Below are 143,152 nucleotides of genomic sequence, written 5' to 3' on the forward strand. Positions count from 1 at the left end.
GTTAGATTCCATTTCTTATGCCTTTGAGCCAAACCCTTGGAAGAAGCATCTTCCTCTGATTCCCAAACCCATCTCACGTGTTTCTATTCCAAGTCTGAGCAAGCCCATGAACATTTCGGTTACCTCAATTAGAATGGTTTGAAAAATAATTTATTCTGAAGGGATTTTCCAACTTCCTAAGGTGACCCACAGCTCTGTAGTTTTCTGGCAGACTCCCATCCAAGTAGTAATCATGTCTGATCCTGTTTAGCTTGCTGAGATTGATCAAAATCACCAAGGTACTACCACTTTAAAAAAAATCACAATTATGACAAATCACGGCTTGAACTATCTTGCTTTGCATGTAATGAGTCTATCTCATATATTAGTTTCCCCTTTTAAGTTGCATTACTGAAATAAATGAAGTTTTGCACGATATTCTAATTTTTTGAGTTTCACCTGTAGATACTTCCTTTGATATTAAATAGATCCCATACTTTATTTCTTTACAGTATAATTTCATTTTCAAGAATATAGATTCCAAGGGTGATGTTATTACACAGCCCTATATTTTTGTGTGAAGCATTCCCAGATAAAGAACCTAGAAAGAGTTAGTGATAAACAATGGGCTAACAATTAGGAAGACTAAGAAATGTATTTTGTCTTTCTAAGTGCTAAATAGTATTATTCAAGTATTTGGTTTGCATTTATATGCTGAGCATTGTTAGCCTGTCTTTATGGAGACTTGTGTTGTGCCTTAGTGAACTATCTCAATTTATTTCTTGGTCAAATTACTTTTTTTCTTAACACCTATTGCCTTCTTACTCTGTGGAGTAAGAAAATTGTGAATTCACGGTGGTACTTGCTACTTTTGAACTTGAACACCATCTCTGACTAATGCTTTTTGGGAACCTATTTTTCTTACCTATTTGCCACATGAAAAATTAATATGTTGAGCCTTGGTGCAACAGCCAGTTTGATCAATGGATAGGTTCTTTCACTGGCACGATAATTTGATGAATGTGCCCAATATATTTTAAAAAGAAAGAAAAATCTCCAAATGTGTCCATTAAGTGTCCAGAAAAGCTGTGAATTCTCTGAAAAACGGCACAAGTAAACCCAAGAATTTAGTAAAGTTGCATATATATAGATAGCCTGATAAGTTTTCCTACATGTGAATGGATCTGTTTCTATTAGCATTCCAGATATGTTTCCTAGCTGAGAATAAACATCTTCCTCACCATTAGTGATTCTGCCCCTTTAGAAAGCAAAGGTCTGCAGTGGAAACCCTTCTGCCAATGCAGGCTCCTCAACTTATTTCAATACATTGAATCAGCAATAAAACAATATTACATGCTATTCTGGTGCTATTTGTAAGGACAAGAGATTTTTATGTAGCAGTTGATTAACAACCATTAAGAGCTAATCTAATCTGGTGTAGTGGTTAAGGCACCAGACTAGAAAACAGGAGACCTTGGCTCTTTTGGTTGAAGGCTGAGTTCTAATCCTGTCTTCAACCAGGTGGGCTAGTCATTCTTTCTCAGCTCTAGGAAGAACAACAAAGAAAAACCACGTTTAAAACCTTGCCACGAAAATGGCAGAGATTTGTTCATGTAGTTGCCAGGAGTCAAGACTGACTCAAAAACAAAGACACAAGAAATCCCCCCACCTATGTTAAAAATTAACAGAGCAATCAGCTTCTTTTTAGAAAATGACTGCATTTTAAAAAGCCATGGCACTTTGTTGTTTTTTTTTAAAGTTCTGTATTATATGTCATGCATTTAGGTTCTGGGAGTTGAACTTAATTCTTACCGTAACTGTTTAATGTACAAAAGGCTTTTTTTTAATGGAACTTTGTGATATCAACAGCAGAATTTGTTATGCGCAAAAATGGTAAGCTATATTAATTCCCACAATGGAAGAATGGTTGGAGAAGCTGATGGAACTAATGGAGATGGCCAAATTAACTGCTTTAATCAAAGGGGAAAATACATCTAACTTTGATTCTGGAAGCTACTTCTGGATTTTGTGCTTGAGACAGAAAAAAAATGAAACTTTTAACTTTGGAATTTACTGATTGGACAAGGGTTTTTTTGTTTTGCTATAGAAATGTTAGTATAAACAGTATGCAAAATAAAAAGTTCAGACTAACATGTTCATTCTAAGGTGTTGGAAGAATTGTATTTATTTTCTTTTTTCTTTTATCATACACTTCTCTCCCTTTTCCCCCTTCCCCCAAAATTTTTATTTTCTTTGGTATTTTATAAAGTTTAATAAAATTATATTATTAAAAAAAAATCTTAACTGGGGATTAGGCTACATTATAAATGGCCAGGATCAGTAGACATTCACAAGACTCTGGAAAAGGGGAAAGTGATCTCAACCTTTCTGAAAGCTAAATGCTATACTTACCCCAAGTTACGTCTTCAGATACAACTGTTTCCATATTCCAGGTCTTCTACTTTGGGTAAAGGTAAAAATCATGTTGCACGCTAATGCAAATCTTATCAGTCTTTCTGGGTATCTGGTACAAGGTAGTGTCATGTTTGGCGATGTGGCCTGGTATTGCCAATTTTGCCAGGCAGCACTTATCTATAATCAGATGGGTCCATCATTAAAAGCTTAAAGAGCAATAAAGCCCCAGGCGAGGATTTTTTACCAGCAGAATTATTTAAGAAATTTCCCAACTGGTGGGGCCCTGTATTAGCAGGTCTTTTTACACACATAAATAACACCTGCCATATACCAGACGGGTGGAAGATGGCAATAGTTGTCCCCATATATAAAAAAGGGAATAAAAAGGATCCTAGTAATTATAGGCCCATCAGCCTGATTGACATTGTAGCAAAAATATATGCTAGGTACCTTTTGAACAGAACTGAAATCTGGGTAGAGGAAAACAACATCCTCACAGAAGAACAAGCAGGTTTTAGACAGAACAGATCTACTATTGATAACTGCTTTGTTTTGAACCATCTGATTGCCAAATATGCCTATAAGAGGAGACCCCTGTTTGCTGCTTTTATAGACCTTACAGCAGCATTTGATATGGTAAATAGAGACGTACTATGGAGTAAATTGACATCTCTTAAAATAGAACCCAGACTCCTGGCTTTGATTAAAGCCCTTTACACAAGTACCTGTTTGAGGGTGCGGTATGGGGTTAATGGGGCCCTGACTAACAGGATTCACACAAATAAAGGGATAAGGCAAGGGTGTATCCTGGCCCCATTATTATTTAATTTATACATCAATGACTTGCCAGGGTTAATGAAGGATACCATGGTACACATGCCGATGATCCTAAATACTTACTGTAACAGCTTGCTTTATGCTGATGATATGATTTTATTATCATACTCACAAGTAGGATTACGTAGGCTATTAAGAAGATTCAGCTCTTATTGCCAGGATAACTCCCTAATTATTAGCAAATCCAAATCGAAAATAATGGTGTTTGGAAGAAACCATCATAGACATAAGTGGCAATTAGATGGTGAACCAATTGAGCAGGTTAATACCTTTGTATATTTGGGAGTAACTTTTTCCAAGACTGGATCTTGGGCCTGCCATCATCAACGAAGTACATTTAGAGCAAAAGCCCATTTGAATTTATTGCTCAAACTAAAGAACCATAGTTACCCAGGGTCCCTAGCTTCACTACTCAAAGTTTATAAGGCTAAGGTTACGACAATGCTCTTGTATGGAGCAGAAATTTGGGGTCTTTATTCAACCACAGCTTTAGAACAAACACAGTCCCAGCATCTGAGATGTATTTTGGGTGTAGACCCAAGAACATCTGCTGCAGCAGTTAGAGCTGAATTGGGAATTCATACAATTCAGGCATTATCTAAAATTAGAGCTTATAACTACTGGTGCAAAGTTAATGAAATGGAGACTGATAGACTCCCCAAATTATGCCTACTAGAGCAAATAAAACTGCAATCACAAATCTCCTGGATCACCAAACTAACAAATTTTGTAAGAAGCTGTGGCCTTCCTGTTTCTTGCGTAACAGGAGAACAATCTAAAAAAAGAGTTGCCCAAAGAATTAAGGATATAGAAGCACAAACTGATATAGCTATCCTTAGTAAGGTGGGTAACTTGAAATGGCTGAGTAAATACAAATGTACTTTTCAAGTGGACAGTTATTTGAAGTTACAACTCCCAAAACATCTTAGGGAGATATTTACGAGAGCGAGATTCGAACAGCTTGATACAATGGTCAGATATGGCAGATTTCATGCTATACCGTACAATGAGCGTCTCTGCATTTGCGGAGCAGCAGAGGTAGAGGACCTGGCTCACATCCTATTTGACTGTTGTCTGTATAAGAGCGTGAGAGACAGGTATCTTGGTCTATATACCAAACAAATGACCCATTGGGATCCCCATATCAAAATAACTTACCTTATGTCCGGCCAGAACTTGAAAATAACATCCAACGTAGCACAGTATTTAAACAAAATGATCCAGTTAAGATCTGCATATGTGGGACTGATTGGGGTAGATTGTAAGGGCGACTCCGAAATATAATGTTACCATATTTTATCTATATCTTAAATTTGTATTTTATTACTATTTTAACTTAAATTGTATTTTAATTCCATTTTAAATTGTATTTTATCAAATTCCATTTCGGATTATTTTTATCTAGTTTCGGTGACGGTTTGTTGCTGGAACTTTGTACTTTGATATGGCCCAAGGGCTAATCAATAAAGTTGTTGTTGTTGTTATAATCAGATGGGAAACTTGCTGTCCTGGAAAAAAAATGCCAGACTGTAATTCCCAGTCACCCTGATCTCAATTCACCTACCTCTATTTTAGAGTCTTTTGTAGAGATTAATTTCACTACTAAATTTTTAACTAGGGATGGTTCCAGTGGAGAACATAATGCATGCTAAAATGGCTATTTTACTGGTGGACTCTGCTCCCTTGCTGACTTACCTGCCCGGCCTTTTTTTTTTCCTGTATCACAATTTCCCAGAAGGGAGCCAAGGTCTTTAGCATGCAGAATTAAGGCAATAAGAAAGGCTGACAAAGTGACAAACTACTTGTTAGATAGGGTTTACATTGTCGTCTTGATTCTATGCAAACAAGAGAAAATATACGACTAAGCCTCAAAGCTGTTTCACATGAAAATATCAAATAAAGATAACAAAGCTTTGTTTCTTAACAGCCGATATATCTGAAAGGACTTCCCGTATCTCTTTGCCTTGCTTTTTTTTTTAAAAAAAATTAATTTAATTTTTATGATTTTATGATTTTTTTAATATACGTATGCCCTACCTGTGGTTTATTTCATGAAAGAGAATACTTTGCCATGTTCCCCATATTTTTTGATCATCTGTAAAGTTTAAATTCTGTTAAATAAATAAATGATTTCACATTAGGGCTCTCTCTTACATTCAGTTCTTCAGCCAAACTACCTATAATTTGGATGTTGGATCAGAACAGTGAGCTGAAAAATGTTTTTGAACTTGGATCTAAGCTCTGCATTGAATTGCAATTGTTGGAAGTTCCTTCCTGGTGTTTTATTTTCTTAAAAATGAGTGTTTTGTGATAGACCATACTCCTTATGGCAGCCTTGTTGTGAGCTTGACTGTGACACCTTCTCAAAATTCAGGGTTTTTTATTGTACCAAAAAATTGTGTGATGTTTGGTTTATATCTACTTCCACCAGATATTTGGAATAATTACCGTAATTATTGTTTTCAAGCAGAAGAATTTTTCCTAACGTTGTATCTTCCAAACACGTTGAGCTCCAGGTCAAAGTACATAGAAAAATGTTCTTGTTTTCCTAATTAACTGTACTTTTTGTGACAAGAAAGTTGCATACACAATAGAATCTGGGCAGTATTTGTTAAATGTTTATTTTGGAGTCTTAGTACTGGCAGGAAAAGCATACATCCTACATTCTCCACACAGATTTTATTCTACTGTTCGTTTGTTCATTTGTTTTTGCATGATGCAATTATTTTTACCATTCAAACATCTAAATAAGTTACAGTAGCATTATGCCAAGACACCAATAGCACTCCTTTATCTCTGTATTATGTAGAAATTTGCCTTCTTCTGGGATTATGAATGACTTCCATCAAAAAGGAACCACTGCCATAGAAGCATTATCCATATGAAAATTATATTAGGAAACTGGATTTTAAAAAAAAAAAACAAAACAAAACCAACCCTATCAATTCTAGATACTAAAGGCTATTGTCCCATCAACATTGAGAGACCTACAGGAAGAAGACATTTAGCCACAAAACTTAAAATATTCTCTCTCTATCCTGTTTATTAAAGAATGGGTTGGATTCCAAAGGTGTACGGAAATATTTTCAGAAATGGAAGCTAACAGTCTGAAGGCAGCATCACTATACCGGTTCCAAAAAATTCATCTAACTTGATCCTGATATTTGCAGCAGTCAATCATTAAGGCCGTCGTGAATATTCCCTGTTCTGTATGGAATTTTTGCAGGGTTTTGAAGGGTTTCCTACAATAAAGGCTATTCCCACCAGCCAAAGGGGTTCTGTCTGCTATCACCGCAATAATGCAAAAGCAGCATCTCATTGTTGTTATTAATAAAATCTATTTCCAGAATGTTCAGTCTTAAACCCAGCAACCCCTAATTTACAGAAGGTAATCTCTTCGGTAGCTCAAATTCATTATTGCTTGCTGACCAGCTCAGCACTGGTGGGTTTTTTTTTTTTTTTTGGCAAGCAGTCAGTTCTCTTCCCTAAAAATGCTTTAATGGTTTTCTGAAAATAATTTGAATACTCCCTGAGATGTACTGCATTCAAAACATCAAAACAATATGCTAGCCACAGTAGTTTTGTTTTAGGCTACTGTTTTCATTTTATTTCATTCACCCAGATTAGAATGTGTTACTCTGAGAAACTCTAATGCTAGAGAGTGGAAGAAGTTTTACTGTTCCCATTTTAATCATTTAAATATACACCAGATTATAATGAGAATGTTCATTGTCCTACAAAGGGATGCAGCACTGCAACACCTTGAAGATTTTATAACTGGCGTCCTTGTGTTTATCACAAGACATTGCAGGAGTGAAGAAATAAGTGTCTGTCCCTAACACATAGAGTTCATCTCCCTGATCTGCAAGGCAAAATAAAACTGGCATTACAGTATTCACCCTCTGGATAAGACAAAAAGTGAATGCAACAGAGTACAAAAACCTGGCTGGAAAAACAAACTCTGAGAAACCATTGCTCTGAGACAACACTGGAAAGTTTCAGTTGAAACAACTTTGTACCTTTGTAGTCCACAGAAAGGACCCTCACAATATCAGAGCCCTAAGAACACAATAAGCTTCAAGATGTGCCCTGTAGATCTAGCTCTTGATCTAAGCAGCATGAAAAGTAACATCAGCTTGCTTTGCTGTGCAGGAGTGTTCCTTTCCTCTGTTTCAACAGACAGATGTGCAATTCAATTCTGCGGGTTCCTCCATGTCTGGGGTGGCCAGTCCTTCCGGTCCGTCTGCTATGCTGGGCTCACTGGAAAACTGTCTGTGATTCAAACTGGGCTGCAAAAGGAGACACTGGTCGCCATTGTCTGGTTCTTCTGCTAGCATGCCTGAGTGCATAATGGAAGCCATGGCCAACAGCTGGATATCAGAATGAGCATTGGCGACCGTATGCCGACGGATGCTCCCACACTTCTCCAGGTAAGCCTCACCTTCCTGTTCAGTCAGGGGTGTCAAGGCGGTCTCACTGACCTGCCGGGTTGCCACTGTGTGAGAAGAGATGCTTAGCCCGTTGGGTTTGTAGCGAGATCTGTAATACCGTCTCTCTGGAAAATAAGAGGAAAGAGACATTTTGTTAACTGTTTACCACTGCAAGAATTGGTTTCCCCAGATTTTGTATCTGTGAAAGGCACATTAAATGTTTCTTCATCTTCAGTTTTGCCAGTAAGTTCCACATGTGGATGATAAGGATATTTGGGAATAAATAAAAGTTATACAACTGATTATATTTAATCTGCACCAGTACGATCCTGTTAGAAGTCCATGTTATGACAGAGAGGAACTTATGATGTTGGAGAACTTTGACATTATTGTAATATAATCTCTCTTCTCAAGTTGCCTTACACTTAAAAGGGTAAATGTATAGTAGTAAACTAAATTTCCACCCCTAAGTCCACTGCATTTAGAGTAATAAATACTGATTGAGCTTATAACCTATGCTGTACATGCATTGTGTGTGACTAGTTATCCTTCTGGATATTGCCGAGAATCTGACATAGAAGTATCTTTTATTCTCTGATTTAACTTTTCACCAAATACAGTTAAGAATGATTATTTTAACGGCAAAGTTAATAGTGTTATCTGAACATAACCAACTGGTGACAAAGAAAAACAAAATTATCTGTGGGAAATTTAACTGCTTATTCCACATGCGTATTCCTAGCATCTAGAATGGATCGTTTTGAGACAAGAACAGTCTGTTTTAAGATTTTCTTCTATGACAGAACATTTGAAATTTTGATTCTCAAAATCCTGGGCACATACATTTTCTGCCTACCTCTACTATGAACCCCATTTTTTTTTCAAATTGGTATCCTACAGTGGCCATGGTGATTATGCTTTCTGAGGTCAGCAGTCCTGTGCTTCTGGTGGATACTACTTTAGAGAAAGCTTTTGTAATCATTGATCTAGTGAGCTGTCCAGTTTGAATTCATTGCCATTTCTAACAAAAGGGTTGTTATAAGGGTAGATGGAGAGAACCAGTAAGGTTTTAGATATTGCTGAATTCCAGTTCTCAGCATCTCCAGCTAGCATGGGCGGTGCTAAAAAATAGTGGTAACTTTAATTCAACTACAGCTAGACAGCCACGGGTTCTTTATTCCTGATCTATGTGATGGAGATCATGGATGAAAGTAGTAGATACTGCTTTCTTGCAGTTCCATTGGCCAACAGTATTCCCTATACGGGAGGGATTCATGTGGATCTAACTAGCAACTTTTAGTACATTCAGTTAGACCAATGATAGGGATGGAATTACAGATCACATATTTTAAACTTACAGTGCAAGCACAGGCAAACTCAGTTTTACTTAGGGGGAGGAGCTGTCAAAGGAGCTGTGCCCCAAAGAAAAACAGGCATGCTTAAAGAATTATGAACTCAGGAATTTGTTTTGAGTCCCTAAACATGCTTTTTTTTTCTATGTCTGCTCACCTCAAGCTTTTTGCATTTACAGTAGGTTATGCTTTTAAACAAGGAGTCATTTTATAGTTACTATTGTTACGTTGGGAACTGAAAATACTTGTGTATCATTCAGAAATCTGCTATAGTTTCTTCTCTAGTTTCTATCTACTCCTGTACTACAAAGCTGCACCACTTCCTTTTTCATCCACTTCCTTATAATAACAAACTGTTTACTGCATCAGAAACAGGAACCTTTCTGCTTCTGGGAAAGGTATGGCAAGCTGAAGACAGTTCTGCAAGGTGGAGCTGGTAATCTCAGCAAAAACCAGCAGTTTTCTGCAGGATTGAGTGCTGGAAGACAAAGAGAGTGAAGCCCTTTAAAGGACACTAAGTTTGCAAACCCCACTTTCTAATCATTTTTGGAAATTGCCAAACCATCGTAAAGCATTAGAGACTTTCAAAACAAGTTTTAAAAAATTTTGCCAGGTGAATTCAACTCGGAACAAAAGAAAAATTAATCATAAGTTTAAGAATTTAAAAGAACATGAAACCAATAGCAAAATGCTAAATATAATTTTGACCTAAGAAAGTTATCAATGGATCAAAAATCCAAGTGAATATTGATTTTCACTATAAGATTTTGATTTATTTTTTTTAAAGAAAGAGTTTCTTATTTTGGCTATTCTGGTTATTGCAAATCAGGATAAAGATAAGTGATGATTTTAAAAACTGGAGGGAACTAAATATTCTAAGCAGAAGAAAAAAAATACAAGTTTGTTTTTGATGTCGATAAATACTGGGATTTTCAAACCGATCAAATGTTATAACATTATAAATATTAAATGAGTTATTTTAAAAAGGAGCCAGAAATTAGTAATTACACTATCAATATTTGTTGGCAATGATGTCTTCTTCTATGGAGAGACTATGTCCAAAAGATAATTTTTATTTATTTATTTTTTATTTTAATTCCATTTATATCCCACCCTTCTCCGAAGACTCAGGGTGGCTTACAAACTTAGCAGTAGCCTTCATTCTATGTATATGCCTGCTTATTAGGGCTTTTCACACACACACAATGAAGCAATGACAGATATGGAACAAATTTTATCTGACAAGACAGAGAAGATACTGAAAATGGAACTACAAATAACAGTGTCAGAGCAAAAACATCAGAACCATGGCAAACAGATCAACAGAATGATTTTGAAAAGAACACTTTACTGATACTAAAAAAAATCCTTGATTGTTGGGTGCTGCCCAGAGTCGCTTTTGATGAGATTTGGTGAAATTTGATGAGACAGGAGAGGAGAGGAGATTTTGTAAATTTTAGCTTTGAATAAATTTGTAAAATAGGATAAAGAAGAATTGAAGAGAAATTAAATTCTAAAACAATATTTGATTGAATTAAAGGTTAAGACTGTTAGGAATAAAAGAAAGAAATATAAAGTGGGCTTATTTGATCAAAGTTAAAATAAGATTTTTTTCTGTTTGTTTGCAATGTTCTGGCAAGCCATTTATGGATTTTTTGCTGACATAGGACTGAAGGGTTGTTGTTTTATGGATTTATTTATAGATGAGGAATGAGATAAAGAATGAAGAGATTACAGGAGCTGAAGAGTTATTAAATTTGTTTATACTTGAAGTTTGGAAGTCATTTCCTTGCATTACTGCATGCTTTATTATTTTCATTTTATCTTTGTCTAAGTTTTATTTATTGCATTTAAAATTCTTAATAAAAGTTATATTAAAAAAGAAAAAGAAACAGGAATCTTCCTAAAATACAGCTGCTTTAATAAGTCATGGACAGGTACTACATTCATGGTCCCATAATGTACTAAAGCACCTCTTCTAAGATCATAGAGATAGTGTACAGGTAGTCCTCGACTTACAACCGTTTATTTAATGACTGTTGAAAGTTACAATGGCATGGGAAACAAGTGACTTATAACCATTTTTCACACTTATGCCCACTGCAACTGCCTCCTGTTCATGTGATCAAAATTCAGATGCATAGAAACTGATTCATGTTTATTATGATGGTCATGTCCCGGGATCATTTGATCACCTTTTGTGAACTTCTGATAAGCAAGGTCAATGGGGAAGCCAGATTCACTTTACAATCGTGCTACCAACTTTAACAACTGCAGTGATTCACTTAACAACTGTGGCAAGAAATATCATAATATGGGGCAAAAATCTCATAACAACCGTCTCAATTAACCTTATAAATTTTTGGCTCAATTGTGGTTGTAAGTCAAAGAGTAGCTGTAATATAATGGTAAAGATGCTGGACTGGCATTGGGGAAGATTCAGATTCTAGTATAGACTCAGCATTCGAATTTCACTTGATGAATTTGGATCAGTCACTCACTATCAACCAAACCTGCCTTACAGGGTTGTAGAGGAAAGGAAAATAGAGAAATGCTGTGTATGCTAGTATCCTCATACTACTACTTCATACTATTCTGATAACATTTCCAATGCCCCCATACAATTATTATTTTTTAGGAAGTTGAGACACCACAGAGAAAAGTATGGCATCAATAAAACTCGACTTGCTTTTTTTTCTCCAGCATACATCTCCACTGACAGTTCTGCTCACAGAAACACTGCATCCAAAAGAGACGCTGCAACATTTATTATTGCAGCATGGGAAGAGTTCAGAAATGGCTTGCCACATTTTACAGCACAGCAAATTTCACAAGACTATAAGCATTAAAAAATCATCTATGGGAGAGAGAAATCATAGATAGCTAGCCTGCTGCGCCACCGAGACAGAGGTACTAAATAATTATAACACTACAGATTTCAGAGATGGAGTGATATTTCACTTTAAAGCTTCTGTCTATTTAGCTAGCTGTGGGTTAAGGCACCAGGCTAACACCATGAATTCTAGTCCTTCCTTAGGCATGAAAGATAGCTGGATAACTTTGGGCCAGTCAGTCTCTCTTAGCCCAATTCACCTTACAGGATTATCGTTGTAAGAAAAATAGGAAGAGGAAAGAATATTAGGTATGTTTGCCACCTTGAGTTATTCATTATAATAATAATAAAGGTGGAATCTTAAAATAATCTAATCTAACGTATCTAAATAGATCTTCCTTAGTTTTCATATACCGTATGTAAGTTGTAATGGATTTGTTTCCAACCAATTCATATCTGAACTGAACTCAAGTTTATAGCTTAATTCTTCCATTGGTAATGGTTATTAAAAGTACATTGAATTAACCAATTTTGTCTCACTATTATCCAAACCTATAACTGAGAGCAAAGTTTCACGATTTAAAGTTCTCTTCTTTTTATTCCAACTCATAATACAAGTCCGTAGAAATTTTTGTACTACGTTTGCTATGAAACAGATATATAATGTCTATATACACAATTATGCTATTGTTACCACTTCATTTCAGAAGTCAGATAAGTAAATGCAGTATCAAACTAGAACAGCAAGAAGTTAAAAACACATCTGAAAAGCAGGAGTCACAAATAACTCCAAACTCAACTCAGAGCAGAGAAAATATCAAAGAAAAATTGCTGAGCCGCTAGAATGGAAATTAACGGAACCGGAAAAGTGGGAAGTCAATGAAACAGGAGATGCTACAAAAAAAGGGGAAAAAAGATTTTCTGCCAAAACTGTAGGAAATCTTGCCAAATTTCTCCTAAGATGCCCAAGAGAATGGGGTATGTTTTCCACAGTTCAGGTATTTACTGCATTATTTATTAAATTTATATGGCTGCCCATCTCAACTAAATAATCTCACAGCAGAGGTATAGAAGCCAAACTGAATGCTATGCCACAGATTCCTGCCATGTGGCTTTAGTGGTTGCTGTGTAATCATTCATTTGCTTCTGCTGTTTTGTGAGATGGTGAACATCCTTTCTTCAGAAGTGTTACCCAATAACTGAGTTCCTCTAAGCCAGGGCTTTTCAACCTTTTCACCCATTGTACCACTTTTAGGACAGGGCAACATCCGAGTACCACCAGTTGCCTAGCAAGGTGTCAAAAACTTGATGACCAAAAAAAAAAAAGGAAAAAAGTGATGAAGTACAGGTAGTCCTCGACTTACAACAGTTCGCTTAGTGACTGTTTGAAGTTACAAACAAAAAAGTGCCCCCCAAGCCAGAGCTGAGCAAGACACCTGCCTGCCCGCCCGGTAGCGCTCTTCTTCCTGTCCGAGGTTTTCATTGTTGTGAGCATTTCTGTTGAGACTTGGCAGCAGGGGTGGGGTGAGTGTTTGGTTTTTATTTCCCCCCCCCCCCCCGCTGGGTGGCTGCAGCAGGTTTTGGTCACTTCACATGACCCCGGGACACTGTGACTGTCATAAATATAAATCAGTTGCCAAGCATCTGAATGTAAATCACAAGATCCTGGAGATGCTGCAACATTCTTCTGGGCTCAGCAGAAGTGCAGGATCAGCGCCGAGCTCCAGCTGGAGCCTGGTGCTGATTCTGGCGCTTCCACTGAGCCCTGACAGCCCTGCAGCTCCAGCTATCTCTCGCTCAGGCTTGTGTGGTGCTACCACCAGTTCAGCTCATTCCCCTGCCCCGCTACCACTTCTAGGATGGTCGTGTACCACCTGCTAGGTGCCAATGTACCCGTACCACTGGTTGAAAAGCCCTGCTCTAAGCACATGCTTATGTTATCATATAGCCACCCTATCTTCTGTCAACTTCTTTCCAAGCTTAAGAGTCTTCTCCAGTGACTCTCACTTTTTCATTAGATAGTATTTCAGCTTTAGTTCCATTGTTAAGGTTTCCACTGAGCAGTCTGGTATCATCAGCATACCAAAATCTGTTACTGATTCTACTCCAGCATTTTTCATAACATGTTCTGCATATAAATTAGACTTTTGCTGTCATATTATTTATTTAATACAATGCACTCCTTTCCCTATTTTGAACCATTTAGTCACCCCTTTCCTATTTTAACTGTTGCTCCCTAGTCATCAATTTTTGGAAACAATGAACACACCTTGGCTGTCAGGCACATCTTTCCTCATGTTAAGACTCAAGTAAACATGACCCACAGAATGTTTATGTTCTGGCCTTGTGAGAAGAGTGTCTATGGCACCATCCATCATTATAAGCGTGTGACACTCTCATCCAAAATGCACTGAACTATTGAAATCTGAAAAGTGCTGGATATTTTCTTCAATATCCAATAGGTGGAGATATTGTTCAACTGTCAACAATTATGCTGAACAGAGACTGTTTACATTAACTTTAAGGGCCTAAAGATGTCTTAACCATTAATCTATTCCAATAGCATTTAGAATTAGAAAAACAAGTTTCTTGATATAATATTCAGCATTTTTGCCAACCCATTCTGGTTCAATGGTTAAAGTTTATATGGAGAGAAGATGATGAACTTCATGTAATATATTTCTGTCTGGAAGCCATGAAGCATAGTGTGCTCCATTTAAGTGTTTAATTAGGCCCTGAAATCCACTGAAATGATAGTTTTTAAGCTCCAATTTCACTTTTAACTCTAAAACAGTCTTAACATTTCACTGTTATTCCATACATCACAGCACTGTTCAAGGGACCAATCTTCACGTCTTCTGTTTCCTTTTCACATATTTAATTGCTAGTTAGAGAGTGAGAAAAATGCAAGAGATTCTGCTAAGCTAACCTTTGGCCACTTGCTAAAAACACATCCATCAAATAGTTGGATTTTTTTTAAAAAAAAACAACAACAACAACTAGTAACCATTTCCCTTCATGGATTACTGCCTTGTTGTGGCGAAAGGGCTTGTGTAATAAAATAAAGCTATGAGCTATGCCGTGCAGGGCCACCCAAGACGGACAGGTCATAGCAGAGAGTTCTGACAAAACGTGATCCACTGGAGAAGGAAATGGCAACCCACTCCAGTATCTTTGCCATGAAAACCCCATGGACAATATCAAAAGGCAAAAAGATATGATGCTGGAAGATGAGCCCCACAGGTTGGAAGGCGTCCAATATGCTACTGGGGAAGAGCAGAGGGCTAGTGCTAGTAGCACCAGAAAGAATAAAGCGACTGGGCAAAAGCCGAAAGGACGCTCAGCTGTGGATGTATCTGGTGGTGAAAGGAAAGTCCGATGCTGTAAAGATTCTTTCTCCATAGGAACCTGGAATGTAAGATCCATGAATCAAGGCAAGCTGGACGTGGTCAAACAAGAGATGACAAGACTAAAGATCGACAACTTAGGAATCAGCGAACTAAAATGGACAGGAATGGGTGAATTTAATTCAGATGACCATCAGGTATACTACTGCGGGCAAGAATCCCTCGGAAAAAATGGAGTAGCCTTCATAGTCAATAAAAGAGTAGGAAAAGCAATACTGGGATACAATCCCCAAAATTACAGAATGATCTCCGTTCGAATCCAAGGCAAACCATTCAATATCACAGTAGTCCAAGTCTATGCCCCAACCACCGGTGCTGAAGAGGATGAAATTGACCGGTTCTATGAAGCCCTACAGCACCTTATAGAACTAACACCAAAAAGTGATGTCCTTATAATCATGGGGGATTGGAATGCTAAAGTAGGAAGCCAAAAGATAACCAGAGTAACAGGCAAATTTGCCCTTGGAGTACAAAATGAAGCAGGGCACAGGATGATAGAATTTTGTCAAGAGAATACAATGATCATAGCAAACACTCTTTTCCAACAACCCAAGAGACGGCTCTACACATGGACATCACCAGACGGTCAACACAGAAATCAGATTGACTATGTGCTCTGCAACCAAAGATGGAGAAGCTCTATACAGTCAGTAAAAACAAGACCAGGAGCTGACTGTGGCTCAGACCATGAGCTTCTCGTTGCAAAATTTAGGCTTAAACTGAAGAAAGTAGGGGAAAGCACTAGGCCACTCAGATATGAGCTAAATCATATCCCTGACGAATATACAGTAGAGGTGACAAATAGATTTAAGGAATTAGATCTGATAGACAGAGTGCCTGAAGAACTATGGATGGAGGTTTGTAACGTACAAGAGGTAGCAACTAAAACCATCCCAAAGAAAAAGAAATGCAAGAAAGCAAAATGGCTGTCTGAGGAAGCTTTGCAAATAGCTGAGGAAAGGAGAGAAGCGAAAGGCAAGGGAGAAAAAGAAAAATACGTCCAACTGAATGCAGAATTCCAGAGAATAGCTAGAAGAGATAAGAATGTCTTCTTAAATGAACAGTGCAAAGAAATAGAAGAAAACAATAGAATAGGGAAGACCAGAGATCTCTTCAAGAAAATTGGAGAGATGAAGGGAACGTTTCATACAAAAATGGGCATGATAAAGGACCAAAATGGCAGGGACCTAACAGAGGCAGAAGAGATTAAGAAGAGGTGGAAAAATTACACAGAAGAACTGTACAAGAACGAGCTTAACGTCTCTGATAACCACGATGAGGTGGTTACTGACCTCAAGCCAGACATCCTAGAAAGTGAAGTGAAGTGAGCCTTAGGAAAGCTGAGCAACAACAAAGCTAGTGGAGGTGACAGTATTCCAGTTGAGCTATTCAAAATCTTAAAAGATGATGTAGTAAAAGTGCTACACTCAATTTGCCAGCAAATTTGGAAAACTCAACAGTGGCCACAGGATTGGAAAAGATCGGTTTACATTCCAATTCCAAACAAAGGCAGTGCCAATGAATGTTCAAACTATCGCACCATTGCACTCATTTCACATGCTAGTAAAGTTATGCTTAAAATCCTACAAGCTAGACTCCAGCAGTATGTCGATCGAAAACTACCAGAAGTACAGACAGGATTTCGAAGAGGCAGAGGAACTAGAGATCAAATTGCCAACATACGCTGGATCATGCAGAAACATCTACTTCTGCTTCATTGACTATGCTAAAGCATTTGATTGTGCGGATCACGCCAAACTGTGGCAAGTTCTTAAAGAGATGGGCATACCAGACCATCTTATTTTTCTCTTGAGAAACCTGTATGCGGGTCAAGAAGCAACAGTGAGAACGGGAAACGGAACCACTGATTGGTTCAAAATTGGGAAAGGATCCCGGCAAGGCTGTATACTGTCGCCCTGCCTATTCAACCTATATGCAGAGCACTTCATGAAAAAGGCAGGGCTAGATGAATCAAAAGTTGCAATTAAGATTGCCGGAAGAAATATCAACAACCTAAGATATGCAGATGATACCACTCTAATGGCAGAAAGTGAAGAAGAACTAAAGAGCCTCTTATTGCAGGTGAAGAAGGAGAGTGCAAAACGTGGGTTGAAACTTAACATTAAGAAAACCAAGATCATGGCATCAGGCCCTCTCACTTCCTGGCAAATAGATGGGGAAGAAATGGACCTAGTGACAAATTTTATTTTCCTGGGCTCCAAGATCACTGCAGATGGGGACTGCAGCCGAGAAATTAAAAGATGCTTGCTCCTGGGGAGGAAAGCCATGACAAATCTAGACAGCACACTAAAAAGCAGAGACATCACCCTGTCAACAAAAGTGCATATAGTCAAGGCTATGGTCTTCCCCGTTGCAATGTATGGCTGTGAAAGTTGGACCATAAGAAAGGCTGAGTGCCAAAGAATTGAAGCCATTGAACTATGGTGCTGGAGAAGACTCCTGCAAGTCCCTTGGACTGCAAGGCAATCAAACCGGTCAGTCCTAGAGGAGATCAACCCTGACTGCTCTTTAGAAGGCCAGATCCTGAAGCTAAAACTCAAATACTTTGGCCACCTAATGAGAAGGAAGAAGAGCCTAATGCTGGGAAAGATTGAGGGCAATAGAAGAAGGGGACGACAGAGAATGAGGTGGCTGGATGGAGTCACTGAAGCAGTAGGCATGAGTTTAAATGGACTCCAGAAGATGGTAGAGGACAGGAAGGCCTGGAGGAACATTGTCCATGGGGTCGCGATGGGTTGGACACGACTTCGCAACTAACAACAAAGTAACCATTGCTCACAAGATACTATAGGATGCTTTAATTTTTTCAAGGTCAATAAATGTTGATCCCGACATCCAAATCTTCAAAATCACATCTTTCCTTTAAAACACCAAAATCATTATAGTAGTTTTTCTCATCCTTTATTCATCCCAGTAAATGAAGGGAAACAGCTGAGTGCAGGGAAGCATTTTTAGTTGCTGCCAAATTCAGATCAATCCAAAAATAGGTATGTTCTGTTTTCCCTTTATCCTTCATCTTGAAACATAGCAAGATGGAAGACCTTACCGAAACTGCCTAAAATATCAGGTTAGACAGTGGATGTGAAGGTAATTATCAAAACAAGTCAGGAATGATGGTTTATGTAATTTTTATACTCGTCACTATCATTGGGAGTCAAGGAAAAATGGAGAGTTAGCAATAAAAAGGATCAATCTGTATTATCCTATTCATTTACAGGAATATCCTTGAGTTTCATGACGGTTGTATACTGGGATGAGAGTGTGCTTGGGCACTGACTAGTTCATCTTATGATAAAGAGGTGATTTGTGACTTGCCATTTTCATCACATCAGCTGTTTTCAGAACAAGCAGTCTTCCATATCAGCCACTGTGTAAATTTTGCCTGCTTCTGCTCCATCCCTAAAGGCGTAATTTCAGTATTTCTATACAACTGTCAACTTCAAATGCAGGACCACAGCTGGCAAAGCACCAAGGATGTTCTGCACATACAAAGCATGATAATGGAACCCACATGTTCTCTAAATGGAGGACCAAATGTAAGTATTCTGAATCTATAATTCTTCGAAGGTCATGGAGTATATAAAATGTGTTTTATGACAATAAACCCTGGTTTTATTGGTAGACAGAGTGCTTTCACAAGAGTCACACGGCCACCTCAAATAAACAATTTCACTATCATTCAAGTTCCTGTACACTTTGTATTATTTTTCTTCTGAAGGAGAAGGGTCACGATTTTATTAGATGTAAACAGCTAGCTGTACACTGATTATATTTGCACTGTGACAGGAACATCTCATTTATGGAAGTCATGAATTTACAACTGCTCAGTTTTACAAACTAATCTGGTGTGCTGTTAATGCCAAGACCTAGTAGGAAGCCTACAACTCTGCTTGGCTAAAAACACTCAAGATATATGCATGCAAGATCAACATCCCAACACTAGGAGCTAAGAACCCACAAGTAGAGGCCTATACTCCTGCATAATGTAGGGAACCTTGGCTTTAAGTCAAACTTTAGAAACAGACAAACAAACAGAATGAACAGGGAGAAACAGTTAACCTTGGATAGGTTGGAAGCAACTTAACGTTCTTTCCACTGAACAAACTACATATCAAATCATATTAAAATAAATCTGCAGACTATGCTCCCCTAATTGTGAAAATCCGTTGGAGAAAACCACGTTTTAGCTATTTCCACTGAAATGATCTAAGACAGCAAGATGGGAACAATCTGTGCCCAAAATTGTACTGAACCACTGCATTAATTTGACTTTATTGAATTTACAGTCATTTCCTTGCCCACAATGTAGCACTATGCACTGGGAGGAACAGCCCACAGCAATCATGATTTAATCTAACCACAAGAGATTTTTTTTCCCTAACAATCAGATTAGCTATTCTGGGGAGAAAAAAAGGCATCTGTGGGAACAAGGGGTAGGCATACAAAACAGGAAAGACACTTAATATATTAGGTAAGCTCTTTAAAAAGCCAAAGGAAAACAGCTAAAAATGATGTTTATTTTTGTAAATCAGATTTTAACTAGCTTTTAAACATTTGCAAATGACTGTCTTATTATCATTCAGTTAGATGAAAAAGAAAATGAGGTTGTTGTTGTTGTTGTTTGCATGTACACAAATTAAATGCAAGTTTGTATTGATCAGTATCCACACAGGGATAATTTAAGCTTTCACTCTCAGTTTCCGTGTCTCATCCAGCATTGAGTATTGATTACACATCCTTGACTATGGATGGTTTATAGTCAATTTGTAAATGGCAGGTATCTTGTACACACAGAAACACACACACCACACACACACATTTTCTTTGCCCTATGGTATTGCCTCTGGCCAAACATGTTTTGCAGGGTTTTTATAACATAATCAAATGAAGCAATACTCAAATGTGAGCAAAAATTTTGGATACTATGTTTGTGAACTCTTTTTGTGCATACAAAACAGATGCTCTACTGATTCCACTGACTCTCTAGTTACTTGGACCCAAATGTCAGGACTTGCAATACTTTACATCTTACCCAGGGCACAGGTACTGCCAGGGAAGCAATGTTCTTCACACAAACCAAGGTATGGGGTAACTACCAGTTTCACAAGTTCTTCTAGTTGCATAAAGGCCTTAGAGGGACCTGTAGGTTCATGGACTCCCTGAAACACAAAATATGCCTATTGTCAAATACCTGGGGTATGCAAATCAACATATTTCATTGGTCCATCTTTATTTTTCTAATTGCCCAAAGAAAAGAAACTTAATTATTTATTAAATTATGATGTAGGAGTTGTAAGTTATATCATCTTCTATAGCAGTGTTTCTCAATATCAATCTGTATGCTGGCTGGGGAATTCTGGGAGCTGAAATCTACATATCTTCAAGTGAGAACGTTGAAGATTGAGAAACGCTGTTCTACGGCACCCTACTGAATGCTCTTAGCAGATAGTCAAGCAGGCCATTCCAATAAGTCAAAGAATATAAGCAAATTAACCCTTTCCCCAGGACTTGGGACCCAATTGGGAAGTGATGGATATTTTAATTCTCTGGATCCAAACTACCCCAGCAACTCAGGGCAGCATTGCGGATGTTTCCCATTTCCCTTTCTTCAAATTTTTGCCTTCAGAGTTGTCACTGGGGGAAAATGAGCAGAAGACAAAAATTCATGGCCATAGCTCAGACAGGGTAATTTAAAACAAACAAAACTATTATCCTTGAAACAGTCATTGAAACCACTATATTGCAACATTAAACTTAATTTCATTATTCAAATTTCAGATAGCTCAAACTTTATCAATGAAAGACTGATATCAGAAATCCAGCCCTCTTAATTGAAAATACCTTGTCCAACACATAATTAAGGTTGCAGCGTGTTGACTTTCCCCGCCAGAGCCATGCTTACAGCATAATAGACATTTGTGCAGGCAGGCATATCATCAATGCAATGGTGGGATTCAAATATGTGAACAACCAGTTCTCTGTGTGGAGGCCACTTCTGGAAGTCCATTCTGGGCCTGGGCAACAAAATTAGCTACTGGTTCTGCCAAAGTGGTGCAAACTGGCTGAATCCCACCATTGCATCAATGCCTTCTTGTGAGACAGAACCCCAGTGATATAGAAAACCAATATTTGTGGGTCCAGGCCAAAGGCAATTCTCTGCTTCATAAACTGTTTGGAAAGCAGTAATTTCATCCTTACAGTATGTTTTCTCCACTAATTGTTTAATGTTCATTAACAGTGGCGTGCAATATATTTGTATGTCAGTGCAATACATTTCAAGGTTGCTAATGTTAATGAGGCTGTTCCAGCATCACTACTTATTTCAGGATATTTCAGCCTTGAAATGTTTGCCCAACTCCTTCAAACATCACAAATGAGAGGTGGAAATAGATCATTTCCCACCTGTAAAATCAGCAGCATCTGAATAATGGAGGGTGGAAGGTTACTTTGGACCAAAGGAAGAATCTCATCCAACTTTACTCTTAATAAGACGAAATCTCGGAAGCCAAGCAAGGAAATCTGACGAATGGTCAATTCTTGACCCTACACAGACACAGAAAAAAAATGGCAGCCATTTGCATTGGAATATGGTTCAACCCTATTTGTGGACTGAACCCTATGTTTTAGGACAGTAATGCCATACAATATCATAAAAGAATTGGAGAACAAGATGGAAACATGAACATAAACTGACAGAGAAATTATTGTAAATTAAAAGAAATATAATGATTATGACCCTTGATAATCAGTTTGTGGATAAAAAGACAGTTGTATAAACTGTTGTTAAGAATGGGGAAGTAGGAACACTTTGTAGTTAGACGGGAAAAGCATACTGTATTACAAGCAGCAGCCCTGACAAGGGGTTCCCCAAAAACTTCACAGTGCATCTTGGAGTTCTTAAAGCATGAGGCTTAATTTATTGTCTTTGCTGGTCCAATTTCAGATATTTAATAGCACTGGAAGAGATAAAATATATAGCATTTGAATAAAGATTTTTCTTTAAAAAAGATGAATTTTTGTTATCTGCTACCATCTTAAAAAAAAACTAATGCCAAGCCTATGAAGCTACCATATCCTTCAACCTTTGCTTCAGCAATGAGTTTACAATTTCTATGGTAATAGCTAAAAATCAACCCTGCTGTATATACTCCGTGGGAATTGTTTAGATATCCACAACTAATGAACCAGAACTCTAGCTGGAGGGAATAAATGTACGTTAATCATCAATTCATAATAGGGTTAATGATACAACTAACAAGTTCATCAAAATGCAAAGCAAGAACACAAGCCAAAGCCTCTGAAGTCAGAGCCTTCCTGTTTTTTAAAAAAAGGTCTGCTCTTCTTAAGATCCCAAGGGTGTGGTTCTGGGCAAATAAATAGAGGAGGACTTGCAAAAAGAAGGGAATGAAATTTCTACAGAAACAGATATGTGAGCTTCTCAGCCTGACCTAATCTTTGCTGTATTACAACCAACCTACTGTGCAATTTTTAAAAAATAACCAAGAAGGAACATCTCAGCAAATAAGTATCCACAATCCAGCAACATTAAGAATACAGATAGGTGTTCATCTGCAGGGGAACATTGGCAAGGTGGGAGGCTAGGGACATTTAGAACTATCCATACCTGTCAATTCATGGCAAAATGATAACAAATTTTGTTTGCCTGGCTCTTCACTTTTAATGATATTAAACCTTTACCGATAATATTTATTTTGGGGAAAAGGTTCTGTTACAATTAATTGGCTTTTCTTTTGCTTTTGGCCTAAGCAATTTATATATAGAATTGTTAATTTAACCTATGCAATTCTGGTTCATTTTTATAGTTCAGTAATTGAATTTTATATCATTGTAGCATTCGTTGCTATACCCAAGCTACAAGAGAATTTTAGAACAGCAAATTTCTTTTGTACTATTTATGCTATTGTTTGTTTATGAAGGAAAAGTGTGAAAGAGAGCACAGTGCATGAAAACATGTTTTACAATATGAAGCTTTCGTCCATTTATCTGTACTTGAAGAAACATCTTTCCATTTGTACATAATATTTTGGTTAGACAATCAGCAAAGCTACATCAAATGGAGTCACAGTTGGTTGCAAAGCCAGAAAGAACCTCAATTATTTCTCCGTCAAATTGGAGGAAGGTTTCAAGTGCGATGCTACTGAGCTCTGTCTTAGAAAGCGGTATGCTTCAATATGCTTGTTTTCATTTATTTAAAAGGGAAGGCACTTGTCTGAACAGTAGCGCAGATGAAAAAGAATCTAGGACAGCATTTCAATCAACAAAGCAACAACAATATTATGAGATGAAAAAAAAGAATGTGACTTCATATCACATCCATCAAGCTATAACAACTCTGAGTGAATCATTTCCTATAAACATAGTAAAATATAGTGTGTTAACAGATGGCAAAATTGAAGATAATTCAAAGAAAAACTGTGTTATAATCCATTTAGTATGTGGTAGAGCTGAGCAGCACTTCAAATCCAAAATCATAAAGATGCTTATGAGTGGACACGGTGACCCTCCTTAATTCAAACATCTTGCCCTGGGACAGATGCTAAAGAAGATGGAGCATTGGACTTTATGATTTAATCTGCCTACAAATGTGACAGACAGAAAAACTGATTTGATTTAAGGTCCCAATCTTCCTGGGCCTGTAGATATATTTGGAATGTTCAGACCATCCACCAGAAGCTAAATTGATTTTCATCTGATTTGTCCTAATAACCTCTTCTGATTTTCTAATATATTCTTTGCCACTTATATTTGGAGAGCATGCTTTTACATTGCAGCTTCCCATTTAAAAAAAATTAAAGCAAAAGGTAAAATCAGATGGGGCAGGGACCCTGGTAGGTCAAAAAGGAATTGCAATACACTCTGGCACCCATGTCCATGGTCATATTTTTGGGAGCCCAGGAGTTAAAGATTTTTCAAATGTGCACAGTTCACCTGCCCGTAAAGCCACACATACCTTTTATCATCTGCTGCAAGTATAAAAAGGAGGAATAGGGGAAGGGAATAACAGGAAAAAGAAAAAGAGAGAGAGAGTGTATGGGAAATCAAGATTCTTATAGCAAGGAGCAAATATTTACATTCTCTCTAAAAGTAAAGGTAAAGGTTCCCCCGCACATGCGTGCTAGTCGTTTCCGACTCTAGGGGCCGGTGCTCATCTCCATTTGAAAGCTGAAGAGCCAGCGCTTGTCCGAGGATATCTCCGTGGTCATGTGGCTGGCATGACTAGACGCCAAAGGCGCACGGAGCGCTGTTACCTTCCCACCGTAGTGGTCCCTATTTTTCTACTTGCATTTTTACGTGCTTTCAAACTGCTAGGTTGGCAGAAGCTGAGATGAGTAACAGGCGCTCACTCTGTTACGCGGCACTTGGGATTCGACCTGCCAAACTGCCGACCTTCTGATTGACAAGCTCAGTGTCCTAACCCACTGAGCCACCGCGTCCCTACATTCACTCTAGTAATGTGGAAAACACCACTTTGAAACAAGGCTTGCATAAGGTAGTGATGTTTACCTGTTGATATTTTTGGTCTAGAGGGGAAAAAATAGCACCAGTTAGTGTTGGATTGTTAAAGGGAACTCTGGAAAAGTACAGATAGATTTCATTCTGCAAGAAATCTGTTCCATCAGTAACATCTCTTGCCTACATAACATTATTTTCTTGGTCTTCTAATTAATCTGTTACTGAGCTTGTTCAACTCCTTGGGAAGAAAAATATTACCTTTTTTTTTCTCAGAGTGCCAATATAATTACTGGGATAAAGAACACAGAGAAGTTATTATTATTCCACTTGTTTCAAATGCAAAAGTGGTTTGTGTAAAAGGTGGTGCAACAGTGAGGATTGTTAACTATGGCACACAAATACTTGGGCTTATGGGATGGTGGGTTGAGCCAATTTAGTCAGAGGCCAATATAAACACATTTTATGATGTCTCTGCTTCTAGGGGAACAGACAGTTCTAGAATCAGAAAATGGGAGGGGGAAATTTTAGCTTGTAATATGCTGCATCTATATCTATCTCAAAGAACCTTATCAAAGTATCTGCCTGCCTCTTTACAAATCATCATTTGAAATTCAAGAGTCAACCACGGAAATTAGATTTCTTTCCTGTTCTTCTACTCAAGTACAATGGTAAGAAAAAAGGCTATAATGAAGATAATCAAAGAATTGAGAGAAAAGCTGGTGAAGAAATTACAAAATCTTGTCCTTGAGGAAGCCAGGCCAGCATGGCTGGGAATTTTGTTATTCTAATATACCTGGAAGGGGCCAGATTGAAGACATTTATCATTAGTGTATTGTCCAATTACAATGTCTTCTGGGTGGTTAAAAATAAAATGCATCATTAACAATAGACATTGAGCTGTAAATTAACAATTACAGAAGATATTGATCCAAAATAACTTATCTTTTAACATAGTGTAAATTTATAACTATTGGGTAACAGGGTTTGTGGTTTAAATTAGTCAAGGGTTTTATAACCATATCAACAGCAGGACAAACAAATTTAACAGCAGTTCTGGTGAAACATGTGATTCTTAAGGTTTAAAATTGTTTTCCTTTACTGATTACGTTTCATGTCTCTGCCCTGTTGAGCTTAAATTTGACTAAATTTACCTGAACAGGGTAAAATATAGCCTGTAGTGTGGGAAGAGTTTCTGTGAAGAAGTGGTCCCAAGTTTCAGATAATACGTAGATACGATCTTCTCCTAAAACAAATACAATGAACGTTAGGGAACTTTCAAGAAACATGTTGCTATTAGATACACAGCTCTCATTTCTAAGTACAACTTAAGTCCATACATTGCTTGACTTTGTGAGATTACTGGAGGTGGCTAGGTCTCTTCTAGCTAAGGAGCAGAGGCCCAGATAAGTGGAAGCACCTAACCATGCTTGGGTGATCTTGAAAAGCTAACTAGGATTGGACCTGGTTGATACCTGGTTGGGAGACCTCCAGGAATACTAGTTGTTATGTACTGGGCTCTTGAGGAATACCACGTGGGTTGCTAGAACATCTAACGGCTCTCCAGCAACCCAGACTACAAGTCTCCTGTGCTGCAATTGGCTATCTCCAGGCGGCAATGGTTGATTCAAACCTATTGGCTGCCGCCTAGGGGTTAGACTATATATTGCGGCTAGTTGCAGCCATTTCCCCAGTACAGTTTCTGCACGAAATAAACTGAGTTACCCTGTACTCAGTTACACGTCTTCATTCCTGCGTCAAAGAACCCGCTATTTAACACTAGTTTATGGATTAGACTGAGAAATAGGAAAAACAAAACCAGGAAGTAAGCAAGGACAAACCACTTCCATCTGGTGGCCAAGAAAACCACATGGATGTGCTCACAGAGTCACCAGAAGCTTACCTCAGGAAGTTTCCTCCTTTATCCAAATGCTGGCTAATTTTGCACAAAGGGAGACTCAGCTGCAATTGGAATGACGACTGCAATATGCTTTCTATGGAGCTGCCTTTAAGGACTTCCTGGATGCTGCAACTGGTGCAGAACTTAGCTGCCACATATGGTGAGTAAAAACCACCAGAGCCACCCAACACTTGTTTTGCAGGTCTTTCACTAGTTTCTGACAGATTTCTGAGTACAATTCAGAGTGCTGGTTTTAACCAATAAAGCCCTTTATGGCATAGAGTCTGGATGTCTGCAGAACTAGTTAAGGTAGAACTAACCCATCTTATCTGTTTGCTCCAAATGGGTAAAAGTACCTCTTCCCCAGGTAAGATCAGAAGAGCAAGAAGAAGGGCATTATAGTTTTGGGAACATGTCCTATATCATGGAAGAAGTGACCTGTGGAGAACTGAACGGGACCACCCCTGACAGTTTTCCAGAAGACTTTAATGGCTAAGCACTTCCACATAACATTTAATTATTTAGAAATGTTGCAAATTGTTTATTTCCAGGTATCTTTTGGGGTAGGGTAGGTTTTATGGTATTATCTTTCTAGGATTTTTATGCACTTTGTACCTTGACAAAAAATTGCGTGAAACACTGATAGTATAAAAATTCTGCACATGCATAAATTACAACACATGGCAGTTGTGCCAACTTTCTATTTGTCTTCCTTCCAAAATAAAATAATGTATTGACCTTTTATGAAAGATAATCAGTATTCCATATTGCCTCAGGCTAAGGTCATATGAAAGCTATAAAAATGATTTATTTAAAAAGAAAAAAAAATATGCTTAGCAAAAAGCCCCTGTTGTTTAGAGTCCATTAACCTTTAAATAAAAATGTGGGCATTCTCCCAGAGAGAGAGAGAGAGAGGCAAAAATAACAGTAATAATTTAGCAGGCTTCAACTTTCAGATCATTTTTTTAATTGTTCATTTCAAAGAAAGAGAATCTATAAAGTGTCCCCACTCCTCTCTATTTAAAGAATATTTCAGTATCCACAAAAGATTCAGTACTAGGAATTTTAATATTCTATCTCCAGTTGTACAAATATATCAATTAATGAGACACATACTTATATGAACGGTATAAAATCACTGGAAATCAGAAGTCCCATTTTATAAGAGGAGCTGTTAAGACTGGAAATACTTTGTACAATGAGCCTATATTTGATATAATCCTATCACAGTAAGGTCATCTGAAGGCTAAGCATGGAGGGGGGGTTATGAACACAAAACCTATTCCCACCTGCATCCTGAACTTGAGAGCAAGTTTTCAAGGGACATTCTACTTGCTGTTTCTTGAACACAACCATAAATCTCAAATTGGTTAGGAATCCTGTTATCATGGCTCTCCACAAACAGTGGCTTTTATTTAACTGTCTGAATATGAATAGAATCTTTATTCAATTTCCAATGCAGAAAGATCAAGGCTAGAGATGCTGGCTGTACAGTAATCCTAACATGAGCTGCTGAATATATGCTCAATTTCAACAAAGCAGTAGTTTAATACTACATTAAGAATGCAGATCGGAAAAATCAGTCAAATGCATCCCTTACATTTTTACTAATATAATTCTACATAACAGCATCAAAAAAACACTGTACTAGATCTATCCATAAGGCTGTTCTCTTTCTCAAAACTTTTTCTTGACCAGGTAAGAAAATACCTGCTAGTGAGTATGCATTAATATTTCAAAACCCATTAAACAGGATTTCTTCTAGCCTTTTTCAGCAACTCTTAAGTGAAGTGAGGAGAAAATTTGTGGTGAGCATTTGTGCATGCATATTATGGAACACTATAATTCCACCCAGATAAATGCAGTTAGTTTCTCTTTAAATCTTGTTACCATCTTATCCCCAAACATACTTCTCTGTCTGCTCACTTTACCTCTCAGAACTAGTTATAAAGTAAAACATCCATTCAAAATTCTTTGGAGACTGGTCAGATGCTCTTCCAATGAAGTCATATCCTAGCATGTTAATTGTGTCTTTATATTCATTTCTGAAATCATAATACAGTACTACTTGGGTCAAAACAATTCATTCAACTCTTTAAAGTTATAACCTGTGTTCAGAATTCTGGCTGTTGCAGTGAGCTGTGATAAAAGAACTGCAATTTCCAACATTCCCTGATAGCTTTCTACAAGCAAAGTCAGTGGGAAACCTGCAGGAAATCAGAAATAGCTCCTGCTGCTTTTTTGCTCACTCACACTCTACACCACCTCCTAACAGCACTTCCACCACAGCACACACCTGCAGTCCCACAGGGGCTGCCCACAGCACCCACCCACACTCCAGAGCACCTGTCTAAGGTATTCCCACCTCCCTACAGCATCTGCACACCTGCCTATGCTCCAGTGTGACTGCTCACAGCACCCCACCACCAACCTGCAGCTCTCACCTGCCAGCCTGGGACTCTTGAATCTTACCATTAAAGACCCATGTGGTCCCACAGTTACAATAGCAACTGGGACTAAAGAATTGCCATTGCTACATGACTCATTTGTGTGATATCATGCTTTACAACTGCATCACTTAAAATGGAAATTTCAGTCCCAATTGTCATTGTAACCCAAGGACTACCTGTAACATACATTGCAGGTGAAGTGGGTTTTAGTAGGATTTGCAGTTGAATTGTGGTAAAACAAGTCAAAACTATTTTTAAGCATGATGCACCATCATTACAGATATAACTCCTTTGGTCTAAATATCTTACAAGTATTTTTCAGGTCCCGTGCCAATGAAACCAACCATCACATTTTTTCAGTACTTATGGAACTGAAGAATCACTTGATTTTCTCCCAAATTAAATTTCAACAGCCACAAATGGCATCAACTGAATTTTCCATATAAAGCTGAGTGATTCAGAAATTTACCATTGAAGAATTGCCAAACTCAGCTTTTATTTCCAATTTAGAAGCACAAATTTCTGGCTGCTGTAGTGTCATGGCCTAAGACCCAGATGAGCACACATTCCAAATAACTGTGAGCTCACATTGCAACATTATAGGCAGATGTTATTCATTGCTATTAGATTTGTTTCCAAATAAGGACTCGTGGAATTGAAGTTTTAGGAGCCTATGTCCCACTGAATTGTAATAAAACTTTATTTTAAAAAAATAAACTAAGATTGTAAGTAAGTCTCTCTCAAAGGAGCCCTAATTTTCTGACTTTAATTAGAAATTATTTTGAGTTGTAATTTAACAATATCGTTGACAGGTTCTAGAGCTGTCACATCACATCTGCTTTTTAACGTCTAGCTAAGAGTGTCTCTGGTCTTTAAAAAAAGTTCTAAAAATATTACATGCAATTTTTACAACATCTGCAAAACTCTATTTTATTTTATTTTCTTTTGAATCCAGAAAAACAGTAAACCAGAAAGCTCATACTAGTGAAGAAACAGGTGCAACAATTGAAGTTTATCTGGTCAGAAGTCTGAATGGTTTTGTGGTTAAGAAACTAGGATAGATTTATTTCTCCATACGTTCCTGCTTCCTTTTGATCTATTAGAGACCAACATAACTTCTTGGCAGACTGGCAACTGAAAACTGTTATGGCCTAGGTCAGAGGTCTCCAATATTTTGAGCACCAGGGACCGGTTCCATGGAGAGAAGGTTTTTTGTGGACCAGAGGGGGTGTGGTTTCATGTACTGCCTGCATCCTGCAGATAGGGCTTTGCTTGTTTGTGCATTCTGGCATGCTGCAGCCGAGGGCCAGTCCACGGACCGGGGGTTGGGGACCCCTGGCCTAGGCAACATTCTCCCATGTACTGTATGTCAATCTAAGATAAGGCTACATTTCATGAAAACCATGGCCCTGCCCCAATCTTTTTGGAATTAACTTTCAAATGAATAACAGAGTTGGAAGGGACCTTGGAGGTCTTCTAGTCCAGGGGTCCCCAACCCACGGGCCACAGCCAACTACTAGGCAGTCACCTATTTGTAAGCGGGCATGTGAGTGGCAGGCCAGCTCGTCTTACACAAACATAGCTCAACTTGCGCAAGTCAAGCTGTGTGCACATGTGCGTGCGCGCCGGCCCATTGCTTATGCATGTTGAGCTGCACCTGCACCAGCCCACCATTCATGCAGCCTGCTCCCTTCTCTCCCCACCCACCTCCCCCAGGCTGCCAAGCCACTAAGGTTGGGGACCACTGTTCTAGTCCAACATGCTGCAATAGTTTCCAGACTTTTCACTATAATCAAAAAGTTGATAGTGACAGACCACCACAACATATCCACAATGTTTCAGTTGTACCCATCAGGACCAATTGGAAAAACCACATGGAACATAATAAAAGATTTCTGATGCAGATTGAGAATTATAGGCATAACATAACTGATCCCAGTCTATAATGTTCAAGCATAAGCCATGCTTTCCCTGCAGAAATATAAACAATGTTTAATAGTCTTTCATAACAATATTGATTTGATAGTGAAGTTAAGTACAGCCATTTGTTAGACATCTCTCACCACCAATTGGACATTGATGGTACATGTATACAGATAAATGCTGCCATATGAACATTTACATGATGCACATATAACATGGCAAGCTTTCTCTTCTTTTTTCACAAATGGTATTGATAAATAGGTGTTTAAAGCATGCTGTTCCAAATCACTTCTTTTCGATGCTATTGTTATGACTTCATTGTGGTGCTTATACACATTATGACTTGGGGATATTTAGACATGTGATTCTGATATGTTGGTTTTTTCCACAAATTCACCTTAGCAACTTCAGAAGATGATTCACAAAGCTTTCTGGGAATTCAGAGCCCTCCCCAAAGTTGTCAATTTCTATACTTGCCTTCACAAAACTTAACTTTTTCTTCTACGTATAGCAAACCTTTTGCAAGAAGCTGGTTCTGCCAAAAAGAAAAGAAAAAGAAAGTTGGATTTTCATAAATTCAAAGATACAAATGATGCTTTCAATTTTTACAAAGGTTATTTCACATACATTTACCCAATCTACTGAATAAGCAAGATATTTTTAAAATCCCTCTTAGTTTTATATCAAGTATGTCAAAACACACATGGCCAATGAAAGTTTTACATGCTCTAGCTGTAATATCTCCGTTCCCAATCAGACTTTTCTGCCCAAACCATTTTCAGGTTGGATTTTATTGCTATTATTGTGCCTTAATCATTGAATTACATTTTAATGTTATATTTAAATTTTACTTTCAGCTCTGGAAAGTCTCAAAGAGCATGCATTTCCAGGTTGCCAAATACACGTGGAAAATACATGCAAAGAAAGCATTCCTGCATACGATTAGTCTGTGTTCTGCTTATGTTCAATCAATTGGCATATCTCATCTGCAAATACCTTGATGGTCCAATGCTGTAAAGACATTCACTAGTGGAAGAAAACAACTGAACTAAATTCGTATGGAAATAGTGCAGAGATTATTCTGTCTGGATCTGCACTGTATAGAATTTAAAAGGACAACACGATATTATATATGCTATATCGGTTTTCCAGTGTGTTAAGAATTAGAACACAACTAGGACACTGCATGAAGGAATGCCCCTATACACTATCAGCCATTTTATTTTATTGTTTATTTATTATTTTATTTTATTCCATTTTATTGCTCTACCTTTTTCAGGTGATGGCTCCAATCCAATTGTATATCTGCCCACTGAATCTGTCTGTTCTCTGGAATCTCCCCTTAAAGAAGGGAATTTCCTAAAAATGTTTTGTACAATTAAAACCTTTGGGGCTGTCCCCAGACACAACTCCTTCTTGTATCAATCATGTTATATAACAACTGACACTTCTGAACTTCAAAAAATAGAAGGAATGAGTCAATGTTGACTTTCTATTTCACATCATCAGTGTATGCCGCACTCTGCAAAACTTTTCTTTTTTTAAAAAAAAAGAGGAACACCTCAGATTTTTTGGGTTGTTTTTTTTTTAAAAAAGGGAAACAAATGAAAAGCTGTTTAAATAAAAATTTTGTTTCCTTTATATTTAATGCAGCAGTTACAATAATCGGTTTAACAGGATGTATGGCCTTTCATGCAATATCATTTTATTTACAAGATTTCTGATCATTAAACATATTTCAGTACTTAGTCACTGTGGAAGAATATGCTGCAAATCCACTTTCACAAAGTTGTGCTGAAGGAAAAAGAAGCCGTACTGCCAGTTACTGAAATTTGTGGATTTTTTTCAAGTTATTTTAATATATGCTTATGGTGAGATCTACCACCATTTCCTGTTCATTTTTCATTAGAAACTAAATAGATCTATAACCCATTAAAATGTTTTTTTGGACCTCAGAACAACTCACAGAACATCTTCAATAGTTTACATTGTTATTCTGTAAAATGTGGTTTAAGAATATTCGCACAGAACTCCCAAGGGACTGGCAACTTGAAGTTTGCTGGCAGGGAGAATGAATGAGAGATGAAGCTAAGAAAACACGGTATTATTATTATTATTATTATTATTATCATCATCATCATCATCATCAAATTTATTTGCTGCCTATCTCTAGGCAGCTCCCAACCATAAAATAGGAAGAAATAAAAAGAAAGTTCAAACAAAGGGAAAGTAAAATAGAATAATAATATATAACAATAATGTATAACAATAATAAAAACAATTAAACAAGCAAGGAAAAAGAAAACAAAGAAAACACATCGATGTGACTAGTAAAAAAAATGGGTGGGTGGGGAGCAGAGAGGGAAAGGGAGGTGGAGCCAGGTGTCAATCTAGCAGCCAGCTCCAGAACTCCCCATTGGATTCCCAGGCCAATTCCCAGAGCCAGTTCTTTAGGATCTTAAGGAAAGATAGGAGGCTGGAGGCAGATCTTACCCTGGAGGGCAGGATGTTCCAAAGGGCAGGTGCTGTGGCACGCAAGTCTCTTCTTCTAAATCTTGACAGTCAGAGTTCTTAGACTGACAGGATCTGCAATAGGCCCCCACAGCCAGCTTGCATAGGCTGGGCTGATCTTAACAGGATTATGGTTCAATAGGTATCCTGGACCTATGCCATTAAAGGCTTTAAAGGCCACATCCAGGACCTTGAACTGTACTCAAAAGCAGACCGGAAGCCAAATACTTATAATCATGGAATATGGGAACTGCTTGGCCCATCAAGTCCAATCCCCTGCTTGGTGCAAAAAAAGCCCCAAATTAAACCATCCCTGACAGAGACTTACTCAGCTTCTGCTTACCATTAAATCAGAAATGTTTAATAAGAAAGATATGTCTCTAGGTAATTGATTCTAATTTCAAGTTACTGTTAAGATGTTTTCCCTAACATCTTCCTGCCCTCTGGGATAATATAAAGTAGCAGTATTTTATATAATAATCACCAAGGTGCCCTCTGGACTCTCAGAATTCCTAGAAAAAGTGGTCATAAGAATTCAAGAAATTAAAACCCTACACATCTGGATGCACCAATTTGGGGAAGCCTTGAGCCAGGTGGTTATGCATGCAGACAGAATTTTATGTAATAAAATATGCACACAGTTATGAGCAATCCTTCCACTATGAAAAAGAGGCAAATGAATCATATGAGCAGTTATAAGTAACTATTCCTCTAACATTTATGGGGAGTGTTTGTGGTTTCAAGAGATGGATGTACTCCACAGCCTACAATTTACCTATACTATATGCACATGGAATAATTCACAACTATCAAGAATAGTTGTGAATTCCTTATCTGATGGAAAATAATTGGCTGACAAGGGATCTTTGTGCAAGCAAGCACACAGAGGATCAGTGAACAAAACAGAAAATTTGTCAGCAGTAGTAATATTATGTTCAATTACCCAAGCCACTATTTTCCGACAAACTCAGATCAAGCCAAAAGAAAAGGAATGCAGGCAAAAAATACACAAATGGTCTAAATATATAGCAGTCATGGGCAAGAAGCTATTCTCATTTTAAGTAATGCATGAATGCCCCTGCAGTGCTTCCTTCCCAAGAAGCTACATTTTGAAAGCCTAGAAAAGCTATGCCAACCCAATTAAAATTACTCAGTAGAGACTATGTTTAAAATAATCCATGGTCTTGTTTTAATATGGTGCATGGAAGTCTGAGGCCTTTTTAACAGAAGGCCTTTCTCTGTGTCACTTAGAAGTTTAGCATTACTTCAGATTCAATAAATATAGCTTTGGGCAAAAGCAAGCAATCATCTTCTCAAATTTCTCAAAATGTTAGAATAAACAATTACTCATGTTATTCTCACAAACCATGCCATGTATTATATTCTCCCTCCTCTCCCCTCTGTAATGACTTATGAACTTGGTTAAAGATATTGGAAAACAAAGTATCTCAAATTAAAAATCCAGACAGAAGAAGAATCGTAACACAAAGAAAAGTTTGAGAAGCTACAAGGCAATATAAGGTTTCATTTACCAGAATTCAAACATAAAATAGTAACTTGTTAGAGGTACACATCATGTTAAGTCGTAATTTTGTTTCCTTGTTTCGACTAAATCTGATTTATGAATCTAGAAATTATGTTTATGGCTTACATATGGTATGGTTTACTGACATATTGAATAAACCTTACTGATTTAAGATCTGAAGCTATATTACCATATATTTGTTAGGTGGCTAGTGTGAAATGTAAGCTACTTGATTAAAAAAAAACTTACTTTAATAGAATACATGAAGCTTGTCACTTGAAACTTTCTGACACATATAAAGGACTAAGCAACCAGACTATTACCAGATTGTTAAATAACAAGATAGCAAGAATCTTTCACACATTATTGCTGCATATGAGGAACAGTAACTGGTAACTTATAACACTTTTACATTTCTTCTGGATGTCATTTTCCAGATGTCAGTGGTTTAGCTGAAAAGTTCACTGCCTATCAGAGATATGTGCAACTCTGAACAATATTTTTTTTAAAAAAATCATGTTTTCCTATTGCCACCATTTATCCAAAGATTATCTAGGACAATTAGAGGGCAAACTCAACTTTTGTTACCTGAGAAGCCACTTTGTAAATGAGTTGGAAGAATTATAGGAAGTTTTAAATCTCCATATATGGCTGTAAAATGCCAATAAAACTGGAGGATTTCATTAAAAATTGGTTGAGCGGTGTTAGTCATACAAATTCCCATAGCCAAGACTCAAGTATTTTTTCTTTAAAAAATGGGACATTGTACCCAATTAAACTAGGAAAGAAGATAGAAACAAAGAAGTGTGCTTCCTTGGAGAAGTATCTGCTGGAATAGTTTATTCAAGATTAACATTGCGAGCAGTAATTATGCATCCCACCAGATAATTCTATTAGTATTTTTTGAATCAAACTGCTCATATGAAACATGGAGCTTTTTCTTTTACTTTTATAAAAATGAACGTCCAATATACACATCTTTGTATATATCTCACATATCCTCTGAAAGGAGTAGGGACATCCATGTATTACTAGAAGTTTTCTTTGAAATACACAATTCCCATATATGCAATTAAAGTCAAAAAGATATGTTTGTGTTTAAGGCATGATACAGCTGCATAGAGCACACTAGTCAATGTGATTATAGAATTAAAAATGTTCACTATTGAGAAAAAACATTTGTAGATTGGTTAATTCTGTTCTCATGAAATGCCAGTGAATTGGTTATGAGTACTTTAGTATATAATAACATAACTTGTCCTCAAGAATTACAGAAATGATAAAACAGTTGCTCTCCTTTCCACAGTGTAAATTTTCTACATCCTCTTTCATAGAATTAGGATCACTTGTTTAAAATGCACACATGTCCATAGTGTTCTAACAAACATTTCTTTTTGACTTTCAGATTAAAAGAGAATTAAGTGATGTGGTATCTCACAATTTGACTTTTTTTGTAATTCAATCTGAAATGTTTTTATTATGGAAATCTCCATCTAAAATAGTAGAAAAAGAAAATGCCTCTCTCAGATTAACTTCATATTATGAGATGAAATTCCAGTTCTCAAATTTGTTATTAAGGGAATTCTCCTTTACAGCTAAGATTAGGGCAGGCATAAATAGAAAGTTGATCTTTAAGAGTTTTTAATAAAAATGAGGTTTTAGTCCATCTAACTCATGATAGAAGAAAATATTTGTGAGAGAAATTATCTTTGAAAGTGTTTTTGTACAAAGTTATCAATTCCCCAAATAAGCAGTTCAGTTCAAACATAATAGCAAACATATTTGGTTAATATGAGCCAAAATCAAACTATGAACCAGTAATTTTAAATAAACTATGATGGCTGCAACCCCAAACTTACAGTCCATTCTTCTCCCTTTATCTGCAAAAGCTCCAAACTTGTGTCCATTCATACTTATAGCCATATACCATGGTTTACTTATTACATCATTTCACATTGCCTAATATTCCACAATTTCAGTCAATTTACTGCTATCTGAGGTCAAGTATTATCTTTTCATTAGACCTATTGTATCTGTGTAAGATCTGGGTTTTGTACTCTTTGTTCCCACAAGAGTGTAGAAGAAAATATTAGGGTTGATGTTCTGAATGAGCTCAAACTTCAGCCTAGCTCTATTGACCCATTTCCATTATTTTTATGTTCAAAAAAGAATAATATTTCTAAACACTTGCCATTTTCACATAGAATGATAATCAGAATTCTAGAGAATCTTCACTGTAAATGAGCTGCTGATATACCTTGCTCATTAGTTATGTTTTATTCCTCCCAATTAATACAAGAGATCAAACAAAACCCATCCCTTCAGCACATTCCTGCATCAGAAATGTTGGCTTTATCTCACTGCTTACAAGCCAGAATTGTAAGCCAGGATTCCTTTCTCATTTACAAATTATGGCTTGTATGGAAACCAGCAGCCAAACATCTCTAGTCCAACTGATGTGCCAATAAATCATTCCAGATTTATTTAACAATTCAAGCTAACAGAAGGAGTAAATAAGTTGAAATTCATCATAGGCCATGATTTTCAATAGTGTTGATTTATTGTTCAATGTCTATTCTACTATTGTTTTAGCTGACTTATTTTTTTTAAAAAAATCTAGAAGTAAGCAGAGCTTAAATTACAGCAACAAGTCATTGGAGGAAGTAACAATTTTTTTTCTTACCCCTTAAATGCACCAAAATCAAGTGCCTATAACCCACAATCTTGCCAATTAAAATTGTCTCTCACTAATCAATCTAAAACATTCATTTATTTATTTGATATCATGACATTCATCTGACCTGAAGAGGACTGATTTAAATCTGTACTACAAAATGGCATGCTACAAGGTATTGCCTGGAATTACAATCTCCAGTTATTTTTATTTCATATTTAACAAGAATTAGGCTTGGTAAATTTATGAATTTTATAGGGTTTTTTTTCTGTTTCTCAAACAAGAATAAAATACAGTGAAATTCAGTATGTGTGTGTGAAAACTTTGTGCCAATTGTTTATGTATATATTGTACAAACTATATAAAAATAACCTTTGAGCCAATATTTTTATAGATTATTGCTGTTACAAGAAATGCATTTGACATGGGTTAGCGATTGGCTTAATCTAACTAATAATCTAACCCTTGTGGGTTGGGACTTGGTATATGGATGGCATGCATATTTGCTTTATGACAAAAAGGTAGACAGGGCCTTTAAATCTCATATTCTTAGAAGTGCTTTGTTACGTGTCTGGAAAAAGTATTATTATAAGTTAAATTATAAAATACCGATTTGGGGAATTCCCGGACACGCGATAGAAGGTGTATCTATGGGAGTGAGTTTGGATATGGTTTCCTATAAGGAATTACTTAGCTTGGAAGGGAATAATTGGCAACTTAAATTATTAGATGAGTTAAAACAAGAAAACATAAATTACTCTTGGTTCCAATACACCCAACTGAAAGCTAGGTGGAAGCTGGATCAGAAGGTTGGCATTACAATTATAGATGAAAATTTAGTAAAACAAATTAGAGATTTAAATCGTGCACATATAGAGGATATATAATGTTTTAATTTAATTGGACTCGGAAACGGAATTAGTTAAAGATTGTATGATAAAGTGGGCACAAAACATACAGGAACCAATTCCGTTGGATACTTGGGAGGTAATCTGGGTTAGAAATGTTAAATTTACTCAGGCTCAAAATTTAAGAGAAAATTTTTATAAAATGTTTTATAGATGGCATTTGGATCCCAAAAAGTTGTCTAACATGTATCCTAATTTACAGTCTAAATACTGGAGATGCGGTAGTTTAGATGCTACTTATTTTCATATGTGGTGGACTTGTAGAAATATAAAAGCTTTTTGGATTAAAATTTGGTGGAACATTCATTCAAAAGATTTTAAAGAGAAAGATAAAGTTTTCTCCACAATTATTTTTATTGGGTATTGTTATAGATTGTGATACTAAAGAAACTAATTTGATGTTGAATTTGATAACAGCAGCACGGTTACTGGTGGGACAATACTGGAAGAAGGATAGTTTGCCTTTTATAGAAGAATGGGTACTTAAGGTATCGAATCTTGCAGAAATGTCTAAGATTTCTGCTTATTTGAAGGATCATTCGCAAGAAAGATATATTTCAGTTTGGAGGAGATGGATAGATTATATTCAGAATAAATATGGGACTAAAAAGTTCCATTTAGCTTATGAGTAGATCTTAGATTTTTATTAATTTCAGTATTAGTATTGATTATATTTTAAGTTATTATTATTATGTTTCTAATAATTTGAATGTATCAATGTTAGAGTTAAAGCACATTATGAATTTGGTTAATTTTATAATGGATAATTTTAGTTAGAATATGATTATTATATTTATGACCCTGTATTCAGCTCTGGGAAGTGGGGGGGGTTTGGGGTGGGGGGGTTTGGGGGATGTTTTGTAAAAAAAGTTTTGTAAAACTTTTTAATAATAATAAAAAATGCATTTTAATAGTGTACTCTGAAATTGAGGATAAAGAATAAATTATAGGTTTTGTCTGCCTTTTTAGAAATCCTTGTGGCTACTTCTGGGAAATCTAACAAGTTCCCAATACAGAGGTGGGCAAAAGAAACATCCTATTCATAATTTGGTTTCAGAAGTTTCATTTTCACTAATGAAGCTGTTTTCTACAGCCATGAATTTGTGCAGACATTTTTTTGGACTCTTACAGATAACAAGACCGAAACTTTTTCTGTGGTTAAATATAAGATCTTTAAGGGCTGTTTATCAGTTAAAAGGTACATAATAATTTCACTCTGACTCATGCCTTTCCTCACTTCCAGTGTTTGAATTATTGTTGCTCTGCAGACTATTCAGATTTCAAACAGCAGTGCTACATTCCCTGAAAGGCTTAATAAATGAGAGTTCTGCTCACTGTTTCAAAGCCACAACCACAACATATTTTAAAGCATGCTGGAACTATGTGGGTTGACAGCTTATCTAACCTGCATTCCACATTTAATTGCCAAGAATGGGAATTTGCACTGCAGATGTTATGTCATTGCTTAGGTAGCTTTTTCTGAAGAGGTGGGGAAGGCTAAGCATCATAGCATGAATTCCTAAGGAGGAAAACTCATCAAAAGAAGCTGTTCACAAAGATGGTCACTTCTCAGTGACCACTGAAGTCATCTTAAATCAATATGAAGAAATACACTAACCCTATGGTACAAGAAACAACATAAAGTATTTCTGATTAGGAAGTATTAAGCCATCAGTTGAGTATTTATGGAAAGGTGGAATATCTTCAAAGACTGATTGTGGAAACTTCTTCATGATGCCTGATTATCAAATCTCTTTATTCTTTTTAATTTTATAATGTTTTAAGGTGCTCCAGTGTCTTCTAGAGGAGCCTGGTAATCTTGGATTAATTATCCAGACATTATCTAAAAAGATATTGGGTATATTATTTAACCTAAATGTTCATAAGGCATTGAAGTACCTTTCCACTTATAAGTTTTGCAATGAGAATGATGAGGGGAATATGGAGAAGAGAAACGTTAGTTGTGACCATTGTAACTTAAGCAGAAGGATTTTGAGGCCAAAAACAGAGAAAATTCCCTAGTTATGACCCTTTTTCCTGAAACCAACTTTCCAATTGTTCAAGAGTTTTTAAAGAAAAAGAATTGTCCTCATAGTATTATCCACTTAAATGGGGTGTTTTTATGTAATACAATCCTATCATTTCAAAAAAGAAATACTGACTTTATCAATTTGCAGTTTCGCGAATAAGGTTGTCCCAATGTTGTTTTACCCTTTGTTATCATGCTATGTTGTTCAAAATGCTTTCCAGCTTTCTACTCAAAATTCAAGAACTTGCAGCTACTTAAAAAGGGCAAGAAAAAAGAAAGCCAGCATAAAGACTGAACCAAAAGATAGTCCAATTTTATTCTTTCATCTATCCACTTAAGGACTAAATGTTACCTGAAAATAGTCTGTGATGAAGGATCCCAGCTCACTCTTCAACAATTGCCTGGAAAGAAATGGATCACTTATCATGAAAACACTTCCAGAAAATAGTAATAAAAATAGATATTTACTGAACTCTACAATGCATAGGTGACTAACAAGATACTTTGAGGCATTTATGTACTGAGTAATTGTATTTCTTTCATGCTTACCCATGATACATCTGATAGCAGACAAAGAGTCCTAAGTTGGTGGAACACCAAACTGTTAACTGTAGCTGGTATAACATTAAATTTAACCAAAGCTGGCTTCATTTGTTTTTAATCTGGTTTATCCCACTTGCATGAATGATTTAGAATCACATTCTGACAATGCATTCCTTGTAGCACGTTAACTGTCTGGATTAGAAATACAACTTTGTATGAGACAAAGTTTATAGCAAAAGACCTTAGTCTTCATTAATTCCCATCAAGCAAGAACAAGTTCAATTACTAAAGAAGGTAAGACCTTACTTGGCCGCCCTAGATATTTTTGAGTGGGCCGGAAAGCAAAGCAAAACCAAAGTTTCTACTCTTTCCAGACAGATTATCTCATATTGCTAAGCTTGTAAGCCGCCCTGAGTCTTCGGAGAAGGGCGGGATATAAATGGAATTAAAATAATAATAATAATAATAATAATAATAATAATAATAATAATAATAATAATAATAATAATAATAATAATAATAATAATAATGCTTTGATGTCCCATCCCACACACATTTAATGCCTAATAATCATGAGGAAACCATTTCAAACCTTACAAAATTCTGTAAGACAAAGTTCAGTCACCATGCCAGAAGAGAAATATTTTCAGCAACATTCAAGTACAGAAAACCTTTGTCATTTCCTGATTAATGACAAACATTATACAATTCCAATTTCAACAAGTAAATCACTATAATATTGCTTTTTAAATCTGAATATTTTCAATTAGAATTGAGGTATAACTAATTTTGAATACTGAAATTAAAGCTGAGGATGAACCAAAAACCATGACACTCTCAAATAAACCCCACCTATGATTTCAAAATAATAATTTAAAAAAATATTTTGCAGTAGTGTACATTACTACTATGACACAACCTCCCCATTACCATGTGTCATGAAGCTGAGACTCTGTTCTGACATCACTTTTCTCCTTGCTGCACCCAGTAATTTATAGTACCAACATTAATTCAGTACATGAGATTTGTACGAATTCTGAATTCCTGTCCTCAATTTTTACCCCATAGAGCTTCTCAAATTATGGGCAACCATTCTTCACCAATATTATTTCTTTCCTCCTTTTTTAAATTATCCCATTTGTTGAACTAACAAATTTTCTTTCTGAGCTTGTGCTCTGAAATGTAAAATAAAATCACCAATTCCTTCCCTAATCCTGTATGGTCAAAATCTTCCAGGCATTCGCCCAATACATTTGCTATTCATTTTCTCACTCCAGCAATTAACCAATCCATTGAACAAACCTAATCAGGCATCCTTCCAAAGTAAGCTTTATTAAATGAAGGATTATGTGAACTGGAGTCCAATTTAGTCAATGCATCAAGTGAACTTTAATCCACATTAACAAAATTCATTTGTCTTCAAAATGAAATACATAAATTTGCTGTGATGTACCAATACATTTATCCTTCTGGAAATTATGCTAAAATAGGTGTAATTGGTGGTTTTGTTGACAGCTGATTGATCCAATTGAAATTTCTGGCTCTTCTGCTTATACACAAGCAAGCTAGTTATATGCATTTGCTTATATACATGGAAGGCAGCTGCATAGCTGGAGAAACAAATATTGCCTTTACAAAGAACAAAATGAATGTACTGCTAATTAACAACGATCCTTTCCAAACTTCTTATTTAAAGGATGCATTAAAGCAGTAAGATTTTCATCCATAAGAATGAAAAGAGGAGTGGGGGGAATCTGATTTCAGAAGAAACTTACAAACCTTATTTACCAGAGCATAAAGAACTATATCTTACTGAGAAGATACAAAAAGCAGGTTCATCCTGCTTTCAAAGCAAGATCGTATGGCCAAAACTGCACGCTTTAAACAGATGTTTTCAAATCAGTCACATAAATCTGTGCTACTGGAGAAAATGTCAGAGCTCTGTTCTTAATTAACTCGCTGAGCACATATCAATCAGAAGCATGGAGGATACTGATAACCCTTTGTCAAAACATTTCAGCTTTCTCGGCATTGACAATGTTCAAACAAGTTCATGGAGTTGAAGGAGAAAAGGCCATGAAGTGAAAAAGAAAAAAAAAGGAGATCATTCTATGTGATTATCAAATTTGAAGCTATAATCAAACTGACATTTGTTTGCATTTCCTAAAACTCTTACCTATTGCCATGCCTTTGTATTTGGGGGTTTTGGGGGGGGTTTTTTGGTGTCTTAAGTCATTGTTGATTCTCGATGACTACTTGGACAAGTCCCTGCAGTATTCTTGGCAAGGTTTTCAAAAGTGGCTTGCCATTACCTCCTTCCTAGGGCTGAGAGAGAATGAGTTGCTCAAGGTCACCCAGCTGGCTTTGTGCCTAAGGTTTGAAGAACTCATGGTCTCCTGGTTCCTAATCTGGCGCCTTAACCACCACAACCAAACAGGCTCCATCAAGACATTAATCTTTTTTATGCTCATATATCTGACCAGACTGTTCAAATAAATTCATTGCATGATCACTGCGTGCCTGTTTTCATCATTATCCAAACTTCTGGGACTCACAAAGATTTTCCCAACTGAACACTGAAATCTAGCAATCTTCTAATACCTACTGCATAGTGATCTCTCTGACACACCTTCTTTTTCACATCTTCTCTTTCATACACACAAATTGAGTACCCAAATATGATTTCATTCAGCTTTCGAAGAGCAGAACTACTGCATCCCATTTCCAAAAACACCAACCATCAAAGCAGAACTACTGCATCCCATTTCCAAAAACACCAACCATCAGTAACAACTCACAACTTTTTTTTTTAAAGAAAAAGCTAGGCACAGAGACAGAAACCTGTCTGAGGAGGAAACCCTGTTCATGGCCAGTTCTCTTCTATGCTGCCACTTTTTTAGACTATTAACTTACAAAGCAACAAAGCAGAGAAAACCAAATAGAGCCTTTCTCACCCTCGATTAAACCTTTGCCCCAGAAAGTGCAAGTTTACTCATTTCTGACCACATATATATTATTGCAGAAGAACAATGATAGGGAAAGAAAACCCCTCAAACTTTTGCAAAAATTCAAGAGAAAAAAAAAATCCCTGGCTCCACCACATAGCATCATTGCTCTGTACACTAAAAATGTGAAGCACATGTATCTACCACATCAACAACAACACAGCCAACCACCAATAAGCCATTCTTACAGGTGACAGTTTCCCAGCCACTTCTTAACTATGATTGCGGCATATAAAGAATTTGCTGGAGGAAGAGCCAGGCCAAGTTCTGATCTCAACCATCCTTTACTATTACTACTACTACTACTACTACTACTACTACTACTACTACTACTGCAAGAAATCATCTGGTAACAAGAGGAAGAAGGACCTAAATCCGTTCTCCTGCTTCCCATGTGAAATCATTGATATATGACTTTTTTTTTCTTCTTATGAATTTCTGCACTGCTCTAGCATCATAAAAAGAGTCCATGGTTCAGTCTCCTTTACTATGCCAATAAAAGAAGCATATTAGGAATCCAAGGCACCAGCTACTACCGAGGCACAAAGCTCTCAGCATTACATTTGCCCCAACTTGGGAAGGCTGTTGAATCCAGTTCAGTTAAAGCCACATACCTGACATTTTCATTGAGGATGTAGAGTTCATTGTTTTGCAAGCTTCCCCCTTTGAACACATTGATCACTGCTGTTTGAACACTGCCAAACAGAAGGAGAAGGTTAGGGGAGTCATAAATAATGAATGTCCTAGCCTGATTTACACAAAGCAATGAAACTGCAGTCAAGAACTGTGTAAATATATTGGTGAGTAGAGTAGAAGATTAATTGCCCTTAAATGACTTCTGCATTCCACCCCCACCCACCCCCTCCATGGGATCATTAGGCTCCTTTGCCCATGGCTGTGGAGAGAAATATAATTGTACAGATATCAAGAGACTAATACAGGAAGGTGCTAGCCAAAATTAAGTACACCACTGTTTCTTTCTGCCCTTGTGCAGCTCTTATTCAGAGCACTGCTTTGACTTTTGCATTATCTCCTTTGGAAACAAAAATCACTCGGGAAATTTTGACTGTTGTGCATTCTGACTTCTCCAGGCTTACACAAAGGCCAGAGATTAAACACAGTTTGCTTCACTGCATGCCGCAAAAGAATACTGTCTGCCGCAAAAGAATACTGTCTTATAAAAGAAAAAAAGAAGAGGCAGGCAGAGTGTTGTGTATGTTTCACAAGATGCAAAAACTTGTCTCTGTAGGAGTGCATGGCCAAATCACTATGGAACAGTCACTGAATTAATCCAGGGTTTCCCCCCCCCACCCCATTAAACATGAAAAAATGTTTTCTAAGATAACAGAATTCAAGAAAATAAAGACATTTTTACCAGTTCTTTCACCTAATACAGTTATATATAAATATATTTGTACAAACTATCCACTTTCAAACCAATCACAGTCCTCAGCTAGGACCATGTGGATTGAGGGGGAAATGAAAGCAGAATCAATCACTGCTGTCTGTAGCATTTTGTAAATGCTCTCTGCACCATTAACTGCAGGCATTTAAATAGGCTGTGTTTCTAGTTACTGATCTCCTGATAATTCACATAGAGGCAGTCCTCAACTTAGGGTAATTTAATAAGTGCATTTACAATGGGTTGGCAATCCCCCTCCCTGCAGTCACATTACTGCATTTCAGGCTTTGGGTAATCTGTTCGCATTTACAAACATATGTCAACTGTCCTGCCATCATGTGATTATAATTTGCAATCTTCTCTGTTGGTTTCCCCAGAAAGTCAGTGGGGAAGCCAGCAGGGAATGATAAGCAAAGGGGATGGAGAATTTGAGGTTTGTTCCCCCAGTGCACCAAGGGGTTTCCCCTTCCCTCCATAGGGGGAGGGAAAATCCATGCATGTACTGGAGGAACAGATCTCAAACCTGGCAAAAGGGCCAACAAATGCCATTGTTCTCATGGTCACTTAGAGGGTCCCTTCTCCAAACTGTGCAATTTGTAGAAGGGGCCTTCTGAACCATCACAAGAATGGGGCCTGTTTGTAGGATGGAGCAAGTGCCTCAATAATCAGCAGCTGCAGAATGCAAAAAGTAAATGGACCTGGGCATGGTAGGGCAGAGAGAGGGTCTGGGTTTGAAGCCCAGGCCCTATCCCCAGCATGCTACTTAACGACTTGCACATACTGTATGCTTAACAACTACAATGGGAGAGTTGAGATTGGGGTCATTGAGTGAAATATCATCTTGCTTAATGACCATTTCATTTAATGATTAAGATTCTGGACCCAATTGCGTCATAACTAGAGGACTACTTGTACAGCATAGAATCACTGTTTGATACTATGACAAATGCCCTTGAGGGAGCTCACTTTCTTCTCTCTAAATCTATACTTTGATAACCACTACATCTGAATCAACAAACTATGTTAGGAAGTTTTGCTTCTTAGCAGAACTTTAAACCATAACATGACAGGTTAACCAAGCAATAAAAGTAGAATTAACTGTAGCCATCAAATCATCTGGAAATACATACTCCAAGACATTTTTTGTAACCACACTTTAAAATCATCTAGACACACCTACACAGAAAGCTCTCTAGTGTGAAACAATCCCTGCCAGGATATTATTAATTCTCACAACATCTTATCTCACAAAAACAGACAAATTACTCAGGTTTACTCACTTATTCGCTTGAGGCATTTGAGAAAAGTTTAAACCAGATTTAATCCAAACTATTTTCTTTTGCACACCAAAGCAGAAAAATGTTCTACTCCCACAAGATATGTACAATTAATGAGATATCCACAGAATTGCATGGATAGATTGTGAATTCAAACACATGGAGAAATCCAGTAATGCTGGAAGAAAGGTATTAAAAGGCATAATAGGGCTCTCCAGTGCTTTGGGTCAAAGGGAAAATGTTTTATTGAGTGCACACATAATCCCTGTAGACAATTCCTTATACTAAACGCATCTTTTCCCAGGATCTGCTGCAGCTACAAAGGACAACCACACCATCCCTGAAAGACACCTCACTGCTTTAAGGAACTATTGATAGGTGCCGTGTGAGAGTCCCTGCACACTCTGTACCAACTTTTCCCTCTAAATCCAAGTCTCAAGACATCAGATACTGTATACATTGATAGGATGTTTCTCACCTGTTCCAGGCAGAGTTAGATCTGAACTGCAGAGATTGCCGAGCTGCCAGGAAACGCGGCAAATCGCTCAGCACCGGGGAGCTCATGAAACGTGGCCGGGGCTTTCGGAATGAGCCCATCTCCGTCTGAAATTGGAAAGCAAAAACTCGAGCTATGATGGAATCCACGTCCTCAGTTTAGACAGAAGAGGGTGAGGAAAAGGATTTGCATGAGGATATTGAGGGTTAACTGGCAGGGAAGATACTTCTGTTTCCTCAGGAATCAGAATTCAACCTGTCCAAAGTGGAAACAAAAAAGAAGAATTGCAGCTTGAACGTGTTATATAAACTACTGTGTGTGATACCTTGGTCATAATACTTATTTATTTATTTATTTATTTATTTATTTATTTATTTATTTATTAGATTTATTAGATTTATATACCGTCCTTCTCCTGAGGGACTCGGGGCAGTGTACAGGGCAATTAAAATATAACATACAAAAGTTAAAAATAGATTAAATTAAATTTAGCCCCAAACAAAATAAATTAAATTATGAAATTTAAAACCCCAATCCAGGTTTTCAGGTTTCTGTTGCACCAAAATAAACTCCCTATTCCCATTACCACTATTCTGAGATGGTCTAACTCATGCAATAAAAACACCTCTTTCATTTTAACTTCATCCTTAAGATCAAGAACATCCTGTCATACAGTATCACAGTCTGGTTTTGAAGCATCACTGCTTCAGACAGGAAGGCGGTGCGGAGAGTGGTGAGGATGGCTGAAAAGATCATTAGCAGTTCCATCCAGGACATAGCACATAAGTAATGCTTGAGCAGGGTCCACAAGATTGTCTGGGTCACAACACATCCTCTTCACGACCTGTTTTCCTTGTTACCTTCTGGGGGGAGGGGGCTCCGTGGTATCTGAAGCAGAACATCCAGATTCAGTCACAGCTTTGTTCCATACAGTATTAACCTTGTGAACTCTAAAACTTCCTCCTTTCATTATGTACTCAAGATGGACAGTGACTAATATTTATATATTACATATATGTAAGGGTGTAGGTCTATACATATGTTGTATATAGTATGTTTAAATGTGTGTTATATATGTGTACACTTTGAGAGCAGGCAACTAAATTTCATTTTTAATGTGTGCTATTGTGCCCACAGAAAAAAATGACAATAAAGGTTTTCTAATCTAATTTAAGAGAAGTTCTGGGTTTTTTTCATGTTAAGGTAAAGATAAAGGTTCCCCTGCACATGCGTGCTAGTCGTTTCCGACTCTAGGGGCCGGTGCTCATCTCCGTTTCAAAGCTGAAGAGCCAGCGCTTGTCCGAGGACGTCTCCGCCAGTATTTAGAATACTTTGGGAAAAACAGAAAAAAGCCTGACTTGGAAACCCATGTTTGTAATAAATGTTTAGAAATCAGGACAGATAAAAAGAAAAGAATAAGGAAGAGGAATGTGCTATCAATCGATCGATCGATCTAAAACAGCAAGCTATGCCATTTATTTTGTTCAAAAGGTTTTATTTAGACTGAACCTCTTAAGGATTTTTTATATTGCAACATGCCTAACCCAAGTACAGGAGGAACACTCTCCCACCTACACACTGACAACAGAACCTGGCCTGTTAGGAAGGATCACACATTATTTAAAGAAGCACTGAGAAAGGTAGAATCAAGCCTTTCATTACAGACCCCCTGGATCTAATGCAGAAAACTGTCAAAGGCTCAGATTTGCTTTTACTGTAAAGCAATGTTGCAATCTATTCCTTGTGAAATCACTACATACCAATGAGTAAGGCTGAGATTGGTAATACTATACCAGGCTTTTGGATCATTACCAGTGGAAATTTCCTTTACAGTTTAGATATATGCCACTCCCACTTTAGGACTGTCACCATGCCAAAGGGGATTTAGGTCGCCCAAACTGGTTTTATTTTGACTTTAAAAGTAGTTCTGGGGTCAAAGCCAGACAATGGGAATTTTAGGTCTGTACATTTTTTTTTAATCATCAGTGGTAGACAGGGACTTACAAGGCCGCACCAAACTTGCCTGTGCTGTCATGTGAAACAGTAAAGTAAAGATCATGGGCGAAATTTCTGAGTCACATCTTAAGCTTATAAGAAGTTTGTTTCAACCACAGTTTTTATCCACTACTTCACCTTGCAATATATGGATAATACTGCATATTACTTCAAAGTCATAACAATCAAGCATAATAATAATGAGAAAAATTGGTATATTTTACATTTCTATAGAATCTTCACCTTGACAAACATGAAATTTATATTCCAGAATCAGGATGAGAATAAGTGCAAATGAAAGAGACTTTAGTGGATCATGATCAACACGAAATCCATTTCTTCTTCCAAATATAACTAAGCTTGGATCTAACCCAAAGACTGTAAATGTTTGTTTACAGAAGCATCATGATTAAAATAAGGCATACTATATGATATAAAACTTAAAATATAAAATACAAGATTAAAATATGTGCAAGTTAAAAGGTTGTATTTATTTTATTTAGATATTTTATATAGCTGCTACTCGTTCACAGCAATTAGACAGCTTACAGATAATAAAAACACAATGTAGAAAAAATAAAAATGAAAAGTAAAAATAGTAAAACAGTAATAAAATAAAAAACTCACCCCCCTCAGTGACAACAAACACTCAAATCAACCATTTAATGGCTCCATCCCACTGTGGGTTCCCCAGGCCCGCTGACAAAACCACATCTTCAGTGCCTTATGAAATAGTGTTAATGTGGGGGCCAGACTAATTTCTGGAGCAATAAAGTTTCAGAGGGAGGGAGCCACTATGGAGGAGGCCCTTATTAGTAGGTCCTACTAGATGTACCTCCTTAGGGGATGGGAGACACAACACTCCTGTCTCCCCAGTCCAGTGGGTTGGGTGGATGTGATCAACAAGAGATGGTCCCTCAGATAACCTGAAGGGTTTATAAATTATTTTTAAAAAAACTACCTTGGATAGATTTTTTTCTCTCTAAAAACACATCAAAGGTTCTTAAAACAAAGAGGCAAATCCAATAAAGTTATGGCTCTAGATCGGTTTAAGTTCTCTTCAATAAATTCTACTCTCACTGGGTAGAAAATGTCCTACCTTAGATAGCCAATTCCATCCAGCACATTTAGTACTATAAACCTTTAGAAGTACAAATAAAAAGGTATAACTGTTTCTATAGACTTGTTAAATTACAGCTGAAGTTTGAAATGAACTCAACAATATCTATTCTAAAGGCAAACTAGGCATCACAGTCTTGGGTTAATTCAGGGACAGGCATTCAGCTCTCAAATCTATTTTATATCCTCCCCAGATCTCCTTTCCACAGTTTCCCAGAATTTAGGAAAATTAATTCATAATCCATTTGCAATAATAACTTAACTTAGATTTAAAACTAAGATCCCTACATTCACTCTCCATCCAAAATAGAAAAAAATACACAAAAACAGACAATTCGGGTTGCATCTATATGTGTAACACAACCTTGCTCAACTATGAATCTCATCATTGTATAAAAATGTTAAGGGTTACCCCAGCTTCTTTTAATTAAATAGCAAAATAAAACTCAACTGGTCGTTGGCACAGCGGTACACAATTACGCCTTGCTTCTTCAAGGACAATTGTAATCAGATTCTCCCCCTTTGCACACCAGTTCAGGAAAAAGCTCCCCCTCATTCTAGTTTTTTTTCCCCTACAACTAATCACCACAGAAAGAAAAACCTAAGCTTATTTATATGTTATAAATTTATATTTTACTATATGTAAAAACAAACCCCAAAAGATAAAAATCTTAAGTACATTCTTTCTAAACGTATCTGTATCAGTTGTAACAATTCCCACAATTTTTACTTACAGGTAGTCCTTGGCTTATAACTACAAGTGAGCCCAAAGTTTCTGTTGCTAAACGAGAGACTTGTTAAATGAATTTTTGCCCCATTTTACAACCTTTCTTGCCACTATTGTTAAGTGAATCACTGCAATTGTTAAATTAGTAACATGGTTGTTAAATAAACATGGCTTCGCCATTGACTTTGCTTGGCGGGAAAGTGGTAAAAGGTGATCACATGACCGCAGGACACAACCACCATCATAAATATGAATTAGCTGCCAAACATCTGAAATTTTGATCTGGTGACCGTTGGAATGTTGCCACGGTCGTGTGAAAAATGGTCATAAGTCACTTTTGTCAGTGGTGTTGTAACTTTGAATGGTCACTAAATGAACTGTTGTAAGTTGAGGATTACCTGCGCTTGGTTGTTTCTTTTATTCATGCAGGTTACGGCCACTCGTTTAACCACTGTTCCAAGTTAAGATGAACTCAAAAAACAAATTACTTACAAGCCATTCCTGAAATTATGACTGTCTCATCAGCCCCATGGTTACATAATTGCATTTTGAGTGTTTGGCAACATTTACGACTAGTTGCAGTATCCTACGATCATGTGATTGCAATTTGTGGGTTGTTGTTTTTTTGCCATTTTCTGGAAGAAAAAAAAGCTCATTTGATAAATTGGATTAAGACGTACAACCATATGAATCACTTAACTGTCATAAAATTGAATGCAGTCACACGGTGACTCCACTTAGAATTGCAGTGACTTATGATCAAAATTCCAGGCACAATTGTGGTCCTAAGACAAGACCCTACTTAACATACCTTTTCTCTGCTGTCAATTCTATACCAGTATGTATTTCTAGGCAAGGTTTTGTTTTTTTTCCAGGAATTGACTAGTCTCAAACTTTAGAGCAGACATGTCAAACACAAGGCCCGGGGGCCAGATCCGGCCCGCGAAGTTTCATGCGGCCCGCGAAGCCATCCTGGAAACAGGGAGGGAACGGCCCCCACTGCCTTGGCCCTGGCCCAGAGACCCCCCCTTCTGCCAGAGACCCTCAGATCTGTCCCACTCCTGCCCAGGTCCTCCCATAGGCACCCTTGATGCCAATGATGTAGAGCTGGCCATGCCCACCCAGTAAGCCATACGCACTGTAGCCACGCCCACCCAGTAGGCCACGCCCACCCAGACCACACCCACCCGGCCCCCTGAGGGCAACCGCAATGCTGATGCGGCCCTCAATGAAATTGAGTTTGACACCCCTGCTTTAGAGCATTCAGCTTCAGAATATTTAACACAGTCTTTCACAACTCAGTCAGTTTTGGTAATAAACATGCTTAGGTGTACACCAACAATGCAAGAATGTGTCACATGTGAAAATGGTACAATATTATGTACAAAGAAAATCTGACCGTTAAATATTTCCTGAGGGTATGGACAAAGTCTAAACATCAAGTGCAGAAAATAAAAATAAAAAACTTTTGGGAGTACATCGGAAACCAACTGAAAGCAGAGAGAAAGAAAAGGAAAGGAAAGGAAAGGGAAGGGAAGGGAAGGGAAGGGAAGGGAAGGGAAGGGAAGGGAAGGGAAGAGAAGAGAAGAGAAGAGAAGAGAAGAGAAGAGAAGAGAAGAGAAGAGAAGAGAAGAGAAAAAGAAAAAAGAAAAGAAAATCTTTTAAATAGTTGCAGAGCTGAAGTACAAATGCAGACAAAATTCCCCCAAGCTTTCTTTTCTCCCACACTTGAACACAGATTACCTTCAAGTTTGTTTGTTTATATTTCACACTGCTAAACCCTCCTATGTCCCTCAGAGGGCTTATGGGTGATGTATAATAAAGCACTGAATAAAACATTGAAATATAAAGCAAGAATAATTAACTCTGTTAAAAATTTGTTGACAAAGGCAAAAGGAAAGTTTTCATGTCATTAACCAACTTCACAACTGTGTGCTTCTTTGGGCTCCCGACTCCCAAGGCTGCAGAGCCATGTTTCAACCCCTTTTCAGAAGGCCAGGAGAGTGGGGGGGGCTTCCTCACTTCTGAGGGAGAATATTCCATAGCGTTGGGACAAGAGCAGAGGAGGTTCTCTTCCTAAACCCAGCCATTCGAAATTCTTTAACTGACTGGTCAGGTGGGATGGGCTGATGTGATGCGACGAAGCTAGTTCCTTAGGTAGCCTGTCTCTTTGCCATGTAGGGCTTTATAAGCCACATCTTGAATTGGACCAAAAGCAAATCGACACTAAATGCAGTTTGTGGAGCAGAAGTATTGCATGTGCCCTTGTTTGGACATCCAATATAGCTCGCACAGCCAACCTTTGCACCAGCTGAAGCTTCCAAGAATAGTCCCATGCAGAGCACATTGCAATAATCCAAACGGGAAATAACCAGGGCATGAGTGATCGAAAGAAGAGCCTCCCTGTCCAGGAAAGGAGCACACAACACAAAATTGAGCAAAGGCCTTTCCAGTCAGGGCTTCCATCTACTCTTTGAGCAGAAGCCTGGAATCCAAGAAGACCCCCGAATTATGCGCAATCCCATCCAAGACCAAAGATAATAAACTCCTGGGTACAGAAGGGCTCACCCTCAGACACTCCATCTTACCAATGTTTTCTCCATTCCAGCACCGCAAAAGAGTGAAGTTGGGGGAATGTTTTTGTATATAAAACAAAATGCTCATAATTTGCTATCCATGCATCTTATATCTTCATTTATTCATAGTTCAACTTGATATCAAAGAAAAGGGTTTCAAAAAGCTCTTTTTATATCTATTATTGTATCTTTTAGACACACCCATCAGGCACATATGTCTTCTCCTGCCAATACTCACAGCTTAGGGCAGGGGTGTCAAACTCAATTTCATTGAGGGCCGCATCAGCATTGCGGTTGCCCTCAGGGGGCCGGGTGGGTGTGGCCAGGATGGGCGTGTCCTACTGGGTGGGCGTGGCTAAAGTGCGTATGGCCTACTGGGTGGGCATGGCCAGCTCTACATCGTTCGCATCAAGGGTGCCTATGGGGGGGCCTGGGCAGGAGTGGGACAGAACTGGGGGTCTCTGGCAGGAGGAGGGTCTCTGGGCCAGGGCCAAGGCAGTGGGGGCCGTTCCCTCTCTGTTTCCAGGATGGCTTCGCGGGCCACATGAAACCACTTCGTGGGCCGGATCCGGCCCCCGGGCCTTGTGTTTGACATGTCTGGCTTAGGGCAACACACTCCCATTTTCTCTGCCTTTTGAAGATCAACCAAGAGAGATGTTATAAAAGCCCTGTGAAACATGTACATTAGTTTTGGTTTTCAATTTGTATTTTATATAATTGTGTAAAATGGTATAGGACAAAGACAAAGAAGAAGAGAAAGGGATGAAGGTGGACTTAATACTAGAGAAGGGCAAAGTCACCGTCCATCTTGTCAGCTTCGTACCTAAGCATACATCACATTCATCCTCCGTGCCACTCAGGCTTTGATTGCCTGTTTCTTTTCCTAGAGAAATGAGAGTGAAGAAAGACCCAGAGACGCACTATTTATTTCAGCTTCTTGAAACAGCAACTGCCAAGAAAGGAATTCATATTGTAGAAAGTCTTGAAGACCAAGCTCAGCCTTCAGGTCAGAGGTTCCCCATCTCTAGTACAAACCAAAAGTATTGATGTTCAAAACAAGGAAATTCCAAATCCCTCACAAACCTGTATTATCCTGAATGTGAGGGAAATACAACTAGAAGGTTCAAATAAGTTCAGAAGAACCGGATGGATGATGAAATTCTTATTTCTTACTCCGAATGCTAGAATTATATATAACATGGTTCCCTGGGTGGAAGGCTTTGATTTGGGGTGGGATAACTGGTAGTGGTTTTGATGTTTTTCATTAATACAGATCCTGTTACAGGAAGGTTTATCTTTTTCACTGATATGCACATAGTACTAATCAAGACCACATTATGACTTTTGTAGATCTTAGGCACTTTTGACGCTGTAGATCCTCCTCCAGTGAAAATTTTGCATGATATTAAATATTTATTTTTTTACAAAGAAATAGGGAGCAGTAAATAATATATGCATTTTGGTAATAATAATTAATCCACAACAAGTGATTGTGTTTGTCACAAATCATCAAACTTACTAAATTTTAATATTCATATTGTGCCTATAGGTTACAAATAAGATAATTGGTTTGATGTTTTAAGTGTTTGTGTTTCTTGGCATTTTTTTAATTAAAAGGCATGGGAATAAATTATTTATTAAAAGGCATGAAAATAGCCTATTTCATTTCTTTCTTTCTGATTTAAAAAAATGAGAAAATATTTTCATTAGCCTTAGGCCTAATGGCGTTATATTGTATAAAAAATGCTTCAGAATCAAAACATAATTTACATCTGATCATCAGCAAATCAAAAAAACAACTGTTAAATAACATACCTCTCATTGTTATTTTTTAGATAGCTCATCCCCTTATATTTGGAATAGGTATAAACCAACCACTAAAAATGGACATTTTTACCTAAACCAAACAACTGGTTTATTACAAGCTTTTGAATAATTTGTCCACATCTAGAAAATACACTTCCTTCTTAGAAAATGTCTTTGTTACGCTGCCATTACAACAATAAAACAACTAGTTTATTCAGCAAACAATGTTAAATCAGACTGACCATAAAGATAGGACTCTATCTTCTAGAATTTACAAAGGTCAAATACAACATATACCGGTACTAAGTCTTTCTGCAGCTAACCACATGTGTGTAGAACATGCTGCTTAACAGTGCAGTTATCTCCAAGGTAAGAAACCCAAAGGGGTAAAATTTTAAAATTAAAACTAAATTGAAGATTAGAGGCAGAACTAAATCAAATTTCACAGAGCTTTACAACATTTGCTGCAGACACAAGGAATTTCCAAAGGCTAAACCAGATTCTGAGAAAGAAAAGCATTTATTTATTTTTGACACATCATTTCCTATCTAATCCTGATAAGAAATTCTCCTTCTTTTAAAAAGGCTTTATTACCTACATTTCAAATTTAGAACAGTGTCACTATGCTAGTTAATCTCAGATGTAATCTGGATTAAGGCACAAAGAAACTGCCCTTGTTAGATCTGATCATTAGCTGGGATCCCAGCTGAGAGTCAGCAGTTACAACCTATATTATCAAGAGAGATACAGAGATAAAGGCTTCATAGCAACCAAAGAAATATTAGTTTTCCTTGCACAGCAAATTTGTTTGCAACTATCATCCCAAAATATACTAGTGGAACATGCTTGCAATATTGCAATACAATTTGTTATGTCGAAGAGGAAAGTCATATCTCTCACTACCAATTTAAAGGTTCTGGGCCAGTCTTAGTGGCAAACACAGTCATGTTTCAAATGTTGCTCAAATATATAAACTTTTAACATATTTAATAAAGCCAAGTATTTGCTATTTCAAAAGTTCACAGCACTTAACTTATCTTTTCTGGACCCCAAAACAATGCAGTCAGGCCTGGTCAGTCAGTCCTTGGACGAGACACATCCAGGAAAACCCAGGGCTGTAAGTAAGGCTGGGAAGTTCAAAAAAACCCAATCTTTTTTTAAAAAAGGCAATGAAACACTTCCATCCATGAAGTATTTTTAACTTTTAAAAATCCCACACATGAAATCCTTTAGTAAAAGGATGGTTTTGTAATACGACTGACCGACCAGTGGTGTCCATAGGACCTCAAGCTTTCCTCAGAAAGGTAGAAGAGTTGCAACATCACACTGCAAGCTCCGCCCCTTTCATGCATGGATGCAAGTTAGGAAAGGAGTGGGAATACATTGCAACACCGCGTAGGGATTCCTCTGCTACTGACTAAAAATGCTAGAACAATTTTGCAAATAAAGGCATTAGAAGTATTGGCCTACAAATAGTTCTAGAAAAATGGTGGTCCTGAATATTTTAATGATATGCATGGACCTTATTATTTTTATCAAGATTGCATTAATTCAGACTACAAATGCTAAGGAATTATTCCCTATTATGTCTATGTAATTTATTAATGAGAGGCTGAGTAAATACTGTAAATCCTCATTTTTAAGCACTTTTCTTTCAATCGTCTGGCAGCCTGTTCTTGATTTTTAACCAGGTGGGTGATTATTTCACTTTTCTTCTGCCTATGGATTGTCCTTCTGCCAAATAACATTCAAAAAGGTTTGAAAGATATTAGAAGTCATTTTTTTAAAAAAAGTAAAAAGAATTAAACAACACTGTAGGTTGTAAAAGATAAATTCTTTCTATCCATTTAGCCTAGTCCAGAAGCTACAACCTGCTTCCTTTTCAAACCTAGTCTTTCTTTTACTGAATATATGATTATCAAAATTCTTGTTTACAGGTACAGATGATAATTTCCAGTCTCCAGTTACTTTTTAAGAAACATGTAAGTTTTTTAAAAAATATGTATGTCTCATGTGTGTTCAGGGAGCACATAAGATGATTTAAACAATAAATGTCATTGCTGATGAGTCATTGCTCATCAGCTCTCTCAGGTAAGCCTGACAAAGAAACAGGACCAAGTGAGCTAATTCTACTTTATTATAAGGCTACCTTAACAGAATCTTGCAAATCTGAAAGAATCCTGTCACCACTTTTAACAGTCTGGTCACTTATTGTAGGTCCTTCCTAAATTTCTGTCTCCAGCCATTAAGAAGTGGGGGTTCTTCCCTCTTGTCCGATCATTTCCTAGGCAGCATATTTTCTCCTTATTTCTCAAGGTCATTCCCACATACCATTACACTTCTATACATCACTATGTACATGAAGTCATTTCCATCTGTTCCAAGAATAATCTGTGTATTGCCAAGCTTTGTTTTTATTTTCTCGTCCACACAAGCATATTTCTGGTCAAATTCTCTAGTTACAAAAAAGGAAAGCAAAAGAGCAAAGAGATATCTGTGCTGAGCATTATACTCACCCACTGTATTCTGGAGAAGACTCAAAATGACTGTACTATAATTTACATAGAATTCAAAAATGATTTAACTTACTCGGTAGATGACCGCTACTTGAGAAACAGAATGGTGTATTTTTGGAATGTGTTTCATCATCTCTATACTTTTTTTTTTAAAAAGGTACAAACTCGCCCCCTGAATTTTATACTTATACAGGATATCTGAAAACTGATCTATGTCAAATTAACACTTTCTTCATAATGCTACAGAAATGGCTTGTGTTCCCTTCATCCATTAATTTCTCAACAATCTAATTTGCAGCTTTGCTTTTTCTAAATATCAACCAGACCTAATCCTACTCATCTGGGAAGTCCATAAAATATTGCCTTGATTCTTTTTAAAGGATTCATAATATATGACACCACCTGAAAAGTACACTTATATAAATACACATACCTTAAATCATTTTGGAACTTATTTTATGAAACAAGACAGATTTTGATGCAGCCAAACCATTTGCATTAACCTTTGTCTTGTGAGACAGAATATGCTACAAACAAGATTCTCTCCATCTTCCATGATAAAGATGCAACAGTATATTATATAATTAATGATGTGCTGCCCTTATAGGTCACCTAGTCTACCAAATGCCAAACTTCTTTTAAAATTGGATCCAGATTCAGCATTGCATTCTGTCTTCACTGGGTATGGGTAGTACATAAATGACAAGGGTAAAAAAAGAATTTCTGGACTCAGCAGGTAAAAATTCAAACCATATCTCCACCCAGCAGACTTTATTTAATCCAGTGTTGAGGCCACTTGACTTCTTGATAACCAAGAGTGGCTTACAAATTCATTCATTCATTCATCCATTCATACATACATACATCAAACTTGTATACCACCCCTCTCATGAAAGACAAGTCCAAGCACCTTACAGACATTGAATAAAATGCACTATAAAACATTTAAATAATAAGTAAGAATCTTAAATTTTAAAATGAATTAAAATTTAAATTAAATTAAATTAATTGGACCCCTGGACTGAAGGGGTTTTAGCTTTTAATATTGTTTTAATTGTTGGGCTTATGTAATTTAATCTATTTTAATTTATACTATTTTTATATCATATTTTATGTTGCCCTGAAAAACGCCCTGAGTCCTTCGGGAATAGGGCGGTATAAAAATTAATTAAATAAATAAATAAATAAATAAAATAAAACTAAACAGGATAGAGGGGTAGGGAACAAAATGTGCACAGGAAGGAGGTGGAGTACTATTAACCACCTCCAATTGGGACAAGATGCTGGTTTGCACTCCCAAAAAAGCCAATGCAGTCTAGGCTGCATTAACAGAGGGATAGAATCAAGATCACGTGAATTATTAATACCACTTTGTAATGCCTTGGTAAGGCCACACTTGCAATACTGTATCCAGTTTTGGTCACCATAATGTAAAAAAGATGTAGAGACTCTAGAAAGGGTACAGAGAAGAGCAAAAAAGATGATTGGGGGACTGGAAGCTAAAACATATAGGGAACGGTTACTGGAATTGGGTATGTGTAGTTTAATGAAGAGAAGGATGAGGGGTGACATGATAGCGGTGTTCCAATATCTGAGGGGCTGCCACAAAGAAGAGGGAGCCAAGCTATTCTCCAAAGTACCTGAAAGCAGGACAAGAAGCAACGGATGGAAACTAGTCAAGGAGAGAAGCAACCTAGAACTAAAGAGAAACTTCCTGACAGTTAGAACAATTAACCAGTGGAACAACCTGCCTCCAGAAGTGGTGACTGCTCCAACACTGGACGTTTTTAAGAAGAGACTGGACAGCCATTTGTCTGAAATGGTATAGGGTTTCCTGCCTGAGCAGGGATTGGCCTAGAAAACCTCCAAGGTCCCTTCCAACTCTGTTCTTCTGATATTTTATCCCAAGATATGTATACAGAACACACAAAATTAATTTTGATTTGGCTTATACATCATGGTTCACTCATTATTTAGCATTGAGCAAATCCATGCAATTTTAGATTAATAACCACAGCTAATAACAATATGACATACTTTAGAGTACGGTGTCAAACTCAATCACATCATGTGACATAGCGTGATGTATCATGTTTTTTGCCTTTGTGGAGTTGGGGTGGGCGTGGCCTGCACATGACGCATCCGGCTCGTGGGCCACCAGACTGACACTCATGCTTTAGAGGAAGTAACCAGTAATACAGCTCTATCGTTATCTTTTTTCTTAATTTTTCAGCAAAGTTTTCTTCAAAACATTTCTCGAATTGTCTTCCTTCTTAGCATGCAGTTTCTTTTCTTAACATTTTCTTAAAATCTTTAACATTTAAAATGTTATTTATTTAACTAAACAGGGTTCAGTGGTAGAGTAAATTGTAAGCTTCTAATCCTAACTCTTTAAACACAATAGTAAGCAATGGTAACCAACAGAAAATACATCCCAAAGTTGCTTCCTCCAATTTGCTGTTTTCTATGTGTATTGAGCTACTATCATCCCTCTTTGCTCATGCCTTTAAACATAATTTGGATAACTACATCTAATTAAAAAAAGCAGCTGCTAAAGTGGTCATTCAGTATTCCCACATCAATTATTTTATCTAGAGTAGGCAAAAGCTACATAAAATTCTTTTTTTAATGTTTAGTATCTTTACTTTTCTTAACCAACAATATTTAATTTTACAAGAAAAGAAAATTAAAAATACAAACTGAGGATACAAACTGAAAAGAAAAAAAATCATATCTTATACTCATCAGCATAAAAATCACTGGTTTACCAATGAATTGAATATTATAATATACGGTAAGCAAAATAAGATATTATTGTGAGATACCAAAAGTCTCCAGCACAATGGGACATATTGGTGCATCCTTTGATTGTTAGAAAATATTGCCTTTTCTTAATACGACAGGTGATGCAATTACAATTCCTTATAAAAAGTCAAATTCCAAAGCTGACATATAAGTCATCATTACATTCACATTAACATTGAAAGATTTTGCCATAAATCTACAAATCTACACTTATACACAATTCCAAAAAATTAAAAGATCACATGATCATATAATGTGGTCAATGAGTCTTCAATTATTTACACCTCCAGCAAAAAAAAAATCTGATCTCTACGCTTTCAAATATATTCTTTGGGGAGTCCAATATAACCTAAGTATAATTTATTAATTAACTTCCAGTAATTGCAATGCATTTAGAAGGCATCCATTTGGGAAAGGCTGACCTGAAGACTGTACTTACAATAATTGCCTAAATAATTATCATATTCAAAGCTGAATATATTACCTCTTAATAGCTCTTAATTATTAATCCACATTGTATTTATGGTACCCCCTATCCTACAAAACATATATTCTATGTAACTTCTTTATGTAGATATCCCACTGAGTTCAATGTGCCTCATTCTGGATAAGTGGGTAACAAGATTGCAACCTCCACTTCAAAGGGAAAATTCAAACCTATAACTCTTTTTAATTTTAAAAACATTTACCGCTGCTAAAATAACCTAATATTTTTTAAAGACAAATTAAATGTAAAAAAAGTTCTTTCATCTGCATATTAGCTAGAAACTTTTTTAAAGTCATTCGCACAAAAATGCCCCAAATCAAGATATTCTCAACACTCACCTATAAAGGAATGGGAATGCCGCTCACTTCTTTCATGGTATGCTGAGAAGAAAACCTTGGACCCTTGAGGAATCTGACCCAATTGTGGCAAGACATTCAGTGGCAGGAGAGAAGAGGCAAAAGGAGGAAGTTCCTCTTTTCCACAACTCCTCCCACTTCAGTAACCCACCAGAAGCAGAATGTCTGCTAGCAGCCACAAGGAGAAGAACATTTCAATTGGCTGGACTTCCAGACAAGGGGAATGCTACAAGAGGCACCCGTAAACTCAGCATCCTGTGACCCTGGATAGGCTTATGATATTCAAGGAATAAATTATATCAACAGAAAAGGAAGCTGCATTGGAAAGGGCAAAAGACAAAGTCAACAATCATTGCTTGAAAGCAAATGGGTTTCTTCCCTCCCACAGGAGAGGCAACCAGGCAACAGGTAAAGTTTTTTCTATCGTATCTTTGTACAGCAAGGGGTTTCACCTGTTCATGTGTATAAAAGGTACACTCAAGGATAATTGAGGAAATCTGGTCTTTACTGCTGCTAACCAGGGCACTCAACTAGCAAGTTCATAGAGAGGAAGGCTGTGTTAAATAACAGTATAGCAGAATTGGAAGAGTCTTTCGAGGTCATTTAATCCAACCCTCTGCTCAAGCAATGATGAACCACCCACAACTTCTGAAGGCAAGCCATTCCACTTGTTTTGTTAGGAAATTTCTCCTTAGTTCTAGTTTGCTTCTCTTCTTGATGAGTTTCTACCCATTGCTTCTTGTCTTGCCTTCTAGTGCTTTGGAAAAATTGATTGACCCTCTCTTCTTTCTGGCAGCCCCTCAAACACTGGAACACTGCTATCATGTCACCCCTAGTCCTTTTCATTAAACCAGACATACCCAATTCCTGCAACCATTCTTCCTATTTTAGCTTCTAGCCCCATAATCACCTTTGTTGCTTTCTAGGATCTCAACATCTTTTATTATATTTTGGAGACCAAAACTGGATGCAGTATTCCAAGTGTGGTCTCACCAAAGCATTATAAGGTGGTATTAACACTTCACATGATCTTGATTCTATCCATCTATCCTTAATGCAGCCTAGGATTGCATTGGTTTTTGGCAACTGCAGTACCTGCTGGTTCATATTTAAGTGATTCTCCACTAGGACCCCAAGATTCTGCTAGTAGGTTTCACCTCAGCCAGGTTTCATCTATTCTCTATCTGTACATTTGGTTTTTATTGCCTAAGTATAAAACCTTGCTTTTCTCTCCACTGAATTTCATTTTGTTAGAAAGGGCCTAGTTTTGAAGTCTGTTGAGATCCTTCTGGATCTTCTGCCAGCTTAGTGTTCTCAAATTTAAGAGTGCTCCTCTATTCCCTCATCTATATCATTTATGAAGATGCTACCAGCAGCTGGAAATATGTCTGATATTTATATCAAGAACTATGGAAGTTTAGTCCAAAACTTTATATATATATATATATATATATATATATATATATATATATATATATATGTATGTATGTATGTATGTATGTATGTATGTGTGTATGTGTGTATGTGTATGTGTCTGTATCTGTATCTATATCTATATCTATATCTATATCTATATCTATATCTATATCTATATGTATATATATATATATATATATATATATGTATATGTATATATATATATATATATATATGTGTGTGTGTGTGTGTGTGTGTGTGTGTGTGTGTGTGTGTGTGTGTGTGTTGCTATCATTCAAATCATTATTCTAAAACAACTGTTAAGATAAAGCTCAGTTCCCAGTTTAGCTCTACTTAGTTACTGTTGGAACCATAGTGGTTTATAGATTGTTTTTATTTTGTTCCTTTTAGCACATTCTTATAATTCATTTTTTTTACTTTAAAAAATCAGGAAGAGAGCATAATACCTTTAAATGAAAATGCTAAACATGTCTAAATTTATATGTTACCCACATCAGTTAAATAGATAAAAATACAGGGATCATGCCATGCTTGATTTGATATACTGTAAAAAGGGTTTGGAGTGACAGAGAACCAGCAGTTAATCATGACTTTCCTTCCTATGTAATAAAAGAGAACACAGCTATTAGTTAATCAGAGCTCATCTTTCAGCAAATATGGACAGCTTTGTCCTATTGCTCATTAGGACAATCTCTTCCCCCCCACACACACACACACATTCACATTTTTAATATTTGAAGATTCCAGCTGTCTGTCAGGATCTCTTTTGAAGCAATATCACTTTCTTGCCATAAGAAGATAACTAGAATTGTGGGAAAAGGTGAGAGAGGTGTTCCCTTAAATCAGACATGTCAAACACAAGGCCCGGGGGCCGGATCCGGCCCACGAAGTGGTTTCATGAGGCCCCCGAAGCCATCCTGGAAACAGTGAGGGAACAGCCCCCGCTGCCTTGGCCCTGGCCCAGAGACCCTCCTTCTGCCAGAGACCCCCAGATCTGTCCCACTCCTGCCCAGGCCCCCATAGGCACCCTTGATGCCAATGATGTAGAGCTGGCCATGCCCACCCAGTAGGCCATACGCACTCCAGCCACGCCCACCCAGTAGGCCACGCCCACCCTGGCCATACCCACCCGGCCCCCCGAGGGCAACCACAATGCTAATGTGGCCCTCAATGAAATTGAGTTTGACACCCCTGCCTTAAATGGTTCTGCAAACTATCTCATGAAAGATAATTTTGTGATTCACTTCTGTAAAAAGGTACTTGTTGCTAATAAACAGAGATTCCTTCCTCTAGAACGGGTGTCAAACTGCCAGCCGGTGGGCCAGATGCATCATAGCAATGCCTAGTGCCCACCCCATTGCCGGCAATAGCAAAAAAGTTGACACGTCGTGTGATGTTGCAAGTTTGATACCCCTGCTCTAGAAGAAGCCAGGGCCAAGTATCATGGTAAGTGAGTTGGAATGGTGGTAAGACCAAAGTTCAACCCTTTTTTGCTCACAAGCATACATAACTACAACTGAGGGACAAAATTTTCACCCTGTTTCATTGGTATTAAAGGTTTCTTTTCAGTTGCTTAGACTGAGTCAAAAAACAAAAAGGTCTATACAAAATGAAACTAGAGGAATGTATCTGTTTATCTCAACAGATTTGTTTTCCACACAGCTTTTCAGCCTTTCTGAGGTAATTGGTTTTAATCCTGAATTTATTTAAACCATGCGCTTATGCAATTTATTTTCACTTAACTACTTAGTATGTAACCCATTTTAAGGTTCATATCCTTCTGTGTATTTTAAATTTTCACAGTCAATTCCCGCATGAAATGTAAAATAGTAGAAATTCTACTGCTTCCTTTAATGAAGTGAAAACCTCACTGCTCTGTTTGTGATAGTTTTTTTTGTACTTAAATAAATACATAATAAGAGATATAGCTTTATACTGTTTTAGAGTGACATATAAAATTTCCTCAACAACCCAACTGACCCTTTTTCTGCTTACCCCATACTGTCCTATTTGAAAAAAATCTGGACTCATCATAAATCACATTCTTGGTAATACTGCCTTTCAATCACTTATAAAATAAATTCTTCCTCCTCTTCTATTAATTAAAAGATGTTTAGTTTATCCCAGTCTTATGTCTTTGCGTCAAGAATCACATACACTATGTTGCATATGTACAAACACATACAATAAAGCTACTCACAATAAGCAAAGTAAAATGCAGGAAAATATTTTTGGTAGAATCTGGAATTCGATCCCACTGATGTATCCATTATACAGTTATGAATGTATATGCATGTACAAATGTATATGTAATATATATACATCTCCCTAAATCTGCTCTTCATTGGTTTATTCATGCATTATCAGCTTACACAACTGAACAAGCGTAGCACAGATATATTAAAATGTGATTTTGGGCTCTCTTATGGCCATAAACTGTTAAGCAAATGATGATTCCAGAGTTATCCATCAAAGTAATGGAAAATAATTACCAAAGGGGCAAAAAGGAACTTTTTGTTAAAAAGCTGCAGGTAGGATTTGTTTTCTGTCTGTAAATCTGCACTTTTCCCAATCAGATTTCTTAAGATAACAGTTTGTGGGGGATAAGAAACAGTTTAATTAAACCAGCACGGATGTCTAATTCCTACATGGCAATTAACGTGCTATGACTGTCCAAGATTTGTTTTGCTATGGTCCTTGAAAAGATGCCACTGTTCAGAAATAAGGAGGGGAGATAGTTAGGGAGTAGCCTTCCATATTGCCACCTTTCCATCCATCAGTCCCTTAAAAACCAGGGTGAAGCTGACCTGAAAAGTGAATAGCATTGGCTGCATTGGCTTCCGGTTGCCCTCCGGGTGAGATTCAAGGTGCTGGTGATGACCTATAAAGCCCTAAATGACTTGGGTCCGGACTATCTAAAGGAACACCTGCTGCTGGCATCAACTTCCCATCGTCCTGTGCGCTCCCATAAGGAAGGCCTCCTTAGGGTGCCGCCGGTCAGGGAATGCTGGCGGGTGATTCCCAGAGGGAGGGCATTCTCTGTGGGTGCGCCTGCCCTTTGGAATGATTTAGCTGTGGAACTCCAGACTGCCCCCGACCTGCGCTCGTTTCGCCGGGACCTGAAAACCTGGCTTTTTGATCTATCTGGCCTGGACTGAGGGGATTTTTAGTTTTAAGTTTTAACATTGTTTTATTGTTGGGCTATTATTAATTTAATTCTTTTTAATTCTATTTTATCTTAATTTATATTGTCTTTTAAATATTGCCCTGTAAACCGCTCTGAGTCCTTCGGGAATAGGGCGGTGTAGATAAATAAATAAATAAATAAATAAATAAATAAATAAATAAATAAATAAATAAATAAATAAATAGCAGAAAAGTGTAGGAAACAGCTTAAGTCTATTAATAGTCTCCTTTCAAATTGACCAATAAAAACAAAGTTACTCTTTGAGTGTTCCACTTCAAGCAAGTCCCTCATTCCACCATCCACCCCATAAAAAGAACAAGATAAATTTTAGTACCAACACCACCACATTCACGGTTTAAGTAAATATTGCATTTATTATTCTGTTCATTTGCAGTTCTGCAGTATCTTTTTGAAATGCAGGCAGCAGGATGGTATTCCAGGTATGTTTGCCACATAGCTTTTTATGGTTATTATGAAATAAAATGATTTTTTAAAAAAAATATATCTCCAATTGTAATTTTGCTTTTTTCACAGGTCAGATTCCAGACTTATTACAATCCCAAAGTCCTGAGTGCTCAGATTTCATCAATATACATGTGAAATATATGTCCAGGGCTAACTTATAATATAATTTAAAGTTACATTTTTAATTGAAATGAAAAGCTATTAACTCAAACTCTCTCTCCTCTGCCTTCTCTCTTTTTCTGTGTGAAATACAAGAAACTGTCTTTAGTACACAAACATACAGTACACTATATGCACAAAATGTAATATGAATTATAGCCATAATATTTTGACTTCACAAGACTCCATTAGGATGATTACAAGTCCCATAAGATTATCCTTTTGCATTAGGTATAACAAATCAAGAAATCTTCAATTAGCTAAAGTTTCTTATTTAATCAAGAAAGGCTATTTTAATGCAGTCGCAAGTTACGTTAGTATCCTCACTTATTTTGAAGCTGTGAACCATAATTTTCAGACATATTGCTCACTGGGGCTACAATTTCCAAAATTTCTAGTCACAATAGGCAATCACTGTTTTGTGGTATTGTAAAATTAAACCTAAAGTCAAGTAAAATTTGCACATAAGGAATAAGCCTTTATAAAAAAAGAAATCAAACATGGATTTTCAAGATTAGTATCTGCTCTGCCAGATGACTGGAGGGGAGGGAAATGGGCATAATCTAATTTGGCTTTGTGCATTTACAGCACTTTCACTGAAAAAATCCATGTACTGCAAAAGTAACCGTTATTTTTTATAAACCTTTTAAGAACTATTTGATGGACCAAATATAAATTGAATATATATATACAAGAAAAAGTATCACTAGCTAACTTCTCTAAATAAAATCTCTGCTAGAGGTATAGCACATGAATAAGTTATAAAGCTGAATGAATACTGAAGTCTCTTACTTTTACTATTCTTATTTCTTTAACATGATTTAGTTGACAGAAAAAGTGGGCAACTACAGTAAACTCTGATTTTAAAAAAGTAGTTGCAGGTAAAAAAAGCATGAAAGTAATGCAAATGATGCCAACTGTTATTTGTATCAATTTACCTTTGCATAATTATGACATTGCACAAAAACCATAATTTGCATGTGACATTATGCAAATAATACTGCAAAACTATGATCTGTTGCATGTATAATCCACTGAGAAAAATTCCACTAAAAGAAGTTGCACAATTGTATTTATACAGCTCCATTTTCATCACATCACTTCATGTGAAAAAAACCTAAGGAAAAAAAAAACTCCGGTAGGCAGATGACTGTGGTTCACCAATATTCCAGTTCCTAACTTACTAATATTTTCCTACTATTATTATGATTAAATATTGTTTAATTAGTAAGCTAGATTTCAAAATGATATTAACTGATGCACAGAAGTTCATAAAATTAATTCAGGAATGATAGATTAGACGAAGGGTTATCAAATCCTGGATGCTATTAAGATAAAAACAATAATTACTGTAGAACTCCAGTATAATTGATTAACTTGCCATATGACTCTTGATTAATTTCAGTGCAAGTACGCACTGCAGTCACAGCTGAAACATGTTCAATAGCTTCAGTAAATCTGCTTTAGAAAAACCAGGAACAGATTACGCTTTTTGTCAATATTCTCAATGTATTTTTTTTCCTCATCCTACCTTCAACAAATAACCCAAACTAGTAAACTGAAAAAGTTAGTATCTTTAGATCAGTTTATTTCAAAAGAAAAAAAGGTCAGGTTTCTTATCGCGGGAAACACTTAGTACACCTACTGCATCGAAGAGCTTTGTTGACATTAAAATTCAGGCTCAAACCCTCTGGAGCTCTAAGGCAAGTAACGTTTTTGAACGTGAAAAACTTCATTCCACATAGCATGTAAAATGTTCACAATCCTGCAGTAGCAGTGGCTGAGAGGATTTTTTGAGAGAGTGATACTCTCTGTGCAGGAAAAAGAAATCAATAAAGCAGAGCTTGGGTTAATTTAGGAGAGTTTCAGCCTAGCCTCCTGCTCATTGATTTGTTAAATTGCTATCTTTTTGTTGTATTTGTTAGGAGCATTATCCATCCACTACAGTTTGATACATGTACCATTTAGGAGTGCAGCACAGTATATGGAGCAGTTATTAATTGAAGGTAGTATAGTTGATACATTTCCATCAGAGGTATTACCCCCAAAAAAAGGAACTGCTTATACGTACATGCTTGTGAGAAGCAAAACTATGTCTCTCCAAGTACAGCATGTTCTAATGAAGTAGTTGGAAGTTGTTGAAGATACTACAATTCATATTATTTTGAAAGACTGAAAGAATTTGATCCAAGTCTTATCTTTGAATACGCCTGATGAAGGCTTTCAACATGGTGTTTCAGAGATTTTAGCTCAGATAGACTGACTTATTTACATGGGATGGTTTTTCAACTTCCTAGTCTAGCCTTTAAACCTTAAACCTACAATTCCCCTGGCGGTCTCCCATTCAAATACTAACCAGTCTTAACTTGCTTAGCTTCCAATCACAGAGTACACATAGGCACCAGCAACTTTGAGGTAGTTGCTTACTACTGGTTAAAAACATTTTTCTCGCATCAAGGGATCACTTCAAGGCCAGCCTATTGCTGAAGCCAATTGCAGATCAAGGTGATCCAGCAGGAAAGTAATGTTAATGCTGAGAAAACGAAACAAGCCACCCTCTATGGCAGCCATGTCAAACACAAGGCCCGGGGGCCGGATCCGGCCCGTGAAGTGGTTTCATGCGGCCCACGAAGCCATCCTGGAAACAGTGAGGGAACGGCCCCCACTGCCTTGGCCTTGGCCCAGAGACCCTCCTCCTGCCAGAGACCCTCAGATCTGTCCCACTCCTGCCCAGGCCCCCATAGCCACCCTTGATGCGAACGATGTAGAGCTGGCCACGCCCATGCAGTAGGCCATACGCACTCTAGCCATGCCCACCCAGTAGGCCACGCCCACCCAGGCCACACCCACCCAGCCCCTTGAGGGCAACCGCAATGCTGATGCGGCCCTCAATGAAATTGAGTTTGACACCCCTGCGAACACTTTATGTTGTACAGCGGGAGCCCATATTTGTGTCATCATTTTTGCTTTGCCTGCTAGAGAGATCAGAGCCTCCTCAATAGGCAACCTGTGTGTGTGTGTGTGTGTGTGTGTGTGTGTGTTAAGAGAATATTGACCTTATGGAACAACTTAAATAACAGGGAACAGGGAAGATGGAGGATCAATGTTGGGCCAGGGAAAGGAGGATGAGAAGAATGAGAATAATCCCATTCCTCTATCCTACTCCTAGCTGCCATAATATCATAATAAGTATAATAACCTCCATCCTTCTGTAAGGTCAGGAATCTTACAAGCCTGGTTCCCATGGGTAAAACAAGTATGATGATAGCTATTTTGAAAATGACACACAGTACTTTCCTCTGATCTCAATGATGGGAAGAAATAAGGAAACTTTCTTAAGGGCTTTGTGGATGAGCCTGGCATTGGCCATTTTTATGCACAGAGTAAAGATATCCCATGTGACCCTAGTGATACAGTTCCATCCTGCTTGATTGCTAATTTAAAAATCCCTTAGATGGAAATGTTATCCTTACTTTTGGATATTAATAATGATTAGCAAGTCATCTGGATCACTCACTGGCAAGTCAAATTTCCAACCATCACATGTTTTTTAAATTTAAATGTTAGTAATTCACCAATTTTATTTTTTTAAAAAAACTAGTGAATTACTAGTATTATTTGAAATATATACAAATTAAACATAGACATGCTGATGAAGAACTACATTTGCAAGGCAATTCACATTTGGGACTTTTGCTGAAAATTTAGCTAAGGTTAACTTTAGATACAGACTTTAACTTTACACTGATCTCCCAAGCGAAAAATTGCAAGCTTTATATAGCATGATTATATTTATCCTAACAAAAAAAAGGGTTTCCCCATTCCTAATCGCTACTATAAACTGAAGGAAAGGATATCTTAAATTTGTTAGGAACAGGGCAGATGGTATAAATTGATGCACCATCCCTAATGAAAGCTATGGTTACCTTCTAAAGTTAGTCTAAAGAGTAGCTTTAGAAGAGCTTTGGAAAACCCATTTACCACTTTAGTAAACTCTTGTTAATGCTTTAATGCAAAGGTCCCCAACCTTTTGGGTACCAGGGACCAGTTCTGTGGAGAGAGGTTTTTCTGCGGACCGGAAGGTACGTTGTTTTGTGTGCAGATGGGGCATTGCTTGTTTGTGCAGACCAGTTGCTGGCATGCCATGGACCGGTAGTGGTCCATGGACCAGGGGTTGGGGACCCCTGATTTAATGGGGCTTTGCTTGATTTTCTTTTCTTCCCTAACTGCTCTTCCTTTCACCTCATAGTCATCTAGTTTTGTTTCCCCTTTGTTTCTTTCCTTCCTTTCTAAATGCACTGAAAAAAGTGCTTCAGTTTCATTTATAGTGGCACACGGAAATACAATATATAGCCAATAATGACAGGATCAAGGAAGTTAAATATGGGGACCAGGTGCCAGTCACTTTGTACTTTAGAGATTAAAACTTTGAACTAGACCTGGATATAATTTGCCAAAGTGGTACTATTTTAGAGTAATAATATTTTCATCCAATTTTAGAGACATTGTTCTGTACAGCAAATTCTAATAATTCACCCTAGAAGTTAACTCGCATAAGCTATTTCTACAGAAGCAGTTCCTGTATCAATCTGATGTGATATAAGACACTCCATTAAGGTTACCTCTGCCTCTATATTCAGTGCTTTTTTTAAAAAAAAAAAAGTGCCGGAACTCAGCAGTGCTGTCACTGGGAGCGATGCCGGTGTCTTGCTACGGTGTTGCCGCCCGTCCTTTGCACCCCCGCCCCTGCGGCTCGAGCCACATGCCACAGGGATTCCCCTTCCCACAGCTGCCGTGGGGATTCCCCTCCCCACAGTTGCCATGCCCCACGCTGAGCCCCCACCCGGAGCTGCTCCGAACCCCAACCCAGAGCTGTGTTCCTCGTGGCAGTGGTCTCCAGTGCCAAACAGCCTCTTTCCAACTACATCCAGAAAAATTTGTAACAAACATTGGAATTCTCAAGGCCATGTTTGGTATTTACCAGTAATCTCTGTGCTGTCACATCAGAACTATGTAATGCATATCGTGCTGCCACCATGTGGTTGTTTGGAGAAATTGCAACATTATGCTAATGTGGTCAGCCAATACCTCCCATTTTGTGACGTACTTCCTCCTCCTTCTTAACCCCGTACTTTCACCCCTCCCATTCTGGGACGTACTTCCTGCTTCTTGTTCCTCTGTGCTTCACCTCTCACCATAACATGCAGACACAGTAGGTACCATTACTGTCTTTTGACCTTGGAAATACTGGCAATTCATCATCTACCACATCTTGTTTTGCTGTAATCTTCTCTGCATGCAAATAAAGGTACTTCTGGATGATAAAAGGTACTTCCACGAGTTCTGCTATCTGGCAAAGGCTGTTAACAGTGATAGTATCCACTTATACAGGCCAGGCACAGGGGTCTTAGCAAGGGGATAAATCATTAAACAACAGTCAGTCAGAATAATCTGTTACTGGAAGGAAAAAGCAATCCCTGCTGCGTTACTGATTCCAGAGAAGCATTTGCATGTATGAAGGTATCCTTATGGTGCCATAGTTATGGATGAGAAATATTGGTTGCAAAGTTGGCATTTCTGGATGTAATACAGATATTTTGGACTTATTTTTGTTTCTTTGCATGTTTAATATTTTTAAAAAGGCATATGCTACTGACTATACTTATGCACATATGTAACATCTTTTGCTAGGATACATGACCACTGCTTGTCCAGAATGTGAAAAGTGAAAGATTGTGACTAAACAAAATTTTAATTTACAGATAATACCACCAGAAATTATTTTAGCCTTTTAAATAAATGTCGTTATTGATGTTAAGCTCACTATGGAAAACATCATATATTATTATGTATATACTAGGTTAATTATTTAAAGACTGAAGTGCAACATAACTAGATTCTAAATAATCTATTTTTGAAAACACACAACAGTCCAAACAGTAAAAGTAAAGCCCAAATTAAGAATATTTCATTCTTAAGAATTGTTTAATTTAAAGTGGTTTAGTTGTAATAGATGGTTATAGATTCAAAATAGTTTTCAAGAGTGCACAAAAGATACTATTTTTTTAACATCAGCTAAATTAGACATATTACATTGAGAAAAATGTTTCTCATTTCTTTCCTGTTACCTTGATTTATTTCATTGCAGAGATGTTAACGTAGGAAATAGATCATTTTGTTATCTAATTTTGCCTTCCAGAAGACAGAAGCAGATGAAAAATGTGAGGTTCTTTCCTGTTGGCTTTTTTGAATTAGCTGTTTTAGATTCTAAAAGTTTAGTTCCTAAAGAAGTAACCTTGTAAATAATTTTAACATCCTCCTCTAGTGCAGGGTAGGCAACCTTGGCTCTTTTATGACTCAAGGACTTCAACTCCCAGAATTCCTGAGCTAGCATGGCTCAGCTTGGAAACCTCTCTCTTTCCCCTCAGCGTGGCTGGCTCAGGATTTCTGGGAGTTGAAGTCCACGAGTCATAAAAAAGAGCAAAGACTGCCTACTCCTAAAGCCAATAGGGGGAGCTTTTTTTGCAAAAAAAGGTGCTGGAATGCCATTCTGAGTGTTCTATGAGAAAAAAAGCCCTGTCTGTATGGCAAAACTTGATAGATCCAAGAACTACCAACGGATCCTTAAACTACCAATCTGATGTTCTTAAACTACTGCAATCTCTTGGTGACCATTGCCTAATTAGTTTTCTGATCTATTTTGTTTTGATTAAATCTAACTTTATTGGCTTTTGTCCAATATTAATCAAGAACTGATTCAGAGCATCCACACTCTCACTTGATTTTAGTTAAAAAAAGTAGTTGATAATTTATATTTATTTATATAATTTATTAAATCTGTTGGCTGTCCATACAGTGGTAAAATGACATTTTAGCCTGCACAGCTAGATAGCCAAACGATTCTAGGTGTTGAAAAGCGTAGAAAATAAAATAAAATTCTTAAACTCACAACACAGGTGGTTGAGACAGTTAATTCTATAATGTTTCACTGTTTCACCAATGATTTTATTAAAAAAAAATGTGCAAGGCAGCAGCTAGTGACTGAAGGAGACAGGTATTCCTGATATAGAGCAGAATATCTAGTTGTAGACTTTTTTGCCCACAATATGTTATCTATAATGAAATAAAGCATAGCAGGTAAGTCAGAAAATACTACTTTTGATGCATTTTCCCCCCCAAAAAAAGAGGGTCTAAAGTTGCCTTTCCAGTGACCTTGATGTAAGTGAGACCATCAGACATCCCTGCCCTCAAGACTTTAATTACTTGCATTAATTTAACTGTGGGCATTTTATCAGCTTTTGCATGATTTATCCATCATTACCACCATTAACTTTTATATTTGTATTATTTTAACTCTAACTACTGGTGGTTTTGTTTACTGGCATCTTATGTGGACATTTTAATTGTTATGCCTGTTTTGTAAATTTCCATGATTTGGTCCCTGTTGATTTGGTGGCGTAGAACAAGTAAATAAAAATGAGCAGCAGCTCCTACTCACACTAGAGCAGGCTTGTCGTACAGATCCACCTTCCTTCAACCCGAAAAGGTCTTGCTAAAGAGGACAGTCCTGACACCTTTCCTAAAGAGGGAAAAGGAACATATTTAATACAGATATGCTTGCCCTGCCTAAACTACGACACTGGTTAATTAGCACATAACAGATGGGAACAGCCGCCAAAGGGCTCTTACAAGTGATCAGATGTTGTTTTCTAATACACTTAGCTTCCCTGGTATACCTATGGTATGCAAACAGGTGTCTACTCCTGCATATAGCAATGGGGGAGTCTACCTGCCTTCCACCAGTCATTACTGTTTAACTATCCAGAACATAAAACCAATATGAAGGCAGTAGAGATGAACTAAATAGCTTTGCTCATTTTTTTAGCAGACCAAATTTCAGCTTTATGGTTCCCTTTCCTCCGAGTAGTTTCATGAGAACTCTCATCACTTTTATCCTCAAAGAAATCAAAGGAAAAGGGACTGGCCCAGAGTTGTTAAGAAGCTCCATGACCAAGGATGCTTTGAGTCTAGATCTCCCCAACTTCAGCTGAGCACCAATCCAGGGTGCACTAATGCTTGCCTACATGCTGGAAAAGCTTTACTGTATCTGCCAGTTCCTTCCTACAAATCCATCCAGGACACTACAGAAGAATCATGCCAGCATATCTGACAACTGCTGGCAATCCCACTGTTGAAGAGACTGCAAGCCACTACTACGGTGGCATCAGAATACAGTCCAGCCAACTCACATTCTACTTGCTGTGACTTGCCACAATTCATCCCTCCAATTTGTCCCACTTGCCCATACAGATCAGTGACAGATTAAAAAGCACACTTTTGCTGGGTTGCGTATTTGGCTCTGCAGCATGAATCCAGCCATACAATAAAATGGGAAGGAAAAAAAAACAACCTTCTGCATAGGTGCCAAAATGTTGTGCATCCAATTCTGCAGGGCCTCCCAGCACTTGACTTGCCTCTCAATAAACTGCATCTATTCTTATCAGAACATTATAGGGTGCCTGGATCTGTAGTAAATTGCTGGCTGAACAAAATTGAAACTTTCTGCACCACAAAATTACAGCACTGCCTATAAATACACTCCATAGTTGTTACCAACAAACAAAAATACACAAGAGACCGGCTCAAGCGTCAGTTTAGTCATTCGGGCCCTGGGAGTGTTGAGACAGGAGGGGAAATTTCATGAAACAAGGCAGAAATGAAAGAAATCGGAGAAGGCAAAGAAAAACCTGAGCCTCTTGTTATCCGGAGTGCAAAAGGATTGTTTCTATTTTAAAAAAAAGGTATTCATTCTGTTAACGGAATAAAGGCGCTCAATTATCCTAGCCTTCCCAGCTCGGAGATGCCTTGGTTCATTAATTTAACCCAGACATGTCAAACACAAGGCCCGGGGGCCGGATCCGGCCCGCGAAGTGGTTTCATGCGGCCCGCGAAGCCATCCTGGAAACAGTGAGGGAACGGCCCCCACTGCCTTGGCCCTGGCCCAGAGACCCTCCTCCTGCCAGAGACCCTCAGATCTGTCCCACTCCTGCCCAGGCCCCCATAGGCACCCTTGATGCGAACAATGTAGAGCTGGCCACGCCCATCCAGTAGGCCATACGGACTCTAGCCACGCCCACCCAGTAGGCCACGCCCACCCTGGCCACACCCACCCGGCCCCCTGAGGGCAACCGCAATGCTGATGCGGCCCTCAATGAAATTGAGTTTGACACCCCTGATTTAACCAAAAGCGTTTCATTCTTCCCTGGATCCTTCAGCCAAACTCACCCGGTCCCCGAGACGAGGATTTAAACAGGGGAAGCCAGCCAGATCTTTTTTTTCTTTTCTTTCCACGCTAACCGCACGTCTTCAGTCTCTACATAGCCACAGCCGGTTACGCTCTTAATTAAAGTCATTTAGCAATAAATGAAAAAAAAAAGTGGGTGGGTGGGGGAAGGAAGGAATGACCTATCCGCCGTCTCCGCCTACTCGGCTTTCGGAAGTTAGTAGCACCTCCCGGAGGGGGGAAAAAAATAGCTCAAAAGGAGCGTGTAAGTTGGCGAATCGCTCAGACGAATACTTGGAAAAACAAGCAGGTTTGGTTTTCTGCTGTTGCGAGCCGGAGAGGGGAAAGTTGTAACGTGGAAGTAAGAATCATCCGCAGGGAGGCATCACTTCCGAGCAGACAGACACTCACGGGTCTCTCCTGGCCGCAGCCCAAACCTGCGCACCGATCGTGGGGAGCGAGTCGCTGCCGCCTCCCTCCCTGTTTTTCTGAAGGCTGGACTCGGGAGGCGGCGGCGGGAGCGGGAGTCGGTCTGCACAGAAAGACCCAGGAGCTGCCTCGCTGCTGGAGGCGGGCGAGGACCCAGCGCGTGTGTGGCGCCGCGCGAAAGCGTAAACAAGGCGCTGAGTGTGAAAGAAAAGAAAAAGTCTTTTTTTTTCTCACTCACACGTGCACACAACACACACACATCACCCCGTCCCGCCATCAAACATAAGGCAAATCCACGGCTCTTTCCACTTACTTTCTTCTTTCTCTCGTTCTGAAACTAACTGCGTCCCCCTTCATAAAAGATAGTTAGCGCATCCCAAGAGCTGCTCGTATAGCGGGGGTGGGGGTGGTAAACCCCCCCCCCCCCAAAACGCACAACTTGTAAATTGTAAGCGTCTCTTCAGACGAACAGACGGCGAGATTCAGAATCCGTCTATAGTACAGCCGTTGCTGGGGAAACTGCAGCGGTTCCTAAATCTTACAACTGCCCCCCCAACTCCAACTCCTCCTCCTCCTCCTCCCAGTTTTTAGGGGAAGTGCTCACCTTACTTCGCCGTGCCCTCAGTCGAAATCGGAGGCGAGGAAAGTTTGCGCTTTACGCGCCGCCACCAATTTTATTGAAAAAGAGCTTAGAGCGCCGCTTTTGGAAGGATGGGAAATTAGAGATGACTGTGGAAGTTTTAATACCGGTAGGTAGCTGGTGGAGGAAGAAGGTCCTCCCGATGTAGATTCACTACGGCACACGCCGTTCAGGCGAGAGAAAGGTTTGTTTTGCGTTTTGTTGATGAGTTTCTGCCCCGGATTCCAAGATTTTACTGAGTCAGCAGCCTTGGAATCAGCCAAAAGGAAAGAAAGGAAAACCAAGGAAATGTAGTAAGAGGATAAATGGTCATTTAGTGACCCTTCAAACTTGCAACGTCACTGGAAAAAGTGACTTATGACCATTTTTCACTCTTAAGACCAACATGTGGTCAAAATTCAGACAGTTGGCAACTGACTCATATTTATGACTGTTGTAATGACCCAGGATCATGTGATCCCCTTTTGCAACCAATAGAGAAATCAGATTTGCTTAACAACCAAGTTACTAATTTAACAAGTACAGTGATTCATTTAACAACTGCGGCAAGAAAGGTCATAAAAGGGGGCAAAATTCACTTAATAAATGTCTCATTTAGCAACATAAACTTTGGGCTCAATTGTGGTCATAAGTCGAGACTACCTGTATTAACACTTTCTATATTTTTCCCAAAACTTTCTTATACTAGACCCAGTAGCAAGTTGTATTTATTCAGAAATTGGCACAACAGTATTATGAATATGAACTCAATATTACAGCCAAATATATTTCATTTACACGTGAATAGCTCTTAGATCTTTCCCCACATGGTGATGTCCCTATAGATGAAAATTGTGGAGGTTGGAGCTGAATAGATGGAATAACAGATTGGGAGTGCTGCTTTACTCCTGAACAAGAGTCTGAAAATGACCATGTTCTCACAATATATATATTCATTGTGTCTGCTTACAGTTTTTAAAAATTTCAATCCATGTTGTTATGCTTCTAAACTACATCAGAATAGATAGATAGATAGATAGATAGATAGATAGATAGATAGATAGATAGATAACCTTTATTGCCATTTTTTACTGTGGGTACATTGGCACACATTAAAAATGAAATTTAGTTGCTCGTTCTCAAATTGAGTTATAGAACCTCAGTTACAGTATTTTCCTATAAAGAAGTAATAAAGCCACCACAGGAAAAAACATCATAATCATAATCAGCCAGGATAATATGTGAAGCGTACACAGTAAAACAATTCCTTTCAAATAGCAAGAAATAGAGTGAGGTTTTAAAATTGCTAAAAATGTTTGTTTTTTCTCTTAAATATTTGGGAGAATAAAGGTCTTTACCTGAGGCCAGAAGGATAATGCAAGAGAGTGTTTATGAGAGTATTTCATAAATGTGGCACCATCTGTTGTGGTTGCAGCAAATGATGGAATTTAGCCAACCTTGCTTGATCTCAAAGTAGACTAAACTCGATTGGGTCTTGGCAAATGACTGGCATAAACGTGATCATCTCAGCCAGTTCCTGTTTAAACTACTGTATTTGGTATAAAACTAATTGAAGTATCCTGACTTTTTGAAAAGGCAGCCTGTAAAATTCAGCATTGCGATAATGCCAATGCAAGGTTTTTGAGTCACTGTTACAAAATTGTCCCTGTCCAAGTAGAGTGGGACCTGGTGTAAAGCACTCCAAATCTAGGAGGTCATTTGGAATGCTAGTGACAATGATGGGCCCAGGAATCTGCTTTCCTTTTGCACCTGGTTTCAATGAACTGATACTGAACTAGAATTCCAAAATGGTGCTTTGTGATTTCAGTTCACTGCTACAAATTGTCCTTTCAGCATTCTAGTTAAGTTTGCATTTCCCTTGTCCCTTGTCCCCCACTTTACATGTACTTATATTTACATAAAGGCACCATGGCTCCTTGTCTCAATAATGTCCTGCTGTGGCTATTCCACACCACACAGTGTGATAGGAGGATCATTCCAGCTTCTGTATAGTTCTTTACAAGCTGATTTGAATATAAAACCAATTCACTTCTTCATGGGAATTTCCTGCATAGGACTTAGCTGGAAGATTATAACTAACAAATTGCACTTGTTTATCAGTACTTGATAAAACTTGTTGAACATTTCCCTCTTAATCTCAGTTTTTGGACATGTAACCATTACATAGCAGAACAAGCTGAGGTTGAAGACAGCAATAAAGTATGATTGTTTTACAGCAGTGATGTCAACAGCTGAGACAGGTGTACCTGAAAATAGGCTTTTGAATCTTTAAAAGGGAAGTTTGCTTCACACAATAAACCTTGAAGGCCCCAAATTATGAAATATGTAGCCAAAGTTCTCTTTCTAATGTTCTACACAGCAACTTTGGAAAACTAGCACGTTTCTTAAGAATTAGATAAAATATGTTTAGAATATATTTTCCTTGCCCACCTTCCAAGTACCTGAACAACTGCTAAGATGAAGCAATTCTGAAAAATATCTTCATTAGGTGTTGCTTGTCAAAACTACACATCTTCACAAAATTGTCACCTAATCAAAACTGCAGCTGAATGCTTGAAACGGTTTTGGTACCATTATAAATTTAAGAAAGGTGAGATTTGTGTCAACTTATACCATAAGAGACAGAAAAAGACTGATTAAGCACAGACCTCTTTTAAAACTTTTGTCTTACATTTCTATTGCTGGACCATTTCAGCTAATCTAATGTCTCTTAAGGGACGAGGTGGCTCAGTGGGTTAGGATGCTAAGCTTGTCGATCAGAAGGTCGGCAGTTTGGCAGGTCGAATCCCGAGTGCTGCGTAACAGAGTGAGCGCCTGTTACTCGTCCCAGCTTCTGCCAACCTAGCAGTTCGAAAGCACGTAAAAATGCAAGTAGAAAAATAGGGACCACTACGGTGGGAAGGTAACAGCGTTCCATGTGCCTCTGGCGTCTAGTCATGCTGGCCACGGAGACGTCCTCGGACAAGCACTGATTCTTCGGCTTTGAAACGGAGATGTGCATGGGCCCCTAGAGTTGGAAACGACTAGCACGCATGTGCGGGGGAACCTTTACCTTTTAATGTCTCTTAGATCATGTACCAGGATAGCTGTTTCTGGAGGGGAGAAAAAGAGACTTAGCTTCCATCCCTGCAAGACAGAATGGCTGTTGATTCAGAAGCTTGTGGTTTCTGATAGTTTCCATTTTTTAGCCCTGCATTAGTTTATTCTCCATTGTATAGAAAAGTTCACAATTTTGGGGACTGGGGTGGTGGTGGAAGTGGTCTTGTTGGACTCAATGCTGAATAAGCAAATGAAAGCTCTAGCCAGGAGACCCCTTGTACACAGCTCCATGTTGGTGCCAATTTTGGATATTCCTAGACTAAGAAGTACTGTTGCCATGCCCTTCTTACCTCTTGTTTGACTATTGCTGTCCTTGACAATCACTTGGATTCTGTAGCTACTGCAAAATCAGAGGCATCTATAGCTATCGTCCCTGTCTTCAAAATGGCAGGCATGATCACCTGTTTGCATCTGTCTTTTGAAGCCAGTGACCATCAATGGGGTTACTCATATTTGGAATGCAGCGTTCTGAGTATTAAAGGATTTACTGCATTTTGTTTGTGCTATATTTGTACTATGGGGGGCTACACAGGTTTCCAGTGGGTTTTTGGGAGCAATTATTACCCTTATAGCTTAGGATGTGGCTACTTTTGAGACCACCTTCTTTTAGTAGCATCTGTCCACTAACTAACATTTAAAAGAGTGGGCTTGCTGCAGGTCTCAACCTATAGGGAATGTCATCATCAGGGACTGAGGAAGAGCTTTACCAGTGGTGGTTCCCTCTCTGGGAAAAAACCTACTTTCATAGATAAGGATGGCACTATCCCAACCAGTGTCAATAAAAATGTTAATAAATAGCTCTTTTGGAGAATCTCTGGGAGTAAAGTAATTGTAGAAATTGTACTCTTGGGGTAAGTTGCTGATTGGATTTTTTTTTAATATATTGTAGGTTTTAAACCCTATTAATGTATTGAGAAACTGTAAATTGGCCAGAGTTGCTTTGATTGGAGTAGCATATAAGATCAAGTAACAAATGTTCATACTGCTTATGAAGACCACTCTAATGAAGAAAAAAATGCTGAGGTGGTCTTAAAATGCCTAATTTTAAATTATATTATGAGGCTGCTGCTTTGTCATCGATAAGTGACTGGTTTAATTTAACACAAGGGAGATTATTAAATCTTGAGGGTCATGATTTGTTATTTGGTTGGCATGCATATTTATTGTATGATAAGAAGGTGGAAAATGTGTTTAAGATACATATTTTAAGGTATGCTCTGTTGCAAATTTGGAAAAAGTATAGACATAAGTTAAATTATAAGATACCAACATGCAATAGAAAATATAAATGTGGGATTCAAACAGGATGAGACTTCATATAAGGAAATTTTAAGTCTAGAAAGGAATGTATGGCAATTAAAGCCATATAATATTTTAAAAGAAGAAAGATTGTACAAACTTGGTTCCAGTATGGGCAATTACAGGCAAGATGGAAAGAGGACCAGAAAGCTGGCTTTTCGATGACTGATGAAAATTTGGTAAAACAAATTAGAGATCAAGGTCAAGCACATATAAAAAGGATATATAATGCATTGATAGAAATTGACTCAGAAACGGAACTTGTTAAAGATTGTATGATAAAGTGGGCCCAGAATTTTCAAGAAGTTATAACAATGGATACTTGGGAAAAGATTTGGGTTAGAAATGTAAAATTTACCCAGGCCCAAAATTTAAGAGAGAATTTTTATAAAATGTTTTATAGGTGGCACTTAGACCCTAAAAAATTAGCAAGCATGTATCCGAACTGCCAGCCCAAATGTTGGAGGTGTGGTTGTGAGGATGCAACATATTTTCATATATGGTGGACTTGTAAAAAGGTTAAAGCCTTTTGGATTAAAATTTGGTGGAATATGCAAAAGATATTTAAGAAAAGGATAAAGTTTTCTCCGCAATTGTTTTTATTGGGTATTATTACAGATACTACAGTTATAGACACTAAGTTGATGTTGCATCTAATTACGGCGGCAAGACTTTTAGTTGCGCAATATTGGAAGAAGGAGGAATTGCCGACTATAGAAGAGTGGACTTTGAAAGTTTCCAACTTGGCGGAAATGGCAAAGATTTCAGCATATTTGAAAGACCAATTGCAACAGAGATATATTGTGGAATGGAGAAGATGGATTGAATATATTCAGAATAAATATGGGACTAAAAAGTTTCATTTAGCATTTGAATAAGTAGTGGATTTTTATGATGTATGATTAGTTATTTGTTACTTTATTAATATTATGACTATGGAGAGTTAAAGTCCGATAGAACTTAATGTTTTATTTTTGTTGTTAGCATATTTTAGTTTATGTTTGTATTATTATACCCTGTATTCAGCTCTGGAGGGGAGGGGAGGGTTGGGGAGGGGGAGGAGGGAGTTCATTGTATTTAAAAATTGTAAAACTTTTTAATAAAAAAAAGGCCATCCATGGCTTCTTGTAATGAATAACTGGAACAAAGGTGATACAAGCAGTTCAGTTTCACACGTGACTGCATCTAATACCTTTCTAGCCAAAGCAATTTCTCCTGCCCTTTTAGGTAACTCTGCATGTATCTGAAATGGAGTATTACAGTATGATTGAACTCTTCAGTAAAATTCTATCAGTAAGCTGACAGGCAGGGAATGGCTACAAGGAAATTGTGCATTTGGGCTGTAATCAGCCACTGATATACTGTAATCCAATTCCATTCACTGGCATTTCTTTGACAATGTACTTTGCTAACATGTTACACACATTTCTTTTTTTATAAAAGCATTATTTATGAAAACAAAGTTATAATGACAGCTGTCATCAAAGGATTGTACAGACCAAATAGAACAGATTTTAATTTTTGATTGTTTGGTCCACTCATATACACTGTGGTTTTCAGTATGGGCATCTGCCAATCTAACATATGTGTCAAAGCCATGTTACACATGTAGACATAGCAATATAAATAACTACATTTATTTTATTTTATTTTATTTTATTTTTTAATCCCATTTATATCCCGCCCTTCTCCGAAGACTCAGGGCGGCTTACAATCTAAGCACAAATCAAATGTGCTTAGCAATAGCCTTCATTCTATGTATATGCCTGCTTATTAGGGCTTTCGCCCCCCCCCAAGCGGCATTATTACAAAATCAGCTTATTGCCCCCAACAATCTGGGTCCTCATTTTACCTACCTCGGAAGGATGGATTTATTGCTGAGTGTCACAATTCAGTCACCAGAAATGAAACAACTGTGATTTATATATGAAATACAATGAGAAAAATTCGAAACACAAATTATTATATCTTGAACCTCTTTTACTCATGATCCGAGTAATTCTTTCTATCTTGTTCTCTGGCTATCTTCTGGACAAGATATTTTGATCTTTTGCCATATGTATGGATATAAGGTGGAAGTCTTGTTGATATCAAATTCTTTCTTTTCTCAAGATGGAAGGCCTCTACCTAGAGTATCCTCCATTTCCACTTACGAAAATCAGTAAGACAGTAAGACAAATCATGGATATTATTTTTTTTTGTTCACAGAAACTGCAGCATTGATCTGCATGCGGTAGTAGAACAGATTCACTTCTTTCACTCAACCATTTCAACTACTGAAGCATTCAGAAGCTACATACATAACTGCACATATTTTCCTGGAAAATGTTAGGGAAACACAACCTGGATTGTTATTCAGTAAGGTCTATACAAGTTGTGAACAATAACCAGGAGAAATTCCTCCTTCTCTCTAAACTGGTTTCCTGTTTGTTATTTTGTTGCACATGTGTGCTATCTTGTTGCCAACAAATGAATCTCATTACAACAGTCCATCAATTCTCTACCAAGAGGATTCATGTCTTCTGTACTCATGACCTGTCATTTTATTATTTCTCAGATTTGGATACTACCCATCTCACTCTCACTTTTATCATCTTACAGAAATAAAAATCAAGACGTCCATCAGAAATAAAAGCCTTTTCTTTAAAAATTATCATTTATTTTGAGATATTATCTCTAGATACATTTCTGATTTTTAGCTGATAAAATCATTTTCATGTCTATTTATGATAAAAAAAACAAAACTCACAAGAACATGAAAAGACCTAAAATGAGACAAGTAACATTTAAATACGAGGGTGATTTGGAAATAGGCAGGGATAGTGATGGCCGTCCTAAGGCACCGTGCGTAGTAGTCCAGTAGGCAGAGGAGTGGAAGGAGAAGGTTGTGTTGCAGTTGAGTCGGCCGCTAGATCAATTGAAAATGAATCCTGCCATAGAAAATGCCACCCAAATCCCGCAAAATGTCAAGTGTGTGCAGTAATACAATTCCTGTGTACGAAAAATCTTTCAGCAACTGTGATTCATCAAGTTTTTTTTTTCTATGGCAGGGTTCATTTTCAACCTTATTCTTCCACTCCTCACTGCTGTGCACGGCACCATAGGACGGGCGTTGCTATCCACGCCTATTTCTTCCACATGCTCAAACGGAGGTTTATTTCCGAATTGCCCCCTTAGCATCTTATTTGAAGTTTAGTTCTGCCCTGTCCCCTTTTGGCAATGGCCACCTAGCATGACAAAATTTAGAAATACGATTTCTAGGCACTACCCTCCACCACTACCATCATCTATCTTCCCAATTACACCAACATAATAAACATTATACATAGAAATGAAAAGCAATAAAACTGCCAGAAATTTTATGATAAGAAGGCATGAATGCATAACCTTCACCCCAAAAGAGATGGTGTCAAAAGCGTGGGAGTCAATCAAATTATTGAAACTGACACAGCCTGCAAAATCAATCTTCCAAGTAAGTGCAAGACATAAATTTCAATCTGTACAAGCTACTGAAGAGTGAGATAGGATTAAGACAGCAAAGAATGGCTGTGCTTAAAGATGTAAGGACAAAAATGTCTACTTGGCTGATTATGTATATATAACAAGTAGATATTTGTTTATTGACTGGATTTATGTTCCACATTCTTGTCTTTCCTATAAAAAGAATTTAATTAAAATGCAATGGAAGCATAATTAAAATGCTATTAAATGACAGTGAAGAATAAAAACAAAAGTAATCAGCATCTTCCATTGCCAAGTTAGCACTAAAAACATGCTCATGTATCAAAGGCATCTCTAAATAAAATATATCTGGCTATTGGTAGAAGGAAAATAAAAAAAGGGAAGCCTGAGCTGTTTTCATCAGGAGTTCCAAAGCTTAGGACCAGCCATCTAGAAGTTCTCTGAGGATGATGTGATTAAAGAAATGCTTTCTTAAGATCTTAAGCCTTGTATAGAATTGTGAGGGGAGAAACACTCTCTTAGATAGCCAGGTCTCAGGTCACATAGAGCTTAACCAACACTTTAAATTACATTTAAACTGTGTTAAGAAGCTCTACTGTACTGTTAGAAGTCATATCCTTTTTAGAATTTGTGTATTCTCCCTACACAGAATCTCTTTATCTTACTGATCAAAAATTAGTTTTCCACGTTAGGGACTACTCTCATTGCAAGTTTCATTATTTTCTCTCTGAACAATAAAATTATCACTTTAAACAAAGATTTTAAAGCATTGTTGCTTGAAACACCCAACGCAGATTTTTGTTCAATTTGGTACAAGTTGTATCTCCTTAATTTAATATATCATATATTTGAAAATTGTTATATAGTTTCAATAAACTCATTCCAAGCGTGTGTATGTGTGTGTGTGTGTGTGTGTGTGTGCATACAGTATACATACAGGTAAATTACAGAACATCAACTTCATTATTCATTTATTTATTTATTTGAAAATATCAAGGGAAAGTTAGTATGAACCTCTCCAGAGGAATTCATATGGGTTTACCAGTGGTAATTTAAACAAACGAAAATTGTTTTTTAGTACATTGTTTTTTAGTACATCTAAACATTTTTGAAAGTAAGGAGGGGATAATTATCTTTCCCCAGGACTGAATATCTAAAGACATTTTGTTAGTTTTCCTTCTGTGGGTAACCATCAGGAGATGACCATGAAAATATAGTAAAGCTACTTGGCAAATGAACCTTGTTGATTCTATAAAGCCTCTACAAGCAGCCTCATTTTTCAGGGCTTTGCATATCAGTGAGTTTGAAACTACTGTAGGATTTCTTTTAGCTTTGCATTTGCATTTTCATTCTTGAACAGTGAAGCATGGTTCATTGTCTCTGAAACTGATGCTGTGGTTTTTATAATCCTTCCTTCCTTCCTTCCTTCCTTCCTTCCTTCCTTCCTTCCTTCCTTCCTTCCTTCCTTCCCATGGGAAAATGTTTTGCATTGAACTCTACAGGAAAAAACATAAGACTTTAATCATTGAACACTAGAGGGAACTAGAAGAAACTACAGATTATAATTACAGGAGGAGAACTTTCAAACTTGCATTAATAATATAGAATGAAGCAAAATATTTTAACATTGGTTATACTGAAACAAGAATCCCAGAAGTTATTTTGGAGTGTCTGTCTCTATAGCTAGATTGTATTTAAAATATGTTGTGGAAAAGGAACAGGCTTTACCTGACAAGATTGCAATTGATTTGAAAGTGGATTTAAAAATAGCAGGCTAAAAAAATGACATGACAAAAGATGTTACACTGGACATAGAAAAGAAACCAGCTTAAATTAAAAGGAATGTTCAAATTATAAAGCAAGAAAATGACCTGGGTAATTTTCCTATATTGGATTTACAAAAGAGGCTTGTTAAAGCTTTGAAGAATTTTGTGAGAAGGGAGAAAGAAAAAAATGAAGAAAAAAACCACGACCAGGTTCTTAGAACATTATTTGAAGAAATTAAAGAGCAAGTTCATTAATAGTAAAATGAAGGAATATAAAGTTTAATCAAGGTTAAAATACAGTAGTTATACTGTTATCTCTGGTGATCCTAAATGTATTTTTATCGATCAGGATTGAAATGATAGGGTTTTGAGAATTTGTTTATAGATTATCATAAATAAAAAAAAGATGCTGGTACTATTCAACTCCAGAGCAACTCCGACAGGTTCACAGTACAAAAACAAACAAACCTAAATACAAATAAATAAACAATAGAATACAGGAAAAAATGGCAACAGCTTTAATAACAGGGACCTTTCACTGTAACCCAGGGCCTCAGAGAACAACCATGTCTTTAAGGACTTCCTAAACGTCATGAGGGTGGAAATCATCTGGATGACCTCATTCCAGAGGTCAAACATTATGACAAAAAGACACTCTTCCTGGGTCTCAAAAGATAAAATTGTTTGATTGAGAGGACTCAGTGTGCACTTACCCTGACAGCTTTTACCAAGCTGACAGAAACTTCAGGAGCTAGGTGGTCCCTCAAATAATTGACCGTGTGCAATGTAGGGCTTTATAGCTGATAATTCAGGCACCTTGAATTGCCCCTGGAAAAATACTGGCAGCCAGTGCAGCTTATGAAGCAGCAGTTTCACACAGGCATGCCACGGCCATCATCCACACACCACTGTTGCCAGTTGCAGTTGCCAAGTGGTCTTCAGAAGTAACTCCATGCAGGGTGCACTGCATTAGTCAAACCGTGAGGTGACCGGAATGTGAGGAACTGTCTTGACAGCAGCCTATAATTGTTTATAACTAGGCTATACGTCTTCACATAATGGCACATAAAGTGTACCAGAACAACAATTTACACATGTATCAAGTGAATAGTTCACCTAGGGTTTTAGTCATAAAATCACTTCAGAGTAAGGGGCAGAGAAATCATATGGTCTTCCATTTGCCAGATTATATTTATTTCCAAAATAAACTGTTTGATGTAGTGACTCTAAAGGAGAATATTTCAGAGTAAAAAACATTTTCATTTTAAGGAAGAAACTCAAGAGAATACTATAGATGTATTTTTTTACATATAAATTTGCCCAACAGTAGAAGAGAAGTTCTAATTTAACTTGTACAATTAAGAATAGGAAGGAAGTCCTAAAATTCTAAAATCCTAGAATGCTGGCAGATAAATTATTTTTTCCTTTTTTATCCAATGCAGTGTACTGGGAACAAGCCTGATGGGAGAAGAATATTTCAAGCATATGTCTTCAGAAATGCAAGCTATCATAACCTTTATCTAGGCACTACTTTTGCTATTAAAAATGAATTCCTCCCCCAACACACACTTCCTTTTTTTTCTTTATTATGTGAATACCAAGAAAGGAGAGAGCAATATGAAGAGATTGAGTTCCTTAAATGACTGGCTATATATTGGAAATAGCTATTAAGCATGTTAATTTCCTTGTTATGGATTTACTATAGAAATATATTTTTGAGACTTTTGATCACACTTTTCACATTCAATATGAAGGTTTAAATCTATAATCTGATGTTATCCCATCCTGTTTCTGCCCTGAACTTAAGTGATGCATGGTTTGTCTGAACTGATTATGGCTGAACTGGGTATCTCACAGTCAATTTCAACAATGCATTGAATGGGGCATCTAGATTTCATGCATTATCTAAGTGATTTTTCTATTAGGAAACATTCCTATTACTATTGTATAAAGAAAAAAGATTACATTATATAATATTTCATAATATAGTGCTTAGAAACTAGATAGCTAAATAAAGCAATGGCACAAATGATAAGCATACTAAAGAAACTGAGAAAGATAAGGAAATGCATAACGGTGGGGCATGTTATACCATTGTTTACGAAACAAACAAAAACAAATATGTCAGCAGCTGGCCAGCCCGGATAAATAAATAAGAAAAGCTAGGGTTTAAATTTGAGAATGAACAATAGCCTTAAAAGAATGCAGATTACCCCTTTTGACCAGACTTCCATTCAGGAAACCCAAGACATAATACTGTTGTCCTGTATCCTGTCCTCTATCTAAGGGCATTGATTCAGTTCCACTTAATCGTGCTGGCCAGTCTTTCCTGTACATGTTGTAGGTTACAGACACCAAACAGTTACAATAAGAAAAGTCTTTTAACTGAGGACTCACTTACATGGTTTGAAAAAAGAAAGAAAAACTCCAAGATGCATATTTGGAATATGAGACAACATGGATAATTTAAAATGCTTCATACCAAAAGAGACAAATATTTCATCTATTGTCTAAACTGACAGTGGTTTTCCAGGTTCTCCAGCAGAGGCCCTTCTTAACAGCTTACGTGGATTGAATCTAAAAACTTTGACATACAAAACATGTACTCTTGTCTGCTGAGCTAAATCCATAACCATGTGTGGGATTTTGGCTTCTCATTTTACTTTATCAATCATTCAGTGACTCAGTGTTATTGACTATTCCAATTTTTTTTAAAAAAAAAAACTTAAAGCAAAGTCAAACATTGCTCTTCAAGAAGATGAGACAAAGCTTTTGTGGAGGTAAACATAGTAACTCTTATGTCTTTATTTTATTTATTTTAAACATTATTTTATCCAGAAATAATGCAGTTTTATTTTACAAATATCTAAAGGTTATGCCATCTAATGATTACGCCACCAGGTCTGGAATACAGGATGGAGCCTGTGGGATAATTGGGGTGATAGTTATGATTTTTTTTTTACTTTGCTGCTAATTTCTATTTACAGTACCATTTATTATATAATTTTTAATTGCTTTTTCCCATGCAGAATCAAGAGGTTGAGATGGGCACCCATGTAAATTGAAATAAATGAACCAATCGAAACAGATTTTAATCCATCTTTTTAAAAAAGAAAGCATTTTTGGTGGTTAGCTAACAAGAACATATTAATTAGCGGGGAAAGAGTACCTTTCTCCCAGAGGGAGTGCACTATTAAACTTTTTTGCCATTTAATTTTTTAGGTAACACAAGGTGTGATATCCCAAGCTCTCTTGTACCAGGGTCAGAAAGTAGATGCCAATGAGATGCTCTGGAAAATAAGTGGTGGTAACAGGAACTAGCAAACCACTACTTCAAAACAAGAAGCAGGCGGACATGTGAATATACAGAACACTTCTAGGAGAGGAAATTTGTAACCTTTAGCTTTTTACCACAAAGGCTCAACAGTACTGATAGAAACACTACTGTAATGGGAAAACATATGCTGCTGCAGATGAAGGACTGCGATATTTTATCATGATTGTCCATTTTATTAATCAGATAAAAGGCAAAGATTAAGATTGTCTTCTCTCTTTTTTGATTTAAGAACAACTTCCTTGGAGTTTTAAGGAAGAGCAGATTGACTGCATTTAACATGCTTTTCTGAAGCATTAAAAGAACTAGCTACAGACAGTAGAAATTAAGTCACAGAAGTGCTGATAATTTGAATGGAGAAGTAGCCATTTTAAACTTATCTGCCTGCCTAGGGTTATATTTAGTCCATAATGCAAAAGGGTAAGAAAGCAGAAGCCTTATAGTACAATGCTTCATTTAGTTTTAGCTTGCATGCCAGCCCGATTAAATGAAATGCATTCCTTCTCCTTTTGTATGTAATGAGTTCACCTTTTTTTCTGCATAGCAATATTGGTGTCTTTTGATGGAAATAATATATAATCATTTCAGAGAGGAAGAAAAGTGATGCACCATGTTCTCACCTCCATTGTAGACTGCAGAGCAAGATGACTGCTATTTTTATGTTTCCTAGCAGGAAGAAAGAGAGGAAAAATGATCAGAGACTGCTTTCCTGAGCTAAACAAAACAACGCATAATGCTGTTTTATAAAGAATTGTGTTTCCTCAAATGTTCATATCAGCAAAAAAGGTGCATATATTTTCTGGGTACACATTCCTCAATAACTAGTGCAATATATATTTCCCCAAAGGTATAAAAGCAATATTTGTTTTGCATAAATTACTGTACTAATTTTTTCTACAAGCAAATAACTTGCTTTTAACTTACATGTTCCACTTTCACATCCTAGTGTGTCTCTCTGTCTGAAGAATAAACAATCAAGTAAGATTAGACTGAATTCACAAAGAAATTTCCCATTTCATTTAATACTTAAATTAAATGCACTGAAGGGAAATGCAGGTTGTATTAACCTACAATATACGTGTGATATACACATGTACCTTTAATATAAACTGTGTGAGGAACATATTATTTTACCAGAAGCAATGAAATCCTAAGTGGAATATGATAGTTAGGCAGCAATTTTGTATTTACCATTATGTGTATGTTAGGACTATTTGTGCTTTAAAATCTTCCCTGATGTGAGCCCTAGTGCTATGTGACAAGATCCCTTTTATTGAATAAGGTTTTTAATTACATTCAGAGTATAATACCCTCATTGTGACAACTAGGAATGAAATCAGCTTCTTTGTTCAATGTACTAACAACAGAAAAACAAAAACGTTACATCCCAAGGAGACTCTTTGGCCTGGCTCAGATGGAGGAAGACTAAAAACAAGAAGAAAATTTTCAAGTCTCATTTTACATAGGGAATTTCCAAGTTGTACAGGGACAATGGCAGTCTAGAGAAAATGGAAGTGCATAGACTAATCTTCTTTTATATGCTGTAATTGGCTCCTGTATAAAAATAATCCTCATTTATGTAAACTAAAAGTGTTAAAAAGGAAAAACAGTAATAACTTCCCTGTTCTTAATGGGATGGGTTTTGTCTGTCTTTATTTACTTATATCTACTGAAGGCATTAAAGATTCTTCTAGCTAAGAATTGAAGCTCTGAAAAAATCCAACCAACATGGCCAGTGAGCTGGTATGATGGAGGTTGTGGAATAAAATGTTTTATGCACCAGTTCCTGAATCTGATGTAATTTCTTCCTTCCTTCTATACATCCTGCATCACAACAAGTTCTGCCTTAGTCATGAAAGCCAGCTGGGTGACACTCAGTCTCTCTCAACCCACTCACAGGGTTGTTGTGAGGAAAATAGGAGGAGGAAGGTATGTTGGGTATGATCACCAATTTGAGTTATTTGTAAAAACAATAAAGGTAGGCTACAAATAAATAAATACATAATTCAGAATCAGCACCTTCAACTTTCCAGTGTACATAGCAGTCAAGGAATCTTACCAGTAATTCTAACTTTATGCCTACTAAGAATTCTGATTTACTAATTCCAAACAAACCACGTTATAGCCTGGTTCACACAACCTACAAAGATATATTCCTTGCCATACAGAACCCCAAACAGCCCAAGCCATTTTAATTGAGTCAGGCATATGATACAAACCCAGCTAATGTCCCTTTATCACTAGCCAGAACTGATAATTAATTTTTATATAAAATTTGGCATCGTCCCACTTTTCTAATTCATATATATTACCCAGAGCCACTAACGGGCCTTAAAATCAATACAAGGTTTTAAAAGCTTAGAAAGCTTAGACAAAGCTATTGCTAACTATAATAAATTCCTGATTTGGGGACAGGGATTAAGATAATGAATTGCTACATAGTGGTTACTGCTTTTCACACTAAATAAATTATTTACTACTTTTCACACTAAATAAAATGCCTGTATTAATTTGTGCTAACCAAGCCCCATTAACTGCATAATGATGTATGGTTAGAATAAAACATCCATTTGAACATCTGGCATATTCTCATTTGCAACAGAGACAATTGTTTCATCTGCTGCCACATTCTATAAATGTTTATTTGGTCAGAGTCCAGAATATTTTTGGAATACTCCTTAAATTTCCACAGAAGACAGGTTAAACTGAAATTTTATTATTATTGCTAAGCCTAATTTCAATATTACAAATCCCATAACTGCATAATTTTAACTAACTTGTAGAATGAATAGGTCTGTCCTATTCATTCCAGTATTTCATAGAAAATACTGTAATCTACGTATAGATAATATTTCACACCAATAGGCACATTTCGAATTTTAGAACATATTTTGAACAGTCTGAAAGAATGGCTGTCCTAAGGATGGCTTCATTTATTCACAATATGGATTCAGTTTTGGTGTGGCCAACACCAACACCAGAGGACTAAAATTAACACACTTTATACAGTACTAATATTTCATATATAAGTTCCTATTGCTCAAATAAAGCTTAGTTTAAGCAGGAAGACTCTTATTCACTCACCAGACTCTGTGGACAAAGTTACATGAGAGCCCTGAAGGAACCTCTATCTGCATATCATTAGTTCATCCATAGAAGTGAACAAAGAAAAATATTGTGATGACATTCTGATTACTGGAGTCAAGGATTCCAATACTTTCATTGGGAGGTGGCCTTCCTGGGTATCTACACTTCAAATACAATCCCAAAGAAAGTGTTGTGTAGTGAGTTCTTCACGCAGGAAAGGAGACGAGGCAAGTGAGTTCAACAAAGCTCATGATTTATTGCTTGCAGGATCTGAACTGAGAACTGGGCTGCAGCTTGCAGCAATTTATAGCCTGGCCCCTAGGCGGCAGCCAATAGGTTTAAAACAACCCATTGCTACCTGGGGACAGCCAATAACAGCACTGGAGACCTGGAGTCTGGGTTGCTGGAGAGCCGTTAGCTGCTCCAGCTTACCACGTGGTGTTACAACTGAACCCAATACATAACACCCCTCCCCTCTTATATCAGACAACATCATAGCAATAATTGGCAAACAGTACAAGTTACAAGATTTAACATCATACCAACTTTTGTAAAACAATACAAGTTACATTATAGAATCAGTTAGCCCAAATGAATAGACTTCCATTATAGCACACGAGACAGTTAATGTCATAGCTCCAATACTGTTTCAGTACAGTGACAAGTTACAGTACAGGCAACATTATGGTTCCTTTATTTTACAACATAATCAGTTAGATAAGAAGGAGGCTTGCGTGCCCTTGTGGAACGCCTTGGGGTTCCAGTCACTTTCTGGTCTACCAGCTTACCCGTTGGGCCAGGTAGACCAATGTCCCTTGATGCACCTGAGTCAAAGGAATTAGATGCTCTCTGGATGGCCTCTCCAGGTTGGCCCACCCCAGAGTCATACTATCAGCAGAGTTGGCACAGCGTTTGTTAAAGTCTCGTTGGCTTGCTCCTTCAGGGGATCCATGTTGCACTTCTGGACTCCCCTCCTCTATGCCCAGTTCCTCATTGCTTAAGAAGGAAGAGTCTTGAGAGTCCATGTATGGGCTGGCTTGGCTACAAGCTTGGGGACTTTGGGAGGGACTTATGACACGGTCCTTGCTTAGTGGCTGTTCTGGAAACTGTTTTCTGAGTTGATCAATGTGGCGTCTGACAACTCACCCTCCCTCCAGCCCCACTTCGTAAGAAAGGGGACCAGATGATTTGGTAATTCTACCAGGAACCCACAGATTCCCATGTCCATAGTTTCTGGCCCATACCCAATCGCCCACTTGCAACCGCCTTGGGGGTTTTGGTCGAAAGGCTTCTGCTGCCACTCTATCTGGATGCAACCTGTCCAGTTTAGTGATCAAGTTAGTCCAGTTTAGCCTCCCCCAATGAAGTTCTGCAGGACTTTTGCCTGTAGCAGTGCAGGGCGTAGAATGTTGGCAGAGAAAAAAATCTGCCAGTCTGTGATGCCAGTCACCTGTTACGATGCATTTGAGTGATTCCTTCGTGGCCCTCACCATTCATTTAGCTTGACCATTAGAGGACGGGTGAAAAGGGGCAGATGTTGCATGCCTGATAAGATTTGCTCTTAGGAAGGCCTGAAATTCAGCAGCAGTGAATTGAGCCCTATTGTCTGAAACTAAGACATCTGGCAACCCATGTGTGGCAAAGAGTTTTCTCAGCACCTGGATGGTCCTAGCAGTAGTCATGTTTGCAACTGGGATTACTTCCAGCCATTTGGAGTGGCTGTCCACCACTATGAGGAAGAGCTGTCCTTGAAAGGGCCCAGTGTAATCTATGAGAATTCTAGGGTGTGTGGCATCTCATGTACCTGTGCCTCAATGTCTTTGTCAAGGCCAGGCCACTAAAGGTAGCTTCTTGCTAAAGTTTTCATTCTGACAATGCCTGGGTGGCCCTCATGTAATGACTGTAAAACCCTGTCTCTCAGTGAAGAGGGGATTATGACTCTGTTTCCCCATAGAATGCACCCCTTGTGAGCTGATAGCTCATGTCTTCTGACAAAAAAACTCTGAAACTCAGAGCCTGGGCTTTTATCCAACCACCCCATGTGTACCCATGAAAGCACTCTACTAAGTGTTCTATCTGTAGCTGTTTCTGCAGCTCTGTCCCCAGCATGGAGAAGAAATTCTGGCAGGTCCTGAATGAATAGAATTCTGGCCGCAGGGGCCGGGTCTGGTTCCGTTAGTGGCAGTGGGAGTCTACTGAGGCCATCATCATGGCCCATTTCTTTACCAGGTTTGTGAACCAATTTAAAAGTGTATGCAGATAAGAAAATAGACCATCTCAACATTCTTGGAAAAAGTATGTGGGGTGTTTGTTTGTTTGTTGTAAAGAGTCCCAACAGCAGTTTGTAGTCTGTAAAGACCGTGAAGTCCCTGCCATATAAGTAGTCATGGAATTTTTTTATTCCAACAACAATGGCTAGGGCCTCTTTATCAATTTGAGTGTAGTTACGCTCAGCAGAGGACAGTGTCCTAGAATAAAATGCAATAGGGACTTGTGTTCCATTCTTTTCTAAATGACTCAAGACTGCTCCCACCTCATAAGGAGATGCATCACATGCTAAACAGACTGGTTTAGACTCCCTAAAATGAGTTACAGTGGATTTAACTGGCAACAGTGCTTTTAAGTCCTGGAAGCTTTTTTCATGAATGCTGGTCCATTTCCATGGAGCTTTCTTATCTAAGAGCCTGTGAAGAGGTTCTGCCAATGCAGCCTTGTTAGGCAGTAAGGCATGGTAGAAGTTGAGGAGGCCCAAGAATGCTTGTAGCTCTCCTTTGGATTTAGGACTAGGAGCCATTTTAAAGGCCTTCACTTTGGATTCAGCAGGGTGAATACTGTTAGCATCAATTCGAAATCCCAGAAATTCTGCTGAAGGGACCCCAATACTGCATTTACTCTTTTTTAGTTTGAGGCCTGCTTCGCGAAGCCTCTGTAGGACAGCCCTGAGCCTGTTGGCTAACACTTCTGTAGATTCCCCCAGCAATAAGAACATCATCAAAATAAGGGCAGACACCCTGAATGCCTTTAAGTGTGTGCTCCATGATCCCCTGGAAAATGCCTGGAGCTACGCTGACTCCAAATTGTAAACACTTAACTTTGAAAGCCCCCCTGTGAGTCACGATCATCTGAGCCTCGGCTGTGGCCTCATCAACCGGCAATTGCTGATAGGCCTGTGCTAAATCTAATTTAGCGAAAATAGTGCCCCCTTGCAAGGAAGCTAAAATGTGGTTGACCACTGGGACAGGGTAAGTGTGTTGCTTAAGGGCTTTATTAATTGTATGTTTATAGTCTGCACATATTCTAATTTCCCCATTGGCCTTAAGCGGGGTGACTATAGGAGTTTCCCACTTCCCACCATCAACTGGTTGTAAAACGCCCTGTTCTACAAGCTTGTCTATTTCTGAGTCAATTTTATGTTTGAGGGCAAAAGGGACCCTTCGTGGCTTAACCCTAATGGGAACTATGTTGGGGTCTAGCTTGAATGAGATGGGCGGTCCTGTGTATGTTCCTAGGGCTGAATCAAAAACGTCTGCAAAGTCCTTGCAAACTGACAAAAGGTTTGCAGCTTGTGTCTGGTTGATACCAGTTATCTGAATGCCTAAGGCATCAAACCAATTGAATCCTATGAGACTCTAGCCCCCTAGTATTATGACATCCAGGTGTCCATAAAACCCCTTAAATTTTACAGCCAAGTTGGCTTCTCCCTTAACTTTGACTTGAGCATTTTGGAAGTCAGTTAAAATTATGTCTGAGGGCCTCAGCTTGGCCCATTTATTACTGCGCCTGCACACGAAATTGAAGGTGTCCTGGGAAATAATGGAGACAGCAAAGCCAGAGTCTAACTCCATTTTACAAGGGACTCCTTATAGCTCTACCTGCAGTTTGAGTTTAGGTTTGAGGGGGCGACAGGTCCCTGTGCAGCATATGCTTCTACAGCTTCTACAAAACCCCACACTGAATGGACCCTGGGCCCCGGTACCTTTCCTGGTCAGATCTTACGACTGGTGTTTGGGCAGCCGGCCCCTCTGGCGAGCTCTGCAGACCAGTGCAATGTGGGCTGTTTTGCCGCAGGCCCTGCACGTGGCTGACTGGAATCTGCAATCGGCGTAAAAATGGTTGCCGCCACACCCTTTACATCTACGTAAGAGAACTGCCTTGTAAGTGTTCTCTTGCTGTTTGCTGCTGCGTTGCTGCGCTTCGGTTTGCTTGTGAAGCTTGTTGACTTCAGGATCTTCTTCCTCTGAAGATTCCTCTAAGTGTTTGGCATCCTCATGATGGACTGTTTCTTCATGTTTTATCGTTTTGGCAGGCTGAACTGTTTGGATTGAACCCCCGGTGGCCTCATCTGCCATAACTTCGTCTTGAGCTTCTGAAAATGTTAATGTTGTAATTCAGGGTCAGCCTGTGGGTTCAGCAGTTGGGTCGGACGACTCAGAGGAGGAGGGGGGTGTTGAAGACCTTGCTGAGGGGGTTGAAGATCTTGCTGATGAGAGCCCTCAGCCAGGCCCCTCTCACTTGGTCACCACGGAGACCCAGCTGTGTGAGCCTGACAGCGTGAATGAAGATGACCCACAGCTGGCCCTGTTCAAGGACGCCCGACGCAGGAGGCAGTCAATTAGGAGTAAAAAGAGGAAGGCAATGGGGCTCCTCGGAAGGAGGCAGAGAGAAGCCACGCCCTGAACTCTATATAAGGGGAATGTGTGGGAGGGCTGGTTTGCTGAAGGCAACCGCTTGGATAGTTCCTGTTTCTTAAAGCTCCTGTTTCTTGGTTTGTCTTGTTCCGTTTGTTTTTCTAGTAATAAATTTGGCAGGCATAATTCCAGCCTCTTGCCTTCGTGTAAAAGGGGTTGTCCCTGCCTTTTCTGCAGGGCCGGTAGCAGGCTGGTACAGAACAGTTAAGTTCGGTCTGGCAAAAAGTCTTTGTTGGAGTGTTTGGTTCCGCAGGCTGCAGATAAGCTGGTCTCGCAGTCGCTCTTCAAGGTTTGAGAATTTACAGAGGTGTGCAGCCTGCCTCAAGGCCGCAATGAATTCTGATGCTGTTGCTGCACTCGCTGATCAAATGTGAAGCACCAGGCAATCTTTGACATCTTTGGCTGAAAATGCTCTCCCAGCTTCTTCTTGAGGTCCATGTAGGAAATCGATTCTAGCAGTGTCAGAGCGAAGAGGTTTTCAGCCAGGTCGAAAGTCACTGGGCCGCACACGCAGAGCAGCGTTGCAGCCTTCAGCCCATCTTTTATAATTTGGTTTGCCCGGAGGTAGTTTTCTACCTGGGACAAGTAGGAAGGCCATCCCTCTGGATGCTTGACATCGAATTCGTGAGTCTTCCGACCTTCGGCATTCCATCTTCGGCTGGTTCCTGTGGTTTTTGATCCTGCTTCTCCAAGGCCCAGGAACTGAATCCGCTGAGCACGTGGTAGCTAGCGTGGCTTGCTAGCCGACTGTAGGGGGGGGAAATGCCTTTTCCCTCCAGGCGTGAGCTGCCTCTCCCCTAGTGAACTTCAGCTCTTTTGGAGAAGCAGGATCCCACCTTCGTCGCCAGTGTTTTGTAGTGAGTTCTTTGCGCAGGAAAGGAGACGAGGCAAGTGAGTTCAACAAAGCTCATGGTTTATTGCTTGCAGGATCTGAACTGAGAATTGGGCTGCAGCTTGCAGCAATTTATAGCCTGGCCTCTAGGCAGCACCCAATAGGTTTAAAATAACCCATTGCCGCCTAGGGACAGCCAATAGCAGCACTGGAGACCTGGAGTCTGGGTTGCTGGAGAGCCATTAGCTGCTCCAGCTTACCACGTGGTGTTACAACTGAGCCCAATACATAACAGAAGGCACCTAAGGGAATTATTGCAACAGGCTTTTGGTTTATATTTCCAATCAGAAAGAATGGATAAATAAAGAGACTGTAGAGTGAAGGAAATACAAACAGCAGGTAAAATAAAGCAAAGCAAGCAAATAATCAGAAATTTGTAAAAATGCCAACCTAGAAATTTTAAAGCAAACTAAGAATGGAAGAAAGAAAAGACTTTTCTTAAGGGAAGAAATTATTGGGAAAACTGGAGAATAGATTTTACTGGTTTTAATATTCCTACAGAACAATTAAGCACTTGAAAAAAGCACTGATGTTTCAACAGAGAGGTTTAGCATGTGATGAATGATCTTGCATTGTAAACAATAAGACTCAAAAACACCGAATTCGGACTGCATTATGCTGACAGACCATAACAGCTGATCAATATTTTACAGATATAGTTCAGTTTTTTGTCTGCTGTGCTCCTTTCCCATGCCCCTTGTCTATATGCTCTTCGAAGCTTTTAGAAAAGAGTGTGAATGTTATATGAATCTAATTCACTGCTATGGATTTTTCAATAAAGTTACAGTAAAAACACTTTTGCAGAGCATTAGTTAAGTTCCATCTAATATATACAATGACTATGCTAAAGCTACACCTGGAATACTGCATCCAGTTTTGGTCACCATGATGTAAAAAAGATGTTGAGACTCTAGAAAGTGTACAGAGAAGAGCAACAAAGATGATTGGGGGACTGGAGGCTAAAACATATAGGGAACGGTTGCTGGAATTGGGTATGTGTAGTTTAACGAAGAGAAGAGTGAGGGGTGACATGATAGCAGTGTTCCAATATCTCAGGGGCTGCCACAAAGAAGAGGGAGTCAAGCTATTCTCCAAAGCACCTGAAAGCAGGACAAGAAGCAATGGATGGAAACTAGCAAAGGAGAGAAGCAACCTAGAACTAAGGAGAAACTTCCTGACAGTTAGAACAATTAACCAGTGGAACAACCTGCCTCCAGAGGTGGTGAATGCTGGACGTTTTTTAAGAAGAGACTGGACAGCCATTTGCCTGAAATGGTATAGGGTTTCCTGCCTGAGCAGGGGGTTGGACTAGATGACCTCCAAGGTCCCTTCCAACTTTATATTATTATTATTATTATTATTATTATTATTATTATTATTATTATTATTATTATTATTATTATTATTATTATTATGCCTTTGATTGTGTGGATCACAACAAACTGTGGCAAGTTCTTAAAGAGATGGGAGTACCAGACCTTCTTATTTGTCTCTTGAGAAACCTATATGTGGGTCAAGAAGCAACAGTGAGAACTGGACCAAGAACCGCTGATTGGTTCAAAATTGGGAAAGGAATCTGGCAAGGTTGTATACTGTCACACTGCCTATTTAACTTATACACAGAGCAAATCATGAGAAAGGCAGGGCTAGATGAATCAAAAGTTGGAATTAAGATCGCCGGGAGAAATATCAACAACCTAAGATATGCAGATGATACGACTCTAATAGCAGAAAGTGAAGAGGAACTAAAGAGCCTCTTGTTGCGGGTGGAGAAGGAGAGTGCAAAACTTGGGTTGAAACTTAACATTAAGAAAACCAAGATCATGGCATTAGGCCCTCTCACTTCCTGGCAAATAGATGGGGAAGAAATGGAGGTAGTGACAAATTTTATTTTCCTGGGCTCCAAGATCATTTCAGATGGGGACTGCAGCCAAGAAATTAAAAGACGCTTGGTCCTGGGGAGGAAAGCCATGGCAAATCTGGACAGCACACTAAAAAGCAGAGACATCACCCTTTCAACAAATGTGCATATAGTCAAGGCTATGGTCTTCCCAGTTGCAATGTATGGCTGTGATGGTTGGACCATAAGAAAGGCTGAGTGCCAAAGAATTGAGGCCTTTGAACTATGGTGCTGGAGAAGACTCCTGAGAGTCCCTTGGACTGCAAGGCAATCAAACCAGTCAGTCTTAGAGGAGATCAACCCTGACTGCTCTTTAGAAGGCCAGATCCTGAAGTTGAAACTCAAATACTAATGAGAAGGAAGGACTCACTGGAGAAGAGCCTAATGCTGGGAAAGATTGATGGCAAGAGAAGAAAGGGACGACAGAGAATGAGGTGGCTGGATGGAGTCACTGAAGCAGTAGGTATGAGCTTAAATGGACTCCAGAAGATGGCAGAGGACAGGAAAGGCTGGAGGAATGTTGTCCATGGGATCGCGATGGGTTGGACACGACTTCGCAACTAACAACAAAATATATATAATGCAAAGTACATCCTCTGAGGGCATTTTAATTCTCTAGTTCTGCAACTAAATATTCTATGGCAATTTGATGCCAAATCAAGATTTCTGCACCTTTCAGAATTTAAAATCTAGTAAGAAATAAAAAAAATGGCTAATTTTTCATCAGGGATAGCTGCCTACTGATGTAGAGGCCCTGAAACACTTATTCTACAGTTAAATTTACTTTTTAAAAACTATATTTTTCAAAAAGGGGAATTAAAGCAAAAAATAACTGGTCTGGTTGCTTCAAAACTGAGGCTTTCATAGCAACATTTGTTTATAAGTCTGGCTGTTTATTTCCAGATTTTGTCATCCCAAGCAATACTGTTCAATTGTGCTTAATTATGTTTTATTTTCTCATTAATTAGAAGGCAAAATTATGTGAATGTATGGCACATGGGGGAAGAAACCAGTGACATCTAGTGGCAAAGGCTGTGGGTGATGAGATTAACAAGTTTTGTAAACTTTCAGAACTACAGCATTTTTAAAAGTAGATTACAGTATTGTGCAGTCCAGTTCTATCTGTATGATTCATCACTCATTCATTTCCTTTTACTAACTCTTACAGTTTAAACTGAGTATGATTTTCAAAGCTGATATTTTTATCTTCAAAGAAGACGAGGAAGACATGCATCATTCCCCCCCACCACCATTTTTTATCTTCCTAAGGACTCTGCATAAGTAAGTAGCTTGGGAAATAGGCTGGTTTACACGACTTTCATAGTTGCATAAAATTCTAATCACTGTGGAGCCAGAATGCTTACTATTATTGTTTGGTTCGAATTGACGAGGACTCAGAGTGGTTAACACTGAACGAGTTTATTGAATACACAAAGTCAACTGTCAAATGTCAAATGTTGCAACCCTTTTATAGAGAAAGCGTTTGAACTGTAACCAATACAAACAGTCTGTTTTCCCGCTCCTTGGTTGTGGCGTCCAATGATTGCACCTTATTTTCCCGCTTTAAACCTTGCAAAGCTGCACTGTGTTTGCAATCTCTTTCATGGCTTATTGCTAACTATTTACATACACAACACCCCTTACCCCCCAGTTGGTGTCATTTCCTTACAAAATCCATTAGGTATTTTGGTGGCCTATGTATTCTAGAAGGGTATCTGTTACTTTGGCTGCTAGGGACCCTTCTTCCTGGTTGACTGCTTGGCTGCTGGTTACTATGCTGGTTACTACTAGACCTGGGCTCAGGGTTACTGGCTTCAGATGTACTGCCTTGTGTATTAGGTTGTGTTTGGGATTCAGTTGTCACTGGCCTACTTCGCAGGGGTATTTCCCAATCAATTGGACTGAATTGTTGTTGATGGGCATCAGGAAATATGTCATCTTGCCCAACCACTACACCACTTTCTGGCCTAATGTTATCTGTACTGTTTGCCCTTACTGAGCTTTGGTCCCCCTCAGCTGGCACACACCCACTAGATCTTTTCCTCAGCTGGTCTATGTGTCTTTTACAGATCCTATTCCCTTCCCCCTCAATGATGTATGATAGGGGACCTAAGATTTCAGTTACCACCCCAGGAATCCATTTATCCCCTTGGGCGTAGTTCCTGGCCCAAATCAAGTCCCCCACTTCAAATGTTCTGTTAGGAATGTCTAATTCAATGTTTGGTTGGAGTCGGTCAGGGTGTAGTCTGTCCAACTTGGTCAAGATTTTCCTTCCCCACCTCATTTCAGCTGGACTTTTCCCTGTAGCCGAACAAGGGGTTGTGTGTTGAGCCAACAAGAACTCAGCTAGTCTCTGATGCCAGTCACCTCGAATGATTCTTTTAAGCGCGTCCTTCGTGGTCCTCACGTTCCTTTCAGCCAATCCGTTGGTGGAGGGGTGGAAGGGTGCAGAAGTCTTATGCTTAATCGAGTTGGCCTTGAGGAAATCCTGAAATTCAATAGATGTGAATTGTGGCCCGTTATCAGACACTATTAAATCCGGCAACCCATGAGTGGCAAAGAGGCCCCTTAATGCCTGTATTGTTCTGCCTGCCGTTACTGAACTGACCGGTACTACTTCTAGCCATCTAGAGTAGCTGTCGACCACTACAAGGAACGTTAACCCCTGGAAAGGTCCAGCGAAGTCAATATGAATCCTGGACCAAGGATTCCTAGCTAGCTCCCATTTATGTGTGCGGATGTGTTGTTGTTCAGGCCTGGAACGTTGGCACAGATGGCAATTGGCAACGCATTCCTCAATGTCTTGGTCCAATCCTGGCCACCACAAGTGACTCCTAGCCAGGGCCTTCATCCTTACTATTCCGGGGTGTCCCTCATGCAATTCAAATAGAATAGCTGATTTGTGGATTTCTGGAATTACTACACGAGTTCCCCAAAGTAAGCAACCCATATGAACTGATAGTTCATCTTTCCTTCTGAAAAATGGACTGTATTTTACGTCCGGGTTGGCGTTGGGCCAACCGCTCATGACCCAGGCCATTACTCTCCTTAAGATGAGGTCCTTATTGGTTGCCTCAGCTATGTCTTTAGCAGTTAGGGGCAGATCAGGAATATCTTGTAGGGACATTACTTGTCCCACTGGGGCAGGGTCCTCCTCTGTTGTGCTAAGTGGCAATCTGCTAAGAGCGTCTGCATGACCCATGTCCTTACCTGGTCGGTATTGGAGGGAAAATGAATATGCTGAGAGGAAAATGGACCATCTCAGCATCCTGGGAGACATAATTTGGGGAGTCTGTTTATCTGTGGTAAACAGTCCCAGCAGGGGTTTGTGGTCTGTCAGTATTGTAAAGTTCCTGCCATACAGGTAGTCGTGGAACTTTTTAACTCCTGCCACTATGGCTAAAGCTTCCCGGTCAATTTGAGCATAGTTCCGCTCTGCCTTGGTTAGTGTGCGGGAGTAGTAAGCAATGGGTCTTTGCATTCCCTGGGTGTCTAAATGGCTGATTACTGCCCCAACGCCATAAGGCGAAGCATCGCACGCCAGGTAGATTGGTCTGTTTTCTATAAAGTGGGTTACAGTTGAGCTACTGGAAAGGATATCTTTTAAGGTCTGGAAACTCGCTTTGTGCTTGTCTTGCCAATGCCAAGGGGTCTTCTTATCTAAAAGCCTGTGCAGTGGTTCTGCAATGGCAGCCTTATGTGGCACAAAAGTGTGATAAAAATTTACCAAGCCTAGGAAGGCCTGTAGCTCAGCCTTGTTCCTTGGTTCAGGCGCCCCTTTTATTGCTTTAATTTTTTCAGGGGTAGGGTGGACTCCGCTTTTGTCAATCCTGAACCCCAAAAAATCAGTGGATTTAACCCCTATGCTACATTTTTCCTTTTTTAATTTTAATCCAGCCTTTCTAAATCTACCCAGTACCTGTTCCAGTCGCTCTACTAACATTCCTTCATCTTTGCCAGCTATTAGGACATCATCAAAGTAAGGGCATACTCCAGGTATGCCCTTTAAGGTCCTCTCCATCACTTCTTGAAAGATGCCTGGAGCTGCTGCAATTCCAAATTGCAGTCTGTGGACTCGGAACGCCCCCTTGTGGGTAACAATTGTCTGTGCCTCTGCCGCCTCTTTGGAAACAGTCAACTGTAAGTACGCATGCGCCAAGTCGAGCTTGGCGAAGATGGCGGCGTCCTGGATCGTGGCGAGGACCTGCTTCACCGTCGGGACCGGGTAAGCATGCTTTTTCATTCCAATGTTGAGGGTCGCTTTGTAGTCGGCGCAGATCCTCACATCCCCATTGGGTTTGAGGGGTGTGACGATCGGCTTCTCCCACAAACCGCCCTCAACAGGTTCTAAAACTCCGAGGCCTACAAGCCGGTCGAGCTCGGCCTCGATTTTTTCTTTTAAGGCAAAAGGTACCCTCCGGGCCTTTAGCCTGATTGGATTTACTGAGGGGTCTAGGTTAAAATTAATGGGGGGCCCTTTGTACTTGCCTAGAGATCCATCGAATACGTCTGCAAATTCTTTGCAGACGGATTCGAGGGTCTTATTTCTAATCACAGAATTTATTCCCCCTATCCGAATTCCCAGGGCAGGAAACCAATTAAGCCCTATTAAGCTAGTCCTATTCCCCTCCGTAACTACCAAATCTAAGACCCCCTTAAACCCCTTAAAGTTTACTCTAAGGCTGGTCTTTCCTTTTACGATTATTGGACTTTTTTGGAAGTCCATTAATTGAATATTTGTTGGACTAAGTGGAATTCTTTTTCCGCTTAGTTGTTCAATTTTCTCAAGGGTTTCAGTGGAAATTATCGACACTGAAGCCCCAGAGTCGATTTCCATTCTGCAAGGAACCCCTTGCAGAAGGACTGTGATTTTTAATTTTCCGTCCGGAAAATTGTGCCCCCTTCCCTGCCGTCTCCGATTGACTCGGGCCACCTCCCTTAGGTTTGGAAATTTCGCCCGGGATCTAGGGGTCTCCTTGCCACTAGCATTGGGGGTTACCTTACCCTCTGGCCACACATCGACTTCATTCAGACGGGAGTCCCGAACGCGGCTTCTGCAGATGGCCTGGATGTGGCCGGTCTTGCCGCAAGCCCTGCACTTGGCGGTGCGGAATCGGCAGGAAGCGCGGGGATGGTTGCCGCCACAGCTGCCACATCGGTTCTGGGTGTCGTTGTCGCGCGGTCTGGTTGCGGTGTCCCGCCACGGTCGTTGTGCCCCGGTCGGTGGTCTTTGCGGTGTTGCGGGTTGTTGCCGGCGGCCGGGTTCAGGCACCTCGCTTCTAAGTTGTCTGGGTGCCATCTTTCCAAATCGCCTGGAGACTTCGGCGATCTCTTCCTCCCACTGCTGATCCACCTCCCCGCAGTCCACATAGCCCTCTTGGTTAATTTCAGGTGCTGTCGCCATGCTACTGCGGGGGGGGGTCGCGATACCCGGTTGACTCATATGTTAGGAGTTCGTCGAGCACTTCCTGTAAATCGCCGGTAGGTTTGGCGATTATTCTATTTTGTAATTGTTCATCGCGTAAGCCCAGCACGACTCTGTCCCGAATCCTAATTTCTAAATTATCGTATTTGCAACGTACTGCGGCTTCCCTGACGGCAGCGACGAATTTCTGTATGGACTCCCCCGGTCTCTGATTTCTCTTCTCGAAGATGCGCCGCCAAAAAAGTTCGGACCTTCGGGGAGTAAAGTGAACCTTTAGTTTTGCAAGGAGGTCGGCATAGGGCACGCTGGAGACTGGTTGTGGCTGGCACAGCCCGACAGCGACTCTGTAGACCGGTGTGCCGCAAATTGTCAAAAGTGCCGCCGCTTTTTTTTCGGTCGTCAGTGATTCCGTTCACTAACAGGAATCCTTCGACCTGACCAATGTATTCTTCCCAATCTTCGGGGAAGTTAGGGTCAAATTCCTTCAGTGACCCGATTTGCGCCATTCGGAGAATTTTTTTCCTATTCTGCCGCGGCCGCTCGGTTGACTGAGACTCGCTCTGACTTTGCCGCCTTCACGACAATTCTTCCTAATCTCTGGTCTTCTGTCAATCCCACCTTCGTCGCCAGTTGTTTGGTTCGAATTGACGAGGACTCAGAGTGGTTAACACTGAACGAGTTTATTGAATACACAAAGTCAACTGTCAAATGTCAAATGTTGCAACCCTTTTATAGAGAAAGCGTTTGAACTGTAACCAATACAAACAGTCTGTTTTCCCGCTCCTTGGTTGTGGCGTCCAATGATTGCACCTTATTTTCCCGCTTTAAACCTTGCAAAGCTGCACTGTGTTTGCAATCTCTTTCATGGCTTATTGCTAACTATTTACATACACAACAATTATTGCTACTGAAATTATCATTATCATCATTTACTAAGGAATAAACATATGTTGCTTTCATTTACAGGTTATCCTCGATTTACAAACTACCTGAAAAAGGGAACTTATGATCCCAATCCGACAGTCCCAACAGTTGCCCCACCCTGTGGTCACATGACAGCACTTGGCAACATGGCTGCATTGACAGCTACCTGCAGCGCTTCAGGCTTACCTGACCACATTTTATAACAGTTTTGCTGAAAACTCGCACTTATTTCCAGTTCTCAGCAAAACCACACCATAACAAATAACGAATTTGTTCAATGACTGTGGCATTCACTTAATGACCATAGTATTTACACTTAGGATTGCAGCATTCACTTTACAATTGCAGCAAAAAAAATCATAAAATCAGGCTGGATATATGACGGACTCCTTTTATGACTGCTGCAACTTAATGGGAAGATTTGTATCTGACTACTCTTTTTAAATTGAATTTTTTAAAAAAATAATTCTTAATCACCCTGAATATTTTGGGTGATCAAAAACACGGGGATATTAACACAATCAATAAATCAAAAGCTACACTTTTGATTACTTATTTCGTATCTGTTTTGAAAGACCTTAAGTGATTTTAGGACAGTGAGCTTTTTTATTTGATCAATTTTCCAACTGGATGCACTGTCATAGCCAATTTTTCACAATTACAGTAACTTATCTTAAATATACCTGTTTTAAACAATTCAATAATAAATTCAGTTAATAACACAATTGATAGTAAACTGAGAGAATAAAGAGTGCACGGATGCACCCCTTCTTCCAGAGGTCCCTCAAAAGATCATCTACAAGTATAATCAATGCCTTTTCAATCTGATGCCCAAGTCTAAATCCAGAGCCCCACATCCAAAGTTCTTTGGAATAGAAGCACAGCCATCTTTTCAACAACCTTACATAAAAAAGAAAGAAAGAATCCTGCCAGAACACAACCACATGTCATCTCCTGTGAAGCTTTAGCTAGCCAGGAGAGATGGATCTCATATAACAAGCTAGCAGTTCTGAGAACCCTGTGCACTACTTTGGAAATAATAAGGTCTTCCCAGATAACCAAGCTAGACTGAGCTTCAGTCACCTGCATGAGACCTGCTTCAAAGTCAGAATCCAACATATCACTCACCCATAAACACATAATAGCTACACAATGATCAGATATTTGAGCCGTTGCTCCAAGAACGAGGCAGAAGCTAGCTATGAAGGTTTGCGTGCTTTTCACATTCCTATATCCTGCTTGTTAGCAGAACCAGTTTTGAAGGAGAGGAACATTAAATGAGTTTTTCTTTTCTTTTCCCAAGAAGTAGCTGAAAATCACTGTTTTCCAAATGATGATACCACAATACTGAGCGGTTTGTGTGGGTGAAGGATGAGAAAAATCCTTTGTATGTACAGTATGTGTATAGAAATATGATTGATATATATGCAAAAGTATAATGAACCCCAAAGTTCGACACATATCTAGTGGGACTAATTTTTTAGATACATTTCAGTACCTTGAAACATATTTTAGTTAGCTGTTTTAAAAAAGAAATTATCAGAATGTCTACTAGGTCCCTGAAGGACATTTTGAACTTTCGTGGCAGAACAACTAATACAAATATGCTATAAGCATTAAATATGTATTTTCTTGTTCTGCCTGAATACAATCAAGGAATTTATTGTTTAGCCCAAGGGTTTGGGGCGTTGTTTTTTTTCAGACAGAGAAAAATGTGGAGTCATGAGATAATGTACAGCTTCTAGCTCAGAAAATTAATAAATCATGCATTTAAGCTATAAAATATACCACATAAAAATTGGCATCCAGTATTATAAGGGTGGTATTCTACAAGCACATTGGGGCCTTCCATCAGATTTCTCAGGCACATAGACCCCCAGATCTTTTGCAGAGGATCTCTCACTTTCAAGTACAGATGGTTCCCCAGGTGGAAAATAAAAATAATTTCCTCAACAGAATTGCCTCAGCCAATAGAATGACACCACTGAACACAACCCAAGCTGTTCTGATTTGGAAATGAAGAACCTTGTAGACCCACCAATCAATTTTAACTCAATTTGCAGTCTAGCAAATACAGTGTGGGGCAGCTCACTACAAATGATTGCCTTCCTCTTGTCAGATTTTTCTTAAAAAAATATTTACATAATCTCCTTAGCAGACTGTTTAAAGTCCTAAAGAAATCTACACAAGTAGTCTCTCACAGTGGATCAATATTAATGAATTTCAAGATGCCAAAAACTATAAAAAAGAATCCCACATTATACAGCTCATTTAAAAAATGGAAAGGGAAATACAATCTGGATGGGTTTTTTTCTTGCAAAGGAACTAAATTTAAAACAGTGTTTTAACAAAGGAGAATCCAGTCCTTTAGGTAGGTTTTAGACTAATTGCATTCTTTATTTCAGGGGAAAGCACAAATAAAACTTGCATGTCAATAATTTCAAAAATACAACCTGTATAGATAAGGAAAACTTTAAAATATATAAGATGCTGATGCCACGAAAGTAAAATGATGAAATAAGTATGACATAACACACTTTTGCTCACACAAATAAGTTTCAAAGTTTCTCTAACATTGGAAAATTCCTGTTTGTTATCTTAGATTAAAATGTTTACATTAAGGTATATCATACAAAAGAGCAATATCAGAAAATTTTGTAGTTTTTAATGCCTTCTCTCGCTCTTTTCAGACATAGTCTATGCATAAAAATAAGGCATGGATTTATATGTTGTATAAATCTATGCCATTCCATTGTCACTTTTCCAATTCTTGCTCTTTTAAAAAGTTTAAAGTTTCCCAGATTTTTTGCATTGGAGAATATTTTAATTTGCACAAAAGAAAAAAAATATGTCATATAAATGTATTTTTCCAAAGGTAAATGAAAAACATATGACATCAAAATTTTCTGCTCATTTTATAAATCCTCAATATAAAACTAGCTTATCAGAAAAAACCATAAAATATTACTGTCACTGATTTTTTTAAGGTGACTTCAAGTCATTTCACATATTACAGGATGCAGTGTGAAGATGCTTCAGAACGTATCTCATTATGCCTCAAAAGGAAATAATGCTCTTGTAAAGTATGTAATGCGGGCTAAGGAGGAACTTTCAACGAACCAGTGTTGAAAGAGGTCACATAAGCAATTGCACCGCAAAGGCTAGACATAGAAAATATCCTTAAAGGCGTTTACAATTCCACTTCTTCAGGTATGTAAAAGCTCCTGAATACACACAGAGTTCAACATTTCTTCTCAGAAATTATTTTTATTTGGTTCTCATTCACAATAAAGTACAGAGAATGGCAGCCATAGTAATCATGGCAGTGATAGGTATTCTGAATATTGAGGACTAACATTAATATTAGGGAGCCTTCAAAAATACAGTGGCCATGTGCGCATGCGTGCGTGTGTGTGCGCGCGTGCACACACAAGCACACACACATGCAATCCAATCAAAAATGCTATAACACTACAGCACTTTTTCATATTACTTAATTAAGACAGAGACACATCATAGTCATGGCTATGGGAACTTTAGAACTCCAATCTATCTTGAAAAGCTCTCCCTGGAGACTGGTGTGGGGAGTTGTCTCTCTTGCAAATGTGAGCACTGGTGTGTATGGTCTTCTCAAAAACATCAAGTGTTTTCTGCAATTGCCTTTTCTTTACTACAGACTCCAAGAGGGCTACACAGATTGTGATCTTTAAATTAAGTGGTATTGATTTTACTAGCCTACTTCTGATTCAATTATTTATTAAATAGAATACAGAGCGAGGCTACTAGATCTGGGGATGCAAAAATCCAGACACCATTGGATAGCAGCAAAGAGATACAGAACACTTCTTTGCTGCCATCTAGGGCTGATTCAGATTTTTGGATCAACCCTCAGAACGAAAGCATACAGTATAAAATGGATAGATATTTCAAATAAATCGGCCAGCCAAAGAATAACTTTGAAACGTAAACAATCAATTCCCTTTGATTGCTTGCACTTCAGTTTTCGTAAGCCCCCACAAACAGTCATCTAAGATTTGGGGCGGTTCAGTCAGTGCATCCAGCTCAATTCATTCACCTATTCCTAGCAGCTCTAAGCCTCTTTCTAAGCCGGTTAGCATTAGACTACAATTCCCAGACTGCATAGCAGTCTCAGACCTTGCCACGTGACCCACGCTATTTTCTCTTCTTCCAGTGATATTTCGTATCTAATCACATGGGAAGGGAAATATGGCCGCATTGGATAGGGAAGTGTTTGCCTCGCTTCAGTTCTTACTGAAAGTAAGTGTGTGCTTATTTTAATATGGGGAAAACAGGATGCCGTGGAACAGCGATCAGCTGCAATCATTTTGCTCGAAAGCACATTTAAGTGACAGGGCACAGACATGTTCGTGCTTATGATTTATATCCGTGCTTCTTATTAACAAAGTGATGTCTAGTTTTGATCCCTTTTTCACCGTTGACAGGTGAGGCAGGGACATGGCTAAAAAAGAAAGCACTTTTCCTTCTCTTAGGCATTTGTAAATCTAAAGCTAAAACGTTCCATCAATAGTTAACACATTAATTAAAATTATATAACGGTTTTTCGGCGGGCTTATTATCTGAACGTCCTGAGACAAAAAAAAAAAACAACACAAAACGATGGGGAACAAGGCAAAAGCAAACCTGGTCCTTGTTCCTCTCCAACACCCAACTTTACTCTCCTTTCAAAAGATATTATTTGTTCACTCTCCTGGTCAAGCACTACATATTTATTATATCAAAATACAAGTTACTAGGTGCCTCAGGATGCATCAGTATGTTGCACACTATTATCGCTTGTAGGCTGTTTAGGGTTTTTGACAGCTGACTGCATCTCAGAGCTCTTCCTGTGCCATTTCTTAGATGCACTGTTTTATTCTTCTTTGCCTTGACTTTTTTGTGTTGCTCTTATTTGCATCTTCCATTTTTAATCACAACGTTTCAGGAAAAAAAGCTCTAGATTTAAAACCCCACAAAGCTCCAATCTTATTTCTTCTATTTCAGTTGAGGGAGCTGACATTTAGGTTTCTGGTACTTGTTGCACTACTTTTTTGTGAAGGATCACTATTTGTTTCTCTCCTTCAAAGGCTCCTTCAAAGAATGTTGTTCGGCAGTTATGCCGAGATTGCTTTTCTAGTTCAGGAATTATCTCCGAAAAACTCACAGAAAGTACCTGTTCCAATCTCTCAGTAACTCCCAATGAAGCAAATCAGGTAAGCTGCTGAAATATGTTCAAGATTCTATGAATACGTAAGGATACACAATATTTTACAGGAGAAAAGCATTTGTTTACAGCAGTACTTCTGAAGCAAATAAGAAGCACTCCAAGTTATAACAACAACAATAGCCAATTTGGCAAATTGGCAAAGTTATTGAAAATGTCAAAAAGTCAAGATTTTGTGGGACTTTCAAATCCAAACAGACAGACATCTGGCCGACAACATTGCCTGACGTCACTATTGTGGAAAAGAAAAAAGTGTGGTTCATTGATATTGGAATACTAGGTGATGCATGAATTGAAGAGAAACAACTAGAAAAAATATGAAATACCATGATCTGCAAATTGAAGTTGAGCAATTGTGGAGGAAGAAATCAATGGTTGTACCAATAGTAATAGGAACCCTTGGAGCAATACCCAAAGGGTTGCCTAGATACATGGAAAGTTTGAACTTATGAGACCTGAATATTTGACTTTGCAAAAAAAAAACACATTCAGAACTGCCTATATACTCAGACATTGCCTTAACAGCTCTTAAGTCAGTGGTCAGAACTTGAACTGTTAAGTTTTTAACAGTCCCAGACTGTGAATAAAATTGAAGATTAAATCTTAAATAAAAATATACTCAGACACTACCTTAATTGCTGTTAGGTCCTTGATTAGGACTTGCACTCTTAAGTTTTTACCAGTCTCAGACTGTATATCAAATTGAAGATTAACAACAAGAACAGTAATAATAAAGGAAAGATAAAGGATAAAGAATAAAAGCCTAATAGGGAACTGGACAGACATAGATTACATAAATTGATGTGTTTTGTTTCTTTAAAAATGCATAAAAGGCAAAAGAAGAAATGTTTTGTTAAATGCATTGTGAAATCCTTTATCTCTGTCATTGTTTTTACAGTTAATCCAGTCTTTGCATAACCTTACAAGGCACATCATTTACCATGGCCTAACGTCGCAAGAAGAAATTTTCTGTCTCTTTCCAGATGGATTTCACCAGAATCTTAAAAATCTTGTAACCAAGATAATCCTGGAAAATATGTATGTTTCAGGTTTCTAACTTTGGGCAGAGACAAAGGGATTCAGTTTGAAGCTCATGATAGACCATGACTTAAGAAAGTTAACTGAGATTTGATAGGTTAAACAATTGTTATGGCTGATGTATCATCTCTGGAAAATGAAAACAAGCAAAAACCTCCCTTAATGTTCTTCTATATAGTACCAGCCTGAGTTGAAATTGAAGGCAAGTCTCATGATTGTAAGTCTGAATTCTGACTGACTAGCTGCTATGCATCTATCTAGACCCATGATGTCAAGAAGCTACCAATGTTTGCAGTAACCACACATTATTTTGAAACACACACAAAGGTATTGTTTGTCACATAAGGGAAGTGCTTTTATTTCCATACCAAAGTATATACCCTTAGTCACTCCATACAAAAAGAGAAACTAATAAGTTCAAGGAACTTCTCTTCATCACCCCAGTTGTATGCATTATCAGATGCACGCTGAAGACATAACTTGCCTGTTGGCCACGTCTTCTTATGCCAGTCTTTTTCAGAATGTTGCCCTTAAGATTTGTTGGAGCTCCGGGTTTTAGAATTTCCTGCCAGCATAGCAATTGACACATTTCAGAGTTTATTATAAGATTCTATATTTTTCTATTCCAGGTCATGTAAGCCTTGCTTGAGCAACTGGATGTGATTTTTATAGTAAATTGGCCATAGTTATTTAGATTTTATCCATTGCCAATTTGCTGTTTCTTTCTGGGTGATTGTTTGTCACAGGATAACCCTGATTTCCCAGCTATAATATTACTACTGCAAGATGAATTCAGAAAAAAGCAACTTGTCACTCACAATAAACAAGAGACATTTGCAATTACTGAGCAAAAGAAATAATTTTGCAGACTATCACTTGTTGAAGCTGTAAGTGACACTGAAGTCCAATATGCATTAGATCTCTTCAGACTTGCTGGCCACAAAAACGTAGTTTGTGGAGTAAAACTAGTTTTGTGGAATAGGTTACTGCTTTCTGCTACTTTTCTGCCTTGCAAAGACAATTATATTTTTGAATATTCTCTTTCCTCTTTTTAGTTCTGCCTGGAGAAATGAAGCACAAGCCAGTCAAAGTGAGTAGCAGGATAATTGCTATATATAATATCACAGTTATATAACATGGCATGTCTGTATTTAATTTCACAGTTTAGGGCTATTTCACATAAAGCATGTGTCTAGCATAGAAATTGCTTCATAGATATGTCTGAAGCAAGCCTCAGTCTTTTTTGCCTATTGGAAAAGTCATGGATTCTTGTAGTATTTCTTTCAGTGTTATTATGCCCAATACAGAAATGAATAAGAAATTCTTTAAATTTAAATCCTTTAAATTCCATCTCTTTCTATAGGGGGTAAGTTATTACCCCCCACAGATAGGGCTCACAACTTGGGAGTCCTCTTAGATTCACAGCTTTCCTTGGAAGACCACATAACAGCTGTGACTAGGGGAGCCTTTGCCCAGGTTCACCTGGTTCGCCAATTACGGCCCTATCTAGACCGAGATGCCCTACGTACGGTCATTCATGCACTCGTGACCTCTCGTTTAGACTACTACAATGCTCTTTACATGGGGCTGCCCTTGAGGACCACTCGGAGGCTCCAACTGGTACAGAATGCAGCTGCGAGAGTTGTGTTGGGAGTCTCCCGATACTCCCATGTTACACCTCTACTCCGTGAGCTGCATTGGCTCCCTGTTGTCCTCCGGGTAAGATTCAAGGTGCTGGTAATGGTTTTCAAAGCCCTACATGGCATGGGTCCGGAGTACCTTAGGAATCACCTGCTGCCAGCGTCAACGTCCCTCCGTCCAGTGCACTCTCACAGAGAGGGCCTCCTAAGGGTTCCGCCGTTCGGAGAATGCCGTCTGGTGGCTCCCAGAGGGAGGGCGTTCTCTGTGAGCACGCCTGACCTATGGAACCATTTACCGGTTGAGCTCCGGATGGCTCCCGACCTTCGCTCCTTCCGAGGCGACCTAAAAACATATCTGTTTGAGCAATCTGGTCTGGTCTGACGGGTTCTGTTTTAATTATTGTTTTAAGATAACTATCTTCTGCATTTGGGCAAAATTAGGGTTAATTTGTTTTCAATATCTGTATTTGTGCATTCTGTTATTTATGTCACTGTTCACCGCCCTGAGTCCTTAGGGAGAAGGGCGGTATACAAATCAAATAAATAAATAAATAAATAAATTCTCCTCTTTCTCTTGAGGGTCTCATCCCATCCATTCTGCTATTCATTCTGTTAAGCAGATCATCTTAGTGTGTGTGTGTGTGTGTGTGTATATTCATTGAGTACGGTATCCATTCACTTTGGATCCTATTCTTGTTTTACCATACCTACTTATTAAATGCCCCCATTTCCAATGATCCAATTTTTTTCCTGAAATAACCAACTGTCATCTAACAAAATAGACAGAAGCATGCTCTTATACTCTGCCATTCTCCCCTATTTCAATATTAATTCCTTGCAACAGACAGCACATTACCCATTAGCTACATTTGCACTTCTTAATTTATTTCTGTCCATTTTCCTGTCTTTAGTAAATATCCTACCAAGGTACACAGATTGATCAACCTGCTCAGTTTTTACTTTTTATCATTTGCAATTGCTCATTTCTTTTTCCTTGTGAGAATCAACCATCTTGGTCATTAATTTTCATATAGCCTAATGTTTCCTATAGATTGTTTTGGTTTCAGCATACAACAGGGCAGTGGTGGTATACAAAAGTATGTGCATGTTCATCTCTAACCAACACACTCCAATATTTCTACAGGTATTCCTTATACATTTATCTATGTTCAGTGCTGAATCATTTTTAAGCATGTGTGCGTTATTTCTATTGGGTGTTGCTCTCATTACACACACCAATCAACCTTCAGTTCCCATTTTCAGCCAAATATTTGATAATGCAAGTCTATTCATATTATCATACAGTTCGACCAAATCCATAAATACACAGCAAGATTTTATTTCCCATACTGATGCATTTCCCAATGACTTTTTCTCACATCATACACTTCTCAGTAATATATCAGATTGATTCCTCTGTGAACCAAACCTTGATAAAGGCTTTTCTATATTTAGCAGGGTTGAGGACTCTCATTACAGTATCATTGTTGGCTTATTAAAGTTTTCTATTTTTTAGTATGCATTAAAATGACAGTATTTAAATGACATACAATTTCTTGCATTATTGTGTATCTTTCCTCCGGCCTAATTCTCGTGGGTGATAATACATTAACAATCCAGGAAAATACAATAGTGATGTGTCTTTAATATCAAACGTTTGTTAAACAAGAAATAAAATGCATTTGCTTATTTTCTACAAGGAAGTTATTTTTACAAGAATGTGCTGCTTTATGAATTTCAGTATTAATAGAGAGCTAGAGATTTTGATTCTCGTTTCATACTGTACATTTCCAAACCCAGGAACATTGCAGTGGCTTAGTCAAAGTCAGTTGGTGGTTTATCTATTTCAATATTATCTAGAAAAAACAATGTTCAAAGTATGTAAATTTATTTGACAGGCAGTATGTTCTGACAGCTCCTTTGTTCAGAAGTTCTGTATCTAAAAATTTCTTCCCCATCTTTCTTACTTGTCTCATTTCCTTAATTCTCACTAGGATCCTTTTATGTGTTATTAAATACTGAGCTGAGATGTTCTTTTGATCAAACTTTTTGCCTACTGAATGGAACTGTGGCATGGTGTTCTAATAATCATTTGCAAGAAGGAAATAAAAACAGATGGGGAAAGCAATTTAAATTAGCAGATGAGTCATGAATTGAGGCATTCATGAAACAGAGAGCAGTTTTGCTTCAAATTCAGGAACAAACTATCACTTTCTAGAGAATCTACTGAGCTGTTTGAGGTCAGTAATGGTTGTCCTCGGTTTGAAATGAAACAAAACCTAGTAAGTAAAACAATCCTGCCTGATCTGGTAGGATGGGTAGATATTGCTGTGTAGGCAAAGTGACAGACTTCTGGGAAAAATGGTGAACTGAATATGACAACCATGTTGACATGAAATGCTAAAGAATAGGCTAGATACTTGTAATTCCTCTCCAGACAAGGAGAAAACTAGAGATTTTCCACAAGTGCTGCATACATTTGCTCCTTGTGAGAAGGCCACAATGTACTTAAGAGTTCTGGGAGATGTGGGAATAGTTACTAACATTGGTTGTGATGAAGGGGGAAGTAATTTCTTTGTATTTTTCTTTTCTTTTTCTTTATTATACTCTTTATTTTTTCTTTGTTTTTTATTTTTGGTACTTTTTATTTTTTTCCTTTTATTCTTTTATTTTGCATTAGGTTTTATCTTTGTAGCTGTAATTTTTAATAACAAACACGCAAAACATACACATTACATAAAGATACCTTGAGAATATTCAGACAATATTTGCCAAACTAAAATGAACAAACAGGTGAATGGACTCTCACAGAAAAATGAGGAGCCGTTCTTTATTAAAACCAGTTAAGATGCTTTACTTTTATCAAGAAATAAATGGAATGTGGCTGGAAGTCAGTTGTAGTGCAAGAGAACAAGAAATGTTCTGAGGCCTGGTAAGACAGAGTGACTACTGAGAAGAATTAATTATTTTGAGTTGGAATTCTAATATAAAGCTATACATGTTTGTTAAATGTGTGAGAGAGGCAAAGGCCTGAGGCGAATATAGGAGGGGGAAAAATATTTTCCCCCTCCTCTCCTCTTATCCTTACCCTATCCCTTGAGAATACTTAATGGCTAAGAAAGAAAAAATTATCCACTTTCTCCATTTTTTGAGAACAAAATTTAGATCTTCAGCACAACTGATATCTTCTCCAGCCATTGCATGAGATATTTATGACAAGATTACACTAGGCAATGGTCATTAACTTTAAATGGAGATTAGATATTAGACTTTTGTAATGGTGATAAATAATTGATTGAATTGCCTCTTTTCACTTTATTGGAAGTGTTTGAAGCACAAAACACCTCAGTTCTGAGCTTGAAATGAGGTCATTGCAAGGTCTGAATACTTCTGAAATGGTGGGGAAATTGTGTTGAACTTAAATTGGGACGTTTTGAGCCTGAAACATTTTTATTTTGAACTGCTTTACACACCTGTCATTTTAGTTATACTTGTTTGGAAGCAAGTCATAGTGAGGTGAATTGGATTTCTTTTCAGTAAGCATGTATAGTATAGGGTAGTATTCTGAAGGAATATATAGGATTTCTTGCACTGTAAGCATCTGTGCTATTGCTGGGTTTTTGTTTTGGGGTGTTTTTTTTGCACCTTGACTTCATAAGTTCTAGTCTGCTACAAATAAAGTCAGCAGGATCTTCCAGAGCCATCCATCAAACAGAACTGTCCCTGGAGCTCTAGCAAATAGATGAGGCATCTGAAGGTTGCTATCTTATACACATGCCATTCATCAGTATGCTTTTGTTTACAGGCACCAAAACTGCAATTGTGTTCTTTCCATTAATTGGTTTTTGGAACTGTCTGGATCTTTGGCTGCCAAGTGAGCTGATGGTTGCTGCCTCTTTCTCAGGAAGCTTGACGTTGTAGACCACTAGAGCAGTTTCGGTGTGTGAACTAGACTATAGGTTAATTAAGCCAGGCTTGGGTGGAGGAAGATGGACGAGTGGATGGAGGATAAATGTAATCCTGTGTATTTTCAGTCCATTTTTAAAGATTCTCTGACATGACATAACTTGGAAATGTTACCATCAGGATTATTTCTAGGTTCTGCGCAGGTGCAGAGTTTTGTAATCCTTGTGGAATTTAAAATGCCAATTATCTCATTAGAAAGCTAGGTTTCTAATTAGATTCAATGAATCTTAGTTGAATTTTTAAAAATCGGGGTAGGGCTTTACAGGAAATTAACAAACAGAATGTTCACCACAATCTAACCCTTATTTCTTAGAGTTAGGACACAGCTGCCTTCTACTGTGCTTCTGAAGTTCTTTGTTCCTGGTCCTACTGTAATTCATTCTTTTCCTGACATGTAAGAATCCAATCAAAATGGATCACTCAATCTGGGTTCCCCTACTCCTGTGGGGGCAAACTGTAATGAGTAAAATTCTTGTGCTTTTTTTTAAGATGTCAAAAAGGAAGGTTTATCTAAACTTTGAGCCTTTCATGACAAATTGAACTGTCCTTAGTTCAGCCTTTTTTAATAACTTGTCAGTCTTGTCAGAATTATGAGGCAATGTCCTTCTCTGTGAGGCAACAAGTCCAAATACTGTATAGTGATCAATACAGAGAAAACAGTTTAACTTTTTGATACCAATAACAAATATTTAGAAATCAGCTCTATGCAGATATATAAAAGGGAAAAAAATCATGTGGATAATCTGAACAAAAATGTTAGAACTGTTCAGGACTAAATATGGATTTTGCATCAGAATTAAGAAAAATTTCTATAATTAGATTCAATAAAGTAAATAAAATTAAATGAGCAATATAAAGCCTATTCCTTGGCCTATTCACAGTAAAAATGCAGAATTCCATCACTACTGAGCCATTATAGTCTTCATTAAAATGTTTTATTTCTCTCTCTTTCCCTCTCCCCTCCCCCCACCAATATCTTTATTCCAAAAGTGTGCTGCATTTGTTTGTTTTCTCCAGGGAGGGAGATTTCTTTCTATGCATACCTACTTAGAAGGAAATCCCACTGATTTCAAACTTCAATTGCATGAAAGGAGTAATACATGCTTATTTATTTTGACCAACTCATTTTGCTTCCATATATTCAGAAAATTCTTGGCTGGATTGAACAGAGGGCGAAAGAGTCACAATGCGTATGATACAGAGCCACAGAAGAAGAAAAATATAACTTTCCTGAAATGGAAAGAAAAAAAAATAGCAAGTTACATTTCTTCATTCTAGATTTTCCCCCTATATTTTCAGTTTTGTTTCTAGGGCCATAAGGGGAAAAAATCTGTTTTAACGAGTTTTCAGCTGCCTCTGGAATATAGATAGTCTGTAACATGGAGTGATCAGCCTAGTGTCCTCTAAATTTTGTTGGACTACACCTCCCCCAATTCTTTGTCATTGGTTAATGGGTGTTGGTTGGAGACCCAGAAAGGTACCTTAGTGCTTAAGCATCTTGTAATTTAACTTATTACACGTAGTAGGATACAAAACCTAAGTGCTACTTTGTAAATAACAATTCTTCATATTTTGACATTCAAACAGGGGTTGCCTCCTTACATAATATTGTATGCCACTCTACATATGATGGTAGAAAAACAATCTAAGCAGTATGATTGTGCAATGAATCTGCATTATATTGAATGAAGCTATTGATCTGCCATTCTTTATTTAGTAATATTTTATTTAGTAATCTGGCGGGCCCGAGATAGAGGTTATTCCTCTATCCTGGTCCTATTAGATCTCTCAGCGGCTTTTGATACCATCGACCACGGTATCTTACCGCGTCGTCTTGAGGGGTTGGGAGTGGGAGGCACCATTCTGCGGTGGTTCTCCTACCTCTCGGACCGTTCGCAGACGGTGTTAGCAGGGGGGCAGAGGTCAAGCCCTAGGCCTCTTAGTTGTGGAGTACCTCAGGGATCGGTGCTCTCGCCCCTCCTGTTCAACATCTATATGAAGCCGCTGGGAGAGATCATCCGTGGCTTCGGGGTGAAATATCATCAATATGCTGATGATACCCAGCTATTCATCTCCACCCCGAACCAACCCAGTGATGCCCTCGATGTGATGTCCTGTTGCCTGGAAGCGGTACAGATCTGGATGGGAAAAAACAGGCTTCGACTCAACCTGGCCAAGACTGAGTGGCTCTACATACCGTCATCTCGTTTAGTCCAAGAGGTTCCATCTTTGACTATAGGAGGAGAGATGTTACCTCCCATTGATAGAGCACGCAACCTGGGCGTCCTCCTAGATTCACGACTCAGTTTTCAAGATCATATTGGAGTCGTGGCTAGGGGGGCATTTGCCCAGATTCGCCTAATATACCAATTGTGCCCCTTTCTGGACCAAGATGCCCTACGTACAGTCACCCACGCACTCGTTACCTCCTGTATAGACTACTGTAATGCTCTCTACATGGGGCTGCCCTTGAAGACCACCCGGAGGCTTCAGCTGGTGCAGAGTGCAGCTGCACGGGTTGTGATGGGAACACCCTGATACTCCCATATTACACCCCTCCTGCGTGAGCTGCATTGGCTACCGGTTGCCCTCCGGGTGAGATTTAAGGTGCTGGTACTTACCTTTAAAGCCCTACATGGCTTAGGCCCGGGATACTTGCAGGACCATCTCTGCCGGGAACAAATTCCCATCGCCCAGTACGCTCACACAGAGAAGGCCTCCTCAGGGTACCGTCAGCTAGGCAATGTCAGCTGGCGAACCCCAGGGGGAGGGCCTTCTCTGTGGGAGCGCCAGCCCTATGGAATCAGCTCCCCCCTTTGCTACGGATGGCCCAAAATCTCCAATCCTTTCGCCGCGGCCTCAAAACACTCCTATTCCACCAGGCTGACCTGGACTGACAGGCATTTTAATTAATTATATTTACAATTTTTAATTTATTTTTAGTTTTTAATTTTAATTTATTGCACAGATGATTTTAATTTTATTTTTATCTTAATTTCTGTACTTATTATATGTTTTGTTGTTAGCCGCCCTGAGTCCCTCGGGAGATAGGGCGGGATATAAATCCCATCAATAAATAAATAATAATCACTTCTATTCAGCTTTCAAGATTTCTGGCAAGGATCTTTTCTAACCCTTTAACTGAAAATCAACTTAGGAAATCATGAATATGAGACTCTGTACATATGTCCACCAATAAGTTATCCAATTAGTTGAATTTTATCCACTTACCGACTTTCTCTCTAGGGTTTAATGCAAATGTTTTTCACATCACATTCATAATCATTTTAGCTGGAGGTATCAATTAAGCCTAGATCTTGTATACGTAGAAAATCTACGTAATAGACTAGGTCAGAAATAGAAATAGAAATAGACTAGGTCAGCCTTGCCAAACTTGGTACCATCTGCTTGTTTTGAACTTCCAGTATGGCCACTTGCTGAGGATTATGGGTTTTACAGATGGATATATTTATAAGTGATAAATTGAGAAAAGTTGTTCTGGAGCTGTTTACTTTCAAGCTTTCATGAAGCATATTAATGTAAAGCAAGCCTTCTACAAAGTGTGGGTGAACTTCAGCTTTTATTTGGATAAACCTTTGAAAAATTCTGGAATTGTTTAGCAAAATTGGTGGTGGTTGCAAAGAACAGAAGTATGTGCTGAGAGGTAGAGTTCAGACTTGAGTGTATTCATTCACTGATTCCATTCCATTCCATGTCCTTTCAATTTCAGTTTCCCTCCCAAGGCTAGTAGATATGGATTGGAGAGTGGACATCAAGACATCTTCAGACAATATCAGCAAAATGGCTATTCCTACCTGCCTGCTTCAACTGAAGGTATTGTCAAATGGATTTTCATGCATTGTTATTTATTTGTTCTTAAAATGAGGTACACAGCTTTTCCTCTCCTGTGCAGATACACACACACACACGCACACATATACGTGTGTGTGTGTGTGTGTGTGTGTGTGTGTGTGTGTGTGTGTGTATATATACACACAAAGAGAGAGAGAGAGAGAGAGAGAGAGGGAACATGTCAGGATCATAGTATTTTATGAATAAATAGCACAGACCAAGTTAAACCAGTCTCAGAGCACTGCCCACGACTGTGTACCGTACATCCAGTGTATAAAGAGGTTCCCAAGTTACGGTTTTATGTATTTATTTATTTAATTTTTATTTATTTATTTATTTTATTTGCTCCCCATTTCATTTCATAACAACTCTGGGTGGCTTATAGCATTAAAAGCATTAAAATCATAAAAGGTAAATATTTATAAAATAACAAAAATGGAAATTACAATCAAAAATAGAATTATAGTTAAAAGATGGGGAGGAAAGGAGCAAGATGCACATGGTGGGGGAGGTGGGATTGCCTGTGTAAGTTCATTTTCCCGTGTGTCAGTGCTCACACCGCAAGCATCTACAAAACGTGGCTATGAGTTTTGCTGCCAGTGCATAAATTGTGTATATAAGTCAGGACTTGCATAACTTGAAGATGTGTAATAATCATCAGCCTTACCACCGCCTCATCTCATTATGCAGGCATTAATCCACTGGTTGATTGCTATAAGTTAAATCTGTTCTAATAATCAACTGGTGCCTGCAATTTAAATTTTGTAGAAAGTTTATGACCCCAAATTTCCATTTGTATGCTGTTCTTCCCATTGAAAATATTCCCTAAGCCACCACATATGATAGAAAGAGCCTGGTATTTGATGGCATTTCCAACATTTCATAGATCTGTCCTTAAACTTAGCTAGTCTTTCTGGAGACATATGCCATCAATAGAACATCTTGTACATATTTTCCTTATACGCTGTCGCCATTGTCAGTTTATAGTTTCTTTCCCATAATTGCTGCCATCTTATCTAATTCAATCGTATATCCAAAATTTCTTGACCATTTTATCATTGACTCCTTAACTTGCTCCTCCTCTAATTCCCTATATAATAAGTAGCTATACATTTTTTAATCCATTTTTCTTCAGTTCCCGTAAGTATTTCATCTAACTCTGTTCTCCCCAAATTAAAACCATCTATTTTAGCATCTTTTTCATATCTAGATTGTATTAGCATTCTCATGTACCAATGCATCTTTATTCCTTGTTCCTCTAATTGTTGTTTGGTTTTCAGCTTCCCTGTGTCTGTTAGTAGGTCTTTATATCTTATAATGTTTCCCATGTTAAACATATTGGAGCGTATTAACGCTTCCATAGTTGAGAGCCAATCTGGAATCCTCAAGTAATGCTTTCTCTTTATTTTCTCCCAAACCATCAGTAAAGAATTCCTGATATGATGTCTCTGGAAATAGCTGTGTATTCTATTTTTCCCATACCATATGAACGCATGCCATCCCAACTGTAAGTCATGTCCCTCTAATGTCAATAATCTAGTATTCCTCAGTAAGATCCATTATCTCATCCATGACATTGCTGCAGCCTAGTAATATAATTCCCAATTAGGTAAGCTAAACCCATCTCTGAGTCTTGCATCCTGTAACATTTTTAGATTAATCCTTGCCTTTTTCCCCTGCCAAATATATTTCAAAATTATTTTATTTAGCCCTTCAAAATATTTCTTTTCCAATCTTATTGGTATTGTTGAAAACAAAAACAACAATCATGGAATGTATTCATTTTGATTATTGCAATCCTACCCATTAATGATAGTTGTACCTTTTTTCATTTATCCAAATGTACTTAGATTTGTCTTTCAATTTATAATAGTTATTTTCTTTAATTGTTATACATCTTGCTGTCAGGTGAATCCCCAGATATTTTACCTTCTTTACAATCTGTATCTCTAATTTTCCCATCAATTCTTTTTTTGTTTTTCAGTAATATTTTTCACTAACATTTTTGTTTTATCTTTATTAATCTTCAAACCTGCTACCTCACCATATTTTTCGATTTGTTCTATTAATACAGGTCCTGTCTCTAGTGGCTCCTCCAAGATAACTACTAGATCATCTGCGAAAGCTTGTAGCTTATATTCTTCTCTCTTAACTTTCATACCTTTTATATCCTTATTCTGTCTTATACTTCTATTTAGTATCTCTAGTGCCAATACAAACAATAATGGGGATAAAGGGCATCCCTGCCTTGTTCCCTTCATAATATTAATCTTTTCAGTCATATCTCCATTAATCATTATTTTGGCTATTTGCTTATTGTAGATTGTTTTAATTACATTTATAAATTTCTCCCCAAAATCCATAATCTGTAGTTGTCTTATCATGAATTGCCAGTTCACATTATCGAATGCTTTCTGCGCATCCAAAAATATCAATGCCATGTTTTTCGGGATATGTTTCATAGTATTCTAATGTGTTTAATATAATTCACATATTGTCTCTAATCTGTCTTTTGGGCAGGAACCCATTTTGATCCAAATGTATAAATTCGTTTAGGAACTTTTTAAGTCTTTCGGCCATGATAGATGCGAATATTTTATAGTCCACATTCAGCAAGGAAATAGGTCTGTAGTTGTTTTCTGTATTTCCATTTCTTCCTTTGGTATCAGGGTAATAAGTGCTTCCGACCACGAATCTGGTATCTTAGCTTCAGAGAGGAGTTCATTATAGAGTTCCAGCATTACATTGCCTAACAGTTCCTGCAATATTTTATATAGTTCCACTGGTAGCCCATCTGGTCCTGGTGTTTTGCCATTCTTTTGTTTTTTAATTGCTTCTGTTAATTCCATCATTGTTATTTTCTCTTCTAGTAGCTTTTTAAATTTCTCCAGTACTTTAGGTATCTCTGGTTTTTCCAAGAATTGTTTTATCCTATCATCTGAAACTGCTTGTTGCTTATATAAATTCTCATAATATTCCCAAGTATTTTTTTTCTTTTCTTCATTCCAGTGTTGTAAAGTCCCCTCGGCATCTTCCAGTTGTTTAATCCATCTCTTCTCTTTCTCCTTTTTAATTTTATATGTCAACCATCTCCCTGGTTTGTTTGCATGTTCAAAAAAGGTTTGTTTAGCTGCCTTTATTTTCATTGCCACTTGTTCATTTTCTATTAAGTTCATTTTATGCTTGTTCAACTCCATTATTTTTTTTATCTTTTTGTTTTGTGTATCTTTCTGTAATTCTTTCTCAAGAGTCTTATATTCTTCCTCCAGTTTTTCCCTAATTTGTCTTTTCTGTTTATTCTTTTTCCCCATGTAAGATATAACAAAGGTCTATACCGTCCCCTATTAGCCATGAGTAATAATCATAAATGCCTTAATAAATGTCTGAGTCCTAAAACTGGTCTGGGGATGGAACTATGAATCCTCTGTCAAGCTATAGTACACTGATGGGAAGACTGCTTCTTTGGGTAGTTGTATATTGTGTAGGACAGTGATACAGTAAATTTCCTAGAGCTGTTTTTTGTTTCCTCTGGTCATTTTCCAAATGGCACTAAAAAAATTTGTAAAGTCAACATGACCAGAGGAAGGGGCAGAAAGTAAAAAGAAAATAGTATGTTTAAAGTGGTTTTGTCATACAAGTAGTCCTTGACCTTGCAACCACAAATATGAACTGGAAAACTTGTCATTTAAGTTAACTTAACCACATTTTACAACTTTTTTTGCCATGGTCATTAAGCGAACCACTGTGGTTACTGAGGCATCATATGACCTTGACTTACAATCTTCCCTGCTGGCTTACCCACTGACTTTGCTTATTGGAAGATGGCTGAGAAGGTCACAAATGTCAATCACAGGATGCTATCACCATAGCAACAAATGCCAAGCAATAGGACTTAGACTTACATACTGCACCATAGTGCTTTACAGACCTCTCTAAGTGGTTTACAGAGTCAGCGTATTGCCCCCAACAATCTGGTTCTTCCTTTTACCGACCTTGGAAGGATAGAAGGCTGAGTCTATTTCGAGCTGTCAGGATCGAATTTCAGACTGTGGGCAGAGTTAGCCTTCCATACTGCATTCTAACCACTGCGCCACCAGGGCACCGAATCACAACCATATAACTGCAGGGATGCTGCGTGGTGGGAGTGTAAGGGTGAGGATCAATCATAAATTACTTTTTTCAGTGCCATCATAAGTTTGAGTGATCACTAAACATAAATGGTTGTTAAGCAAGAACTACCTGTAGTATCTTCAGAAAACATAAATGGCTGGACCGAAAAGCCATATTTAGGTTTCATAAATAGTAACAAGATAGAAAATCCCTATGCTAGCTTTACTTCCAACCTCTTGTGTTGAGCTGGAACTTCTGAAGGGTGATTATACTCATGTCAGATTTCATCTGATCACTCTGTAGTCATTGAAAATACTCTAAGCATATTCAGCAAATCTCTGAATGTGGTTACTTGTATCACTCAGGTTTTAACAAACTTTAAGTTAATTGCCCAAAATATAAGCTTAAACCAATAGGATTTTAAATAGGAATGAGACTTTTCATGTTGATTTCAGTGGAACAGATGCCACCTAGCTAGGATCAATTGTACTGTTTGCATATCATCTCTATGATTATGACTTATGAAGAAGCACTTACGCAATGGTTAACAGCTACTGCAAAGGGAATGTATTGCATTACAATGAAACCACATTCAGACAACACAGAATATATATGGCAGCCTGACAAGGAAAGAGAAACCAGCTGTTTGACTTCTTCCAAGAAACTTGTCTAGCTTTTTTGGAGCAGGATTAGATTAAACCAAAATGGAGGGAAAATGAGTAGTAAGTAAAGACAAGACTGTTTGAGCTCTCTGGCCTATACTCCAGAATCAAATATTCTATCTGTTTTGGAGAAAGTGCAGTAATGAAGAAGCCATATATGCCTTGAGGGTATATTGCTTTTATATTTAGGATGGCTAAAAAACTCTGGTTTTCTTTCAGATTCAAGAAGATGCTGGCTTGTGTGGGAATAACTTTGCAACTTCTGCATTAACAGTAGAGCTGAACAAACAAACATTGGACACTATGCTGGATGGTCTAGGGAGGATTCGGGATCAGCTTTCTACAATTGCAAATAAATAATACACTAAGTAAAAAACAAAACAAAACCCTGTATCGGCCATTTGTATCCATAAAAATATTTCTTTCTACTGGTAACTTGAGTATGATATTTCATAAGGATTCATTTAGCCATGCTATTTTGTTTCACCACCTCAAGGGCTAAACAGAGTTTTAATAATCTAGATATTCTCAAAGAAGATTGTATTCTGGGTACACTGCCTAAAATAAGCTTATAATGTCAGTCAGGGCCTCAGTTTACATCTATTGCTACAGAAGTTAAAAACTGCGGTTAATAGGAAAGTTTTAACAAGAAAAAGGAGCAGCCGGTGTAGCAGATTATTATTATTTTAATCCCATTTATATCCCGCCCTTCTCCGAAGACTCAGGGCGGCTTACAAGCTTAGCAGTAGCCTTCATTCTATGTATATGCCTGCTTATTAGGGCTTTCACACACACCCCAAGCGGCATTATTACAAAGTCAGCTTAATTGCCCCCAACAATCTGGGTCCTCATTTTACCTACCTCGGAAGGATGGAAGGCTGAGTCAACCTTGAGCCTGGTGGGATGCGAACCTGCACTAATTGGAGGCAGCTGGTGTTACTTAAGGAGGCATTAGCCCACTGCTCCATCAAGGCTCTTCCCTGGACTAAAATTGCACCACACAAATGCAGATAATTAGATTAGCTTCCAATTCACACATACGTTTGAAAAAGATGTGCTGAGGAGCATGTCACTGGAGATATTTCCTCTTCACTGATGCATCATTTTTGACATAGGACACTGTGGGACAGTGTGTTTTGTCATTGCAGAATGTCATTTTTCAGTAAGCCAACTGTTGTTTGCCAAATAACTCCGAACTTTGTAAAAGCAAAAAATAAATAAAATAAAAATGGAAAGTGTCACTTCATACTGATTTTAACAAGAAATGAGAGCTGTTGGAATTTGGATATACAAAATAAAAGCCCTAATAGCAATTCTAAGTTCTTGTAGCAGCAGTGCCGTTGCAGCATGTATGAAATATTAAGATTTCATTAAAATACTTACATTCTAACAACTGAACTTTATCTATTTTCATTTATTTTAAGCAAATAATTTTTCACTCCAAGGTGCCATGAGAATAGATCTATTTTGCATTTTTTTTTTGTTTAACTAAGCCTTAAAGTTATATTCCCTCGGTATTTTCAATGATCCGGTTTCATGCTGTGATATTTATCCCATATTTTTCCTTGTGTGCATGAAGTGTGTATACATTTGGTTTTCTTTTCTCTCCTATGTGAGTGTTCACTGAACACTCACATAGCAATATCAGCAGAGAATACCTGGCTAGTTTCTACTCTGGAATCTTCCAGATGTGTTCCTACTTACATGAACTTTCCCCAACTTGGTGCTTAAGAAAACATCTGAAGTCATTCCTGGAGGCATCTGGATGATAGGATTGAAGCTAGCAATGCAGGAACAGCACAGTTTGCACCAGTCAGATCTATCGGAGCAGGGGAATTCCAATCTCAAGAGCGGAATAGAGTGGTCCAAAGTCTGTTGATTCAAATGGATGGGAAGAAGAGGCTTAAGATTTAAATCCCAAATCTGACATAAAAAGGGCTTTAATTTCTGATTTCCAGTAGGTAGATCTGGGTGTGGTGTGTTTTTTCTTATCAATAATAAAGCAACTTACCTAGAACTATCAAGTTTGTGAGCCTTTTAAAAAAGGTAAAGGTTCCCCCGCACATGCATGCTAGTCGTTTCCGACTCTAGGGGCCGGTGCTCATCTCCGTTTCAAAGCCGAAGAGCCAGCGCTTGTCCGAGGACGTCTCCGTGGTCATGTGGCCGGCATGACTAGACGCCAAAGGCACACGGAACGCTGTTACCTTCCCACCGGAGTGGTCCCTATTTTTCTACTTGCATTTTTTATGTGCTTTACCCAAATCCTTGAATGCGGAATCGTTTCCAGAAAAGCAGAGATGTATAATCATGCCTCGCCTGAGGTTTGAATTAGTAGCCGAATGGATAAATTCAGGATGATGAGGAATTGGAACTGAAGCATTAAATTCAACGCCCATTGGATATAGTTTCCACTGATTTTCAATGATAAATCCTCCCAATTAGAAGTACGGTAATTAAGGTTGCCTCCCAGCAGTATATGGTTTGAAACATCAACAAAAACACAAATCTCTATCTGGTTGGTGATATATGACCAGGGATTGTATCCTAAAAATAGTCTCTCTCCGCTCCTCTGTAGGATGTTAATTCCTGGCAGAAGTCATTGTTTGTACTTTCTTCTACAGAAGTCATTCTTAGCCCAGTTGGTATTAACCATTTGTCCAGTATTATCCTTCCCTTGTAGTGAATTAGGTAAGATAGAAGTTATCTTCCTTTTCCCTTGATTGCCACAGCTGGCCAGCTGTTGTGGGGTGGGTGACCTTGTCTGGGATAGTTTTCCATGTGTTTCCTCCTTTATTTTTAACCATCAGACTGCTCGCAACATTATCCATTGTCTTACCTTCCACTGAGCCCTAAAAATATCTGTTTCATGCATTTTGATCACATAATGCTGAATCCCCTGATTTCTAGCACTTAAGCTGGCATTGTTGAAATGCTAAATATTTCTTTCAGATCTGGAAAGGCAATTGCTCACTGTCCAGTTACCATAGTGATCGTCATACCTCTCATTCCAAAACAAAAACAATGTCTCGCCTATGCCTATCACTTCACATCAGAAGTTACAAACAAAAAGCAGGAAGGTATATTGTTTGCATTTCCTTCTTTTTCTCTTGGGTTGTATTCCAGTCCCTCATTTTAATGACCAATCAGTTCTGGCTTTTAAAAGGTATTTCTATTTTTTTTTAAATATAAAAAGAACAAAATTTTCACTTTTTTCTAGTGAAAACATAACCAGAAATACTGAACTGGCAACCTGAAGTTAAATATGTGAATGAGATGTCTCTTTGCATTACACCATGATATCATCCTAATATTATTTTCCTCTAGCCTCCTAACACATTACATACATACTTCTCAATATTTATAACTGTTGTGTACGTGAGGGTATCAAGAAATAATGCCTGAGGACAATTATGTGCCAGATCTGAAGTCTGAACATTTTTTTTTGTTCCCAGCTCTTGGCTATGATTTATCTTAGTGGGTATAGCAGAAAATCATTTTATATACCATAGTGAGCTGCTTTATATAACATTAAATTGTGGGTTCTTCTAATTCAGTCATCTCTGCAATGGTTCTCAAGATGTTGAGGCTAAATGCAAGTGTTTGCTTCCAGGGCATAACCTTGACTGGTGAGATATTTGTTCTGCTAGAAATGAGCCAATGGAATAATCTGATCCCTTTCTTTGATGTTTACTCAGCCGTATACCTCTTAATAGGAAGCCACATTTGCTAAGTCTTAAGTGTTGAAAAGCAGGTCTATGTTTGCCTGAGATGCTTTTTTCATTCATCACATTTTGCTGCCTTCAGATGAAACCCTTCCCATTGGCATTCAGGACATTAATCCTATGCTATTAATTACCCTAATTTTCCTGCATCCTTCTCTCTTTGAGGGCAGTTTTGTATATAAAATGGTTGGCTGATTTATTTTCTGTAAGGCCTTCTGAGGCTGGACTTGTTCAAGCTTTATTGAATAGCTGTCTCCCACTCAATGTAACTTGATTAAGGTTTAATAATTCCGCTGCCAATCTGCTTGCAGCTTTCCAGCACCATGTTGCAGATTCTGACCACCAGACTGGCAAATTCCACTTCTTCCCAAGCAGTGTGGCTGGTTTATATGCTATCTGTATCTTGAGGTAAATTTAGTGATGGTTAATTATGCTAATATGTGGTGCTTATATGACACCTATTCAACTCCTATTAAGCCAACTATACAAATGGGGTAGCTAGCCTGATTTGTCTGAGCTCTATTCCAGTAAATCACAGTGAACCTTTGGATCACTGTTTCTCAAGCTGTTTCTCAGCATGTTTTCCCCATGCTGGCTGGGGAATTCTGGGAGTTGAAGTCCACACAATTTAAAGTTGCCAAGGTTGAGAAACATTGCCTTGGAGGACTGACTGCATAGGTCTGACTCCAGAAATGCTCATTCAGAAGTGAATGTTGTTCTTTTCTTTCAACAGCTTCCCCTGCAGGATGTTGTATAGGTCTTCTAAGACAGAAGTGGACGACATTGCCTCCTGTGATTCCTGGATTACAGCTGCCATCGTCCGTCACCTTAGCTTTGGAGGAATTGGAGTGTAGTCACATCTGGAGGACCATACTTTCTCCATCCCTGTTCTAATAGGACACTGGTATTTTGAAGGTCAAAAAAAAGTGGAAGGAAACATTCTCTAGTTCTGCAGAATTCATCCCCCTCACGTGCCCATGTTAGCTTCTGACCTACACATTACACACAAACCTGTATATAATGATATAAATTATAAGAGGCTATTGTCTTAGGTGGAATGCTAATAGGAGAGGAAACAGATGTTTAATCATTACTTCTTTGGCATTTTTTTTTGTTCAAAACCACCAGCTTTCTTAAAAAAATGTTAGGAAAAAAAATTACTACAAGAGCATATTGTGTGGCAGCAAAATTCTGCTTATTTCTATATTCAAGATAATGATAGTTTGAGTCTGCTCTTATGGAAATGATATTCTCCCTTCAGACCATTGACCTATAATAGAACAAGTAGTGGCATGCTGGGGTTGAGCAAACAAAGGACACAACATTCCCACTTCTGTCAGAAAATATATGGTCTAATTTCATTGTGCGACAGTATGTTAATATTATGCAGACTCTGTCAGCTCAAGTATTTTGCTTCTAGGTTTAGATCGTCAAATCATTAAAGTTTAGGGTTGAATGCTTTAAAGAACTTAATCTTCAAGGAACTGCCATATAAAAGCTAGGCAAGTATCAGAAGAGGAAAATGTATATAAAAAACCAATAGAAGAGTATATGTGTAGTTCAGAGTTGAACTGTAAAATTATTGGTGCTCTCTGGGCTTGGCTGTTTGCTTGCAGACATTTTATTATTTGACTAGGAAACATAATCAGTGCTCATGAGTGTGGTTTGCTCCCTATTTATATACAGTAGCTTTCCCTGCCAGTGTTGGTGGGATGAGAACATGGTTTTCTCCTGGAAAGTTTCTTTATTACAGTATTGTTTTCTGCTGGACTGGCTGTTTGATTTGTCTGTCTCCTTAGGAGCTCCTTGATTAGGGTACTGTTTTCTGTTTGATTGCTTGTCTGGAAAATTGGCATTCAGACAAATCAGCCATCAATAGAACCTTAGAGTTAAACCACATTTACACACCCTGCAAAAAAGAATAAAAAAGGAAACAAAAGAAAACAAAAAGATCAGAACATAACCTCTCCAGCAAACTACTCTCAGATAAGCAGGGATTTACACCAGACAAATAAGCAGAAATACTCTAATCAAGGAAACAACAAAGAGAAACCACCCATCTAGACTGGCAGGGCAAGCTATTGTATACAAATGGAACAAACCACATTCATTAGTACTGTTGATGTTACCTAATCAGGTAATGAAATGTCTGCAAGCAAGCAAGCTCAGAGAGCACCAAAATTTCCACAATATCAAGAATATTGATGTAACAATAGAAACATGCAACTGTGAAGAAATAGCTTGGCATATGGTTTCATGATTCTGATACGTTCAGGGGTAACAGAAATACTTAAGATTGACATTAAACAGTTCAGAAGGGCCCTGGGTAGATGGAGATAGGCATGCTTTCATGAGAAGCACCTCAGGCCTAATTCTTGATATCTCCAGGCTGACAAATTCTTGTCGAAAAGCCAAGAGTTGAAGATCTGGGAAACACTGATGTCATAGACTACAAGAACAACAACAAAACAAACACAACAACAACAACAACAACAACAATAATAATAGTAATAATAATAATAATAATAATAATAATAATAATAATAATAATAATAATAATAATTTGGAAGGGACCTTGGAGGTCATCTAGTCCAACCCACTGCCCAGGCAGGAAACCCTATACCATTTCAGACAAATAGCTGTCCAAACTCTTCTTAAAGACTTCCAGTGTTGGAGCATTCACAGCTTCTGGAAGCAAGTTGTTCCACTGATTAGTGCCCAATGTTCAAGTCTGTCAAGATCCTTCTGTATCTTAAGCTTATCTTCTGGAGTGTTGGCTATTTCTGCCAGCTTGCTGTCATCTGCAAATTTGATGAGTTCCTCATCTATCGCCTCCTCTAAATCAGTGATGAAGATGTTGAAGAGCAATGGGCCCAGAACACAGCCCTGGGGCACCCCACTACTCACTTCCCTCTATGTAGATGCAGTTCCATTGAGGACTACACACTGAGTACAGCCAGTCAGCCAGCTACGAATCCATCTGGTGGTGATGCTGTCTAACCCACATTTTTTTTATCTTATCAAGTAGTAGGTTGTGATCTACTTGTATCAAATGCCTTACTGAAGTCCAAATAAATTATATCCACAGCCACAGCATTCCTCTGGTCCATTAATTTTGTCACTTGGTCAAAGAATGCAATAAGATTTATCTGGCACGATCTGTTTTTGACAAACCCATGTTGGCTTTTGGTAATGACTTTGTTTGCCTATAGGTGTTCGCTGATTCATTGTTTGATTATCTTTTCCAGAATCTTCCCAGGTGTTGAGGTCAGGCTGATAAGTCTGTACTTTCCTGGATACATTTTTTTTCTTTTTTTGAAGATGGGAACTATAGTACATCAGCTCTCTTCCAGTCCTCTGGTAGTTCCCCAGTGTTCCAGGATCTTTGAAAGATATAGTTCAGTGGTTCTGAGATCACATCTGCCAGTTCCCATCTTTGGAAAAAGCAGCCATGAGTTGAGCACTGAGAATAAGTGAAGCCCAAAGTGGGCCAGATGAAAAGTAGAGACACCCATTTCTTCCCTATGTCTTCAAATAAAACATTCTCCATCAATTTATATTTTTTTTTCTTATCTTGTCCATATGTCTAGTCTGCCTTTCACACGGCCTCCCTCACACACACACACACACACTTTCCTTCTAGCGTTTCCTGAATATCAGTTCCATTTACAGAAGTCTGGCTGCCGAACAATGCCGAGATGATCTTTCTAAAGCATACTCCAACTCTTGCGATTTGCACTGGAGTCCTTTATCAGGATGCTAGCAAGAGAAAGGCAGGGTAGGCTGTTTTTAGAAAAGATGGAACGTGAGAGATGGGCAGTAAAAGAATGTAATAAATAAAAATAAAATAAATAATTTATCCTGAAAAGTAGTTTCAGCATAGGGCATACTGCCGTTTCCTATTTTCCCAAATGAAAAGTTTTACCACTATCTTAAAAAGGTAACGAGTTTTGCCATTAGTCAAGCAAAGAAGAGGACTCAGAAAGGAAGAAAAAAGACCAAAGCTGAAACTAGAAGTGATGTGTAGAGAATCCATGAGAAGGCAATCTTCTTTGGAAAAAAAATCAATAGCAGCCACTATGTGATTATATGGGCCCACAGAGTTGTTGGGAGAAGTGTTTTTCTATGTGAAAGTATTCCCACAAGCTATATAGCTATTGATGATAGGGAGGAAGAGAATGTGTCAGAAGGCTTTTTTTCTTTCATGTTCTGCTTTGTCAGCTCTTTCAAGAAACAGATTTCTCAAGAATGATCGGAACACTATTGATATAGGTTATAGTAAGGAAATCTTCAAAATCTGATGACTGTTTCTTCCTTATACCCAAGAGAGTTAAGCCGGTCAGTTTAAGCTTGTTTATAATGTGTTCTTCTTGCCCTGGACTTAAATCATTTTTCTAACTGCTGTTGCATAGTTTCTCCAAGGTCATTTTCATGCTTTCTTGCCTGCTTGTGCCCTTCCCAGAACCAGCTGGCTAGTAGCTGGGAGAAGGTAAAGGTAAAGGTTCCCCCGCACATGCATGCTAGTCGTTTCTGACTCTAGGGGGCCGGTGCTCATCTCTGTTTCAAAGCCAAAGAGCCAGCGCTTGTCTGAGGACGTCTCTGTGGTCATGTGGCCAGCATGACTAGACACCAAAGGTGCACGGAATGTTGTTACCTTCCCACCGTAGTGGTCCCTATTTTTCTACTTGCATTTTTACGTGCTTTCAAACTGCTAGGTTGGCAGAAGCTGGGACGAGTAACAGGCGCTCACTCTGTTACGCAGCACTCGGGATTCGACCCGCCAAACTGCCGACCTTCTGATCGACAAGCTCAGCATACTAACCCACTGAGCCACCACGTCCCTTGGGAGAAGGAGCAGAAGTTAAATCTTCGTTGGATCTATCATATTATATATTTTATCTAGTTTGGTCTAAAATTAGAATAAATTCATACTTGACATTTTCATAATTGGTAGAAATCATTTTCATGTTAATTGACACCCCCTCTCTCGAATCTTGTTTATTTTGGAGGGAGACTTTGCTTATGTTCCATCTGACTGCGAATCTGTCTAGGATTAAAATTTGAGAAGGAAAGTTCATGTAATACAATCATAGCTACAAATCTGGCATATTTCTTCTTAAAATCTTATGATTCAATTACATCTCACTTGAAAATATTCTCAGAGAAATGGATAAGCCAGATTGTGAAAGATGAGGAGGGGAGAACAACGTAGTTTTGCAAGTCACCATCCAGGTTTCTACCAGAAGATGGCCTCGTTGCATTCCTGATTTTATTGCATTGTCTCAGAAAGTCTAGACTTCCCTTGGAGAAGGCAATAAAGCTGTCACATATCTTTCCTTCATTCAAACCACTTTGGAATTCAGAAACAAGAACAAAACATAATTGACTTTTCCACTTATTTAAAAGACCTTTTCTTCTTTCCATCTGGCTGAAGGAAGAGATAAGTAAGGTGTTCCCATGAATGTAACAGTTTCAAAAGAGCACCCGGTTCCCAATTGACAATTCTGTTTAAAGGAAAAAAGAGACAAGCCAAATTCACATCTTCCTAGCAATGCTCTAACCCCAGTACAGATGCCACAGGAATTGATCTTGGCAATCACAACTCAGCAATGGTGTAAGATAGTTTAAAAAGTGAAGCAGTACTTTAGGAAAAAGAAAAAAAAACTTCAATGTAATAAAAGGTGGCAATTTATATATTATCCATGTAGATGGGAAAGTAATATCCAGACTTAGTTTTCAAGTTTTAAGTCTCTAGTTTTAAGTCTCTAATGTACAGGGGACATCTCTCTCACACAAAAAAAGTTCTTTCCTTTCTTCTGCAGAAAAGGGAAGTGGATATGCTGTCAAAAACCATGGAGTTTTCTTACCGACAAGCAGACAACTCTGAGGCCAACTGTGTTTGTTAGTACAAAATAAAGATTTTGGATGAACAGATATTCATCACGTTCACAAACATGTTTTCCCACGTTTACATGCACAAACACGGTAGAGAGAATAGGCTACAAATAGTCCAGAGAGATGCAGAAAATCCATACAGTGATAATGAACGTATCAATAACAAACACTTGGAAAGATAGTATTCCTCCCCCCCCCCGCCACCCCCAGATAAGAGGTTTTGCTCTGACCATTGAATGACTGCCATGGAATGCTTAACTAGTCAAAAAAGAAAAGACTGAAATTGATATAGCCATCCAAACAATCTTGAAAGAGGCCTTTCTGTGGGTATCCATATTTGAGATTTCCTTCTCCCTCCCTCTCTCTTTCCCTCTTCTGAAAGAAGGAAGGAAAACATGCAGAGATGGAACATAGAGTGGTACAACTTTGCCAAAATATAATTAGTTCAGGTGTGAGGTGGGTTTGGGGAAGAAATCCCGTCAACTCCCCTTGGAGGGCAAGCTTAGTATTATCTATCCAGAACTGGCCTTTTCTGACAGGACTGAAGCGCACGCGGGGGGGGGGGGCAGACATCTTAACAGAGGGTTGTGGCTGCATTTTTTTTAATCCATCTTAAAAAAAGATATTTTGACTAGTTGCCAACATTGTAGGGTTAGCAAAACACTGAATGCTAAAGAAATTTCACTGCTTTTTTCTGCCTTAAAAGCAGAAAAACATGTCCTCTTCTCCCATTTCTTCTGTGAAAGTATTTGCCTCCCAACAGATTTCTGGGAATGAAAAGTCTCATTTCTCCTTGGTCTTATCATTTTTGGGAGTGGGGGGGGTGGGTGGCAATGAGACTAGTCGCAGATTCATCTTCTGGGTCATTTGTTTCTCAGGTAGACAGTGCCCCTTTATGCTGAGGAGACAGTGAAAATTTAGGACCAGCTACCAGCCACAGAATTATAATAGCATCCATTAAGGTGGTTCAGTGAAATCTGTCAGAGGTTCTGCTTGTAATTTAAAAGTAATAACTCAGCCCCACAAATAAGATTCAGGAAGCAGGATGTATGCTTTAACAACGAGTGGCAAAAGCATTGTCTAACAGGAATTAGGTTTGACAGGCCCCCATGGAAATGTATAGAAGCTGCAAGCTGGAATAAAATGGTTCTGTGGTTGTGATAACCAGAGACAGAAGAGTGAGAAGCTAAGGGAGCCAAGAATACCCCAATTTTTCCTTTTTTATGAAATTTAAGCTCTCTTATTGAGAAACATGCTGCTTCCAATATGCAGCTGATATGCAATTATCATAACCATTATGCCATTTTATCCACAGAACAATTGATGTAGCTTAAACTAAGGGAAAGTGACAGGTTCAAGGTCACCATAATAAAAATGGGAAATTGAATCTAGTCTGTTGCTTTAATCCAATGTTTTTCAAACTTGACAACTTTAAGGTGAGTGGATTTCAACTCCCAGAATTCCCTAGCTAGCATATAAAGCTTTTTCTAGATCCAAGGGTATTCTGGATCACGATACTGTTGAAATTATACCTCTAAAGTGGATCATCCTTTTGTAAAGCAGAGAAAGAGAGATGACATCACATGGTATATTTATGGAAATGTCTAGAGTGGATTGGTAGAGCTCTAAAAGGAGATATTCATATCTGAAATTCCCCTAGAATAACAGAAAGAATGTGAAACATTTTGAATTATAGCATATAATGCGATTGTTATGACAACTAGAAATAAAATCAGCTGCTTTGTTCAGGGTAGCAATGAGAGAAAAATAAGTATAAAATTACCTTCATTCCAAGGAGATTCTTTTGTTTGGCTGAGACTGAGAAAGATAAAACAAGATTTTCCAAAGTTCCTGCTTCAAATGCTTGGATTTCAAACCATATATACAGAACAAACACATCCTGGGCTGGGAATAGTTCATTTCTCTCCCATTTTTGTATTCAGGGTTTTGAAGTGTTTTGTCTATCTTTTCCTTTTCTGTGCCACAGAGAATTTAATTTAATTTAATTTATTAATATTTCTATACCGCCCTTCTCCCGAAGGACTCAGGGCAGTGTACAGGGCAAGAATAAAACACAAAGCTACAAAAATTAAAAGTAATTAAATACATGCCCATAAAAAACAATAAATACATTAATAAAACCCCAATAAAATGATAGTAAAAACCCCACCAATCCCCCCTCAGGCCAGGCCGGCTTGTTCGAACAGGTATGTTTTCAGATCGCGGCGAAAGGAGCGAAGATCGGGCGCCGTCTGGAGCTCAACCGGTAACTGGTTCCATAGCTCCGGGGCGCCCACAGAGAAAGACCTCCCCTTGGGTGCCACCAATCTACATTCTCTGACCGGTGGCACCCTGAGGAGGCCCTCTCTGTGGGAACGCACAGGGCGGAGGGAAGTTGACGCCGGCAGCAGGTGTTCCCTAAGGTACTCCGGACCCCTGCCATGTAGGGCTTTAAACACCATGACTAGTACTGCTGGAGAAGAGAAAAATATGAATTCAGAAAATATTTCTATGGTGTGGAATATAGTCAGTCAGTCTCTGCTTTTTATTCATGATTTTAAAGTTAGTTACCTTTGATTTTTTTTTAAATAATTCTTAACCTTTCCAATCCTCCTGCTTTCCTACCATTGTATGCTCCTCTGCTAGCCCATCATATCCAGTGGGTACCAGCTTCTTTTGATTATTGCTGTTGTTTTAATTTACTTCTTTGCTTGGCACGGACAGCAAAAATAACAAAGGCTTTGCCAGCCCCTAGGAAGAAAGTGTGCTTCAACTACAGATGCCATGCCAGAGCAACAATCAGGGAGCTGGTTCTGGAATCTGCAGAGTTAAGAATGTTAACACTGATAAATGAACTTTAAATCAAAATAAATCTCATTTGTTGCAGCTAGAGGAAGGAGTCAGTGTTCACACAGCCATCTGTTCCTTAAGTGAAGATTTCCCCCCCACTACCTAAGCACAGATGGCCATATTCCCATGTAAAAGAATAGCAGTATGAAAATCTCTAGGCACAGGTTTCCACCCACTGATTTCCTATGATCTTATTTGCCAACACATTTTGGCCTTGGAATGAATTTAATAAAAGAGCATGCAGCTTTCTCTGGAGACCAATGGAGGAAAAATGTTGTTTCTAATCAGATATACTTTTAAAGGATACTGGAAGAATACTATGGATACAGAAATCTAGAAATCAAGGGCATTAGGATGGAAATAGGGATATTGAAGGAACAATACTTTTTCTTGGAGGAAATTGTAAACATTGGGAACTACTTTCTACCATTTGACTTACACTGGTATTGAGTATGCTGACTGGGTTTTATCAGTGATTTTCCTTTAAGTGGACGCGCTAGGGAGTTTCTGCATACAAAGCATTGTTCTACTACTGAATGTCAGCCTTCATCGGTAACAGGAGTGGTGGAAAGAATTATAATCAAGAGGCTCCACTGTATTTAATATGTGGACCTGGAGAGAGGAAAAAAATTAAACTTATCCATTTGTGACGTTTTGCTAAACCAGATAATGAATAGTTTCAGGCCACATTAATGCAAAGTACTGTGGAGAATACTATCATGTCTTAGTGAAATGGGTTGATGCTTATCCTTTAAGTGAAAGCACAACCCTATGAATTTTCTTCTGATTGAATGGAACTTATTCTCTAGTACTATAATTGCAGTCTATTTGCATGGAATTAATGTGTTCACAATGCTCAAGTATGATAGAGCACATGGAGCTGCAATCTTTTTTCAGTCCAAAGGCTGGAATTGGCTTTTGGGCAGCATAGGTTAAAAAAATAGGCACAGCAAATACATAATTAATGTCAGCTATCACAAATCAGGAAAAATGGATTTAATTAGATTTTCTCTATAGTAAAATCAGTCAAATATGGACAATATGATTGCTTGCCCTGTATTTAATAATTTTCTTTCTATCTATCTATCTATCTATCTATCTATCTATCTATCTATCTATCTATCTATCTATCTATCTATCTATCTATCTACCTACCTACCTACCTACCTACCTACCTACCTAATTTGGCACTTTGGCAACCTTGCAGGCTGTACCTAAATATTTTTGCAAAATGATTATTTCTGGCACTGGCACTTAAAATTATATCCATCAGGTATAGAACAGTGGATCTGAACATTGTCTGGCATTGGTTTCAAAGCTCACTCTTTTTTTTCTTGATCATAGAAAAAAATTAGGAAAATGTTTGAAATATCACATTTCTGCTATGCATACTGTCATTCTGTTCAGAGGCTGAAAGTTGGAATTTCTATTTTAAGCCTTGAGGTTTGAGGAGACAATGGGAAATGCAGATGAACTTAACAATCATACAACATGCTTAGTTCCCATATTTGGCTGAGAGGAGGATCACATTTTGTTTGCAATTAGTTCCTGCTTTATTATTTCATTACTATCAAAGGACATCTTAATTAATTTATTTTTCTATGGAGACTAAAGATCTAGCCATTCTGAATGGCAAATCTACGAACAATTTGATAAGCTCATTATGCCTCTCTCTGTTGATTTGGTCCTAGGAGACCCAAAGTTTATCAGTGCCTGAAAAACTATTTGACTTTCAGATAAACAGAAAATGATCAGTCACGGTTCTTGAATGAAACAGACAAGGCAGTGTGGAAGAAAATCTAAAACTCAAGCTGTGTCTGTTGAAAAGATGGCCATGCTGTTGGATTGAAGGGTTTAAGTGGCTACAGTCACAGGTGCTCCACTATACAGCTGCAAAACCACCTGGATGGGTTCTCCAATTTCATTCCCTGCTATGGGATAACCATAGCAGCCATCAGCTTCCCATTAAAGCAATAGTGAGCCTTCTGAACTTCTCAGAGGAACTCGGGCATATTGTGTTTTGTACTTCTATAAACATTTTTGTAAAGCAGCTCAGAGCTTTACAAAATCATTTGCTTGTGGTTGAGGAAAAAGACAATGGTGCCAGATTTAAAAAGGGTCAGGGAGTAAATAATATAGGATCTTATTACATGTGCCAATTGCTATTTAATAAGAGGGTTGCCACCCTGGTGTATTTCCCTCCCACATGCTTCACATCTAGTGTTACCAAAACTATTGTAGGTGTATTTTGTGAAATAATTCCGTGGGTAAAGCATGCTAATATGTTCCAGCATTCCCAGTATAGGAGGATTGGTTCCCTATGCATGGCAATGCTTTAAAAGTTTCACAGCCAAATTATTTATACTTTCCTGGTAGCAATCATTTCATAATTCTTAAGCAGTGGTAGCACATATGTCGTTACTTTTTAAAAAGCATGAAGTTAAGAACAAATATGTTTAAAATTTTCAAACCTAGAGACTCTTTCACACCTCTTAATATAGCATATAGCTTAGAGAATTACATAAAAGTCTATATTGGTAAGACGCATACTGTTCCAAGAATAAGGAAGAGGAAAATCTTTGTAGACTGCTATCCTGTGGTCCTTTAGAAAGCATCTGAGGTCCATAGGCTATTTCAAAGCTCTCTTTGGGGGAGCTGAAAGAGTTGCTTGGAAGGGAGAGATCCATTCTTAGAAACTTTCAACTGCTGGAAACTTCAGAGCCTTTACTTTGTCGACAGCAGAACTCAATAGAGAGAAAACTTTGGGTGGGAGAATCAGAAGAAGCTTGGAGTCACAATTTCCAAAGCCTTTTCGTTCTCCCTGCATGCTTCAATTTAACAGCAAATCTGCATCAGCCTAAGAGCTTAATTTCTTCCCATGTAGATTACTGAGTGGGATTTTGAAGGAGAAAAGAAAGGGGGGA

General features: G+C 38.3%; 2 protein-coding genes and 2 long non-coding RNA genes across 4 annotated transcripts; 3 read left to right on the plus strand and 1 right to left on the minus strand.

The window, feature by feature from the left end:
* Positions 1–5,437: 5,437 nt before the first annotated feature.
* On the minus strand, positions 5,438–76,451 carry PRR5L (proline rich 5 like). Its single transcript, XM_083356452.1, has 10 exons — positions 76,309–76,451; positions 74,522–74,602; positions 47,371–47,495; positions 44,828–44,908; positions 41,018–41,066; positions 31,496–31,553; positions 25,900–25,991; positions 21,677–21,817; positions 20,307–20,433; positions 5,438–7,786 (listed from the first exon to the last, which is right to left on the minus strand). Exons 3-10 carry the CDS (start codon positions 47,487–47,489, stop codon positions 7,404–7,406), a joined length of 1,050 nt encoding a protein of 349 aa, XP_083212578.1. The 5' UTR covers positions 47,490–47,495; positions 74,522–74,602; positions 76,309–76,451; the 3' UTR covers positions 5,438–7,403.
* On the plus strand, positions 7,536–10,785 carry LOC310636535. The gene is made up of 2 exons (XR_014491736.1): positions 7,536–7,661; positions 10,717–10,785. It is a non-coding gene; the product is annotated as an uncharacterized lncRNA (long non-coding RNA).
* On the plus strand, positions 52,036–52,796 carry LOC310636530. The gene is made up of 2 exons (XR_014491734.1): positions 52,036–52,137; positions 52,497–52,796. It is a non-coding gene; the product is annotated as an uncharacterized lncRNA (long non-coding RNA).
* Positions 76,452–111,468: 35,017 nt separating the features above from the next.
* On the plus strand, positions 111,469–129,695 carry COMMD9 (COMM domain containing 9). Its single transcript, XM_083356438.1, has 6 exons — positions 111,469–111,529; positions 112,357–112,482; positions 113,392–113,531; positions 114,587–114,621; positions 122,868–122,971; positions 127,981–129,695. The coding sequence occupies exons 1-6, from the start codon at positions 111,479–111,481 to the stop codon at positions 128,119–128,121; spliced, it is 597 nt and encodes a 198-aa protein (XP_083212564.1). The 5' UTR covers positions 111,469–111,478; the 3' UTR covers positions 128,122–129,695.
* Positions 129,696–143,152: the final 13,457 nt, after the last annotated feature.

The sequence above is a fragment of the Vipera ursinii genome (assembly GCF_947247035.1).
Source record: "Vipera ursinii genome assembly, chromosome: 1".
Lineage (NCBI taxonomy): Eukaryota > Metazoa > Chordata > Lepidosauria > Squamata > Viperidae > Vipera > Vipera ursinii.

Bases quoted from the DNA above. Each gene is read 5' to 3' on its own strand.
- PRR5L (XM_083356452.1), bottom strand. From the start codon at position 47,489: ATGGGCTCATTCCGAAAGCCCCGGCCACGTTTCATGAGCTCCCCGGTG. The intron at 41,067-44,827 runs GTATGTGGCTTT...ATTTCTTTCCAG, and splicing joins ATCCTCAATGAAAATGTCAG to GCAATTGTTGAAGAGTGAGC. The intron at 31,554-41,017 runs GTAACATTTAGT...TCTTTTTGGCAG, and splicing joins TCATCACAGACTATTTTCAG to AACCAGCTTCTTGCAAAAGG.
- COMMD9 (XM_083356438.1), top strand. From the start codon at position 111,479: ATGGCCGCATTGGATAGGGAAGTGTTTGCCTCGCTTCAGTTCTTACTG. The intron at 113,532-114,586 runs GTATGTTTCAGG...TCCTCTTTTTAG, and splicing joins AAGATAATCCTGGAAAATAT to TTCTGCCTGGAGAAATGAAG. The intron at 114,622-122,867 runs GTGAGTAGCAGG...TTTCAATTTCAG, and splicing joins TGAAGCACAAGCCAGTCAAA to TTTCCCTCCCAAGGCTAGTA.